The following is a 144,179-nucleotide window of genomic DNA, read 5'->3' as shown; positions in this document are numbered from 1 at the left end:
AAACAAAATCACTGTGAAGCAGCTATAACATTTTCACTTGTTATTTAAAGTTGAAACAAATCAGAAAGACACAAAAAAAAAAAAAATTTCACAATAATAGGCGACGCATAATGTTATTTATGCGTCACCATTTATCAAGAAAATTTTTGCTAAAAATTTATTTAAAAAAACAAAAAAATAAAATCATTGTGAAGCAGCTATAACAATTTCACTTTTTATTTATAGTTGAAACAAATCAAAAAAAAACACAAAAAAAAAAATTTCACAATAATAGGCGACGCATAATGGTATTTATGCGTCGCCATAAATCAATAACATATTTTCTATAAATTTATTTGAAAAAACAAAAAAACAGCACTGTGAAGCAGCTATAACATTTTCACTTGTTATTTAAAGTTGAAACAAATCAAAAAAATACCAAAAAAAAAATTTTCACAATAATAGGTGACGCATAATGGTATTTATGCGTCGCCATATATAAATAAAATATTTGCAAAAAATTTATTTGAAAAAACAAAAAAAAAATCACTGTGAAGCAGCTATAACATTTTCACTTTTTATTTAAAGTTGAAACAAATCAGAAAGACACAAAAAAAAAAATTTCACAATAATAGGCGACGCATAATGGTATTTATGCGTCGCCATATATCAATAAAATTTTTGCTAAAAATTTATTTAAAAAACAAAAAAATAAAATCACTGTGAAGCAGCTATAACATTTTCACTTTTTATTTAAAGTTGAAACAAATCAGAAAAAACACAAAAAAAAAATTTCACAATAATAGGCGACGCATAATGGTATTTATGCGTCGCCATAAATCAATAACATATTTTCTAAAAATATATTTGACAAAACAAAAAAACAGCACTGTGAAGCAGCTATAACATTTTCACTTGTTATTTAAAGTTGAAACAAATCAGAAAAATACCAAAAAAAAATTTTCACAATAATAGGCGACGCATAATGGTATTTATGCGTCGCCATATATAAATAAAATATTTGCAAAAAATTTATTTGAAAAAACAAAAAAAAAATCACTGTGAAGCAGCTATAACATTTTCACTTTTTATTTAAAGTTGAAACAAATCAGAAAGACACAAAAAAAAAAAAATTTCACAATAATAGGCGACGCATAATGGTATTTATGCGTCGCCATATATCAATAAAATTTTTGCTAAAAATTTATTTAAAAAATAAAAAAATAAAATCACTGTGAAGCAGCTATAACATTTTCACTTTTTATTTAAAGTTGAAACAAATCAGAAAAAACACAAAAAAAAAATTTCACAATAATAGGCGACGCATAATGGTATTTATGCGTCGCCATAAATCAATAACATAATTTCTAAAAATTTATTTGAAAAAACAAAAAAACAGCACTGCGAAGCAGCTATAACATTTTCACTTGTTATTTAAAGTTGAAACAAATCAGAAAAACACCAAAAAAAAATTTTTTCACAATAATAGGCGACGAATAATGGTATTTATGCGTCGCCATATATAAATAAAACATTTGCTAAAAATTTATTTGACAAAACAAAAAAAAAAATCACTGTGAATCAGCTATAACATTTTCACTTGTTATTTAAAGTTGAAACAAATCAGAAAGACACAAAAAAAAAAAACAAATTTCACAATAATAGGCGACGCATAATGTTATTTATGCGTCGCCATATATCAAGAAAATTTTTGCTAAAAATTTATTTAAAAAAACAAAAAAATAAAATCACTGTGAAGCAGCTATAACATTTTCACTTTTTATTTAAAGTTGAAACAAATCAGAAAAAACACAAAAAAAAAAAATTTCACAATAATAGGTGACGCATAATGGTATTTATGCGTCGCCATAAATCAATAAAATATTTTCTAAAAATTTATTTGAAAAAACAAAAAAAACAGCACTGTGAAGCACCTATAACATTTTCACTTGTTATTTAAAGTTGAAACAAATAAGAAAAAACACAAAAAAAAAAATTTTCACAATAATAGGCGACGCATAATGGTATTTATGCGTCGCCATATATAAATAAAATATTTGCTAAAAATTTATTTGAAAAAACAAAAAACAAATCACTGTGAAGCAGCTATAACATTTTCACTTTTTATTTAAAGTTGAAACAAATCAGAAAGACACAAAAAAAAAATTCACAATAATAGGCGACGCATAATGGTATTTATGCGTCGCCATATATCAATAAAATTTTTGCTAAAAATTTATTTAGAAAAACAAAAAAATAAAATCACTGTGAAGCAGCTATAACATTTTCACTTTTTATTTAAAGTTGAAACAAATCAGAAGGACACAAAAAAAAAAAAATTTCACAATAATAGGCGACGCATAATGTTATTTATGCGTCGCCATATATCAATAAAATTTTTGCTAAAAATTTATTTAAAAAAACAAAAAAATAAAATCACTGTGAAGCAGCTATAACATTTTCACTTTTTATTTAAAGTTGAAACAAATCAGAAAAAACACCAAAAAAAAAAATTTCACAATAATAGGCGACGCATAATGGTATTTATACGTCGCCATAAATCAATAACATATTTTCTATAAATTTATTTGAAAAAACAAAAAAACAGCACTGTGAAGCAGCTATAACATTTTCACTTGTTATTTAAAGTTGAAAGAAATCAGAAAAACACAAAAAAAAAAAAAAATTTCACCATAATAGGCGACGCATAATGGTATTTATGCGTCGCCATATATCAATAACATATTTGCTAAAAATTTATTTGAGAAAACAAAAAAAAAAATCACTGTGAAGCAGCTATAACATTTTCACTTGTTATTTAAAGTTGAAAGAAATCAACTGTTTAATACTTACTAAAAATTTCAAAAAAAATATATGATAATAGACTAATAGGCGACCCACAATTCTTCTTGTCGCCTGATATCATTAATAAATCTTTTAAAATATTTTTTTCAAAAAAAAAAAATGTCATGCTGCTTAAACATTTTCACTTGTTATTTAAAGTTGAAAGAATATCAACTGTTTAATACTTAGAAAAAACAACAAAAAATATAAATTTTTTCCCTAATGGGCGACGCATAATAGTGTATACGTCGCCTTATATCAATAAAATATTTTCCGAAATATTTAAACATTTTCACTTGTTATTAAATTTGAAAGAACATCAACTGTTACATACTTAAAAAAACGCAAAACAAAAAAAAAAAAAAAACAATGTTACACTAATAGGCGACCCATAACTGTGTTTATTCAGCGACTCTAAATATTATGCGTCGTGTGTGTTTGTTTCTCGCGACTTCTCGACGACAACTTTTTTTTTATGCATCGTCGATTGGTCGAATTTTTACTGACGTATTAACCTCAAAGTCGCGGTTTTATTTTTTTAGACGCATATTTCTCGTAGCGTCGCTAATAATGTGTCGCTAGAGCTTATTTTTCGCGTAGTGCTAATTACCCCAAAATATTTTTAAAGGTGGGTCACTCACCTGGAATACGCAATTAATCCAAGATCCTCCATGGGATCAATTCCACGACTCACCCGTGCTCCTAGAACCACAACATTACACATCTCAAATAAATTAATATTTTATTCATGTAAATAATATTCGGTACCCAGAGGGTCTAACACAAACGTTAACCAAAATTGACAAATTATATGTCTATGGAAAGCTTGTGAGATGAGGATCACATTACCGACCTCCATTGAGCTCAATTCAACCGGCGGTGGCCGAAATTTGGCCGGAAAGCTTCGGCCGAGTTTAAACTTGAGGAATCTCTCAAAGGGTGGGGAATTTGGGCAATCTAACCCCGGAAATGGACTCAAAGGGGTCGAAAATGGTGGGATAGAGGTATGGATCGAGCTGGGTTGGCCGGAAACGGCGAGAATCGCCGGAAAAACTTAACCCGCCGCCACCGACTTCACCGGCCGGATCTGGGCGCGTCCGGCGGCGTCTGGCAGGGAAACTTGGAGGTCGGGGTCGCCGGGAACTGGGCTTGACCGGTGGCCGTCCGGCCACTAAAATCTGGCCAAAATGATCGGTCAAAGAGAGAGGGGGAGAGAGTCAAAGGAGAGAGAGAGAGAGAGAGAGAGAAATCCTTGCTGGTGCTTGACGGGCTTGGGGAAGAAGGAGAAAGGAAGGAAAGGAAAAGAAAAGAAGAGAAAGGTGTTTCCCCATGTGGGGGAAAAGAAAAAAGAAAAGAAATAAAAATAAAATAAAATAAAATAAAATAATTAAATAATATTAAAAATAATATTATTATATAAAATAACAATAATAAAATAATATGGTATTAAGCATGGTTGACATGTAGCACCTCATCATGGTGACACATGGTCATATTTATTAAGTCACACGTGGCACATTGTTACACGTTTAAAAATAATATTAAAATAATACGGTATTTTAAAACTTTCCAGGTCCATAACTTTTTAATCGTACGTCCAAATTAGGCGTGCCACTAGTCTATGAACTCGTATCGACGAGTACTCCACAACCATACATGAGTCAAAGCTCAACTTTGCATGAATAAAAAGTCAACTCCGGCATCCCTTGGACAGTTTGGACCTCAACTTGATTTGCTTATATCTTTCAAACCGTAGCTCCATTTTCAACCTGCTACTAATCTACGAACTCGTGCCAACGTGTACTTCGTAATGGTACCTCAGTCAACCTAAAATTCCATCCGAGTCAAAAAGTCAACTTTTGACCCCTTGGTCAACGGTCAAGCTCGGTCAAAGTTGGAAAATTTACGTTGTACCTCGGGACGGAGTGTTACAATCTTCCCCCCTTACAAAAATTTCGTCCTCAAAATTTCTTACATCGCTGAAACGCATAAGAATATTGATTGCGGATTTGTGCCTCGAGCTTCCACGTCGCTTTCTTGACTAGATTAATTCACCACAAGACTTTTGATCTGAGAAAATAGTCTTATTGACTCATACGCATTCTTCATGACTTAAAATCTATCTTAGTCGCTCCTTACATGATAGGTTTTCGATGTTCTTTCGTAGCAGCAATACGTGAATTATGCTGCATACCTATGTCTGCTTTCCCGAAAATACTAACTTGCATGCCACAAAACCAATTCTTCCAATAACCTCGTAGAACTAAGATAACGAGAACTTAGCTCTCTCTGTCAACCAAAGCGTATGACTCTCTCCTACAAAGATAATCTCAAAAACTTAATCTCGGACTTTGAACTCAACATCTTTTCCATGCACATCGGCTTAACTCATTTGTCGATTCCTGAGCGGTCTTCAACTCTCTTAGATGACCTTCACCTTAATCATAGTCATCCGTAGGTGTTTGCATCCAATTCACATTGGTCGTCGTGTGGTGCTTCTCTTTACCTACTTCACTCCAATATAGTGGGGTTTGACACTGCCTTCCATATAGAATCTTATACGAAGACACCTCGATGCTCGCTTGGTGGCTAATATCGTAACGAATCTTATCGATGGAAATTACTCAATCCAGCTCCTTTCGACATTGCATAATGCATAGTCTCAACATAACTTTCAAGTGTGAATTCTGCACTTTGCTTATCCATTGGCCTATGGTGAAAGGTGATGCAGTCGTTAAGTCTCGCTCCAAGTGTATCTGTATACACACAACTGTATAGCTCTTCTTCCGAACCTGAGCAGCTTAACTTAGCAAGTATAATAGAGACCTCATCCACTATCACTACACTACCATCACGCCTAATGAATTTTAACTTTCCTCTTATGCAACTTTCCTCCTCATGCCCCCTAATTAAGGATATTCAAACTAGGCCACGAGAACACGATCTACAAGTCTTGGTCATAGTCAAACGCTAACCATAAAGTGCTTCTGAAGCATGCATCCTTAAATCAACAACCAAGTAGAACTTTAATCGCTATCTGGATCTTGCTTGATTCTCTAAACGCTGTCGTACCTTCTCTTTGTGAACGATAGTTTAAGCACGAAATCCATGTTTACATCTCCCCACCCGACACGGAAATGGGCAAGGATTGAAACTACCTCGAACATTTCTATTCCCCACTTTTACTTGTCGGTGACTTAAGTACCTTTATTCGAATCCTGCAACTTCCTTTATCGTGCCAAACCATAATGTCATCTAGTGAGCATTCCACACATCTTTGTACCCTTGGGGTGTATCGCATACATTGAATCACATGCTTCCTTTAGGATCTCCTTTTTGAACTCAACGATGTCCTACTCTTGGACTCTCAATTGGCGATACTCAAATCTTAAGTCGCTCTTAGAAAAACCATAACATAAAATAAATAATAAAATATATTTTTCAAATATACCACCAACATAAAATATACACAATTTATCAACCCAAATTAAATTTCCAAACTTCTTCAAAAATCAAAATATAATTTATGAAATTTACTAATTAAATCAATGAAATAATAAATAATATGAAAATTATTTTAATTAGTTTAAGATACCTTTACTTGCATAGACAATTGTTAAAATTCCACATTGGAACAATAATAAAACATGAATAAATGCATAAAATCATATATTAAAATCCATAGCATAAAATGAAATATGCACGCTCGTAGTGGAGATACGTACGATACCTTCTAACATGCTACGTGATCCATGATTCCAGCTGTCGCCGGTACTCTGCTACCAATACAAACCAGGGTGGTTACCTATATTGGCCGTCCAATCCCTTGGACTCGTAGGATGATTATGGAGCTAGCTCTACATGGACCACATTGGTTCGCCGCCTCCGTATGGTGCAGTATAATATCAAACAATATAACATACAAATACATGTACGAACATAAACAAAAAATACTTGAATAAAATACCTTTAATTTCAAATATCACTTTGAAAAGCATTTAATTTTTTAATAATCGTTCGGGAAAAATATTTTGACACCTTGAGGTTGATCGACACACATCCATACTCGACAACAAGTATCGATTATGGGTGGTGACCTTGCTAAATCGTTAATAGCCGATACACACCCTTAGGCAATCATCCTTCTTCTCCATGAATGAAACAAATGCCATTCACGATGATAAGCTTGACATAGTGAAACCTTTATTCACTAAATCTTGCAGTTAAGCCTTTAAGTCCTTTAACTTTAATGGAGTCGCGCGGTATGGCGGTACTGAAACAGAGCGATGTCCAAAGCCAAATCAATAATGATTCGATATCCTTTTTATGGTCGTAATCCAGATAACTTGCTGGAAAAATGCTTTCGAATTGCTTCCCACTATTAGCGGTTCCAACGCTCACCATCTTCTTTGGCATCAACCACCTGGGTCAAATACCTTTGACAACCATTATCCGATAGCTCATTGGAGACGAGGACAGAAATTAACCACAGCAACGGCCTCCTAACTCCTCCACAAAGCACCACTTCAGGTAAGCTGAATCACTTTAACTTTACTCCTTTATGGTAGCGGTCCATAAACATAAGAACTACTCACTCCATATCTAGCGCTTCAGATCCCAAAAAGATTCAAAGATTGGATCTGCCCCCATTACTTGACCTTCAAAAAGAAAAGGCAATCCTCGACCATCGACTAGGCCATAGGAATTCCCCGTTAGGATAGGTAATTCTAATTGACACCCTCGAAGATTAGGGTTATTCAAACTCGGGCAACGAATTTGTTTCGAGACAAAGGGAACGAACACTTTAAGACGGGTAAAATGAGAGATTAGACGCGGATGGGATGCACAACAATGCACAATCCCTTAGGAATACTAGAACCTAGAGCTCTGATACCAACTGTCAGGACCCGTCCAAAATTCCTCACCGGAAACCTAGATAAGCCCTGATCCTAGGGAAACCCTACCGGACCCTCCATTAGAAAATCCGGCAGAACCTCCCCTAAGGGTTGGACTTACCACAAATTTCCTGCACTGAAAACACACTTCTATATTCATCCCCTTATTCCTCCCACAATACTACAAATTGATTCCACAAATTTACAGCACTCCAAATGAATAACAGTAATCCAGTGTATAATTAATACATAAGTGTCCAGGACAGTATACAGAGTTTCATGAAGTGCTATTAAGTATAGAATACAACAAGGATGAAAGAAACATTACAATTGAAATAAACGAAGACAAAGGTAACTTCTCGAACTACGACAGGGATGGAGATTTGGTTCCCCCCGGAAAAACGTCTACCACCCCTTGCACCTAAGGGAACGGAATTTAAAAATATGAGATGCTAATCATCTCAGTGAGTGACCCTATCTACTGAACACTTTTAATATTAATAATATAACAAATGAAGGAAATTAATTAATACCAACAATTAAATAGATAAATAAATAATAAACAATTGAAAGTAATAATTTCTCTCAAAATCCTCACTATTCACTCCGTTGGAAATGTTTCCTTTTTAAAACATTTTCACAAAACCCGTTATTTGTATTTTCCGAAAACCAAGGGATCAATTAATTTAATAAACAATAGATAAATACCCAAAACATAAATAAAATGTAATAAAATATAATAAATAATTTTTGAACACTTTGGGGTTTGAAATTTCTTTATCCGAAAATTTATACTTGACGCACCACACCATATACCAGTGATGCCCTCCGATACCCAACGTCCCGAGCACCGACTGGCGGGGAGATTAAAGAGAGAAACTTGCATACGGCACTTCGGCGTCTCGACAGTACCGCTGCTGAAACCGTCATCCTGGCCACGGAGGGGGGCGGCTATGTACACTATATAAAACTTGCCTACCCCAGGTCCAATGGCAACTCACGGGAGACATAATAACTTGCGCGCTAACCACATATACAACCAGAACACCAATACTGTATGAGTGCGTCTAAAATAATTATTAAATTTCTTATTACTGTACCGATTTTCCAAAATCGCCGTGGGAAATATACCAATTTTCAAATTTACCATCCCACATTTTCATTTAACATTTCCGGTACGAAACCATCGATAACGATATAAAAATAATTTTTCTTGTAACACGAGGTTCCATAAATAATATTCCATGGGCATAATTATAAAATTTAAACCACCAATTAAACCATTTATGCCCAAAGATAATATTAAAATCCAAATACAATTAATTAATGAAAATATTTTGCTCATGTGTAATAAATACAATTAAATTACAATAATAAAAATCGGGGTTTCTGAATAACCCAAAATTCTGTTTAGCACCAATAAATATATACATACTTATAAAATAATATTTTTCCATAATTATAATTAAATTTCCACCACATGAGCAGAATTCCAGATATCAATTTAACATCAAATAAATATAATTAATTATCCCAAAATATTTTTAAAGGTGGGTCACTCACCTGGAACACGCAATTAATCCAAGATCCTCCATGGGATCAATTCCACGACTCACCCGTGCTCCTAGAACAACAACATTACACATCTCAAATAAATTAATATTTTATTCAGGTAAATAATATCCGGTACCCGGGGGGTCCAACACAAACGTTAACCAAAATTGACAAATTATATGTCTATGGAAAGCTTGTTATGAGGATCACATTACCGACCTCCATTGAGCTCAATTCATCCGGCGGTGGTCAGAATTTGGCCGGAAAGTTTCGGCCGAGTTTAAACTTGAGGGATCTCTCAAACGGTGGGGAATTTGGGCAATCTAACCCCGGAAATGGACTCAGAGGGGTCGAAAATGGTGGGATAGAGATATGGGTCGAGCTGGGTTGGCCGGAAACAGCGAAAATCGCCGGAAAAACTTAACCCGCCGTCGCCGACTTCACCGGCCCGATCTGGGCGCGTCCGGTGGCGTCTAGCCGAAAAACTTGGAGGTCGGGGTCGCCGGGAACTGGGCTTCACCGGTGGCCGGCGCGTGTGGCCGTCCGGTCACTGAAATCCGGCCAAAACGATCGGTTAAAGAGAGAGGGGGAGAGAGTCAAAGGAGAGAGAGAGAGAGAGAGAAATGAAAAGAAAAAGAAAAGAAAAAAGAAAAGAAATAAAAATAAAATAAAATAATTAAATAATATTAAAAATAATATTATTATATAAAATAACAATAATAAAATAATATGATATTAAGCATGGTTGACATGTGGCACCTCAGCATGGTGACACATGGTCACATTTATTAAGTCACACGTGACACATTGTTAGACGTTTAAAAATAATATTAAAATAATACGATATTTTAAAATTTTGTAGGTCCATAACTTTTTAACCATACGTTCAAATTAGGCGTGCCGCTAGTCTATGAACTCGTATCGACGAGTACTCCACAACCATGCATGAGTCAAAGCTCAACTTTGCATAAATAAAAAGTCAACTCCGGCATCCCTTGAACAGTTTGGACCTCAACTTGTTTTACTCATATCTTTCAAACCGTAGCTCCTTTTCAACGTACTACTAATCTACGAACTCATGCCAATGTGTACTTCGTAACGGTATCTCAGTCAACCTAGAATTCCATCCGAGTCAAAAAGTCAACTTTTGATCCCTTGGTCAACGGTCAACCTCGGTCAAAGTTGGAAAATTTCCGTTGTACCTCGGAATGGAGTGTTACAATATGATACAACAAAAATTTAAAACAATCATATAAAAGGTAAATAGACACCTCATTGTTGACAAAACTGTTGGAGATTAGAGTATCTTCAATGGCTCTGTACATTAATTCTGTCCATTTAAAAATCTTTTGCTATATTAGATAAATAAATAAGGTTTTAAAAAAATAATTTCCAATGATTCTATGCATTAGTTCTGTTAAACTGATGTGGCAATAAAAGAAATAAAAATTGTAAAGGACATTGTCTATTTCTGAAAATTCTGTTAGATAGGCTGAGTCAACATTTTATTTATTTTTATTGACTTTTGTTAAAAGAAAAATAACTCTTGCGTGAACTTTTGATTTTTTTAATTAGATATAATTTTAAAATAAAAAATTACACATTAGCATTCCAGAACATTTGAAACAGAATCCATTGAAGAAAATTTGTTTAAAACATTATCTATTAAATAGAGAGAATACCATATAATCATGAACACTTTTCAAAATCAATATTACATAGACTCCAATAGAAAAAAAACTATTGGAGATGCTCTTAACTTTTAGGTTTATTGTTGATTATATGGGTGGTTTCACCGTTAGGAGTTGCAAGAATATGCCAACGTTTTAGTATTCTATACATATATAAATTTTTTTTTTTTGAATTACCACTATTTAACCCACCAAGTTATCAAGTTGTCATTCCTAATTATCATTACATATACTTTTTTATTCATTAAAAAAAATTATCTTCAATCACTAGCTGTTTTTATTTATTTATTTATTTTTTATTTTTAAATTAAGTTATAATAACTTATACTTTAAAGAGGATAGGGCATATTATAACCTCAACACCTGATAGTGTAAGTATGAGAGCATCTTTAATAACAAATACTATTTTTCTATTGACATTTATAAAATTTAGTATTTACATGAGCTTTCTAATTAATAAATGTCAACGCCAATGCTAAATTTTAGCATTAGTTTTTCAATAATATATGTTAAAAAATAACAATTCCAAATTGTAAATATTATTAAATGGTAATGGATTCCATATATTTCTATTTCTATCAGTTAAAAAAATGGTTTAAAATTAAAATTCTTATTAATAAATTATGCGAATCCATAAACTGTATTATATAGAACTCACTATCAAAATTTATCGATTATAAATTTGATATCAAATTTGACACTAAAAATGATATGGGTAGAATTTACCACTTAATGTTAGAGAATATAAAAAAGGTCTTCCTATGTGGTAATTTGGCAATTCAAAGCCAAAATAACATCCTATTCTAGTTTCTCTTAAAGGTATATATATATTGGACATATATAGAACTAAACCAACTTTAGTTGATCCTGAACCACTAGTTGACCATTTCAATTTTATGTTTTCAATTTTAAAGTTGAATTCGACAACGTGTTTACACTGCCTTTTTATTTTTTAGTAAAGGCAACGGGTTTACACTTGATATGAGGGGTAAAGAAAGTCTGCAGCGTAAAATGATTATTTAGTCTACTAAGAATAACAAATGATACTGGATTTAATTTTTATAAGTGGAAAAAGATTAAAGATTACTAATATTCAAAGTTGACCTACCTAGACTTCATCATTATAAAATCAAAGACTACGGATCATCCGTTTGAGAACCAACCATTTACAATTGTAATAAGCGGCAATGGCGGCGTTCTTGGTCACCGTCGTAGCATCGGTGATCATGTTGGGCGGGATCGTTGGTGGGCAGGATATGGAAACGGGTCAGGAAGGTAAAGGGAAGATCCACATGCTCTTCTGGGCTGAATGCACAAACTACTACGACTGGCAGACAGTGGGCCTTGTCCATAGCTTCAAGAAGGTCCAACAACCCGGTTCCATTACCCGACTCCTCAGCTGCGCGGTCGAGGAGGAGTACAAAGGGATGAACTTGGCTCCCACACACCACGTACCCTCCATCAACAGCCCCACGGGGACCCACGACTGGTAATCAGGCTAGTTTTCTTTTCGATCTTAATGCAGGGTATAGTTTTTTTTATGTCTGTTTGGTTTGTCTTTGTTTTACTTTTAGGTTTTTTCTTCTTTTTTTTTTTTTTTTTTCAATTCGTACATATAGTTTAGGTCTCTAACCCTTAAGGGTTTGCTTGGTGATATGCTATGATGGTGTTACAGACCATTAATTCTCCTCTGATTTTTTATTTTTATTATTATTATTTTTTAATGAATTGTCCTCTGATTTCCTTAAATATCTTTTTCTCGAGCACTTTACTATTTTTTGTTTTTTGGGGTCAACTTTTGTTTCTTGGAACTTTTTCCCAAAATATGTGATTTATGCGTGTTTTTTTAAGAAGTTTAATTTGTTTAAAATAATTACACGCCAATGAGAGTAGACCAAAATTATATCCATAGCTTTGAGATTTGTAAAATTATCACTTAACACCATCAAATTAATAAAAGTTAGAAAAATTATTTGATTATGATTAAGTTGACTTATTAATTGAAGTCTATTTTAGTCTTATGCATCAAATTAATTATTAAATTATACTTTATTCTTTATTTTATTTGCAAAGACATATATATAAAAAACAGCAATGGTTTAAATAGGAAAGCTAATAAATGACACTTTTTAAGTCTTGGTTATTATAAAAAATAAAAAGTGACATAATAATTTAATATTTATTTTAATAACTAAGGGTAATATACATTTTCAAACCATGGTTAAGTTTAGAAGGCTTAAGAGCATCTTCAATATCAATGTAAATTGTGAAAATAAACATATTATATAACAAATATTTCTTATAAATAATGCCTTAATAACATTGTTATTCAATGAAAATGTTTAGAATGTTGTGGTGAATGTCTATTTCAGAAGTTTTATTAGTCATTTTAAATTTTCTAAAAATTAAAATTTTTCTTAATTAACTATTTTTAAAAAAATAAAATATATAGTTGATTAATAATCATAAATAATTTTTTAACACATTAATATTGAAGAATAATTTTAAAATTGATTATTTATTTATATCATCTAAATTTTAAACAATGTCAAATTTTACACCATACATAGAAAGCAATTTACTTTCATCATCAGACATAACACATAAGCCATGATTTTTCAAATTTCATATGAGATTTTAATATTTCCCCGTTAAAATAACGATATCAAGTAGAGTTCACATTTTAATCTTGTTTTGTTTCGAAGGTATCTTGCCTGGAGCTGGGCGGCTGGAATTATGCACTGGCTTAATCAAAGTAAAGATGCAACGAATGTTGATTGGGTTGTGATTGTGGAGGCAAATATGATTCTCAGAGGTCCAATTGTACCTTGGCAACTTGGTGCCCACAAAGGCAGACCTGTTGTCTCTAACAATCAGTATTACACTTCATTTTTAATTAAATTTACTCAACCAGTTGATTTACATTTTAATTAAATGATTTCGGTATTAGCATAGATCAGGTTGACCTTAATTAGTGGGTTTCTCGATCTGTGTTATAGTGGGCTTATAGTAATTCATATAGAGGATCTTCGAGTATTGGCTCCGATATGGCTTTCAAAGATAGAAGGCAAAAGGAAATTAGATGCAACGAGCATCGAAGCCAACAGTGATAATAGATACTCTCTTGGTGGATCCCAAGTAAGCATGTCAACCTTCTTTGTTTAAATATAAAATTTAAATAACATACATGTGGCTAACAAAGTATTCTGGATCCAAAATAATAAATAAATAAATTATTTAATTATTTAATATTTTTGTTATAAACTGTCTTTCATTGATTGATCAAGTGGTCCTTAAAGAATCCGAAGGGATTTTCTTAAATTTTTGATATACTTTTTTTTTTTTTAAGTCATTTCTTAAAAAGAAAGTTCTTAGGAATTTTTTATTTAACTTTTTAATATAAAAAGTTTGTTTGATTTTTCAAATTTAAAAAATTAAAATTATTTTTTATTTTAATATTATATTGATTTTATGAAATGTATGCGGGAGAAGTTTTTATGCAACTATTATAATATTTTATAAATAATTCATATAAAAAAAATGATAAATAAGTAAAGTAATAAATATTTATAAAAAAATAAAAATAAAGGTGTTGCTGGAGGGTCATTTAAAAATTTACTCTATTATTTCAAAAAGTACTCTTTATCATAAAAATTATGTTTCTTATTTTAAAAAATCCTTTGAATGCTCTTAATTTATAACTCCTCCGCGCATGTTTCAAAAAGAAGAGTCTAATTAATTATTTAATTATTGAAAACTACTCCAAATTAATGTCATCATCGTCAAACTATATGTGCTTATAATGTCTGAGAGGGTAAGATCGTGAACTTTTAATGTATTTAAATTTTCAATGAGCTGAGGTTGATGATCATCTTCTTTTTCTTTTCCATTTTACATTAAAAATCCAGGTTGAAATTCAACTCGAGATCAATGATAACTTACTAATACATCCGGGTTTGGTTCCACGAGAGGGTGTTGAGCCTCTTGTTCTTCACTATGCTCTGCCTTTTAACGTCGGAAGTTGGTCATTCAGTAAATCAAATCACTTTGAAGACGACATTGCTTATAATTGTGGGCGGCTCTTTCCTCAGCCTCCTTCTCCCGCTGAGGTATCTAAAAAAAATGTGATCATATCATAATATTTACAACACCAGATAATTATCTATATATATAAAATTATTAGATATTAAACAAACATCAAATATGCACTAAAGAACAATCTAATAACAAAATCATTGTTTCTTTATAAGAATTTTTCAGAGGATCATTCGTATATTGTGCAGGTGATGTCAATAGAAACTGAGCCAAACAAGAGGCATGCACTATTATTAAGTATAGAGTGTGTTAACATTCTGAACGAAGGCATTATACAAAAACATGAAGAAATGGAGGCATGCCCGAAACCAATTCGGTCAAAATATGCAATCAGCCGAAGAAGAATAAGTGAGCTGAGCAGTGAACCAAATTTCCAGACTGAAAAAGGTGTAGGGCGGGAGCTCCTTCTAGAAGTCAAGACTGTGATAAATCCTAAGATCCACACAATTTTTGTTGCAGATTGTAGCCCTTTCTTGGATTGGCAAACCCTAGGGCTTGCTTATAGTTTTAATCAGAGCGGTCAGCCAGGATATATCACACGAATTCTCAGTTGTACTGAAGAAGATTTAAACAGCTATATCGGCCTTGACTTGGTTTCCACTTATCCTACCAGTCGCGGAACGAGCCATTGGTAATATATATTTATATATTCTTCAATGAATTATCTCTTAGTTTATCCTTGGAAAGCATAATAACATGGACAGTAAAAATAGGATTCATATTGATTAATCTATTGAGCTTTTACATATTATTCTTATACGATTTTTTTTAATGCTAAAACTTTAATATTGGAAAGCGAATCTTTAAGGCTAAGCAATTAAATTTCTATTAGGTAGGTTCTACCTTAAATATCCACATGGGCATGTTTTTGAGAATAAGTTGGAAAATAATTTTAGGAGAGCATTTCCGTATTATATATTTATATATATTCTCATGTTTATATTCTTTATCCTTTCAATTACTTGAAAATGTGAAAAAAGATACGTTTATATATAAAATTTTATTTTTTGGATGATGGAGCTCAAGATACGTGGATATCTTTGGTGAAATAAGTATATCCTGAATTGGATATGTGTATAAATTAATTTCAATGCGTATTTAGAAAAGAATATGGGTATGTCGCTTAGGATATCCTGAGTTACATTTGCTTGGGAGAAAATTTCCCTTTATATATATATATATATATATATTTGGTTTTTAGATTTTTTTTTTTTAATAATCTTTTAAATTGATTCAAGAATTATAATATAAAAATTTATTTAGAATATATAGAAGCAATATAGGAGTAGACTTTGCCATCATAGGATTTTAATATGCTACTACTCATGTATTCCATCATTACATTTAATTTATAATTTTAAAAGAATATAAATGTTAATAAAAGAGGGTTTTTTTTTTTCTTTTAATTTTTATAGCATTAATAAAAGAGTTTATGATGCTAAATTCATTCATCAATTTCATGTGGATCTAATTCAGTTTCGTCTATATAGATAAATATATTTGAATTCGAAGTTTTTGTCCCATTTTATAATTTTTAAGTCTTTCTCAATGCTCCTCTAATTACAAATTAATATTGGTGATACAAGAAGTTCAGATAACTGCATACAATTTTTATTTTTAAAAAAATAACAGTTTTAGAAGCCATGGCAGTTAAATATGGCCTAAGACTATTAACTATATGTTTATTCTATATGCATATTTTGTCAGGCACTCATCAGCAATTAGGAAACCAGCTGCAATCTTAGATTGGCTCCAAAATGGAAATGTTGATGCAGATTTCATTGTGATTCTTGATCCGGACATGATCTTGAGGGGTCCCATTACTCCCGGAATGTTCAAAGCAGAACTTGGTCGGCCAGTTTCAACCCCCAGTCAGTATGTGTCAAAAAACCATCTTCCACTCATGATCTTTGTAGTCGTTCGATCTCTTTCTATTTTAACAGTCGCCTTATAATTTGTTTTTCTAATATCTACTTAGGTATGCTGGAAACCATAGCTCTTACATTAATGTCGATGGTGCTTGCGAAAGGATGGGGAGTGTTATTATAATCCATAAAAAGGATCTTGAGAGAATCGCTCCGGAATGGTTGCATAAAACGGAGGAGATATTAGACAATGTTCATTATAATTCACTGTCAAATCCCACCACCATAGATCAATATGATTTTGGATCCCTTATCAACTGTGGTTACTCATCGGCCGCAACAGAGGTATAAATATATATATATATATATATATTTAGATATACCGCTCAATTAATTTGTGATGCAACGTTCTATGTATTTTTGAACAAAACACTAATATTACATTTCTTAATTGATGTGTGTAAAGCTGGGACTAGAGCATGTTATAAACAATCGACTGGTAACAGATGTAGGAAAACTTCCTGAAGCTGGGGTGAGCTACAGAGCTTTATACTATGGGAGAAAATTCAGTATCGGGGATTGGAATTTTGATAAGACAGAGTGGAGGGATGCTAACTTGGTGAATGAATGCTGGGAACAGTTCCCAGAGCCCCCCAGTCGATCTGCATTAAACCAGCCGACAGAAACCAAATTTCTTCGACGGGATCAGTACAGTAGAGAAATCATGACGACACTGAACAAAGCGCTGCATCTGCATCATGTAAGGAGGAAATGCTCAACTAATTATGTCCCTGAAGTAACCATTGGGACCAATGGGACGTCAATATCTTATCTTCTGTACGCACCTATTTTGATTTTCTTTATAATTATACTGGCCATCAAGGTATTTCCTAAGCGTTCCCCTATACCTGACAAAACATTTGTTGACCTGGAGAAAGCTGATACGCCAGCCGATGCGACATACTGGCGTAAGAAGAGCCCACGAGAGACCTTACCTCTAGATTCCCCTAGAAAAGTATTGTCTCCAGAGAAGTCGCGACGTGCTAGAGTTTGAATTATTAAGGTTCTGCCGTGTTGATAGAATTCAATAATATAGACTTTACTGCTTAATAAAATGGTATATTATCGTTCATATGTCAACAGAATAAATAAACAAAATTACGCTGTTTTTTATTTTATTTTTTTAGCTGTATTTAATTGCTTATTAAAAAGGTTTGCTATTGCAACAACCATTTATTTGTTCTTATGCTACCCATTAAAATCGACCCTATTTAATTAAAAAAAAAAATGGTATTCTGCAGGAAAAAAATTATTTGAAAAAGAAAATTGTTATTATATAGATTTAAAAGGTTTGACTACTCTTAGGAGTTAGGAGCATCATCGTGCTGTTTCTTTAAATATGTTTGGCGAAAGCCCTGACTGGATATTGACGGATGATGTATCTAATCTTTGTTTTCTTCAATGAGATGTAGTTTTTTTCATAAACAATAATAATAAAAAGAACTAATAATGTTCTTCCCTTTGGGGACATCCGATACGAACTTGTACGAAAATTGATTTTTTTACTTGATCAATCTAGTCAAAAATCATTTTCAGGGTGTTAGATAATAATTAAGTGACAATTTTTCAAAATTCATGGGTTAACCGTATTTTCATTAAACCTTTGTCTTTGATTTTCATCAAACCTCAAAAAGATAATTATGTAAGGTTTCCCATGTAATAAATATATTACACATATCTTTTTGTATAGTCATGATGCACGTATCGTTAAATTATTCCGCATATACGTACTGGCATGGGGATGCTCGGATGGGACATTTAATACGAAAATAAGCATCCCACCAACCACCGTTGGTGTGACCTGAATCACTAACAAATGTCTAAATTTTATAATTATTGATTTTCTATTTATATATAAATATGTATGGATCGTATCATAAATTTTAAACATCCATAAATAGATCAGAGACCTTGTGTTTGGTTACATTTTTCAATGTCAAAGTCTTTTTTAACATATTTTTCTCCCATATTTTTAGTTGACAAGTTGCCAGTGGCATGTTAATATATGTTAGGTTTAATATTGTTTATAGGCTCAAAAAGAAACTGACGTATTCTTTAGATTTTGCAAAAGAAATTAATGCAACGATTCACCGACTCCAGTCGAAAAGTTGGACATGCGTGTTACTTGTATTATTTTATTTATTTTATTTATCTCCATTTACTTGTAGGTTTCTTAGCCAATATACACCTCGTATAGTTTGTGAAGGATGAGAGAGGACTGATAAATTACAATTTCCCGTTCTGCTCAAGTATTGCAACATATTAATTTATAAAAAAGGTATTGTAATATATTGTAAATCATGTAAATCTACATGGTTATTACAGATTACCCATTAGTATTGTATATGCAAATGAGTTTGTAACCTAAAGATAATTAATAAATTGGCTAGCAAATTTAGAGAGATGGTACTATTAAAGCTAATATCAGAGATACGATTAGGCCAGAATTTAGTTGAACCATACTTTAAAAAATTGTAAATTGAAAGCCTATTAAAAATGAAAGATGGTATTAATTTTTATCAATGGCAATAACCAATAGAAGAGTTCATTTTTTCAAATTAGATTGTTAAGATAAAAATTATAAAAAATAAATGTTATTTATCATTAATTATAAATGATCATTAGTGGTATTCATATATATCAAATAACAATTTAAATAATTACTATTAAATAATATAATTAAATATTTAATTAAAATTTGATATATAAAATGATATTCATTATCAGATCAATAATAAAATTTAATAATTATAACATAATTAAAAACCACCGATGAGTAATAATTAAGTCGACGCAAGACTTGTTAAAAATACCATTTTAGTCTCAAATTAATACCTTTAAAAATAAAAATTTACTTACTACTTTTTATGCTCTCTCTATTGTATCTCAATCTTTTTTCTCCACATTTTCTTACTTTATTTTCTCCATTCAATTTCTCACTATAAATTTTCTCTTTTCATTCTCTATTTCTTTCTTGTTTCTTTTTTTATTTTTTTTTATTTTTTTATTTTCCTTACAACTTTCTCTCTACCTTGTCTTTATGAGAGTCTCTTTATTTTTTCAAAAAAAAAAAAGAAAAAAGAAAAAACTAGTATTTAATACTTTTATGGTATATATCTGACCTTTGACTTTTAATAACATGCTGCTTGTCTCACCTGTTATTTGAATATTTACTTTTGGCACATATTCAGAAGTTATCAACCAAAAAATACAATATATATTTAGAAATTACTCACTTTGTATTTCGGTCTCCTATACAATACCTTTTTCTTTTTCTTTTTTTCTTTTTTTTGGATCAAGTGGGAAATTTATATATAACTCAATACGCAATAACTTACAAGTAAGACATATGACCAAATCCGGTCATTGTTTAATCAGAAAAACTAAACGTACGCAGACACATGACAAAACAGTTATATAAGATCTCAAAGAGGTCAAGTGGGAGCTAGCTTTTTGAATAGCAGCAGGAATGGAAACTGATTCATCACAATCCCTGGTTACCGGAAGACATAGAATCAGACCAACCGGTAAGCTTTCTGCAAGCGATCGATGAGACTAAATATATAAATATATATGCGCTAGGTAATTAAAGCTTCGTTGATTTCTCTAATTGTACCTCTTTGTTTTCAGTGCGATGGCTGATATTCCTTTGGGCAAGTAGGCTTATTATCCAAACAACACCCTATCTCATACGCTTCCATTCGGCTATTCAACATCTCATTCACCAAATATATCACCAGCTAATGATCCGCTTATCACATCACCCGCTCACATTCTCGTCTTCAACAGTAAGATCGTCGGACCAACAACATCATGTGACAGCTGATATTCATGCAACCTCCTGCAACTCTAACTGCTATCTGCCACTCTACAAAGCCGCAATCACAGGCGACTGGGATAGCGCTTCGAAATTCATGCACCGTTATCATATTAGACCCACCGTTGCGATCACACCGCATTTGGAAACAGCACTTCACGTGGCGGTGGGGAGTACAAGCAAGTCGTCACTGAAATTTGTGGAGAATATATTAGCGGCGATGGCGCCGGAGGATATTTGCACTTCGGTGAATCAAGACGGCGAGACTGCCCTCAGTGTGGCTGCGACAGTGGGTAACACTAAGGCAGCAGAGATGTTGGTGAGAAAGAATCCACGGCTTCCCAATGTTCCCAACGGCAAAAAAATTGTGCCGCTTGTTGATGCTGCACTTTATGGACAACGGGAGATGCTCATATATTTGTTGATGGTTACTGACGACAATGTCGAACCAAGTCCTTTTACTGGTGAATCTGGAGTTTTGCTCTTGACCCTTGTCATAAATTCTGGATTTTATGGTAACTGCCTAGTCGGCTTATCTATTATTACAACTTTAATATATATATATATATATATATAGTCTATAAAATTAAAATTCCACTTTTATAGTACTTTAACATGGTATAGAGAGCTGCTGATCATGGGTTCAATTCGGTCCTATCACTGCTAATTTATTTCCGCTTTGATATCTTGAGCGGCCTTTATTGTTCCATTATGGGATTTCCTACGTTAATTTATGCCATTTTGCAAAGCTAAGCATATCGCCTGGGCGTTATATAACTGGATGTGTATATTTGCAGATGTGGCTAAATATTTGGCTGACAAATACCCTGATATGGGCAAAAGAAAATATGCTGGTAAAGGAAGTGCTTTGAGTATTCTCGCCAAAAAACCTTCTGCTTTCCGAAGTGGAACTGTCACGAACTTTTGGCAAAAAGTTCTTTATGCTTGTAAGTTTTCTTTGCGCAAATATATGTTTGTTCATTTATATATTTATTTTTGGTAAATATGTGTTTAAAACTACATGGTTTGGTTAAAAAATAATAACAATGTAAAGAAGTAATTTTTTTCCAAATGGAATATAAACATAGGTCTTTTTCAAAAAATATATATATATATATAGTATTTTTTTATTTTTTATTTTCAAATAAATGGAATATATGGTACCATGGGCAGATTTAGTGTAGGGTCAGTGTTCTATCCCCAGTTACCTGTCACCTTACCTGTTCCTCTAAGAATGGTTGCCACATTATCTAAAATTACTTTGCCGTTGTTTACTCCATTAAGGTTTGTTTCGTCCGCCTCCTTGTTCATTTCTCCTTTTGCTCATACTGCCCAACCTTCAAACTGAAAGAGAGAGAGAGACAGAGAGAGAGAATCTGCTAAATGACCACTAACTTCGCTAGCTTTCAACCTCACACTTGAGCAGGTGTCAAAATTGTTTAGATTTTGAGAAAAAAAAAAATCCTCTTTTTACCTATTGTTTGGACTTTTATTTATTTATTTATTTTTTAACCCAAATACACAATACGTAGCGATAACCGATAAGATTGAAAGACTACAATTATTGGGCAATTGTAATTGGTGATTCGTGTTGTTCCCCCCCCCCCCCCCCCCCCCCCCCCCCCAAAAAAAAAGAAAAAGAAAAAAAAGCTAGTGTTCTTTAGATTTTGACTTCGTCACTGGGAACGTATGGAGTTCTGATGCATCTAGCGAACAAGTGAGCATAAAGGCTGATGGCATCGGCTTAGATCAAACACAAAAATAGGATTGTTCGCCAATTTTTCCGATTACAGTGTCAGTCAAAATCTATAAAAGAACTATAGTGTGTCTGATTTTTATTTTTCATTTTTTATTTTTTCAGCGTTTTGGTAAACGGAATAATTTAGAGGCAACATAAACTAAACTTGTTCTAAAATTTTTTTAATTAGCGTGGCAATCATAGACGAGGCCAATAGTGTCAAACATGTTTGAAAATTCTAAACGACTTCATAAATGAGTCCTTACATGGAAAGTGAAGTTTATTGTCAATTCCCGTTTTCTAGCGAAACATCACGGAAATAACACATAATTAAATGCCAAAATGTGGCTATCGACTTAATTTTATTATTCTTTTTCACGTTTAATTTCAAGCAAAAATTTTATTTTGCTATTTGTTTTCCAAAAAAGTCTTAACTCAAAACAAATATTATAGAGTATTTTATTTTAGGTTGATCTTGAAGTATTTTATTTTAGAACAATTTGCAGATATTTTGAATTGAAAAAATACTTTTATTATTGTATGCCAAATCTTTTTTTAAAATTTTTTTAAGATCCTTTAAAAAAAAACTCATTGATGTCGTATTGAAATGTTAAAGTGACAATAGCAAAACTCTTATTGATATGGTATTACTGATATGAATGTTATTTTAGCAAAGTTTTTCAACTGTCAGGTTCTAATCCATTCATTTTTAACTACTCTTATCAACTTCTCTCAATGAATTAAGGAATAACTGATCCCTTGTTTGGTGTTAAGGTATTCCGATGAAGAAGGGCAATTTGCCTCTGAGTGGAAACGGGGCGGGTGCAGCAGGAAGGTCCATAGTGACTCTACAGAAATCCGGTTCGTTCATCATTTGATTTGTTTAACTATATATTAACAACAACAAATAAGGGTGTAGCACCAATGCCTATTTAGTTTCAAAATTTTTGAACTAAATTTACTTCTATAGTATTGAATTAGTTCCGATACTCTTGTAGTTTGCAAATCATGCAACATCTGTAAAAAAATTTTACATCATAACTTTTTTAAATTATATTAGTTCAAAACCAAATTTTCATTTCATTTATATTCCTGTTCAAAAAAGTTGAATCTCCTCGTATGCAGGGCATATAAATTTTAACAATTAAAAATTCATAGTTTGAAAGTTTTGAAAAACGTTACACCACTTAAAAATTTCAAAAGGTATTGATACCATAGATGTTGAAACTACAGAAGTAGTATTGGTGCCCAAAACCCACCCTACAACAAAAATTATCTTGAATTTGAATAGTGTGCATCAAGATATAGGCGTGTGTCTAAAAACAGACCCCACCCTGGAATTATTAGCGTATCCTAATATGGAATGCTTTAATGTTTTGTTACAGGAGGAAAGATACGTACGGTTCTTAAGTGGATTGCTGAGATGCTAGGTACAGGATATCATATTAACATTCATTATTTTCAGTTTGTCATTCAATTGTTGATATGGTGTCCACTTTTTGAACTTTGGTCTCTTCAGAGACACTGTTGATGATCAAGCATACAAGGGAGAGAAAATTAAATCATCACCAGGCTTGCCAACTTGTTAAATGCTTGTGCAAGCTAATTGTAAACATTGACGACTTGGAGGCCCCTGCGGATACTTCATGGATTAAGTCAATGTTTGAAAAGCCTCTCCTATCTGCAGCAAAGTTGGGTATTTCTGAGGTTGTAGAAGAAATTATACGAGCATTTCCCTCTGCAATATGGTTTTGTGATAATCAGAGACGCAACATTTTCCACCTAGCAGTCTTGGATCGACGTGAAAATGTTTTCAATCTCTTATATCAGATGACCGACAATAAGAAGTATCTGGTACAACAATATGACAAGCACACAAATACCATCTTGCATTTGGTGGCACGTTTGGCTCCTGAAGATCGATTGAATCTTGTTTCTGGTCCAGCTTTGCAAATGCAGCGTGAAATACAGTGGTACAAGGTACGTACAAATCAGTGTCTTTGGTGGAACTCGTAGAGATCCTTTTTAATTTGGTGTCCGTGTGAGTTATTATTAGTTTATTTAATCTCTTGCAGCTTGCTTTTTTAAGTTTATAGTTGGATGAGAAGCCAATATTTTTAAAGCACAAGGTAATTATATATAACTAAAGCAAAAGATTAAAAAAAGGGGAAAAAAAATTTGAAAACCAAAAGCCTAAAACGCTAACGTTATAACCAAAACTGCACTAACTGAGTAAATTTTTGGCCTTAATTATGTTAAATGGTAATTACCATTGATACCAAAAACTTAGTAGTTTAACAAATTATACGTTTATGATTGATGAACTAGGCTTGATACATAGCAATATTGAGACGTATGTCATGCAGGTCGTGGAAAAAATTGTACCGCCTTCGTATAAAGACAGAGAAAACGAAGAAGGAAAAACTCCTCTTGCGGTATTTATAGAAGATCACGAGAAATTACTTAGAGATGGAGAATCTTGGATGAGGAACACTGCACAATCATGCACGGTGGCTGCAACATTAGTAGCCACAGTGATGTTTGCTGCAGCAATTACTGTACCGGGTGGCAACGACCAAGAGAAAGGCCTTCCAATTTTCTCCGAAAGAAAATCCTTCATAGTCTTTATTATCTCAGATGCAATCTCTATGTTTTCGTCGGTTGCTTCAGTGTTGATGTTCTTGTTCATCCTCACCTCACGTTATGCACAAAGTGATTTTCTCCTAATCTTGCCCAGGAGACTAATTATTGGTTTTGTCACTCTGTTTTTGGCCATAACTTCTATGCTCGTAGCCTTTAGCGCTACTCTATATCTTGTATTAGGCCATAGAAAAACATGGATTGTAGCCCTTGTTGCTGCTCCTACCAGTCTGGTTGTGGTGCTGTTCCTATTTTTTCAAGTGCCCCTTCTTTGGGATATGATAATATCTATGCGTTTGGGGAGTACTTTTAAAAGGCAAAGCAAAGAAATATTGTACTAGTTTTTTTTTTTTTTTTTTAAAAAGTAAAATAAAGGTCTGAGATTATCAAAGAGCCATTAATTCTTTTGATATATGGTGTTCTTATTTTCTGACTTCTTAGCATATCTATGCATTTTGAATAGACGGAAGAATTCTCATTCCTCAATCTTTACAATTTCTAGTTATGTAATTGAAGTAACAACACTCTTTAGCACATTTCTTGACATTTACGTTTATGGTCTTGTGTTTTTCTTTTTCGTTTAAGAGATTTAAGCTTACGCGAATGTTAAAATGAGTTCAAAAAAATAAATAAATCTTGAAATGATTAATCATTTTAATCGTCTTAATTATTGTAGTGGCATAAATTGCGTATTCCACTCTAAATAATTTTTTCTAATATTTGACACCCGAAATTTACTAAAATTTTGCAACGTTGGTATTCTGTCAAGATACTTTAACAGATTTAATACGTGCCCAACCCTTGACCTTTCAAGTGTGGGCATATTTTGTCTTGTACCTCTACACTAAGCTCCGCTTTATCGTCTTCTTCTCCTCCATCATTATCTTCTTTTAATGATTCTCGTTCTGAATCTGCTTCATCTTATCTTCTTCATCTTATTATGTGAGAGAGTTTGCAGTTGCCTATTATGCTTCTTGATTCAATGAACTATACAATTGCCTATTATGGTTCTTGATTCAATGAACTACTATATATAGGTTACAATCTTGTGATTGAACAATTATAAACTGGATGAAGATTTTAATGATAGAACTCACCTCATCTTAAAAAGTAATTATTTTGAACGAGAATAATAAAGCGGAGGAGAAATTCAATAAAATATACAATTCTATTTGGACAGTATACTATATATAGGTTGCAATCTTGTGATTGAACCATTATAAACTGGATGAAGATTTTAATGATAGAACTCACCTCATCTTAAAAAGTAAGTATTTTGAACGAGAATAATAAAGCGGAGGAGAAGAAGACGATGAAGCATAAGAGGCAACTGCAAACTCTCACAGCTCACTCACTCAAACTCAACAGATATTGACACAATTATTCCACTAATAAATCATTGGAATTGTCTTTTCACTTTCTCACTCTTTGGCTTACTATTACGCAAGCTAACTTACATGACTAAATGCAAACAACTGATGGATTATGATCTTTTGTCCTACTTACATGTTCGGGTTCTTGTAAAACCAATGATATAATATTACTTTATTTAAAAAAAAAAATGTGGCAATTAAAGAGAAGATATAAACTAAGCATAAAAAGTAACCATTTTTTAAATGATATAGGATTCTATCACTAGTTGGATAAAAATAGAAATCTAAACATTGAGAAACTCCAGAAACCAATAAACAATTGGCATATAAGCTATTTCTAAATTAAAGGAAATATAAGCCTCAATTTTTAGGGATGACAACGGGACGATCTCCGCTTGATTTTTTAAATACTTGTTTATGCTTACTTTTAAATTTCAACCACTCTTTTAAAATTCATTTATTCTTATGCTCATTTTAGATGTCACATCAATTAATGGCACATGATTTCTTATGGCCACTAAAACCCTTATGCAATACGCGTGACTTCTTTTACTTTTATTGTTATTTTTGTTTTTTCTTTATTTTAGCTTTTGTATATTCGTCTTAACGAAATCAACAGAGACAAGATAAGCACCCATAGCCGTTTTAACACACAAGAAAGTATCATTGGAGGAACTATAGATCAAAGTATCTCTTTTCTCTAAATCAAATATTTTTGTGGATCTCAATCCTTTGGAAACAAAGTACTATTGGACTAGAAGAAATTTTGTCCAACACTATTGGGTACAAACCTCCAACCAAAAATGCTTAATTCTCTTATGATCATTCTTGTTCAGTTTCACAATCTCTACTAAAACAAATTTCTTGACTTGCAAAGCTTTCATACAGAAATAGCACCCAATCCCACTCAGTTGTCAATTCTCAACAAGTAAATTTTTTTATGGGATGTTTAGGTAATGGTAGAATTAGTAGAAATCTAAAATTTTATAGGAAAGTAAAATTTTTTCTTCTTTGGATAGTTTTTAAAAGGAGAAATTTGTAGGTTCCAACAAAAAATAAATCTCACAATGTGGAAAAATAAAAGGAAAAGTGAATCATTACAAAAAGATTTCATTTTTAAATTCTCCGAGAAATTATATTTACATATTTTTTTAAATATAATTTTATCCTTTAATTTTAATGTATAAATTTATTTACTTATTTATAAATTTTATCTTCTTCTATAATTAATCAAACACTATAAAAAAAATTTCATAGAAACACATTCTCTGAAAATTAAATTCCAAAAAACAAATTGTCAAAAATCTGTTTCTTTCAATATTTTCTCTTTTACCAAACACCCTGTTAATGGCAATTGCCAACCCAAATATTGTACACATTATCACCAATTCTGGCAGCTCCATAGGAGGTCCATGGGGCCTTTCCAAAGCAGGAAACTTTCTTCAGGCCACAGAAAGGACGAGAATTCCAATAACATTCACAAAGCAAGAAATTCGCTGATGAAATTATATTTTGGAAATCCATGTATGAAACCCCTAGATCTATGACAATAGATAGAAGAAGGGATGTTGAACCATTTTGAACGAGCTGTAAAAATCTTGTGCAAAATTTCCAAATCCACCAGACCCAAAAGTTGATAACCACTGCTGCTGCTTTATTGGGTTTCAAACATCCCAATTGCTGATTTCGGCAACCTCTTCATGAAACCATTTTAATGGTCATGTAAAAATCATGATATGATATTTATAACAACCATTAGATTAAATTAAATTGAAAAGAACAGTTAAGATTTAAAGGTAAAACAAGCATTTAAAAAATCAAACAGAGAATTTGTCTATAAATTATAATAAATAAATAATAATAATAATATTTTTTATTATATATATATATATATATATATATAATTGGAGTGGGGCACGGCACATGGAACGGGCACTATATTCCCCCATCCCACCTTAACCCTGATCTAAGGAAAAAGAAAAAAAAAAAAAAAATTACCCACATTTTTTTGGTAAATTGCGATTCCTATTACAATTAGAAGTAGTAGGAATCCTTCGGAAACAAATTAAAAATACACATGACTTGCAAGATTTGACTCAATTAGAAGTTGATGGCTCATCTCATACAAAAAACATGGCTCATGACGTCCCACTCGAAGTGTAAAATAACATATTTGACTTGGTCAAACTCTTTCTTCTCCAATCATAAAAGCAATATAACTAGTGGCCCACCTACTAGCTCTAAGCGGTTCAAGGCAAACCGTCCATCAAGGTTTTGATGAAATCGTTCAACGAAGAATAAGAGGACCCACCATCCATCAGAGCTCTTCTACTTTTCTCGCTCATTTCCTTAACCCGTTTCCTCGTATCACTATCAACCTCCATAACTCTCTTTATACCCAACTCAATCTCTTTGGCACTCACAATTGAATGCTCGTTCCCACCATAAAAGCAACCCCTATGATCAATCTTAATCTCCACACCCAATCCCAACTCTTTCACTAACTCAAACGCATTTAACTGTTGCTCAGATTTGAGCGGCAACGTGGCAATAGGCACACCAAACCATAAACTCTTCAACGTTGAATTCCATCCACAATGTGATACAAAACCTCCCACCGCTTGATGAGAAAGAATATCTACCTGTGGGGCCCAGCCGATGATCCTCCCTATTTCTGCCGTTCGATCGAGAAACTCTTTTGGTAGGATTTCCTCTAGATCTGCATAATTGCCTGGCATTGCAAAAGCCATCTTCGATGGGGGCTTTCTCAAGGACCATACGAATCTGACCCCACTATTTTCGAGTGCAATCGCGATCTCTTTAACCTGATCCCTACTGAAGCTTCCTATGGTCCCGAAGCACAAGAACACAACAGATGAAGGAGGCTGATCATCAAGCCATTTGGTGATATCAGACCCTATGATGTTGGGATGAGCGTTCAGATTCAATATGGGTCCCACAGGATACACAGGAGGGAATTTGGCATCATCATCAGACAGAGAACGGATGGCACAAGATTCCAACTCCATGAACGTATTTACCATTATACCCTTAGATCCTCTAATCTTCCTAGCGTAACCCATCATGGTCGGTGCTAGATCTTTGTCGAGCATGACACCCGGCAAGACACGCGCGGGAACCCGGTTAAGAAAACCCGGGACAACCAGCTCAGCGGTCGGGTCATTCTTGAATTGGGTGGGGTCCACGTTTTCCTCGTCATGAAGCTGTAGGAGATGGAATAAAAGGCTAAGAAAACCTGCACCGGACGTCAAGAACACGTAGGAAGGAATCCCAAACTCATCCGCGACGTCAATCATAGTGGTGCATAGCACGTCGACGACGAATCCGGTGAGCCGAGGCGAATCATCAGAACAGGTACTTCTTCTGGAATCCATAAGTTTGGCAACAGCATTTTTGACATGGAGTTTTTGGTCCTCCAAGAATTGTCTGAGGAAGTCTGCAGCAATTGAATCTGCATATGTATTTTCTTGTGGGAGATCGATGAAGTTGATACGCTTTGAGATCGAAGAAGAAGAAGAAGAAAGGGACTGAGTGTAGGTTACGACGTCGTAAGTGGAGTGAAAAGGTAGTTTCATGACGAGCACCGTAGCGAAAAGATGTTCATGTTGGGTAAGGAGGTATTTTGCAATTCCCACGGTGGAGACAATGCAACCACTACCAGGGTAAGCTATGAAAACTAACTCGGCTTTCTTCATTTTTTTTGGCGGACTAAGTGAGGTTTTTCTGCTTAAGCTTTTTTTTTTTTTTTTGGTTGTTGTTGTGGGGAGGGGGGGGAGCTACTCGAATGGTGGTTTAAATGTATATAGCTGTGCACAACTTTTAAGGAAATCTCTAATGAAAATCAATTTTGAAAATCAAGGGTTATAATAATTTCGTAGGTCCCCTCCTTGAAGTTTTTATCACCACAAAAAGCTTCCACTTGTTTTTGGAGACATAAATTTTCTTAGATATAATAATTTCGTTCATTATTTAAATTCTCTTTAATATTGTTTTAATACTTGGTATTTCTTTGCAGACATAAGAGAATAAATTAATTATTTTTTTGTTTTAATTTTATGAATCATAAACAAAATTATTGAAAATCATTTGATATAATATATTATTTTTAATGTCATAAAGCTTTAATTTTGTAGTAAATTTTAATTTGAATATTTAATTTTTATTATTTTTATACTATAATTATAAAATAATTATTAAAAATACATATTTCGTTCACAATCTTAGTAAATTCGTACCTAGGCCACGAGGAGCTTTGCCATCTCTACTGTGGAGACAAGATGACCAATACCAGGCGAGGGGATGGAGATGAGCTCAACTTTCTTCTTCTTCTTCTTTTTTTTTTTTTTTTGGCGAAGTTTGTTGGGTTTGGATTATATATATATATATATTGGATTTTATATCATTGAATGTATATACTGTTTATATTATATATAGTAGTAGTTCAATGGTCTTTGGGACTCAAGCAACAGAAAATTAAGAATGAAAAGTTATTGACAGCACTTTCGTTGGCAACGATGTCAAAACTATTCACAACTGCTGTCATGGCTTTGCTGGCATTTCCTTTTACCTTTTTTTTTTATGAAGGAAATAAAGTAAAATAAAATTCTGTTTGATGAGAAATTTAGTAATTTCTTATAATTTTCTTTAAATTGTTAGGGATAACATCTTTTTAACTTATTATTATTTTTAAGTTTTAACCAAAATAAAAATATAATTATCTTTCTAAAAAAAAAATATATAGTTTTTTTATGACTAGTTATTCATCATTTCTTGTACAGGTAATTAAAAGCTTCTTTAGTAACATTGCCTTTTCTTATTGAAATGTTAAAAAAATAGCATAGTTATGTATTTTAAAGTTTCAATAACACATTGTATAAAATAATAATTGTATTTTTAATATTAAAGTGGCATAAAAATGCGATTGACATTTTTTGACAATGAACCCCGTTACAATAAATTTTATGAGGTCCAAATCATTAAATAATAGAATTTCTAATTTTTAATTTTTAATTATTTTAATAGTTAAAATTAATAAAAGAAATGAGATCCAGCTTAAACTTGGTAGCCTCTCCCACCCTCTTTTGTTTTGTTTTTTTTTTTTTTTTTCCTCTCCACATCCCCCCCCCCCCCCCCCCCCCCCCCCCGCGCCCGGGGGCGGCGGCCGTTTCCTTCCCAGTGTTTTCTTGCAACTTTTCTTTCCTTCCTTCAACGTTTTTTAACTTATAGCCCATGCAATGGAAAACCTAATTAATGCATGGAGAGAAATTAAAAATTGTGTATATGGAGAAGAATTGTTAGAGGAAAAAAAATGGTATATATTATGATAGTATGGAGGAAAAAATAAAATATAATAGTTATTTTGGCAGATGAAAAAAAAATGGTGGAAGATTAAAAAAAAAAATGTTGGTAGATAAAATAAATGATTCTAGATTAAATGCATGGTAGATATGGTAGATGTATAGACATGATGATAAAAAACACAAAAGGTGGTAGATGGAAAAAAGGTTGTTCATAGATAAAATAAGTGGTTGTAGATTAAAAGCAGAATCGACCTAGAATCGACCTTGAGAGCGTATAAGATGTGTGATTGTATAGAATCCAATAATTATAGGGGCACCATAGATAGATAATAGGTTATATATGTTTAAAAAGTTTTCTAGAAAAAAAATAATTTTTGTCAAAATTAATGCTTGAAAAAAAATACAAGTAAAGCACTTAATTTATGCTTGAAAATACCTTCAAAACTCCCATCCCAAAACACTTTAAAAACTTCCATCCCAGCTTATAAACTAACGTCTTTTAATAATTCCACATTAACCAAAAAAAAAAAAAAAGAATAAAAAAACAGCAAATATCTTAATTAATATCATGTGTAAATCTTGGAATACAACAAATCTTAAAGCAGAACCGATCTAAAGGCGTCTAAGATGTGAGATTGTATAGAACCCCATAATTATAGGGGCACCATAGATATATAATAGGTTATAGTAAGTTATATGCATAAATATATATATATATATATTATTTGAAAAGTAGAAAACAAATTATTTTTGTCAAAATTAATGCTTGAAAAAAATACAAGTAAAGCACTCAATTTATGCTTGATAAAACCTTCAAAACTCCCATCCCAGCAGCAGCTTCAAAACTTTCATCCCAAGTAATAAACTAACGTCTTTTAATAATTCCATATGAATAGACCATTAACCAAAAAAAAAAAAAACAAAAAAAGAAAAAAAAAGAGCAAATATCTTAAGTAACACCATGTGTAAACTATTCATAACTGATGTCCTGGCTTTGCAGGAATTTCCTTTTACTTTTTTTATGTGAACGAAATAAAATAAAATAAAATTATGTTTGATGAGAAATTTAATTTTTTTATAATTAAAAACCATGTGCATGTAAAAACATAAGAAAACCCTAAAAAAAATTAATCACATGCAATTCACGTGTTATTTTAACATTAAAAATAAATAAAAATGTATAAAAGGATTAATGGTGATACGGAAATGAAAATTTAAAGATTGATTTGTCGAAAAAATAAGTTAAGGACTAACTTATCAAAAAAGATATAATACAAGGACCTATCATGTTAATATCTCTATTAAATAATAGTTCAATATTGTTTGGGATTCAAGAAACATGACGAGAATGAAAAGTTATGATACTCAACATCATATCCGGTTAACGAAGCCTGTGACAACCAGCTCAGCAGTTGGGTCATTCTTGAACTGGGTCGGGTCCACCTTTTCCTCATCATGAAGCCTTTGGAGATGGAATAGAAGGCGAAGACAACCTGCACCGACTATAGCTTAATGTTCGTGGAAAACAATTAATTAGCTACAAACAAGAAATACTAATTTTGAATAAAAATTATGCACGTGATGATCAATGTGTGACACTAATGATTATATATTTTATTAGACAATGATATCGAGTCCTTGATCTTTTTCATATTTGGCAAAGCATTTCGTGGAAAACAATTTTGAATAGATTAATTTCATGGTTAATTTCGTCGGTCCCTTCTTTAAACGAAGGGTGAAGACAACTGGAGCAATACAACGTCCTTCGTCTTTCGTCGTGTTTCACTGTTTGTGACCGTAGCTCCAAATATCAATTTGAATAGTTGTGTGATTCGTTTATTTTATTTTATTTTATTTTTATCATTTTACTTTTGGTGGAACGTCGTCGTTTTCATTAATGGTATCATTGTCAGAAACAGTTGTTTGAAACGCATCGCTTTGATTGGGTTTAAATATATTTAGCTCATCTTCTCCAGGAATGAGCTCAGGTGTTATATGTATGGTTTTTATTGGGTTTCTTGAAGCTTCTCTCTTCGATTAATGCATTTTTAGCTCCTTTGGAGACTGAGATATTCACTTTCTGATCTTCAATAGGAGCTGATTTGTTTTCTATCTTAAACTTGCATTTTCACATGTTTTTTGTTGTTTGATTATTTAAATTTTGCCCCATACTGTTTTAATACCTATTGGTATATCTTTGAAGACATAATAAAATAAATTATTATTATTATTATTATTATTATTGTTTTTATTATTTATGAGTCAGAAATAAAATTATTGTAAATTATTTAATATAATATATATTTTTAATAAAATATATTTCATTTACATCCTGAAGATTGAAATAAAAATAAAAACATTACCACTCAAATTTTCATCAAATCACCCACAACCATGGTGGCAATTCTAAATTATTTTTATATCTTTAGTAAAATTAAGTTACCTCTAAATGTTTTATTTTTTTTTTCTCTTTTTCGGGCAAAAATGGATTTTTATTGATGATTTTGCAAAAATTAACATGAAGACTTGAAAATTATATTAATTAATATTTGTAATTGTATTTAAATAAATACATTTGTCAAATATAAATTACTTAAAAATTTTATATAATTAAAATTAACATATAGTTTTCTTTTTTAAAAAAAAAAAAGAAAAATTTTCATAACTTTAAATAAATTTAATTAAAAAATATATAAAAAAAAAACTTTAAAGTATTCAAATTAGTTATGACTAAAAGAAAAAGAAAAATAAAGTTTTAAAGATAATTTAATTTTGCTGAAGGTATAAAAGTAATTTAAATTGCCATAAGGGGATGTAAATGATTTATGTAAAACTTAAGGGATATTTTGGTGTTTATTTCAAAGTTAAGGTATAAATGGAATATTATCATTTTTAACAAAATAAAATTTATTGAGGAAAAAAAAAAAGAAACTTTTTACAGCTGTTAAGTGCATCCACAGTTATACTGTAAATTTTTAAATATTTAAATTCAAACAAATTTGAAACAACATTTTATCATATCTTTGTTTCGAGAAAAATTAAAAAAAAAAAATTGATCAAATCTTTTATTTCACCCCTTAATATTATGAAGTTTCTTTGAGAAAAAAAAATTGCACATATTAGGGCTCAGGGTAGTACTCTTTTTATGGCACAAAAAATTATAGTTACTAGCATTGATAAGATTCCGCAGTGAAGAAATTTACGTGACACAACGTATGTCACACACTCACACTTACACTACAAGTGTTAAAAACTACTATAAATATTAATTTGACCACTATTTCTTTTTGAATATGCAACTCTAGAAAATTACATGAAATATATAATATATTACTTGGAAAAAAAAAAGAAAAAAAAGAAAAAAGAAAAAAGAAAAAAGAAAAACGGTATTCATTACGTGTAAAGTTATAGTTACTGGTATAGATTCCGTACGGAGGAAATTTATGGCACACAACGTATGTACGTCACACTATTAAATGTTTAAACCTTAGAAAAGTACATAAAACATATTTATTATAAATTACTCGAGGAAGCAAAAATAAATAAATAAATAGCTTTCAAATGGAAGGCAAACTTTCTATCACTGTTTCTATGAAACTTCTCAATGAAGAATGGGAAGATCCACCATCCATAAAAGCCTGTTTACTTTTCTCACTTATTTCTTTGACTCTTTTCCTAACATCACTCCCAGCCTCCATCAACTTTCTTATCCCTGTCTCTATTTCTTGAGCAGTTACAATCACATCTTCATCATCAGCCCCAGTATAAAAACCAGTCCTATAATCCGACTTAATCTCAACGCTCAATTTCAATTCCTTCACAACCTCAAACGCATTAAATTGTTGCTCAGCGTAAAGCGGCCACGTGGCCATAGGCACACCGAACCATAGACTCTCCAACGTTGAATTCCACCCACAATGTGATATGAACCCTCCGATCGCTGGATGAGAAAGTGTATCAACTTGTGGAGCCCAGCCTATGATCTTTCCAATCCCAGCCGTTCGATCGAGAAACTCTTTGGAAACGACTCGTCTTGGATCGTCGTAATCAGTTGGTGCAGTGTAAGCCTCCTTTGGAGGAGGCTGTCGTACTGACCATAAGAATCGGACCCCACTATTTTCCAGTGCAATCGCAATCTCTTTCACTTGCTCCTCACAGAAAGCTCCCATGCTACCGAAACACAGGAACACTACCGAGAGGATGGAGGTTGATCATCGAGCTAATTTATTACATCCGAACTCTGATCCGTCTTTTCTAGATAATGAATGGATTGCATGGGATTCCAGCTCTGTAAACGTATTTACTAAAATACCCTTTGAGTCCCTTAACTTCCTAGCGTGAGCCATCATCACTGGGGCACTATCTTCCTGTAAAAACACACCGGGCAAAACACTAGCGGGTACCTGGTTTAAAAAACCCGGGATGACCAACTCGGTATTCGGGTCGTCCTTGAAATCGATGGTGTCGATGTTTTCTTTATCCTTAAGGTCTGTGATATGGAACATGAGGCGAAGAAAAGATGCACTAGATGTGAAAAACAAGTACGTAGGAATCCCGAATTCCTCGGCTAAGTCTGTCATGGTGGTGCAGAACATGTCGATGACGAAACCGGCGAGTCGGGGCGGCGAGTCAGACTCATGATCAGCACTGCTCTTGTTGTTGGAATGGATGAGTTTTGCGGCAACAGCTTCTCTGACATGGGGTTTTTGAATCTCCACGAACTGTTTCAAGAAAAGGCCAGGTTGGAATCTGCAACGGTATTATTATGGTCGTCTGGGAGGGTGACGAAGCTGATACGAGCTGAGATAGAGGAGAAGGAGGAAGAAGAAGAAAGAGAGTGGAGGTAGGTTGAGACTTTGGTATCAAAGGGTAGCTTCATGACGAGTACCGTAACGTGAAGACGATGATCTAGGTTGAGACTTTGGTATCAAAGGGTAGCTTCATGACGAGTACCGTAACGTGAAGACGATGATCTCGACTCGAGCCACGAGGAGCTTTGCCATCTCTACTGTGGAGACAAGGTGACCCATACCAGGTGCGGGGATGAAGATGAGCTCAACTTTCTTCATTTTTTTTTCCCCAAAGTTTGGTGGTTTTGGATTTTATATCTTTGAATGTATATATTGTTTATATTAATATATAGTAGTAGTTCAGTGTTCCTTGCAACTCAAGAAACAGAAAATTAAGAATGAAAAGTTATTTTGAAAGGACTATTGTTGGCAACGATATCAAAACTATCAAACTGATGTCATGGCTTTGCTGGCATTTCCTTTTACATTTTTATGTGAAGGAAATCAATTAAAATTATGTTTGATGACAAATTTAATTTTTATAATTTTTTTTTTTCAAAATTGTTAGGGATAACATTTTTTTGACTTATTATTAACTTTAAGTTTTAACCAAAATAAAAATTTTAATTATCTTTTTTTAAAAATAAATAAATATAGTTATCTTATGGCTAGTTATTCATCATGTACAAGTAATTAAAAGCATTGTATTTTCTTATTAAAATGTATATATAAAAAAAAAAGAAGCATAGTTGTGTTTTTATGTGTTCCAATAGCACATTGCATAAAATGATAATTGTATTTTTGGCATTAAAAATGTAATTGGCATTTTTTTTTATAATGGTCCAAACCATTAAATAATAAAATTTTTAATTTTTAATTTTTTTTCATAGTTAAAAATTAAAATTAAAAGAAGTGGTATCCAACCTAAACTTGGTAGCCCATCCCAAGTTTTTTTTTTTTCCCCCAATGTTTTGTTGCAAATTTTTTTTTTCCGACCTGGAATGTTTTTTAACTTAAAACCCATGCAATGGAAATCCTAATTAATACATGGAGAGAAATTAAAAATTGGGTATATGGAGAGGAATTGTTAGAGGAAAAAAAAAATGGTGTATATACCATGATAGTATGGAAAAAATAAAATATAATAGTAAATAAAATTTCGGTAGATGAAAAAAAAAACAAAAAGTTTGTAGATAAAATAAATGGTTCTAGATTAAAAGCATAGTAGATATATAGACATGGTGATATAAGAACAAAAGGTAGTAGATGAAAAAAAAAAAATGTTGACAGATAAATTAAACGGTTGTAGATTAAAAGCAGGGCCTGAGAACATCCAAGATGCATGATTATACAGAGCTTCATAATTATAAGTTATCATAATCATAGATATATAATAGGTTATATATATATATTTAAAAAGTTTTCTAGAAAAAAGTTATTTTTGTCAAAATTAATGCTTGATAAAAGTACAAATAAAGCACTTAATTTATCTTTGAAAACACCCTCAAAACTCCCATTCCAACTGCATCGTCAAAATTCCTATACCAGCCAATAAACTAACATTCCCTGATAATTCCATACGAATAAAATATTGAAAAAATAAACAATAAATATCTTAAGTGATGGACATGGATCCTGTGTCCCCATTTGGTGTCTCCTTTTCTGTCCTTTCAATTAAAACTGAACATGTGTCATCTAAAATGTAAAAGGAAATAGAAGTTTTATTGCTGTTGGTTTCTCTTCTATTATACCGTATGCCCTTTGGTTTCCTATTCTCTCTGACGTTTTACTTCATCAGTTAAATTATCTATAAACAAATTTTGTTGGTTTCAACAATTTTAAATCTGCTTACATCTTTACATGCCGATCCCATGAATGGCTCCCAACCAGTGAGCTGTCATATTTGAAAAACCACAAAAGAAATGGAAATAGAGAAATAAAGGGAAGAAAAACATCCACCATTCAGACCATTGATGCAGTAACTGAGAGGGTCATGCCACTAAATGTTCTAAAATTATATAATTGATCTAGTTTTTAACCATGGCCCATGAGTGTAAATTGTGTGATTAGAAAAAAAAATCATGGGTGTGCAATACAGAAAGAACATAATCGGTTTGCAAATATAATTAAAAAATAACTTGCAGATTCAATTGTGAGAAATCAAAAAACTAGGAGTTAGAAGTAATTTATTATGGATTGATAGAGAAATAATGCAGAGGTTGAACATAAGAGAAAATGGAGAAAACGACAATGAAGAAATACTATTCTCCAAAAAAATTTAAATGAGGTGGCAATCTCTCATTGAGGAGACAGGAAAACGGACACGGAACAGGGACAGAAGATTTGCATCCCTTAAGTAATACCATATGTAAATCTTAAAATCATCAATTTTTTTTTGTAAAATAATACTTCTTGCATTTTCAAAAGCCAAATTACTAATTAAACTCTTATGATTAATATTTAAAAAAATTATTTTTAAGATTATTTTCAAATGAAAGATCTTTTATAGGATCATTTTCCATTAATAACTCTCTAAATTTAACATCAAGATTATCACAAATTCAGGGACCATGCACAAATATTAAACGGAATGGATCTATTATCAATTAAATCATTTAAGTTTTTAATTTTATCATTTTCATTATACACTTCACCGTCAACATCAACATTTTCAGTTTTATTATTTTCGTCAAGTCCTAATTTTCTCAAAAATATTTTTGCTAGAAAAATTAAATATATATATATATATAATTTATTATATATCTATGGACATAGAACCCTTATAATTATGGGGCTTCATGGAATTGCATATTTTACATACCTTTAGAACCAATCTTGTTTACCATTAAAAATATATATATATATATATATCAATGTCAAAAATTTTAAAATGCCAATGATAAAATTAATTTGATATTGAAGATGCTCCAAGTTACGAGTAATCAATTCTGCATATATGTTCAACTCGTATAGAAAGAATAAAAAAGAAAAAAAAAATGACGTACCGACCATTGAATTCTAAGCTGTTTGTACCTTCCAGATCAGCCTAACTTTTCTTAAACAATAAATATCAAATTTGAATTTCTCCCTTAGTATAATAATTTTAAAAAATAAATAAATATTAAGTTTCTAATCGATGACACCGATAGTCATTAAGACAAGATAATTACGGGTGTCGCATTAATCATTTTGTTCTTTGAAAAACTTTTATTTGTTGAGTACTGGTGAAGGAGAAAAATTGCACTTTATTTATTTATTTTTATTTTTGGTAATAAGGAAAAAAAACCAAAAAAAAAAAAAAAGTACTTTGGTGCCACTTTGCTGATAGTTGGGATGCAGAAAGAACATCTGGGGTCAGCATGCTTAGTTGCTCCATCAAATCTATATGTTCATCTATTTTTCCTTTTAAGATCAACCTATTTAAAACTTGAGTTTTTTTTTTTAAATAAATTAAAATATGGAAAAATTTTGTTTTCTTTTTTGGTAACTGTACGAAAAAAATTTAGTTGATTTTGGTTTGTTTTATCTTCTTTCTAGCTTTTCATTATTATTTTTTTAATATGGAGAACTTGAACGATCTTTCAACTAAAGATTATCAAGTCAACGATAAAAGCTAGCCATGTTTAATCGGACAATGAGCCGAGTTAGAATCTTCATGTCTAATATAAAAAATAAAAAAAGATTATAATGGTCCCCCCTTTTTTTATTTTATTTTATTTTTTAAGTCCGATGTCTCCTTGTTTTTTCTTGTTTTATTTTTTTCTGAATATTTTTAAATATTTACTTTTTCCCCGGACCCCTGCTTAGTTGTTTAGTTAGCATGCAATATGGCTACGGAAAATAATGAAGAAAAACAAAAATCTTTATCAAAAGTGACCAAAAAGAAATAAAACCGTAGAATTCAGTTAATAACCATATTACATATTATATCTATGCGGTTGGAAGAGTATGTACAAGTTATAAGGAGGATCAAAACTTTTTTACATTACAATAAATTTCACTTTAACCCCTCTAGTTTAGATTTTTATGTATTTTTAGTTTTATTTTTATTTTGAATAATTTTATTATAGAACTCTTATATTTGAAATTTTAGTAATTTATATATTTTTTAAAATGATAATTTCAACCTTTTTCATATTCACATATGCAGACAAGTCATTTATAAATATCAACCATAATTATTTTTTAAAAAATTATGTTAAATTTTTATATTAAAAATCTTATTTGACGTTGTCTGGTTATCCTAACAGGCAAAGGACAAATAATAATCATTTTTTATTTAATTCAAATTTAGATGGGAAGGTGGTCAACAGTCAATAGAGCAAGTTGACCAAGAAAACAGATACTTTCGAGGTGCTGTGGTGGTGGTGGGGCAGGAATATTATTTCTTTCTTTTATTGTTGACTAGACACCTTCTTGGATCCCACGGGGCCTGCTCACTGCACATGGATGAGGCAGCAAGTAATTCTCTATGCATTTCTATCTTTTATTTTATAGATTATTCCTTTTTTTATTTTTTTAACAAGTAAGTTTAACGAATAAGGTCGCATTACACCCTCACTTTGGATCATTCGATGTCGAAATCGATGTGTATATATATATATATATACATATATAAATATAAAATCTTATCTCATTATTAACTTTATGAGTTCAAAACCTACAAACAACATGCCTCTTTAATGTTAAAAGCCATTTACCATAGGTGAACTCCTAATTATAATTATAAAAAATGCCTAAAGTTTTTATTTTTAAATTTTTATTTTTCAAACCAAAAATGCCTAAAGAAAACCCGTGCAACCATGGAAATATGAGTAAAATATAAAAAAAATGACAAATTTTAGCAAATAAAATATCAACAAAAATTGATCTAACAATGGCTTCAGGCCAAACCATCCATTACAACATTAATCCAATTTTGCAGGGAAGAATGGGAGGACCCACCTTCCACTAAAACTGTCCTACTTTTCCCACTCATCTCCTTTACTCTTTTCCTCACATCACAATCACCATTCATAACCTTCATTATACCAACCTTTATATCTTCAGCATTCACAAGCGGATGATAATCTTTAGCAACATAAAAACTATTCCTAGTATCAAGCTTGATTTCCACAGCAATTCCCAAATCCTTAACCAATTGAAAGGCATTCAATTGTTGCTCTGCATGGAGTGGCCAAGTAGCAACAGGCACACCGAACCAAATACTCTCCAATATAGAATTCCATCCACAATGCGATACAAACCCTCCAACCGCTTGATGAGCAAGAACATCAACCTGTGGAGCCCATCCTATGATCTTCCCAATCCCAGCCGTCCGATCAAGAAACCCTTTTGGAAGAACTTCTTCTGGATCCGCATAATCAGTTGATAAGAATACCATCTTATCCTTCGATGGTGGTCTACGCAACGACCATAAGAATCTAACCCCACTCTGTTCGAGAGCGATTGCGATCTCTTTTATTTGAGGTTCATTGAAACTTCCCATGCTTCCGAAACACAAGAACAGCACCGATGAATGTGGTTGACCCTCGAGCCACTCGATTACATCGGATTTTCGATCGCTTTCGACTCTGTTCAAGTTGAGAATCGGACCGACGGGATAGAGAGGAGGGAATTTAGATTTAGCATCCGACAGAGATTGAATTGCATGGTACTCTAACTCCATGAAAGTGTTCACGAGTATACCTTTTGTTCTATTTCGTATGTCTCTTGTGTGCATCATCATCGATGCTACACTGGTCTTGTCCAGTACCACGCCGGGAAAAACACTCGCGGGCACCGGGTTAACGAAACTCGAGATGGGTAACTCAATGTTTGGGGTTTTAGCGAACTCAGTTGTATCGACGTTTTCGTTGTCGTGAAGGGATTGAAGATGGAACATGAACCCTAAAAAACCGGCTCCGGAAGTGTAGAATACGTACGTAGGAAGCCCGAATTCATCAGCCACGTCTATCATGGGCGTGCAGAACATGTCGATGAGGAAGCCAGCGAGTCGCGGCGAGTCAGGATCGGTCTTGGAATCGATGAGTTCGGTGACGGCGTTTTTGACGTAGGGTTTCTGATCCTCCATGAATATAGTGTAGAAGGTGAGAGGGTTTGGATCTGCGTAGTGGTTTTTCCGATTGGGAGGATGATGAAGCTGATACGATCGGAAATGGAGGAGGAATCGGAGAGAGACTCGGCGTAAGCTCTTGCTTTGGAATCGAACGGAAGCTTCATGGCGATGACGGTAATGAAAAGACGGTGATGTTGAGAAATCAGGTGTTTCGCCATCTCTACGGCGGCCATAAGGTGGCCCATTCCGGGTGAAGGGATGAAAACCAATTCAGCTTTCTTCATTTTTGTTGGTAGATTGAGAGAGAGAGAGAGAGATGGGGTTTAAGCTTTTTCAGTAGGTTTAATTTTTAAGATAGTGACGAAGATGATAGTGGGAGGAGGACGAAGATGATGATGAGTTTGAGATGCTGTTTTGAACTAAGCTTTAACAGGCTTTGGGAAAGTTTTCGTAGAATACGACATGGAAATTTATGTCATTGCTTTGCTGGCACTAAACTTACTTTTTCGTACATTGTTGTTTTTAATTTGCCATTCTGAAACTAAATGATTTTTTTTTTTTTTTTTTGGGTAATATTAATTCACCATTCCAAAAACTAAATGTTTTATCATCACAAACTAAAGTAAAAATGAGGGGAAACAGACAATAGCTAGCTAAAAAAACACTAAAGCTGTTTTTGAGGGTTCGAAAAATTGAAACTGCTATTTTAAAAGTCAATCGGTCTGAAAGTAATTATAATTATTTTTTGAAATGATGTTTGTTTAGTTAATAAGTCAAGCTAATAATTGAAAAATTATTAATTAAAAAATAAAAAAATTATGATAAATATATATATATATATATATATAAAATCAATTATGTTTATAAGGATCGAGAATCCACTCAGCAGGGACCCAAATATATATATATATATATATATATACACACACACACACACATATAGACAAGGCATTGCCGAAACCGAAAGTGATGTTGGTGCAGGTTAATTAACCGTAACCGAACGTTCTCACATCGGTAGATTATACTGAAGCACAGTCACAATAATAATGTTAAAAAATGTTAGACCTCTTAGTACGACTGATAAATGCATCTCCAATGAAGTCGAAGCTAAAACTATTTTATGAGCTTTGGAAGCCAAAAAATAAATAAATAAATCTATTTTATAAGCTTAGGAGCTAGCCAAGATCGGAAAGATGGTCAGGGATTTACCACTAACCTATTTTGATGTTTTACCAATATATTATTGGACACAATTTTCTAACTACTTTTTTTTTCTCGAAATTAGTTGAGATATCCCTAGAAGAGCCAACTTTTGCGCTCATGGGCTTATAACTTTAACCCTAAATAATCAAAGAAGACAAGGGTACTGATTGGTTATCAAAGTTTCTTTTAAAGTGCATGAAAATTTAAGTATAATAACAAAATATATAAAGTTTTAGATAAATAATTAGTTGTTTTAGGTCCCCCCCACCCAAAGAAAAAAAAAAAAAAAAGCATGAGTAATGTATAATGGTTTACAACAATCCAAACTCGTATTTTTATGCAATATATTAATAGAACTCAAGCTTAAAGGCCTTCATGGCAGACTATACATCCATTACAGCTTTAATCAAATTGTTCAACGATGAATGCGAGGATCCACCATCCTTTAACGCCTTTTTGCATTTCTCACTCATCAATTTTATCTTATTCCTTGCTTCATTGTCAAGCCCCATTAACCTCTTTATACCAAGTTCTATCTGTTGGGCACTAACAATCCCATCCTCATTTTGGTCATAAAGGCTAGTATTATTCCTATAGTCCAATTTAATTTCCACAGCTAATCCCAACTCCTTTACCAATTGAAATGCATTCAATTGTTGCTCTGCTTCAACTGGCCAAGCAGCAATAGGCACTCCAAACCATATGCTCTCCAATATAGAATTCCATCCACAATGCGACACAAACCCTCCGATTGCCCCATGTGAAAGAATATCAACTTGTGGAGCCCATCCTATGATCTTCCCTATCCTAGCCGTTCGATCGAGAAACTCTTGAGAAAGTACTTGTTTTGGATCTTCATAGTCACATGGTAAGAATTCCTTGTTCTCCTTTAATGGAGGCTGGCGTAAAGACCATAAGAATCTGATCCCACAATTCTCAAGCGCGGTTGAAATCTCTTCTACCTGATTTTCGCTGAAACTTCCTGTGCTTCCAAAGCATAAGAATAATACAGATGAAGGAGGTTGTTCATCAAGCCAATTCAATATATCCGATCGTGAATATCCCGCATCGCTAAAATTGTTACTCTTCAAGCTTATGATAGGTCCAATAGGATACAATGAAGGGTAAGTTCCATCAAGTAATAAAGAATGAATGGCATGGGATTCTAACTCCATGAATGTATTTACCACAACGCCTTTTGTTTCTCTAATCTTTCTAGCATGACTCACCACTATTTCAGCACTAACCTTTTCCAAAAATATATCCGGCAAGACACTGACCGGTACCGGGTTCTCGAAGCTCGAGGAGATTAACTCGGTGGTGCTGGTGCTAAAGTCTTTCTTGTATAATACGGTGGCGTCTATGCTTAGGAGTTGGAATAGTAGACCCAGATAACCTGCACCGGATGTGAAATACACATACGAAGGCACACCCAATTCATTAGCCACGTCTATCATCGCCGTGCTGAACATGTCGACGACCAAACCGGCGAGTCGAGGCGAGTCGGAACCCGTCGCGGCCGCCTCTTTGGAATGATGAAAATGGTTGCTGAGAGCGTTTTTGACATGGGGTTTTTTATCCTCCATGAATGAAGTAATGAAGACCAGAGGATTGGCATCTATACTGGTATGTTCTTGATATGGGAGAACGATGAAGCTGATGCGTTGTGAGATTGAAGAGGAAGCTGAAAGGGAATCGATGTAGTATTCGACCTTGGAATCGAAGGGCACCTTGGTGAGCAGTATTGTGATAAAAAGTTGATGATTTCTAGTGACAAGTAGCTTTGCAAACTCTACTGTGGACACAAGGTGGCCCATCGCCGGAGTAGGGATGAAAACCAACTCAGCTTTCTTCATTTTTCTTTGGTACTTAGACGTCTGTGAGATGTTGTTTAAGCTTTTAGTTGCTTTTGTTGTGCGAATTTGCTGTACCCCACTGCTCTAATTAAGAAACCCAAAAGTAAGATGCAAAAACGCTTGGACCATCATTCCTTTTTAAATTAGGAATTTTCTGTACGATCACTCCTTTTTTCCCAAAAAAAAAAAAAAAATTTGTTTATACTTATCAGATTACAAAATAAAAAAAATAAAAACATAAAACAACATTGAATAATACGGCAAAATTATATCTTTTTGTTTCATGAGAAATGCAGGGGAAAAAAAAGTACAAATATATTAAACAAGTAACAATTAACTCTTCCAAGTAGAAAAGAAACGTTGGTGTTTCAACAACCGCATCATTTTTTTATTTTTATTTTTTTATAGAGTTCACAGAGTGCATCATGACATCAGGGCATGTTGTCTATGATATCATTGATCAGACGGTGTAAGGAAGAGTAAGAGGAACCACCATTCATCAAGGCCTTCTTGCTCATTTCACTTACCTCTTTTACCCTTTTTCTTACATCACTATCATTCTTCATCAATTTCCTCAGCCCTTCCTCAATCTCTTGTGCACTGACAGCCACCATTTCATCGTCCCAATTACTGAAATCTCTTCTATAATCCAGCTTAATCTCGACCGCTAATCCCAGCTCCTTCACCATCTCAAATGCATTCAATTGTTGCTCCGCATAAAGCGGCCACGTGGCAATAGGCACACCATACCATAGGCTCTCCATTATAGAATTCCAACCGCAATGTGATACAAATCCTCCAATGGCCGGATGAGACAGAACTGACACCTGTGGGGCCCAACCTATTACTTTTCCAACCTCAGCAGTCCGATCAAAAAACTCTTGCGGCAAAACCAGCTTAAAATCTGTGTAATCACTTGGCAGAGCAATCTTATCCTTCTGAGGCGGTTGACGTAACGACCATAGGAAACGTATTCCACTGTGCTCCAGCGCACGTGCAATCTCTTTGGCTTGACTTTCTCCAAAGTGTCCCATGCTGCCAAAGCACAAGAACACTACCGATGAAACTGGCTGATCATCAAGCCACTTGATGATATCAGAATTCTGATCAGCACAGTCCAAGTTCAACATGGGTCCCACGGGGTACACTCCTGGAGTTTTACCATCAATTAGAGAGTTCACCGCATGGGATTCCAGCTCCACGAATGAATTGACCAAAATACCCTTCGTTTCTTTGACCGACTGACAATGTTGAACATATGGGTTGCCGCCAGCTGGTCCAGAACCACACTGGGCAGGACTTTAACGGGAACCGGATTGATGAAACTCGGAATTACTAACTCAGCATCTGGACCGTTCACCAACTCAGTGGTGTCAAGCTTATTATCATCACGAAGGTGTTGGAGATTGAGCAAAAGGCCGAGAAACCCAGCATTGGAGGTGAAGAACATGTAGGTAGGGACCCCAAATTCATTGGCTACGTCTATCGTTGTGGTGCAGAACATGTCAATGACAAACCCAGCGAGCGGAGCTGGGTCGTGGGAGCCCGAGTCAGGCTGAGTGAGTTTGTGAACAGCATTTCGAACTTGGGGTTTGTGATTCTCAATGAAAGAAACAAGAAAATCCATGGGTTTGGCTTGGGTATCCATATTAGTATCTAGTTGGAGGTCAATAAATTTGATACGTTGGGACAAGGAAGATGATGAAGAAAGAGACTTGGTATGGGCTCCGATTTTTGTGTCCAATGGTAGATTCATGACCAACACTGTAATGGAAAGTCGATCATCTAGAGCGACTAGGAGCTTTGCAATCTTAACCGTTGAAGCAAGATGGCCAATCCCTGGTGAGGGAATGAAAACAAGCTGTGCTAGTTTGTTCATTTTGGGAGGAATAATGGCATATTGGCATAAGTGGCCAATGGAAGTACTCGATATCTTTATAGTGTAAAAAATTTAACGACAAACCCCCACATTATGTTGATGATGATGATGATGTCATGGCTTTGCTGGGTTTAGATATACTAAGGATAGATAAGGAAGAGAGAATAAGAGTCCCATATTTTTCTTTTAGTTTTATGTAGTGGAATTGATTACCCATTAAAGTATGTATGGACAAAGCCACAGAGCTCCGTGTGACGTGGGTCGATTTGTTTTGTATTGTTTTTCATTTTATTTGCTTTTTTTGGTGAATATTTTATTTTATCTGTTTTGAGTCCGAAGAAATTGTTCCAATCAAAAGTAGACAAAAGACACAAGTTCAACATATCCCTGCATTTGGAAGCAAAAAAAATAAATAAATAAAAATAACGTATCTTATAAGCCTCTAGTTTTTTTTTCCATTTTTGTCTGGTAATGTTATTGGAATGCAATTTTTTTTTTAATATATATATATATATATATATATATTTAAGTAGTTTTTATTACAAATCCTAGGTTGGTAAAAATAAGAAAACAACGAGAAATGAGAAATAATAAACTCGATAAGTTTAATTTTCAAATTTGAATATTAAAATGTAAGAAATAATAATAATGGTTCAATCAGGCTGGTTGGGAGTAAACTTGTAGAAAATCGAATATTTGCCAAAATAAAACTCAATTAATGCGTATAGTACAATCTGTAAGGAAGAAAATAAATCAATTTAAAATTATATTAATTATTGATCTATTTCGTTAACTACAACTTGATTCTATCGCTTCTTTCCTCCACAGAGTTAAGACCGAAGAGGTTGAGAAGGTTTTTAATTATTAATTAAATTAAATGATCAGACTCTAGATAATTCGAAATAATTATTATTAAGTGTTGATTATAAATGATTTGTGAAACTAACTTCATTTATGCACTGGTTATTTTTTTATGGTAAATTTTAATTTTTCTTTGACAATTATTGAAAGGGTGAATGAATCTGCTCACAGAGGACTGACATCATTTGTGATCAGCAAATCTCGTGAACTCTGGATCAGGCTACCAGAAAAAAGGCCAATATCAAATCCAAATTGGATTTTACAATTCTGGAAAAGTGTCTTGTTGGCAGCTATTTTTATAATGCAGTGCAAATTTTCCCGGAACCATCCTCATTTTATTTTATTTTTGAATTTATACTGCAGTGCCTGTTTCCCATCATCACATTATGAAGCAAGTTTCTCATCCAAAAATAAAATAAAATAAAATTTGAAGTACATTATCAATTTATCATTAACTACAAGTCCATCACGTCATTGATCAAACGGTGCAATGAAGAGTGTGAGGACCCACCACTGCTCAAGGCTTTTCTACTTTTCTCACTGATGATCTTTACTTTCTTCCTTATATCGCTGTCATGCTCCATCACCTTTCTTAACCCTTCTTCAATCTCTTTTGCACTCAAAACAATTTTATTATCCTCACCACTCAAATCTCTTTTATAGTCTAGCGTAATCTCCACCGCTAATCCCAACTCCTTCACCATCTCGAACGCATTCAATTGTTGCTCAGCTTGAAATGGCCACGTGGCAATTGGCACACCATACCATAGACTCTCCAGTATAGAATTCCACCCACAATGAGAAACAAACCCACCTATGGCTTTATGGGATAGGATTGTCACTTGTGGAGCCCAACCTATCACCTTCCCAATCTCAGCCGTTCGATCGAAGAACTCATCAGGCAAAACCTCTCTGAAATCTTCATATTCACTCGGGAAATTGATCTTGCCCTTTGGTGGAGGTTTACGTAGGGCCCAAATGAATCTAAACCCACTTTGCTCAATTGCTGAAGCAATCTCTCTCACTTGTCTCTCGCTAAAATATCCCATGCTTCCGAAGCACAGGAACACCACAGATGATTCGGGCTGATCATCAAGCCACTTGACGATCTCATTCTGATCATCAACCTTCAGGTTCAGAATGGGTCCCACGGGGTGCACTGTAGGAGTTTCACCATCAGAAAAAGAGTGCACCGCATGCGATTCCAGATCCACAAATGTATTCACCAAAATACCCTTGGTTTCCCTAATCCTTCGGAAAAAGTTAAATACGTAGTCAACCCGATTCTCGTCCAGAATCACATCGGGCAGGACCTTAACGGGTACCCGATTGACAAAACTCGGAACGACCAACTCAGTTTCTAAATCGTTCTTCAACTCAGCAGTGTCGACGACCTTCTCATCACGAAGCTGTTGGAAATGAAGCATGAGGCCAAGAAACCCAGCATTGGAAGTGAAGAACGCATAAGTAGGAACCCCGAATTCATTGGCTACGTCTATCATCGTCGTGCAGAACATGTCGACGACGAACCCAGCGAGTCGAGGCGAGTCGGACTGAGCGATGAGTCTATGAACAGCTTCTCGAACATGGAGTTTCTGTTTCTCAATGAAGGAAACCAAGAATAACATAGGTTTGATACCGGTGTCCATATCAACTTGAGGGAGGTTGAAGAAGCTGATACGAGGATCAATGGAGGAGGAAGCGATGAGGGAATCGATGTAAGCTCCGGCTTTAGAATCATAAGGTAGATTCATGATGAACATCGTGATGAAAAGTCCATCGTGTTGAGAAACAAGAAGCTTTGCAAACTCTACTGTGGTTGCTAGATGGCCTATACCCGGTGAGGGTACGAAAACAAGCTGAGCTTTTTTCATTTTCCTTTTTCTTTTTTTTTTTCTTTTTTTTGGGGCGGGGAGGTGTTTTGATGGAGGACTTGGGCAGAAAGAGAGAGCAAACAATGGTGAACCTTTGACAAGTTTTATGAATAAATTTACTATGATTTTTTATTTTTTTATTATTTTTATCTGTTTGATTTGTTTGGTTGGAGATTGTTCTTTAGGTTTGTGCAGGATGCATATGGATATGGTTTGCTGGGATTTTCCCATCCACATGTCCTCTGTGGAAAAGTACAAATAGAAAAAAGTAGGGAACAGTCACTTTATTAAGATGAGATGAATATTTACTTTGAAATTTAAGCACCCCAAGCAAACAGTTGATCCAATTTTTTTAACATTTTTTACTCAGGCTGAAAGAATTGATGTTGACTTCGAATGTAAGACATGCCATGAGCATGCACCACAACCTTGCATGGCGCATCTAATCTTTTTCCATTTTTATCCTGGTATTAATTGAATAAAATACATTTTTATTTTATTTTAAATAAATATATATGCCTAATAAATGCATATAAATTGTCTAAAAATGTGAATTGGTGACTAATATTGTTGAAATACATAACTCGGCATTTAATACTATTTTAAATTATTCGGTCTAATAAGTAAAAACTATGAAAAATTGTATAAAATGAGCTTTCCAATGCAAAATAATGGTAATGTAAAAGCTATATTTTAATATTAGCACTCCACTCCAATAGCAAATGCTGCAATATAACAAAGCTAAATTTTAAATTAAATTGTCTTTTTTTTCGTTATGAAACCGCTACCATAACATGAATCCATCACCAATTAAAATTTACTATAATATTATTTTACAAAATGCAGTCGACTTAGATAAAATTGCAACGACAAATTTAACACTCATTGGAAAAGCCAAAATAAGGAGTATTGCCCAAGTGCATGTCACTTTAGATGCTTTAATAACCAAACCTACATGTGCATTTAAAGCCTTTCAAAATAATTCTTAGGAATATTTGCACAATTTATCTCTAAACTACAGCACTTGCAATTTGGTCTCAAACTTTTTTTTTGTTGCACTTTCATCTTCAAACTGACTTGAAGCGTTGTTGGGACAAAGTCAAAATTCCATCTAAAATTTTGACATAATCAACAAGTATGTCTTACATGGGCTTCTTTTTAGCGCATTTGAAGTTTTTTTTATTTTTTTTTTAATTTTTAATGTCCTTTCCCCTTTCCGCTCTCACGAATTTCCTTTATTTTTTTTCATAGGATTGTTTTAGTTTTCTTCTTCTTCTTCCTTCTTTTTTTTTATTTTATTTTATTTTTTGGGTAGGGTTGTTTTATTTTTTTCATTGCCTTGAGCATGACCACTTGCCAGCCTATGAACCTCCTTCATGTATCTTTGGCTTTTATAGTTTTATGTACGATTGTTTTTAAACACATTATGATTGCTTCGGTTTTAGCTTTGTGATTATATATATATATACACAAATATACGTTTTGCATTTTAGCTTGGCATTGTATGTATGTGGTTTTGCAACGCTTTAAGCTAGCTTTCAGACATTATTGATAAATACTGTAGGAAACGGGTTTTACATTTCCTACGGTGTGACTTTAACTCGTTTGTGTTGCTTCTTGGTATCTTTTTTTTTTTTTATTCTTATCTATTTTTTTGCTCCTTGAGATTTTTGCTGATCGCGAAGAAAAAGGAAAGCATGAATGGACAAGCATATCTTCACAAACAAAGCAAATATTGTCAGACCTAAATAGCTATTCGGTCAATTTGCACTATTAGAAATTATCTATTCCTTTTTCTTTCCATTTACTCTTCTTTCCTTTTATAATATTGCTATTCAGTCAATTTGCATTATTAGAAACTATTTATTCCTTTTTCTTTCCATTTACTCCTCTTTCCTTTTATCATATTGTAACTGCTAATTGTTAACGTTAGCCTTCCAATTTATTGTATAAAAAGATGTTCTGGTGCATTGAATACACAACGATTCAGTCTTGTAATCAAAACATCTTTAGTAACATAACAACTATATATGAAAAAACCAAGGTAACGAACACAACATATCAACCATATAAAATTCCAATTGCACAAATACACATTAGTCTGACAAGTTGCAAAATTAATTGGTAAGTGGACCACATGAGAGTACTGATGCTACATCTAAGACGTCTCTTAATCGGAGTTCATTTTTATTTTTTCTTAATCCTAATGTGTATCATCCACATATAATTACGTAGTTACGTACATATACATATCTTATATTGTTACGTACATATACAACTATAATTATATAGTTACGCACATTAATCCTAATGTGCTAATGCTTTACCTAGCTAGCTCATGATAGTGTCGCTTGCAACGTTTGCAACGTTTTTTTGATTTTGAATGATTTTGAATTAATGAATTTTAATGGGCCTTTATATACATTATTTGTGGCCTTTTAACTTTCCAAACGGGGGTTTTGACTTGATGGATGAAAATACAGTAAAAAACAAGTTTTTGGAATAATAATTCCCAACGGGAGAATAAAATTGGAAAGAAGAAAAAAAAGAAAAATTAGTTTTTTTTGCACATTTTGGTTAGTGAATGTGGTAAAGATCAGCTACTCTGAAAGTTCGAGGGAAATTCAGGTGGTGTTTTGTCTGAGATTTCGACTCCGTTGTATCCTGGGAGACTGCTGTCGGAAAACACCAGCACCGGTGGGACGGGAATAGTCTTAACGATACTGTGATACCACACAGGCCTCGGACTAATATTTCAACAAGCAGATCAAATCTAGAAAAATATAGGTTCCCAATCTTTTTATTTATTTTACTTTTATTTGATCATTTTTCTGTATTTTTATTTGTATCTTCATTCCACATATATATTCATATATTATGTATATTTTTAATAACATTCTTAAGACTATCCTGTGAATATATGTTTATGTATGTGGGATTGAGTTAAAAAAAAAAAATTGCTTTCAACCCGTGGAGATTTAATGAATGGGTATGTTGTTATTTTAAGTTTTGTTTAATTAAAGGAATTTTATTTAACTGGTTTTACTTTTATATATGCCTATGATTTCATCTCTTTATTATTATTGGGTATGAAAGCAATATATTTATATATTTTATGTTTTTAATTTCTTATCTTCAAACCCGTATACAACTTCGTGAGGGGCTTCTATTTTAATTATTTATTTTGTTGTATTCTAGTCAATTTGATGCCCATGATTTTATGATATTTAGAGTTTTCAAATTTTTTGTGTATCGGTTTTGAAAAATGAAAAAAAAAAAAAATTTCTAGTGGGTTTGGAATTTTTTGGGTAATATTTAGTTATGTTTTAAATCAAAATTTTTTCCTAAAATTGAGTTACCCATGAAATTCTAAACCTTTTGGTGTTTTTCCAATAATTTTTCGATGCCGGAATAGTATAAAAAGTAAGAAAAATAGTGAATTGGGTCAAAAAAATCCGTTTACCAATGAAACGGGTTGAAACAACCCGGCTCGAGGTTGAAGATGGGTCAGAAAAAGGATTAACGGGCTTGGATAGGTTTCTGGGTCAGTGGGCCTGAATTTTAAATTTTAATGGACGTGGCCCAGTTCCAAAGCCCAGTCCATGGTTAGAACAGGCTACTGTTCAGACTAAGCCCAGTCCAGACCAAAGCCAAATGAAATTCGGCCCGACTAGATATGCCACGTGTCTTTGTAAGAAAGCTCCACGTGGCAATATGAAATGACCACACATGGCTCACCGCAAGGCCACATGTCGTACAGTAGTGAAGCCACGTGTCGACCTTTGCTAGTGCCACGTGTCAACCTGTTACAGGTGACACGTGTCACGTTCAAAGCAAGCCACATGTCGTGCTAAGAATGATCCACGTGTCGATCTATAGCAGATGACACGTAGCCGTCCGAGAGTGTGGCACGTGTCAATCTTGAGTGCGACATGTGGCGGTATCACATGGTGACACGTGGAAGTAAACAGTGACAAGTGAACAGTAATTTTATGGGTGTATATAGAAATTTTGGTGGTATATACAGAAACCCTAAAAATCACATTTTTGTGTATTTTCCTTTTGGAAATTGGTTTAAATTAGTTTGTTGAAATAGAAATAACAACTAATTGATTTCTGTTTTTGTGAAAAATACCGGATTGGCTAGTGGAGATGTGCCTGCTGCACAAGTGCTTTCACAGACTCCTATTTTTCAAGTACCCCCACCTGTAGGCCATGCAGAAAGACCTGAAAAGTTTGATGGAGCAAATTTTAAGAGGTGACAACAGAAAATGCTGTTCTACTTGACTACTCTAGGCCTTGCGAGGTTCCTAATTGAGGACGAACCACCAAGTGATGAAAAGAGTGACAAAAAAACTTTGATGGCAGTGGATGCATGGAAGAATTCCGATTATTTATGTCGAAATTATATCCTGAATGGCCTATCTGATGCCATGTACGGAGTGTATTGTGGCATGAAATCAGCAAAAGAGCCGTGGGAAACTCTGGACGGGAAATACAAGACTGAGAATACAGCGCCCAAAAGTTTGTGGTAGGCAAATTCTTGGACTATATGATGGTGGATACCAAGCCACTGATGAGTCAAATACATGAGCTGCAAGTGCTCATCCAAAAACTTCTTACTGAAGGGATGTTCATTAATGAAACCTTTCAAGTTGCTGCAATGATTAAGAAGCTGCCTCCTAGTTGGGGAGACTTCAGAAATTATCTTAAGCACAAGAGAAATGAAATGGACATGGAGGCTCTTATTGGAAAGATTCGAATAGAAGATGACAATAGGAGGTCTGATAGAAGATTCATGAAGGCTGGAATAAAGGCTAATATTATAAAGCATGGTAGTAGCTCCAAGAACAAGAAGAAACCTGGAAAGAGTTTCAAGTTAAGGCCTAAAGAAGGCATCTCCAAGAAGGCTAAGTTCCAAGGAAAATGTTTCAATTGTCACAAAATGGGTCACAGAGCGGCGGATTGTAGACTGCCGAAGAGAAAGAGGAACATAGAGACAACGATGATGGAGCACATCACAAGAGAGGTAGATGAAATTGACCTAAGCGCTGTTGTCTCTGAGGTGAACCTAGTGGGTTCTAATCCAAGAAAATGGTGGATAGGTACAGGTGCAACCTCCACGTGTGTGCAGATAGAAGCATGTTCACCTCCTTCGAACCAAAGGCAAATGAAGAAGTTGTTCATGGGAAATTCTGCATATTCAAAAATCCAAAGGGAAGGCAAGATTGTCCTGAAGATGACCTTTGGGAAGGATCTGACTTTGAATAATGTATTGTATATTCCAAATATTCATAAGAATTTGGTGTTTGGATTGTTGCTAAGCAAACATGGTTTTCGCTTAGTGTTTGAGTCAGACAAGGTTATCTTGTCCAAGTATGGGATGTTTGTGGGAAAAAGCTATGTAGTCAATGGTATGTTCAAATTAAATGTAATGATTGTAATGCCAAATAATATTAATAAAGCTAGTACTTCTTCCGTTTACTTGCTTGAGTCTTCCATTTTGTGGCATGGTATACTAGGTCATGTTAATTATAATTCTCTGCAGAGGTTAATTAACTTGAATCATATTCCCACGTTTGATATTGATACCACACATAAGTGTGAAACTTGTGTAGAGGCAAAATTAACGAGATTATCATATCAAACAATTAAAAGAAATAATGAACCTTTAGATTTAATACATAGTGGTGTATGTGATTTAAAGTTTGCACCAATTAGAGGTGATAATAAGTATTTTATCACCTTTATTGATGATAACACGAAATATTGCTATGTGTACTTGGTTAAGAGCAAGGATGAGGCTATAGAGAAATTTATTCTCTATAAAACGGAAGTTGAAAATCAACTCATCGGAAAAATTAAAGTAATCAGAAGTGATCGTGGTGGAGAGTATGTGACTCCATTTGGAGAGTATTGTACTCAACATGGCATAATACATGAAGTTACTCCACCATACTCGCCACAATCAAATGGTGTGGCTGAACAAAAAAATAGAACTTTAAAAGAAATGATAAATGCAATGTTGATAAGTTTTAGAGTACCTCAGAATTTGTGGGGGGAAGCCGTTTATCGGCAAACGACCTTTTAAATAAGGTGCCCCTAAAGGACCAAGTAAAAACACCCTATGAATTATAGAAAGGAAGACAACCTTCCTATAACTACTTACGAGTGTGGGGGTGTCTAGCTAAAGTTGTAGCACCCACTCCGAAGAGAGTAAAGATAGGTCCTAAAACAATTGATTGCATTTTCATTGGATATGCACAAAATAGTAGTGCGTATCGGTTTCTCGTGTCTAGGTCAGAAATTCCTGATATACACAAGAATACGATTATGGAATCAAGAAATGCATCATTTTTCGAACATATTTTTCCTTATAAAGTGGAAGAAGGATCGAGTTCGTTGAAACGAACTTATGATACTATCGATGAAGATAATCATGATAGTGATCAAGAACAAGAAACTGATGTTGAGACGAAGGTTGCACTTAGACGTAGTAAGAGAGTAAGAATGGAAAAATCCTATGGTTTGAATTTTCTTACGTATATGCTAGAAGGTGAACCTTAAAGCTTCCAAGAGGCTATAGATTCTCCTGAACAAAATTTATGGAAAGAAGCTGTGAAAAGTGAGATAGATTCTATTTTACAAAATCACACTTGGGAGTTAGTAGATCTTCCTCCAGGTTGTAAACCTTTATGTTACAAATGGATTTTGAAAAGGAAAATGAAAGCAGATGGAACTATAGATAAATACAAGGCAAGGCTTGTAATTAAAGGATACAAGCAATAAGAAGGTCTTGATTACTTTGACACTTATTCTCTAGTAACGAGAATAAATTCCATAAGGATGGTACTAGCGATCGCTGTACTGCGGGATCTAGAAGTACATCAAATGGATGTGAAAACAATATTTTTTAATGGAGATCTAGATGAAGAGATCTACATGGAGCAACCCGAGGGTTTTTCCGCTCCAGGACAAGAAAAGAAAGTCTGTAGATTAGTGAAGTCCTTGTATGGACTTAAACAAGCTCCAAAGCAATGGCATCAAAAATTTGATAATGCCATGTTAAGTGATGGATTTAAGATAAATGAGTGTGACAAGTATATCTATGTAAAGGATACAGAGAATGGATATGTCATTTTTTGTTTGTATGTAGATGACAATCTCATTGTAGGTAGTGACAACCATATGATCCAAACTACGAAAGCCATGTTAAATTCTAAATTTGATATGAAAGACATGGGACTTGCTGATGTAATTTAAGGATTAAAAATCACAAGGACTTCGAATAGAATCATTCTTAATCAAACGCATTATGTGGATAAAATATTGGCTAAGTTTAGCAAAGATGATACTAATATAGCCAGAACACCCATAGATGTGAGTTTACACTTATCCAAGAATAAAGGAGATAGTGTATCTCAAGTTGAGTATGCAAGGGTAATTGGAAGTCTGATGTACTTTACAAATTGTACAAGACCAGACTTAGCCTACACTATAAGTAGACTAAGTAGATACACGAGTAATCCAAATATGATCATTGAAAAGGAATCGTTAGAGTATTAAGATACTTACGATATACTCGTGAATATGGACTGCACTATACGAGATATCCGTCTGTATTAGAAGGATATAGTGATGCAAATTGGATATCAGATAGAAAGGATTTAAAATCCATTAGCGGCTACATTAACGGGTGCAGCCGTAACATTGAAATCCTTTAAACAGACAGTAATAGCTCGATCCACGATGGATCTGAGTTCATCGCATTAGATAAATATGGTGAAAAGGCTGAATGGCTACGTCAATTTTTGGAAAACATTCCAAGGTGGCCTAAACCTATGCCAGCAATAAGTATATATTGCGATAGTCAATCTGCTATTGGCAGGGCACAAAATATTATGTATAATGGAAAGTCTAGACATATTTATCGTAGACATAATTCTATTAGACAACTAATCTTAACTGAAGTTATCTAGATAGACTATGTAAAGTCAACAGATAATATTGCGGATCCACTAACCAAAGGGTTAAATAGATAATTAGTTTAAAAATCATCTAGAGGAATGGGATTAAAGCCCGTAAGTAAAATTGATACGATGGAAACCCAACCTAGTTGACTGGAGATCCTAAGATCTAGGTTCAATAGGACAACGCAATTGTAAAGACTAGTATATTTCACTGTGGGGGTTAATCCTCTGCCCATTCCTGTGATGAAACAGTGATAGAAAGAGGTTAAGTATAAAGTATGCTTTTAATGATTCTTATAAGTGTGTCTATAGTAATTTTTGCATAGTGATGCTGATTACATTGGAAAAGGAATCACCTATGTGAGAGAGAAGAGTGGTCGCTTCAAAGGAGAATTATTAAGAGTACAATTCTCTAAAAACTCTCGCAGAACCAGGCAGGTAAGGCCAAAATGAACACAACAGTAAGAACTGAAGTGTACCAGGAAGGATTTTGTGTGAGCTATGTTGTCATTTACACAAACGATGAAATGGTTCAAAAATATCGCATCTACCATTAGTCAGTAAAGAAGATATAGTCTCACAAGAGAATGTTCAAAGAGTAACATCTACCTATCCTATGCAGGTTTCAACTGCAGAGCTTTACCACCAGAGTTTTGCATAGTAGTCAAATCATTCATGTGGAGGATTGTAACGTTTGCAATGTTTTTTTGATTTTGAATGAATTTGAATTAATGGACTTTAATGGGCCTTTATGTGCATTATTTGTGGTCTTTTAACTTTCCAAATGGGGGTTTTGACTTGATGGATGAAAATACAGTAAAAAAAAAGTTTTTGGAATAATAATTCCCAATAGGAGAATAAAATTGGAAAGAAGAAAAAAGAGAAAAATTAGTTTTTTTGCACATTTTGGTTAGTGAGTGTGGTAAAGATCAGGTACTCTGAAAGTTCAAGGAAAATCCAGATGGTGTTTTGCCTGAGATTTCGAATCCGTTGTATCCTGGGAGACTGCCGTCGGAAAACACCAACACTGATGGGACGGGAATAGTCTTAAGGAAACTGTGGTACCACACAAGCCTCGGACCAATATTTCAACAAGTAAATCAAATCTAGAAAAATATAGGTTCCCAATATTTTTTATTTATTTTATTTTTATTTGATCATTTTTCTCTATTTTATTTGTATCTTCATTCCACATATATATTCATATATTATGTATATTTTTAATAACATCGCTTCTTCTATTATGGCTGAGGGCATTCCAACTCTCTCTCTCTCTCTCTTTGTAAGCCCTTGTTGGGCCTTGCCTTTTTGTGCTTATAAAGCAGTTTATTTAAATTAAAAAAAAAAGGACCACATTGTTATTGTTTGTAGCAATGGGACACGATGACAATAGGGACGACACACCAACAAAAAAAATAATAATAATAAAAATAAAAATAAATAATATCTTTTTACAAACCCCTTGCCCCACCCCAACCAATAATTTAGCAAAAACTGGAGTTTTGAGGATGAAAATTACCATATGTCATGTCGTAGGAATTTCATTAGGTTTTGTCATCTTCAAACAACTGCGATATTGTAGGGGTTATATGACTTGGGAAAATCATAAGAAAGCTTTAGTTTCTATATTGCATTGATCAATTTAGATACACCTACGATTAAAAGGTTGTTGATCGGCCTAAACAGTGAGATAAGTGTATTGTTACACAAGATATATGACAATAATGACACCAACTAATGTAAAAAACTCTCTAAAGATAATGTCAAGCTAATATATGGACCGTTGTATTAACAAAACCTCAACAATTAAATACAAGATATATTGGGTTATTCTCTATCAAGTATCATTTTGGTACCAATTTTCAAATATTTGACATTCTACTTGTAGAGCTTCCCAAACATGAATTTTCTGATTCTCAATGAAGGAAGGCAAGAACAACATGGGTTTGATTCCCGTGTCCATAATAACTTGCGGGAGGTTGACGGAGTTGATAAACGTTGTCCTCGGATGGAGGAGGAAGCGATAAGAGAATCGATGTTATAAGCTGTAGCTTTAGAATCATATGGCAGATGCATGATGTACATTGTGATATAAAATGCATTGTATACAGTTGAGTGTTAGGATAAGTGATGGTAAACCAAGTGATAGTATTTGAAATTTAACTATTCTTAAACTATATTTAGTTTGTATAAGTTCTAATCAATGAAAAGGTGTCAATTATATATATACACGAATACATCAATGAGTAATCATCACTTTGCCATATACATGTTGTTAACTGAGTACCATCTGATTGATATTTTGCATATTATTTTTCTCTTATGATATTAGAGCTTAAAGTCATATCTCTTGTTCCAACCAATTCTAAATACCGCAGCTTAGCCAAGTTTGTTACCGAGCAACAGGTTTCCTTTCAAGCTTCAAACAGATAATTACACTATATGGGTTCATAAATTTAGCCAGCTATCCTAGGTGGAAATCTTGAAGGATTTATCAATTGTGATATACAAGCACCACCGAAGGAAATTTAGAAAGTTTTGCAGATGGAAGATGCAAGTGCAGCTGTTAGACAATGGGTGCCAAATCCTGAATACTTGCTGTGAAGACGTCTAGACCAGGCTTTGTTGGGTTGGGTTTTATCTGTCATTTCACCCGAGGTACAAACAGCCTTGACCAAACCTCAAACATCTTGTCATTTATGGGTTTCTCTTGGTAAATTTTTTGGCAGTCAATTAAGAGCGAAACCGATGCAACTTAAGCACCAACTGCAATCTACAAAGAAGGAATCGATGTCCATGAATGCTTCTCCAAAATGAAAGAGATAGCTAAAAATCTTGTAATGGCAGGGAACTGAAGAAATAAAGAATATTTGATAAAGCTTGTAATTTCTGATTTGCCTTCTTCATTGAGAAAACTATGGTATTTGTACAAAAGAGAAGATCACTTCATAAGACAATTTGAGAAGTGTCTTTAAGAAATTTCTATATACAAAAGAAAGTAAAAAATAACACTTTGATAGAAAGCAAAAAATTCTAATGGGTATAAGTTGCCTTGCACAGGAAGTCCACCAGCAGATTCTTGGAGAAAGTTTCCTTTTAGATAGAAACTTCCTTAATGTATTTTGCAATATCACTTCTTCCCTTATTTGTTGATTTGAGTGTTTCCTTCCTCTCTAGAGGTAGATTTGGTATTGATGGTGTGAATGTTAGCTTATCTAGTGTAAGCTGATCCGGTGTAGGCTGCGCATAAGACAACTTTTTATCTGGTGCTGGTGTGAGCTATAGATCTGGCTTTATTTCCTTATCTGCATTCTTTTCATGCCCGCTCAAGCTTGTGAGTGCTTGTAAAGAGAGCACTCCAAGCTTGGAATGAAAAAAGCGAAACTTATCACTTGGTAGAGGCTTGGTTTGTATATCAGCAATTTGGAGAGAGGCGGGGACATATCTGGTGATTAAATGTCCATCAACAACTTTCTCACGAACAAAATGGTAGTCGATCTAGATATGCTTAGTATGACTATGAATGATGGGGTTTATTTTCATGTGTAGAGCACTGATATTATCACAAAGCAACTGTGGGGGTTTATGTAAAGGTACGCCAATGTCACGAAGAAGAAAACTAAGCCAAGTTAGTTCACCTGTAGCAGTGGCAAGGGCCCTGTATTCGTCTTTAGTGCTAGACCGAGCCATAGTGAGTTGTTTGTTGGAAGACCAGGAGATGCAATTGGCCCCAAGGAAGATGTAATAACCACTGGTACTGCGACAAGTAATGGGACATCCACCCTAATCAACATCATAGAAACCAAATAGGTTCAGAGAGCTTTGCTGAAGAAATCAAATCTCGTAGTCCATTATTCCCTTGAGATAGCGAAGTATTCTTTTAACTTCGCATAGGTGGAGCATAGTCAGATTTTGAAAATGTTGGCACACTTTGTTGACTGCTTGTGTAATATCTGGCTGTGTGAAAGTCAGATATTGCAAGCTGCCTACCTGTAACAGCCTAGATCACTTGCATGCGATATTGTCCTCTTTGGGCCTGGGGAATCCTTTTACAACCTAGCCCTCAAGGTTTTAAAAAACCTCACAAGGGAAAGGTATCCACACCCACTTATAAGGAGTGTTTCATTCCTTTTTCCAACCGATGTGGGACTTCATAATCCTCCCCCATTGGGGCCCAGCGTCTTCGTTGGTACATCGATCCAGGTACTAGCTTTGATACCAACTGTAACAGCCCTGAGCATCTGCATGCGATATTGTCCTCTTTGGACCTGGGGAATCCTTTTATAACCCAGCCGTCAAGGTTTTAAAAGGCCTCGCAAGGAAAAGGTATCCACATCCACTTATAAGGAGTGTTTCGTTTTCCTTTCCAACCGATGTGGGACTTCACAACCAAATGATGATAGTCAATAGGGTTAACAGAGATGAGGTCATCTGGCTGAGGGGTGAGTTTGGTAGCCATTGGAGTCTTGATGTGAGTTGCTTCGACCATCTAGTATATTTGGTTTGAGTGAGAAGCATGCCCTCTGAGAAGTACCATGCTTCGATGCCAAGGAAGAAATGAAGTTGGCCAAGATCTTTGATGGTAAATTCTTGACTGAGAGTTATGATGAGGTGATGAACTAGCTCAGGATTGTTACCCGTCAAAAGCAAATCATCGACATATACAAGAAGCAAAATGATAAAGTTGTTTTGATGAATCACAAATAAGGAAGGGTCTGCCTTACTACACAAGAAACCAAGAAGAATTAGAAACTGAGATAATTTGTCAAACTAGGTCCGAGGGGCCTATTTGAGTCCATACAAAGATCGCCTTAAGACAAACATGATGTGGATGAGTGTGCGAAACAAAACCTAGAGGTTGCTCCATGTAGATGGTCTCCTTGATGTGTCAATGCAAAAAGGAGTTTTTAATATCTAATTGCCTAATCTGCCAGTTACAGGTTACAGCAACAGAAATAATTAGTCTTACCGTTGTGTGTTTTATGACTGGACTATAAGTTTCTTCAAAGTCTTGTCCCTCTATTTGAGTGAAGCCTTTAGCTACCAAACGTGCCTTATGTCAGTCTATGGCTCCATATTCTTTATACTTGGTTTTGAACACCCACTTTGAACCAATGATATTGGTGTGCTGTGGTCGTCGGACAAGTGTCCATGTTTCATTTTTGTGTAAAGCATCTAGTTCTTCATGCATTACAGCAAGCTAGTGAGGAATTTTTAGAGGTGTTTTGATGGTTCGAGGTTCTGTATTTGTTAATAAAGCCATTTGAGATGCCAAAGCTGGATTGGTTTGAAGCTTGTGCCTTGTGCTCATGGGATGCGTGTTTGATGGTGACTGAATCTTTGTGGCAGGTATCTGCAGGTTAACAAATAAGTTATTTTGTAAACCTTCGGGATTATGGACAGAGAAAACATTATCTGTTCTGTTTTCTTCACTGGTGAACTGGTCTGAAATTGAAGTGCTATCTGGATTATTTTGGAGAATGTTGTCATGTTCGATAGTGGAACTGGAAATGCAAGTTCTATCTGGATTTTTTTGAGAATTATCCTCATGCCCGTCAATAGGATTGGTGTACTTACCAGGAGATTCCATGGCCTCTGTAGGTTGGGTTTTGTCATTGTTACCTGTTGATACTTGATAGAATCTACACAAACACATTTATTAGGAAATAAAGAATATTTTATTTCAGCTGCATTTGTTGTTGCAGCGTGAAAATCGTGATCCTGCAACTTATCTTCATTTTCAGGAAAATTGATTAGTTCAATTTGTTTAGGCATGTTTTTTCAAGAGAATGATAAGGTAGGTTGGTTTCATCGAAAACAACATGCCTAGAAATATAAATACGATTTGTTGTACGATGTAGACACCTAAACCCTTTATACTGGGGACTGTAACCAACAAACACACAAGGCAATGTTTTTCTTAAGAATTTATTTTTTTCCATAATCTCTTAAATATGGATAGCATCTGCAACCAAAGGTTCTTAAATATGTATAGTCAGGATATTTGTTAAAAAGACAAAAATAAGGAATTTCATGCTTCAAGGCATTAGTAGGCAATCTATTTAAAAGATATGTTGTTGTTAAGAAGGCTTCAACCCATAATTTCACTGGTGAACTTGCATGGAACATAATAGTGAGTCCTATCTCAACGATGCTCCTGTGTTTCCTTTCTGCAATACCGTTTTGTGCAGGTGTACCTGGACAAGACATTCGGTGCACAATACCACACTTATGCAGATGTTGTTGAAACATATTTGATTTGAACTCACCACCTCCATACTTTTATCTTATGATCAAGTTGGTTTTCTACCAACCTTTGATATTTGAGAAAGCATTCAAAGAAGTTAGACTTTTTCCTCAAAGGATAAAGCCATGTGTACCTGGAAAAATCATCAACAAAAATAGCATAAAATCGAATATTTTGTGAGGAAATTATTGGGGCAGGTCCCCATAAATCATAGTGAACCTTTTCCAAAGAAAACTTGGAAATTTTATTAGATAAACCAAAAGAAAGTTTGCAACCTTTTCCTAATTGGCAACTTTCACAGACCCTCGATTTATTTGTCCAACAAGAAATATTAATAATGTCTTTTGATTAAAGAATTCTTAAAAAATTTTATTTGGGTGCCCCATCCTTTGATGCCATGTCTCTGAAGAAGCCTTTATTGTGCTTAAAGCGTGATGTTCTTCACCATCAAGGGTGTAGAGCTTCCCTTTCTTATGGCCCATGGCTAGAATTTTGTTGCTCCAATCCTTTATAACAAAGCCATTAGAAGAAAACTCAAAAACACAGTTGTTATCTCTAGTCAATTGGCTAACAGATAGCAGATTTTTTCTCAATTCAAGAACTACTAAGACATGTTTAAGTTTTAAATCTCCTTTATTTGTTCTAATGGTTGTATTTCCTACATGAGTTATTGATAGACCATGTCCATTTCCAACATATATATTGTCTTTATCTGTGTAGGGAAAGGAATTATGAATCTTACCTACATCGTTGGTCATTTGTGTTGTTGCACATGAGTCTGCATAAAAATTTTCATCACTTTCTGTGATTTTGAGAGCTGCTAATGCCTCTGGAACTTCCTTTTCAATGTAAGAGTGATCAAACCTATGCTAGTAGTATAAAGCAATATGATTTGGTTTGTCACAAATTTGACAGAAAACTTTACCTTCAGTTCTTTGATTCGAGCCTTGACCATTGAACAATTGCTATTCTGGTTTCTTCTTATCTGTATTTCCAGTGAACTTTCCTGCTGGTGTAAAGCCTTTTTACCTCTTGAATTAAATCTGCCACCTTGGTTTCCACGTCCTTTTCCTTTGCCATATTGTTCAAAGTAAACTTAATGTTGATCAAGTTCTAGTTTGCTTGTCTCATTTTCAGTTTCAATCATTTGATCATGGCTTTGTAAAGCTAGAACAAACTGATTAAATGATGGATAAGGTGGTTTTGTGAGCATGGCTACCTTGAAATCTTTATAATTTAGGCCAAGTCCTCTAGCAAAGGAAAACACCTTGTCCACATCTGAAACAGGTGCATTAATAGCACTCAAATTATCAGAAACCTATTTGAACTTACGTAGGTATTCATCTGTTGAAGAGGAACCCTTTTTGATAGATGCAAGTTCGTCCTTGAGAAGATACTCTTGCTCCTTGGTTGTAGGCAGCAACTGATCTTCCACGGATTTCCAGAGAGAATAAGCATTGTCTATTCCCACATTCAAACTTAAAATATCATTGGACATAGCACTAAGTAACCAGGTTGTGAGGAGTCCATCATTATTAATCCAATTGCTGTGATTTGGATTAAATACCAGGACCTCCTTTTCATCGAGACAGAATTCATAGGGTGATTCAAGACTGGTAAGATGATGTGAGATTCCAAGACTACGGACCAATGGGAGTATTTGTGAGTGTCAGAGAAGGAAATTAGAGCTGTTTAGTTTTGCAGAAACTAAATTGGAACACTAATGGAAGGCTTAAATTGTGAGTACTGGTTCTGTAGGGGAATTTGAGGGAATTCTGTTTTGGGAGGAGGTTTCATTTTGAGCATCCATGATAGAAGAGAGTCTTGTGGAAGTCAATTTCTCTTATACCATGAAGAAATAAAGAATGTTTGATAAAACTTGTAATTTATGATCTGTCTTCTTCATTAAGAAAACTATGGTATTTGTACTAAAGAGAAGACCACTTCATAAGACAATTTGAGAAGCGTCTCTAAGAAATTTCTATATACAAAAGAAAGATAAAAAATAATTCTTTGATAAAAAGCAAAAAATCCTAATGGGTATAAGTTGCCTTGCACAGGAAGTCAACAGCAGATTCATGGAGAAAGTTTCCTTTTAGACAGAAACTTCATTAATGTATTTTGCCATATCACTTCTTCCCTTATTTGTTAATTTGAGTGTTTCCTTCCTTTCTGAAGGTAGATTTGGTATTGATGGTGTGAGTGTTAGCTTATCTAGTGTAAGCTGATCTGGTGTAGGCTGCATATAAAACATCTTTTTGTCTGTTGCTGGTGTGAGCTATAGATATGACTTTGTTTCCTTATCTGCATTCTTGTCAACCCATCTCAAATGATGATTTTATTATGCAACTTTTACAAAGTATACCGCTTGAATACGACTTCGTTGTTGCTAATATTAATTCACAGCCCTTTATATATAAAGGAAGTGTAGGCCTTGTTACTTAGCCAACAAATGCGTCTTCAACTCGCATCATCAGTGATAGTGCCATCAGCTTATGTTTCGGAAAACTCTGCTCATTCTTCAAAGAAGTCAGATTTTCAAAGAAACTACAGTTTAGGCAGAAGCTCCACACGAGGTGGAAGAGGTTAAAGACGTGGTAGACGTGGTCCTAGACAAGTTTGTCAACTTTGTGGAATATTATGTCACATGGTAGTCAAGTGCTATTGCAGGTTTGATAGAAATTATAAAGGTCCTCCCAAAAATAATGCAAATAATTTTGCTTATTATGCGTAATCAAATATAGTTTTAATTCATAAGCAAGTGGAGCTACTAATCATTTTACAGGAGATTTGGCAAATATTCACAATAATTGGTAATGGTTAAGGTCTGAAAATTTCTAACACTTGTAGTTATAAATAGGTTATCTTCAAAAATTTTAAAATTAAAATCTCCATTTCAGGTTTTTTTTTTTTTTTTTTTTTAAAAAAAAATATTTTAGATGTGAGTGTTATCATATTTTAAGATTATATAAAAATATTTTTTTCATTAAAACAATATGTTTTTACTGTATATAATTCAGCTCACCAACGATATTACAAAAACCTAAATCTTATGAATAAATGAATCATGTACTTCACAAAGTTGTCCTCGCACAGGTGGGGGAAAAAAAAATGTAGCGAATATTGTACCATACTTCCGGATATCCTACTATAATCTATAGCGATAGTAGACCCATAATTTTACCGAGAATGCAATTAATATTTTCTTAGAAATAAATCCTAGGCATGCCAACACCACAGGTCCACAAGCACAATTTATGCAAATATTTAACTTTTTTTATTCCCTTTTTTTTTCTGTGGCTGAAAGAATTCATGTTGACTTCCAGTCTGGACATGCCAAGAGTGGCACATCTAAATCTTTTTTCGATTTTTGTTCTGCTATTAATTGAATATCCGATTTTTTTTTATTTTAGATAAATATATATATCTAATAAATACATATAAATTATCTAAAAATATAAATTTGGTGATTTTAATATTATTAAAATAAAAAATACTATTTGATATTATTGATAAATAATTATAAATGAAATCTATATACTAAATAATAATTTAAATAATTATTATTAAACAATTCATTTTAAAAATTTTATAATAAAAAATAATAGAATTCAATATATCAATTAAAATTTATTGCATATGAAAAACTTATTACAGTAACGTTGAATGATGTTATATATATATATATATATACATATATATATATATATATATATATATATATGTATTTAATGAGGAGAAACTTGCATGGAAGACCATTAAAAAAAAGAAAAAGAAAAAGAAAAAAAATTAACTTGCATGGAAGACCATTAAAAAAAAGAAAAAGAAAAAGAAAAAAAATTAACATATTCATATAACAAAAATCTTAACTATTTCAAACAAACAGCCGGGCCTAGCACATCTCAGGATAAGAAATACAAGGCCAAGGAAAGATTTCAATACTGAATATACCCAATTTCCAATATGAAGAAAATAAACCTTGTAGTCATTCCCTTTGCAGGAGTCGGTCACCTTGTATCCACCATTGAATTCATAAAACGGTTACTGAGTCGTGATGATCGCTTCTCTGTAACAATCCTCGTCATCAAATCACCACTTGAACATTCTCTGGATCCAAACACTTCTCCTCCTTCACTTCCTTCTTCCCATCCCCATATTCAATTCATCAACGTTCGCAGTTTAAACCCGCCTCCAATAGAAGTTTTTCTCAAATCCCCAGAGAAATACTTCACCCTTTACATAGAGAGTTACAAGCTCAAAGTCAAGGAAATCATAGTTGACCATGTGTTGCCCAACTCGGCTCCACTTGGTGGCTTGTTCCTTGATATGTTCAGCACCTCCATGGTTGACGTAGCTCAAGAACTCGGTGTTCCTTCTTACGTGTTCTTGACCTCCGGTGCTGGGTTTCTGGGTTTCGTGCTCTACCTTCAGACACGGCACGACCGAGGAGGAGCTGAGTTCGAACTCTCGGATATCGAGTCATACATACCGAGTTATGTGAACCCGGTTCCTTCCAGGGTTTTGCCTTCCTTAGCGTTCAACAGGGAAGGTGGATACGTTTCGTTTGTGAATGTTGCTAGGAATATGAAGAAGACAAAGGGTATTATTGTCAATACGGTTTTTGAGTTGGAATCCCATGCGATCAGCTCCTTGTTAATGGACGGTGCAACTCCACCTGTTTATGCAGTCGGACCGTTGATCGACCATAAAGGAGAGAGTCATTTCCGGACTGATCAGGCCAAGCGCGATAAGATCATCAAATGGCTTGATGATCAGCCTACGAAGTCGGTAATATTCCTCTGCTTTGGCAGCTTTGGGAGCTTTGGTGTACCCCAATTGAGAGAGATTGCAATTGGGCTAGAACAAAGTGGGGCCCGCTTCCTTTGGTCAATACGGCAAGCCAAAAGCATATTTGAAATGCCAATTGAGTGTGAAAAACCAGAGGAATTTCTACCACAGGGATTTTTGGATAGGACTAAGGAGTTGGGAATGATATGTGGGTGGACTCCACAAATTGAGGTACTGGCCCACAGAGCAATCGGAGGGTTTGTATCACACTGTGGATGGAATTCAATATTGGAGAGCTTGTGGCATGGTGTACCGATTATAACATGGCCATTGTATGCGGAGCAGCAGATTAATGCATTCCAGATTGTGAAGGATTTGGGTTTGGGAGTTGAACTTAGATTGGACTACAGAAGGGACGGTGGTGATGTTGATGTTGTGATGAGAGATGAGATAGAGAAGGCAGTTAGATTTGTGATGGACGGTGATAGCGAGGTGAGGCAGAGGGTCCAGGAAGCGAGTGAAAAGTGTAGGAAGGCCGTTGTGGAAGGTGGGTCTTCATTTAGTTCCATTGGAAGCTTGATTGAGGCTATTCTAGCAAACATCTCTTGAGGAGGCTATTCGGCCTCTTTTAGATTTTATTTTTATTTTTATTTATTTTTTTCGCTCTAAAGATTTTATTTTTATTTTTCCTTTTTATGTGTATGCCAAACACATGTGTAGTTTCGTTAATTTTGACATAAATTATTAATTAAAGTATCGAATTATTACTAACTTTGATTTTCTTTTTTTTCTTTTTTTGGCTTAAAATGAAACCAAAATTTTGGTACTACATTTAGATTCGAAACATAATATGCATGAATATATAATCTTTACAATTATAAATGAACTTCGATGAAAGTATATATAAATTTTTTTTTTCGTCATTTTAAAGAGCATATTTTTTAATATAAAGAGTATTTTGATAAATTTTAAAAGATAAGAGTGAAATTTATTTTACGTAACTCAAATACTGTCACATTCTTTATTTTTCATGTTGAATAACAGTAGATCCAGCATTAACAGAATAACATATGTATGACTAATTTTTTTAAAAAAAATACTTATGTTATCCATATAAGGCAAGCCATAAAACACCCATAACATATTATTTATAACTGTTGCAATGTTCCCCTCCACTTCCCTTATAGATTCTAATAAAGGTTGGTTTGAAACCCCAATTACCAAATTAAAAAATATTGTAAACAAATATAAAAATAACAAAATAAGAAAATGGAATAAGAAAATGGACAGAACTCATTTTCATATTTAATTTTTAGTTTTTAAATTATTATATTATCATGTTCAAATACAAATAAAAATAACAAAATAAATGGAATAAGAAAATAAACAGGAATCATTTTCATATTTAATTTTTAATTTTAAAATTATTATATTATCATGTCCAAAATAATAACAGATTTGTTACTAAGAAAATAACATAAAAAATGACATGAGAATGTTTGTTCGAACAACAGTAAATCTACTATTAACAAAATGACAACTAATTTTTTTCCCCCAAAAAAAAAAAAAAAACTGCTGTTATCCACGTAAGACAAGGCATAAAACACCCCAAACATATTATATATAATTATTGCAATGTAAAGATTAAGATTGGGTAATAGGCCTAATAGTTTGAGAGTGAAAATTGTATTTAAACTTTTTCAATTTTGTTTTAATTATAAATAGATTTTATAATTTTTTAAAATTCATTATTTAAATTTTATTTGTCAACTTTTAGTAGTTAATTTTAATAATTAAAGATTATTATTGTATTATAATAATATTATTCAATTATAAAATGTTGATTTATAATCTTCTATGATCTTAAATTGTAAAAATCAACTTTAATAATAGCATAAGATTTTAAATAGTAAATGTCAATATCAATACTAACTTTTAGCATTGACTCTTTAATAGTACATACTAAAAAATGGATTGTTAAATTATAAATATTATTAAATGAAATCCACTTTTATCAATTAAAAAATATTATAATAATTCAAGTATTAAATTAAAAAGAAAATATTAAACGGTAATGAATCCTTCAAATTTTATTATAATGGGATTCACGATTAAAATTATATTCTTGCTGACAAATGGTGATGATTTTCATAAATTTTATTACAGTGAAGTCTACTATCAAAATTTAGTAATTGCATTTTTTTGCCAGATTTAATATCAAAAAATGCAATTGTCAAATTGTGCAATATGCCATTAGAGAGATAAAAGCATTCCAATGGTATTACAAATTGCCATTGCATTGTGACAATTTTGACATTAATGTAGGTTTTATCCTCTCTGTTGGCACATTGTAAAATTTACCAATTCTATTTTTTAAAATTTACCACAATAAAATCTGTGGTGGTTTTGAACTTTTAAAAGGAGCGATATTATTGCCACGAACCTAAAGTTTTCTTCCACTTGACTTAATACTAACTTTTGTAAATTTTCCAACTTGCCTTTTACAATTAGTCTGGAAGCCTTGAGCTTTGAACGAAGATCAGACTACCAGTCTCTTTTAGTCGTCTGCCCATTACTTTCTTTAGGTTATGATCGAAGAAAGGAACTAAATTTTTTGAATAAAACATAAAACTTATACATAGAAATATATATACCCACCGGAAAAACAAATTTCCTATTGATTTTTACTAGCACTTGAAGCCATTTGGGTTTAGATTCAAAGCAGCTATTCATTATCACTAACACAGACACAGTACAAATGCGAGATGCTACCATCGTATTTTTGTGACCATCTTCACTACCCTGTGGTACCTAAACGCCACCATTTTAATAAATTGAATCCATTTAGGTAGGATCTGTAAGTCTTCAATCTTCCTACGCTCATCAGAACAGAACTGAACCAAAGAAATCCATGAATGCTGTCGTTATAGTGCTAAAGGAAGAGGCTTTGATTACCAGCTTAGTTGTGATCGAACCTTACCCCAGAAATGATCAAAATCGTAGATAACCCAATTGGGATTGGAAAATTCGAAGAACTGAGTCGGTGGCCCTTAGAGAGAACCGTAAGCCTTTTTTATTCAAGGTTCTTCTGGTATATCTCTAGTGGCCACTGCGTGTGCTCAATGCTTCCAGGCTAATTGTTGAAAAGGCAAATTGGGAAGTTCACAAAAGTTGAAGTTAAATCCTGTGAGCTCATTTTAAAATTTGGTATTGATATTAATCTTTACCGTTGAAGAACTCATATCAATTCTAAATTTTAAAAATACCAATAATAAAATAATATTTGTCCTTGGAAATATTCTAAAATGATCTTATTCATGTTAAAATTTGACATTATTATAGCAAACTACAATGTTATTGGAGATGCTTATAGAATCGAGATCTTGAAAACAACATAGTCTTTTTCCTTTTTTTTTTTTTTTTTTTTTTGTTTTTTGATAGAAACATAGTCTTTTTCATATATATATATATATATATATATATATTTATGTATATTTATATGTTGTAGGTGTTGGAGGTCTTGGTTAGAGAGCTAGCAAGACTGGTGAATTAATACTGAGAAATTTATGTATGAATTCACTACGGATTTTTGATTGGAGAACTTCTTTATGTTTTTGATGAACTTACGGACATGGTGGCTGGGATTTTCCTATCCATTGGAAGCTTGATTGAGGCTATGTTGGCGAACATGTAATGAATATTTTTTTAGTTGGCCAGATTTTGTAACTGTTATCTCCGGAAAAAAAAAAAAAAAAAAAGGATTTTGTGATTGTTTTAATGTGATTTAAAAAGAAAAAATAATAATAAAAGGAGATTATTTTGCTAAATAAATTTCAGAGGGAACAACTTACTATATAGTTGTCCCAAAAAAAAAAAAGGCGAAAAAGCTTATTATATAGCTGTTATTACAAATGGCACAAATGGTACACTATTAGTGTACAAATACAATTTATATATATAATTAAGTGTACAAATACAATTATCATCATTATTAATTAAAACAAAATAAGGAAAGTAAAGAATAGTAAAAATTCTCAAATATTTCCATCTTTCATATAGTTGGAAAGCCTCACATGGGTTGCAGTGTCTTTCTTTTTCTTGAAGTGTTTTGAGGCAGCTTTGAGTACCTTGTTCCATATCTGAATATAAAATGGTATGAGTATGATATAAGGGGGATAAAACAAAAAAAAAAAGAAAATCGAAGACTTAACAAAAGCACTAAAGAATATAATTGAAAACTAATGAGATTAATACAGGAATTTTCCAGTAACAAGATGCTTCTAAAAACTAATGAACTATACAGGGTTTTTGCCTTATGGGTTTGCTTTAAAATCTCATAATTTCCACTAAAAGTTTCGACTTTATCCCTAAATTTTCAACTAAAGTTCCTTGAAATTGTGGTTCAAAGTTCCTCCTATTCCAAGAAAATTTTCTTACATCCATAGTTCTAAACCTCCCATTCCTCCCAAATTCTATTTACTTGTCTAATGTCTTTACCTAACTGAACCTAATTTCCAACCAAAGAGAGGGGGGAAAAAAAAAAAAGAAAAAGAAAAAGAAAAAGAAAAAAAGAAACAACAACAACTTCAAGAACCCGTATCAGACAGAACAGAGGGTACCTTTCTGGCGGCAGGGTTGCAAGCCCCTTTGAGTGGAGGAGTTGGAGAGAAATCAGAGCTCATCTTCATCATCATCTTCTTCTTCTTCTTGCTATTATAGTTCTTGTGCTTTTTCTTGCTCTTCCAAGCACTGAGATTGATTTTCAAAGGAGTGGTGGAGATCTTCTTCTTGACATGGGAAGTGAGTTTCTTGAGACTGCTCCGTTTACCCAATTCAAAACCCATATCATAGTTGAGCTTTTTGGGTGTGAGGAAATCCAAATCGAGGTCGAAATCCATGGGAGTGTAAGCTCGAGGAACCAAAGGTGACCATATTGAGCTCTGAGTGTAGTCGAAATCGAAAGCAGAGTTGTCTGGGAACTTGTAGAGAAGCTCCTTTGACATGAATGGCTCCAAGTACTCGACCACTTTTGTTGTGCAATTACTCATTGCGATTTAGCCTATGCTTCTTCTTCTTCTTTTTTTTCTTCTGGGTATTATTTCTTTTGAATCTTTTTCCTTCTTCTTCTGTTTGTGATCGAAAGCTTGATTTTTTTTAATTTTTTGAGAAAGTATGGGTTTTGGGGTTTTATTTAATCGGCGAAAGTGGAAGACAAAAGACGGAAAGTTACCGTTGTAAATTCATCAGTATTTTCAAATTCATGAATGTGGTATGCCGAATATGTCCACCCTTTCTCCACTGTTTTCTATCTCTTCTTCCAGTTTTACCATCGTCTTTTCCAATTACCCCAATCTGGTCCTTAAACCTAATTATTAGAAAAAAATAAAAAAAATTTCTGTTGGTGAAGAGTTTCCCTCATTTGGATGCAAATCTTTTGTTTCTCATCTTTTGCATTTTTTGTTTTTACCCTTCAGTTAAGATGAGATTGACGAAAATCTCCATCCACTTTATTCCTTTATGAAATGCAAAAGAAAAAATATAATGGGCCAATATAGAGTATCACAGAGGAATAAAAGTAAAAATTCTACCTATGGTCCACTAAAATAAGTTTATAATAGTAAAATTTAATGATAGATTCCGGGTTCAGACTCACTTCAATTAACGAATCACATTACTAATGACTCATTTGGCTTCAATTAAAAAAAAAAAATCCATAGAAGTTAATGCTAATTTGAGCTCCAAAATTTGGGTTTTTGAAGCTGAATTGGATGTGGAGGGTGAAAGAAAAAGATATTAATTATTACACCCATTTCATAAGCTTACTTAATGTGCTCAGGATTTATTATGAATATTGAAATAATCTGCAATGCCTAACAAAAATGTAATTTGAACCATGTTTAATTTATATGCAGTGTTCTTTAAATTTTTGTCCATATTTGAATACATAACCGCAAGCAACATACACAAAACAAAACAATGTTTCAAGAAAACCGTTAGCGAAAAAATAATTATAATAATAATAATAAAGTTACCGTTGGTTGGAAATTTCAAAATATGGCACTTAATTTTGGGCATGAATGGTTGGCATGTGGGCGAGGTCATTTCAAGTTTGGTACATGCCGAATTGACGCTTATACATATATTTGTACTTTTTCTTGAGAAAAACTTGTCTAATTTTCTTGAGAATCAAACATTTATGGGCCGGAGTCTGTCATGTCTTGCACAAGTGTGTAAAAGCATATTTTTAAACAGAATGGGAAAGAAATTGATCTTAGTAGCGCAGTTTTTCCAAAGTACTAATATGCATTATATTTAATTATAAAGAAGAGTCAGTAAAAGGAAGATTATTGAAAGTCATTGGAAGGAAAATTAGAGCGTTTTAATTTTTTAGCATAGCACAGGGCAAGATATAGCAGCGTGGGATTAAAAAATTGAGCATAGCCAAACACAGGAAGAAAGCACTATAATATTTGATGATGTGCAAGATCATCTTGATGGAAAAAGCAATTGTTACAACTTTCGACCTAGTGCACAAGATCAAAAAATTGTGGTTCCCACAAAGTTTACAATGGAGGTATAGTCATCAATCAGACTAAATTTCAAGCACAAAAATATTTTGATAAATATTTTGATCTTTCTCATTATTCATTAAATATTCTTCTAAATATGTTCATTATATTTAGACTACAATGGAATTCACAGATCAGATATAGGCACCCAACGGCCAACTACATCACCCAAAAGAAGTTCTGTTATTTCAGAAGGAGGTTTGTCAAACCAATAACAGGGCTCCACGCGGCCAATGCTCAAGGTTGCAATCTTGTTTGCTACTGCGTTCACGCTGTGTTTTACTTGGCGAATGTTCAAACTTCGAAACCTTCTGAAGTACTGAATACATTCTTCAAGAAGTGTCTCAGTGGATGATGACAAAGGCAAGATCTGACCTTGGAGCAATTGAAACACAATTGGATGATCTCCCTCTACTTCGAGGTAATCTACTCCTTGTGTTACAGCAATCTCAAGTCCATGGTGCAAAGCTGTCAGTTCTGCCACTGTGATGCTTTCACAGTCCTTCAAAGGTGCTGCGCAGGCTGCCCTGAATATAGCATTTTGATCACGCATCAGGCAACCAGCTCCTGCAGTGCAACCGGCAAAGTTGAGTTTCCATGAATCATTAGAGGTTGGAGTCCATGCGATATGGTGAACGAATACACCTTGATCAGTGAAAATGGAAGACCCTGGGGTGGGATTCATTTTGAGTGACGAGGCTGTTTATTTTTAGCAAACTGTAAAATAGAGATGGTCAATTTGAATAGTGAAAACATATGACTTTTATAGTCTAAGTAAGCTTAATCACCTTCATAATTTCCGTAGAATGATCCATTTGTCGAGCACAGCAGTTCATGCCTTCGGAGGCATAGATGGCAAGTGAACGTTGCCAACGGTAACATAATTGATTGTAACAGCAAGTTATAAGAATTTGTTTTCATTTTGAACAAAGTCACATTAAATTATAGTCCAATTAAGATAAATAGCATTTACAATTCCTAGTAAAATCCATTTGTCAAGCACAATAGTTTATGCCATAAGCTTATAGATGGTAAGAAGCCGTTGCCAACGCACAGAAAACTTAAAAAAAGTACAAATTTTGTAAAGTGCTAGCAGCCACAGTAGCAACTGGAAACTATATTACCTATTTAGTCCTAATGAATTAAGTTTTAAGAAAAAAATGTTCTTGGCTTAATTAGGGCTTTAAAAGTGGTTCTTTACTAAGATATATGTCCCATAGCCATAAATTAGTTCATGTTAGAGGCAATAGTTATGCATAAAGAGTTTGCGGTCTTTTTAATGAAAACTAAGAAAAAAAGAAATCAGATGCTAATAGAGAAGAAAGATGAGACATCTTCAATCATTGGACCAGTTATTAAAGAATTATTATCTTAAATCTCAAGTTTTCCATACTTTGTAAGCCTTATAATGCTACTTTACTCTTTCCGTGTACTAATAATGCTTACAACACAACCCAAAGAACATAAATTAAAAAGTAAAGAAAACAATTGATAATGAAATATAAAGTTTTAGTAGTAAACAATGTAAACAAGAAACAGAAAAAAGTAAACACTTACATAACCCAACTAAAACAAATTGAAGCAGTCAAAAACTTATGTACATAACTGTTCATATGTTAAAACCATAATTTCATACACAATCCGGTAGCAATTCATCTGCAGAAATACTGACACATATATGCCAATATATCACAAGTAAGAATCACAATTTTGTACTTAAGGATATAAGAAAATGCATTATAAACAAAGTTCCTGCCTTATGTTTCTGTTAAGCATACTTCATATTCTGGTATGAGCATGTGAGCAATGAGTTTCTTATAATCCAGATAAACTAAGCAGTTCCTACTATGAAAAAGGAAATTAAGATGTTAAAATCCTGGAAGCCAATCCTTTCAAGGGAATTAATTCATCTAATAAGCTGAACTAGTTAACAATTTCTATCTCTGTTGTGTTTTATGTTTGGCAATGGACCTTTGGCCTTGCATTTAGTAGATCTAAGTATAATAATATTGTAATTCCACTGTATCAAAAACTTTTCTCGGCAAGCTTCTGAAATTTCAATAAATAATGGATATACAAGCTGAGGGAAGAGAAAGTGAGAGGTTGAGGTGTCTCTTTGAGTAGAAATCAAGCAAAACAAAAGTGCAGAAAACAAAACATTCTCTCTTTATTTCATATTTCTCATCTTCCAAGCAAGAATATATACCATATAACATTACAAGGTGGAAAGAAAATTCATTTGTACACCTCTCTCAAAATCACACTCTCTCTTACACTTGTTATCTTTATCCCATGCATATTTCACTTACATTTTTGTAGCAATGTCTGAGTACAAAGAAATTAAAAAGAATCATCTTTTACTTATTCCATGTAGATGTATAATAGTATCTTTTGAATACCCACTCTCTTTTTCCTGTTAACTTGCTTCTGGCCTGTCTGCCTAAGCTGCGGCCCTATATCAATCTAATTCCGAAGCGTCACCATTGAAAGGAAAGCTGAAGCAGCAAACCCTTTTGCAAGCTCTACATATTTTGCGCTTAATCAGAGCAACTAGCTAGGTACTTTAATGGAGTCAAGTATAAAGCACACGAGATTGAGCATTTTAATTGCTTATATCTCCATTTCAGCTACCATCCTATTCATTCAAACTGGTAAGCAATTTGTTTTTGTTTTTTTCCTAACATTATAGTATTATTCTCAGCTAATTGGGTCATTGTCTATTTTGTTGCAGATGCAAGAAGCTACCCAATACTACCACAACCCAAAAGCACAACCAGTGAATCAGTGAAGAAGTTAAAAGCACTAAATCACCTTGGCATTGATCACAAACCGTCGGATTCCTTCAATCTTGAACCGTCTGATGTGAGCTCCCCTTTCTCTCTACCACCGTTTGATTCACTATCCCCATTATCATTACCCGGAAATGTTCCACTTCCTCCATTCTGTGTCAATCCCCCATTTACCCCACAAACACCACCCAAAACCCCACATTCAGAACCACCACCACCACCACCACCACCACCACCACCACCTTCTTCTACAAGTTCCATTGGGCCCAAATCCCCTCCGCATAGCCCACCACCAAGCACACCTGGCTATGTATCAAGCCCAGCTCCTAGCCCAACTCTGAGCCCACACCCACCAAAACCTTCACAAAGCCCACCCAAGCATGGACCCAGCCCACCAGTGGTTTACCCACCACCTTCTGGGCCATCACCACCTTCACATAAGAAACCTCAGTTTGCCATTTGGTGTGTTGCTAAGCCAACTGTACCCGACCCAATAATCCAAGAAGCCATGGACTATGCCTGCGGGTCGGGTGCGGATTGCAAATCGATTCAACCAAATGGGTCATGCTTCCAACCCGATACTTTGGTGGCCCACGCTTCATATGCTTTCAATAGCTATTGGCAGAACACCAAGGCTGGTGGAGGAACTTGTGATTTTGGAGGAACTGCCATGCTTGTCACAGTTGATCCAAGTAAGTAGATGAAAATTAATATATGATAAAGTCCAATCCTTGTCTGAAATTTAGCTTTCCAATATACATATAGCAGAGAAATGCAGTAAGATGTGCATATAAGATAACAAAATAGATTTGGTAGAGAGTTAATGTCAATATAATTCATGCAAGACAAAACACTACCTGAAAATCTGATAAATTGTTCATATATTGTTGTAGTGCTCTAATTCTATTAAGATTTGCTAACAATATTTTTAATGGCTTGATGGGTTTTTATTTTTATTTTTATTTTTTTAACTTTTGGAAGTTATCGCCTCAATATTGTGGTCTTTCTCTCGGCCACTTCATGGACGACATTTTTTATGCCCATGTGATTTCCTTTTTGGGTATAAAAGTTATTTTCATGTTACGGGGACCAATGCCCCTTTTCTAATAAAAGCATTACATATTCCAAAATAAATAAATAACAAATAAATAAATAAGTAATAAAAGTATTATATATAACCATTATACTATGTAATCGGTGTAATTTTGAATTACATGCAATATAAACCATTTTTTTTTTTTTTAAAAAAAGCAATCATATTGTTGACTGTTTGATGTGAGTGATTGTTACACCACAACACCCCCATGATTTACATGTATTATATGTAAAAAAAATTTCCCACTTCTCTTCCCATTATTTCCGGCCATTAATTAATCCCCCCTCATTGCTCCATTGTGCCAAATTATACATGATCTTTATGGATAAAGTTTATGTTTTCTCTTTGCATTGCTTTTTGTTTTTTAAAATTTGTACTGGGAAAGGGACTGAACAAATAGTTTCAGACTTTTTCTAGATTTAGATTGAGCTGTAACCCAGATGGGACGTCCTTTCCTGGAGAGATAATTCGGAAATAAACAAGTGGTATACCATACACTTGGCCCTACATTTGACATGAAAGTAGATATTCACCACTTTTTTTCTTCCCCATTCAGTTGACATTTCAAGTTTTTGGGTATTTTATTTTCAATTTTTAATTTTTATCTTCATAAATCTTCTTTGATACTGATTGAGTTTTGTCTTTGGCAATGTCTCTTACTGTAATTAATACAAGGGTGATTCTAACAATTTGTTTTTTTGGCACATATGTTCAAATTCGGCAGGTTCTGGTAAATGCCATTTCATCTACGACTGAAAGAAGCATGAGTATTAAAGACGATTATTTGCTGGGTTTTAGAGACCAATTAATAAAATAAATACCATATCCTGGATTCTCTCGAGCATGAGTTTTGCAAGCACACTAATTAAAACATTTTATTAGATGGGATTCCATATGTATAATCACGATTTTGGATATAGATATATCTATTATTTATGAACTAGATCTTCCACTTTTTGTGCTTTTCATTATCTCAGTGCCACGTGCTAGTATGGATGTACGATATTATTATTATTATTACAAATAGTTCTCAGCAGTACCAAATAAATGAAGGATATCTATAATGTTCCAAAACCACCATTTCTAAAGGTTTAATTATTAAGTATTAATAAATGATTAGTTATTAAGTGATATACTAGTAGTATACTAATTTCATAAAAAAATAAAATAAAGAAAATAGTAGTGTATTGTATTTGTACAGCGTATTTGGTATAATTAACCAACATAGTCAGGATTTTCTTCATCAGAACTAGAATGCTTTTAGCTGGCCTCGTTTTAATTAACACCTGAGATTGATTTTTTTTTTTTTTTTTTTTTGGGGGTACTCATGATTTGCAATTGTGTGATCAAATCTCCAATTACGTGCACTTCAGTGCTCAAATTTTATAATAGAAAAATAACGTGAAGAATATATTGTACAAAAAAATATGGAAGGTTCCTTAATATATAAATATTAATAAAATATAGTAAAATAGAGAAACTTTGAGTTGGCTTTTTTTTTCTTTTTTTTTTTCTCTTAATCTTTTAAGTTAAGATTTGCACTCTAAACGATTGTAAGGATTGTTAGAAGAAGTAATGGTTTAGCTATTAGGCTATTCTTATAAAAATAATTTTGACTCAAAGTTGTAAATGTTAAGCTATCTATCATCAATTTAGTTTTTAAATTTTGATAAACAATTATGTTTACCAAATAATATTAAACCTATACTATAGGATAGTACATCCTTAACAAAAAAAAATTCAGTGACAAAATTATTATTTGTTTCGAATATTTACAATGAATTTAAAATTTTTCATTTCCAATATTGAAAAGAAAAAAAATTGGGTTGATCCTAATAGTATTATATATATATATATATATATATATATATATATATATAGAGATGATCTGTAAGTCCAATAATGAACCAATCAACTTACATAACATAACAAATGGTATTAGGATTTTGGCAAGTTACATTAAAATCTTGAAAAGTTACTCGAACTGAGAAAGGTGGACACGTACCTTTTGATGACAGGCGTGATTACAGGAGGTGCATTCACACTCGGAGTGGAAATAATAGTATGAAAAATGTATTGTGGATGTTAATCTTCAGAGAATGGAAAGGACCAAGGTACAATTACAAAGATACCTTTAAACACACTAGTTGGACCCTTATTGATATTAAAACAATATTAAAGGTAGCAACTAATATAATAAGATGTTTATCAAATGATACGTGTAATATATTATTAGTTTATATTTAATTATATTTATTTTTTAAAGTATTCATTTAGCCATATTAGATGTACGGTAAAATTTCAACTAATAAAATAAAAATATTTAATATTACCACATTATTTTAGCATATATCTTGATAGATTGGTTGAAACTAGCCTTTATATTAATATTTATCATAAGTTCAACTGGCATAACACTTAATATGCATTTTCCGAACAGTTCAATTGGCAATAATGACTAGTAATAATTCTCAAATTCTGAATGTAAATCTTTAATTGCACTTTGGTACCTGTTAGATAGACTAAAATTAATATATATATATATATATATATATATATCAATTATGACCAATATGTTAATTATAACTACGAAGAATATCAACAGCCAAAACGCAGGCTTGCCGACTAATTTTAATTAGTTGGTCTATTTAATTAACGTTATGAGATCTGTAAGTCTAATATATATGTAAAGCTTTTAATTAAAAACTACAATTAAATAATTTCATTTAAATGAAAAATGTTACTTTCATTAAAGGCCAAACCGGACCTAATAACAATGTGGCTATAGACGAAATGTACTTCTTTTTTTCTAATAGTCAAACATGGACAAAACGTAATCTTGTCCTTTAGATTACAGAAATTAACAATCAATAGAAAAATTTTTAGAGTGGTGTATATAAAATTACAAGCTTGTATATTATATATATTATATATTACAATAATAATTTGAAAATCTTATTTCATATTTTTCTTCAATTTATGGAAGCCAGTCCATAGAATTTTTACGCGCTTTTTGGAAGGGAACAAAAACTGTGGGGCTATAGACCCATCTTTTGGCTTAGAGTGAACAACTTGTTGGATTTATTTCGCCAATTTGGAAGAAGAAGAAGAAGGAATGCATGAATCTTTTGTGGTACCTACCCTTCTAAACTATATAGAGCCAGAATTTACGTCTTTTCAGGCTTTGATTTGTAGCCATCGGTGTATATAAGAATTGATATTCAGTGTATTCCTTACTTCTAAGTCCTAATATATATCCATTAAAAAAAAAAAAAGTTCCATTTTATATTGGAAGATATGTTGATCTATATATTAAAAATTATACAAATTTAAATGCTTATCCTCTAAAGTTTATTTTTCCATATAATTAGGTTGTTAATATTAAAAAATTTCTTGTTAAAAAATTAATATATAAAACTAAATGAACACTCCATTATGAATCTTATTTTTATTATTCACACCATCATATTTGCCATGATAAATAAAAAGGTAATTCTAGAAGATCCATTCTAATATACATATATAAAATTTTATTCTGCTGAGCCAAGCCTATATAGGCAGCATCTCAGTATATTAAATTTTTTTATATAAATTATATGTAATTAGATATTAGTTTACCTGGTCAAACAAAAAATTGCTATATATGTATATATATATATATATAAAGTTTGAATGCGCCTACCTCTTATTTGTCTCAAAAGTATTATTTCAATAGCTAGCTTCTTGTTTGAAAACGACATTTTTCGTGATTAAAAAAGATTTTTATTTTTATTTTTTAATCACAGCAGGATTTTACTAATTTCATCAATTTTATTCTTATAGATAACAATTATTTAATTACATTAGATAAATATATATATATATATATAGATATATATGTATATATAGAAAAATATTATTTATCATTATGGTGATCGATGAAACTCATATATTGATAATTTAAATGTTTATTAATAAAATTTTTACTTTCTCAAATAAAATTTTTAAAATGAAAATTAATGCACAATTAAATATAGCCAATAAATAATAACCATATGTAATGATTTTATTGTGATTATTATTATTGATAACAAATAGTAAAACTTTTTATGTACAGGAGAGGAAAGATTCTTTTATAAATATACGTGTTAAGATTATCCTTATGATGCAAGTAGTTATATGTTTTAAGAACAATTTACAATTTTGCAGAAGATATTAAATGAGATTGAGCTTAATTTAGAAATATAGATATGCAAGAAACGGACAGATATATACCAAGTTGATGTTCCTAGCCAGAACAAAGCAAAATATATATGTATATAAAAAGTATATATGAAATATTAAAAGGGTATATTCCTATCATCAAATATAATCATACGTTTATATATATGTATCATGTTAATTAGAAAAATCCCCCAAACGTGAAATTAAAAGCTAATTAAGTTTTGTAGCCGAAGAAACTGTAGCTATGCAATTGTTCACGTAACTGAACGGAATTGAACTTCAATTGTGGTCCATGGGAAAGAAGCACAGCATTGATAATAATCGTTTTAATTTCCAAGCTATGAGAATAATAAGCACCTCGCTGTCCCCACATTTGTACTCTATCAATGGCTTCACATGCAAGTTTTTCATCATGCATGCAAATGGAGCAAAAAAAATTCTTAGAATTTAGTGAAACAAATGTGGCCGACACCAAGGATGCGGTAGAAATGGTGATGATTTGACAAGTGTTGTAGTCGATCCCTTACAGCTTACAAGATATATTAAAAAAAAAATCTGTGGGTGTTTTGTCTTCTTATAAAGTAGTTTTCTGTGCAAGAAAAAAAAAAAAAAATTCCTGGCAAAAAGATTTTCTTTGCGATCAAAAAGCATCACATGTTGGGTTTTGTTGATCAGCAATGATGAACCATTCACGGACTCAACAGCCACTAGATGTTAAAAACCCTGCTCAATTTACCAACCGCGTTTTTTGGATTACCCCCTGTCTAATTTCTTAAAAGATTTTTAAGATATAATAATCTGAAAACATATATATATATATATATATATATATATATAGTTTGCTACATACATATTTACACTTTCCATATATGTATATACACAACAATTATCTCATCAGGGATATTAGGATATAAATAATGCAAGGAAATATAACTGATTTAAACCCTTTTAATTTCTTTACCTTAATTGCAATTAAATGCATACTTTTTGAAAATTTGTTATTAGTTAATTATCAATTTGTGCTGATAATTTTAATAATTTAAAATTAGAATTATATTTTAACAGTATAATTCAATTATTTTTAATTATAAAATAATGGTTTTTAACCTTTTTTTTTTAATTTTTACTTGTTAGAATTTATTTTGATAAATAATAATGCTAAAATTATTAAAATGTTTATCATATTTATTTATCAAATGATATATAATATTTAATTAATTTATTTTCTTAATTCACTTATTAATTTAAGTATAAATATATTTTTTCCATATTTATATTAAATAAATATAGTAATTAGTAATATTTTTAATGAATATTTTAATATCTACAGGATTATTGTTCGATAAATATAAAATATTAAAAGAACGTTAATAATAATTTTTTAAAAATATAGATCATTATGACAAAATTAAAAAACGTTTAAATGCAATTTGTCCTATAGTGCAAATTATTTAAGATGAAGTACATGATCATGATTTTCAAATATGATAAGAATAGTTTAGTCATTCATTTTAGAACTTAGCTTATTTATTAATATTTAGATTGTTTTAAGAGCTAAAATCTAAATTTTATTAGTGGACTATATAAATATCCTAAATTGAGATAAAATGAATCTAACTAAACCTTTACTACATGTTTGAATCTAAATCATTTGAAAAATCAGTTTGATAGAGAAAATTCAGTTTAAACACCACGATGATGACGGTGCAAATATGATAATTTGTGTATTTGTATAAAATAATAAATAATATATAAATATACACAAGTATATCTTAAAGCGGATTTGTGGTGTCCCTCAAGTCAATGAAACATGACAAATTTCACTAAAAAAATTTTAGTACCACGACCCAACAGATTAGTCACAATAATTGATCGCTCCTTCTCTTTTCTCTCTCTCTCTCTCTCTCTCTCTCTCTCTCTCTCGTTCTCTATTTCTCTCATTCTCTTTCTCTCTATAAGTATGTATTTCCGTGTTGTAGGGTTCATTAACTAGCTAAAGTTCATTTCCTCTCCATCTCTCTTGGCGGGTGGTGGAGTAGTTTTTTCAAACAATGGCGAAATATACTCTAGCTAAGCTCTTAATCCTCCTCCTGAATTTGGGCACTTTGCTTTCTTCTTTAGCAAATTACTGTCCACCTCCAGAATATCCTCCAAAATTCCCACCAAAACACCCTCCAGTGGTAAAACCACCACACCATCCAAAACCTCCAAAACACCCTCCCCATGTTAAGCCTCCGGTGGTCAAACCACCTCACATCCCGAAACCGCCCGTCGTAAAACCGCCTTACATTCCCAAACCTCCCATTGTCCATCCACCTCACAAACCCAAACCACCCGTCGTCAAACCGCCTTATATTCCAAAACCACCCATTGTCCATCCTCCTTACATTCCTAAACCACCAGTCGTCAAACCTCCTCATATCCCAAAACCTCCCATTGTTCATCCTCCATATGTTCCAGTACCTCCCGTCGTTAAACCACCTCCTTATGTACCTAAACCACCAGTCGTCAAACCTCCTCATATCCCAAAACCTCCCATTGTTCATCCTCCATATGTTCCAGTGCCTCCCGTCGTTAAACCACCTCCTTATGTGCCTAAACCACCCGTCGTTATCCCACCGCCAAAACCACCAGTCGTTTCTCCTCCCTACGTACCTAAACCGCCCGTCGTTATCCCACCACCAAAACCACCGGTCGTTTCTCCTCCCTACGTACCTAAACCGCCCGTCGTTATCCCACCACCGAAACCACCGGTCGTTTCTCCTCCCTACGTGCCAACACCACCTGTTGTTATCCCACCACCGAAACCACCGGTCGTTTCTCCTCCTTACGTGCCAACACCACCTGTTGTTATCCCACCGCCGAAACCACCTGTTGTATCTCCTCCTTACGTGCCAACACCACCCGTCGTCAAACCTCCACCGACGCCTTATGTACCCGTACCGAGCCCGCCGGTCACTAAGCCGCCGCCGCCGCCACCGACTGGAACACCATGTCCTCCACCACCGCCGAAAGGACAAGAGACATGCCCCATTGATACACTGAAGCTGGGTGCTTGCGTCGACGTGTTGGGTGGTTTGATTCACGTCGGCATCGGCGGCAGTCCCAAAGATACTTGCTGTCCGGTATTGCAAGGATTGGTGGATTTGGATGCTGCTATTTGCCTTTGCACCACCATTAGAGCTAAGCTTCTGAACATCGAAATCATCTTGCCTATTGCTCTTAATGTCCTCGTTAATGACTGCGGCAAGCATCCTCCTGAAGGTTTCAAATGCCCCGCCAACTAAAAAAAGAAAAAGGCTTTCTGGCTAGCTTTGTTTTTTTTTTTTTTTTTTTTTTTCCCTTGTAATTTTTAGTTGCTTAATCTTCGTTCAGGATTATGTTTGTGTTTGTTTCATCAGCTGCAGAGAAATAATTAATTTGCTTGTGAAAGAAAGACAGAAAGAAAACAAAGAAAGAAAAAGTGAAGCTTACATAGAGCTTAATTTGAAGAAGAAAAAAAAACAGGGGATTTTTAATTAATGTTTTTGTTGGATGTAATACGTGATGGAAAAGTGTAGATCTTTGTGATGTTTAAATGTCTGTTTATTTTCTAATTTTAATCTGGAAACAGTGAATGCTTTTGACTGTTTTAATAATAATTTGCAGAAGAATTATTATTACTTTTATTGGTGTTTATTATTCAGTGGGGTCTCTCTCTACCTAGCTATATATAATAATCTCTCTCTCTATATGTACATGTTTTTTGAAAGAGTCACGTGAATGTTTGTCTGGCTCTTTTTAATTCTTTTTGACTTGATATGTTTTGTTGCTTCTCCCAAAGAATAAAATATCACCATCAATCCATCAGTTCCAGTAATTTCATTTATACGTACAAAAATTAAAACTTTTTAATACTGAAAATCTCTCGTTTTATTAAATAAGAGATGTTTAACTAATTAATTATGTGAAAAATGCTTAGGGTTTGGGTTTCTAAAATGAGTTAGATTGACCTAATAATATGTGTTTTACCTCCATACTTCCCAACTAAGCATCCTAATTTAAATAAATGCATGCTACCATATGGATGAGATATTAAACGTTAATATATATATATATATATATATATATATGTACATACATATATATAATCTAGTGGCAAAAACTTCTATTTTGGACAAAGTTTGGAAGTTCGAACTTCCTGCTCTAAATATATATGTATATAAAGTTGTTTAAAATAGGTAATTTATGTAAACAGTGACAAACATATAAAAGAAGTCGAGTTAATAACTAGTTGTTCTTTTGGCGATGATTTCTGGTTTTTAATTATAGATTAAACGAATTCAGAAAAAATGAATTTGTACCGGAAATAAATATAATTCGCAAACAATAAAAAAAAAAAATTAATATTGTCATTTAAAAGAATAGAAAACATTGATGCGATAATTATTGGAAATTTATCTTTTTATCCACTTGGGAGAATATGAGTCAGCCTTGTACTAAGAAAGCAACAAGAAAAGGAGGATATGAATATAATATATATATATATATATATATGTATATAATACATTCACTTTTACGGATAGGAGACAAAAAAGGGTTAGAAATCTTACTCGGAACCTATATTTTTTTAGACGGTACGAATTACCATGACATATGAAAAAAAAAAAAAAAAAAAAAAAAAAAAGCTTAAGGTTGAAAACAGATATTTTGAAATCTGTAAGAGGGCAACTCCTTGATTCAGCCAGCTTTAATTTTGTGGATTATCTGTGCCACCTGGAGCCTGAGTGATATAGTTTGCTGCACAATTGATCTCCTAATCCGTATAACAGAATTTTCATATATATATATATATATATATATATATATTTGACCCATTCCTTACCATTATAAACATTTTACACCTTAGAGGGGATGGTGACCTTGAAATTTTTTTTTTTTTGAAAAGTAAATTTTGGCGTAGAGGATTTAACATATGAGCGTTTGTATGATAACATTAGATTGTTTTCACCGGTATTTCTGAATTATTTCTTCTTATTTTTTTTAAAAAAAAGTTTAACGAATTAATTTAACTCAGTTTTTTTTTCTTTCTTTTTTCGGTTCAATTATTGTTAATTATAAATAATATTTCTTTTGATAAATTTTAATTACTAATATAATCATAATATCACCATTTAGTTTGAAAGCAAAAATATAATAATAATAATCATTTTTATAAGAAAATTTTCATTTAGACCATTCCATTTTGCCCTAATTATATTTCAATCCATGTTTTGAAAAATAAACTTTCACCTTCTGTCTATCAATGTTTAAAAAAGTTAAATATCAAAATTGTATTTTCATGATATTATTCAATTATAAAACATTAATTTTTAACCTTTAACTATTAAAATTAATTGATAAAAACTAATATATAAGCTAGTTTGGATAGGAATGGAAAACTAAATGAATTTAATATAATTTTTTAAGAATATAAATATAATTTTTTTAAAATATAATTTTGACAAGGTTAAATAATTTTATTACTTTTGTACTAGGTCGCCTAATCTTTAATTACCGAGAAAAAGTTTTAAAAAATATTGAGCCTGAACCCAACAGACATAGAAAAGAATCTGGGCTACTGCTTGAGCCCAAAGCCACTGACAATTGGGGGCCCATATTGAGGCATTTCGTTTTGACTGAGGAAAACAGCTTCAGCTATTTCTTGCGGAAGACGAAGAATACCAAGAAAAGGCGTACTAGCATTTCTTAGCATTTCTTAGCATTTAGCAATTCTTTGTGAAAGGTAGAAAGAGAGAGAAAGAGAGGGATTCGGCATTATTCATTATACAGAAATTGCAGGTCAGATTCCATTAATGCTTTCTCTTATATTCTCGCTTATATATTGTTCGATTTCACAGCTTCTGACTGTTTAAATTCAGATTCTAAGTGCGTAGTGCTAAAGAGGGTTTCCTTGGTTTGAACTCGTAAAGTTTTAATTTTGGCATTAAGATGTAATACCCATCATCCTGTAATGGCCCTTTTTCCATTGTATAAGAATAAAGTTGTTGCCTTTATTTATTTATTTATTTATTTTTGAAATTTAATTTCTTCTGAGTTTATGCCTATTTCTTGCAATCGAGGTCGTCTTAGTTCCGAATTAATATTTGTAATTTTCGAAGTTATCCAGATTTCATTTTTTTGGGGTTGGTTTAGGTTTTCTGCAAATTTGTGTTGTCCCAGAGTTAAATATTTGGACTAGTGTTGAAATTTTACGAATATAGCTCTGAGATTAGAAAAGCAAGGAAAATAAATAATGGGATGCAGATCATCGTGCATTTTTTGAAAGGGCTAAAAGGATAATAATAGGTCTGAGTGACTCTTAGCAATTGAGTTCATATGCCTTTATAAACTACTGAGGAAGTTTTAAGACATTGAATTTTTCTGTAGATTATGCTTGATATCAATTGCTCGTTTGAAACCTTTCCTAACAAAAGAAATAAATGTCTATGTTTTATGCCCCGTCATCTTTATAAGCATTCCGTGGATTAAGAAACAAAAATTAAACTATGTTGCTTTACATGTGTTTAGGAACTTCTGGATGGCATGTCTATGTTGTAGTTACTTGCCCCATCTTCTGGTTTATTTGCTGATTGAAACTTTAATCTATCTTACTGAATTATTTGCCATTCTAGAATGAGGCAGTTATGACTTGGGAATACAGCCTTTAGGATTGAACATCTACTCCAATTATAGTTTTATAAAGTATTGTTGTGTGCCTCTAAGAAAAAGGTATATCGTGTGCTTCATAGTTCCTCATTTTTAATTTAAAGACCTTGAGTTATGTTGACTCCAAAAATTCCTATTTCTTAGTCGTTAATAGTTTCATTATTTCATCCCTCTTACTAATCATTTTTCTTTTGTTCCTTCTTCAAAGTCATAATTAAAGATGTCTCGAAGATATGATAGCCGTACTACAATCTTTTCCCCTGAGGGTCGTCTGTACCAGGTTGAGTATGCAATGGAGGCCATTGGAAATGCAGGTACTGCAATCGGAATACTGTCCAAGGATGGAGTAGTCTTGGTCGGTGAAAAGAAAGTCACATCCAAACTCCTGCAAACCTCAACTTCCACTGAGAAGATGTACAAGATTGATGATCATGTTGCATGTGCTGTGGCTGGAATTATGTCTGATGCCAATATCCTGATAAATACTGCCAGGGTCCAAGCTCAGCGTTATACATATGCATACCAAGAGCCGATGCCTGTAGAGCAGCTAGTTCAATCCCTATGTGATACTAAACAAGGCTACACACAGTTTGGTGGTCTCCGGCCCTTTGGTGTTTCATTTTTGTTTGCAGGATGGGACAAAAATTTTGGTTTCCAGCTCTACACGAGTGACCCTAGTGGAAATTATGGTGGTTGGAAAGCTGCTGCAATTGGTGCAAACAATCAAGCAGCACAGTCAATGCTTAAACAAGACTACAAGGATGAGATCACAAGGGAGGAGGCAGTCCAGTTAGCACTTAAGGTTCTCAGTAAAACCATGGATAGCACTAGTCTTACTTCAGACAAACTTGAATTGGCCGAGGTCTTCCTCTCACCTTCTGGGAATGTGAAGTATCAAGTTTGCTCACCTGACTCTTTGAGCAAGTTACTGGTGAAGTTTGGTGTGACGCAACCAGCCGCAGAGACTTCTTAAATCTTTCTAGGCCTCGTTGTGATATTCGTGAGGTCGGACTCTATTACTCAAGTTATTCTCATGTGGAAATTGGGTTAAGGAACCATGTTATCATGTTAATGATACTTGATGTTTAGTCTTTCAAATGTCTTTTATCTCGTTTTTCTTGCGTTTAAATTGCTTGCTGTTTACATAAATGTACGGACATGGTTTTATATTGGCGTTTTATTCTCAAGCAGGTATTTGTGATTTAGAAGTAAATCGAAATACAAGTTTAAATGGTAGTACTCTGTTTTACTTTTATTACATTAAGTTACAAAAATAAGAAGGTTTAGGGCTTAGGGATTGTTTAGGATGAGCTCGCTTTCAGGACCTGATGTTACCATGGGCCCACGGCCAACACTTGCTAATTAGGCCATTATTTTGTCTAGTTGATTTCGGCAAAACTCAAGCTAATCTGTACCACGTTGGACCCGAAAATGGTTGGGAGATTTTTTGGACCATGATATATTATGCACATAATTCGTTACCATTTTCTAAGAGCATGAAATGCATCCATACCCTTGTAAGATCTAGGAATTGCACAATCCTTTCTTGAAGTGTTGGTTTTCTTATGACTATCAGACTGAGGAATTTGGGTTGAGAGATTACAAGGATTGAGGATCTCAGCATCAGGATAAACAATAATGCTAAATGTACCAATTTATTTACCAACTATAATATTTTTTTTAACTTACTCAAATAATGCTACATGTACCAATTTATTTACCAACTGTAATCTTTTTTTACTTACTCATATGTAGTGTTTATTAATTTTCTCAGTCCCACTGTCATGATATCTGCTGCTGGGAAGGCAATTTGACCAAATTCTGTTACATGTACCAATTTATTTACCAACTGTAATCTTTTTAAACTTACTCGTTTATTAATTTTCTCAGTCCCAGTCATGATATCTGCTGCTGGGAAAGCCATTTGACCAAACTCTGTTTGAGGGTACTTTGATCCAAACCGTTTGTTTCATTTTTATTTTTATTCGTCTGTAAGGGCGTTTGCCTAAATGCCTGATAGATATCTCCGATAAAAACCCATTGTGTGCTTCTACTATAATTGGTCGAGGAAGCTATAAACATTTAAATTAAACAATTTTTTAAACCACCATAAATACTTCCTACAGGGTTTGAAATCAATTTGTTCATAAAGTGTTGTTTGCATTTCTCTTTAAAGATGACAAATTATAGACACGATTATTCATCACACAAAACTTACTACCATGACTTGTGTCTTGCTCACCTCACATCAATAATTATGGATACATTGTTAATGCTAAAAATAAATATTACATAAAGCTACGAGAATAACAGACAAATAGAATAAGTCGCAAAATATGATTTATCTGTCCGAATTCAACCAGCAAATTTAGGAGCGAAAAACATATGATTGCCCCGACTATGGTAGATCATGAGTTGGGTCTAGACTTAGAAATTTGTCATGCTGAGTAGGCCTGGCCTTAGTGTAGACTCAACAACAGCCTCTGATGATGATATTCCACAACCAGGAAATGGGACACCGGCCTAAAGGGAATTATATGAGAAAACACAGGGATACCTATAGCATCGGTGCTCATACAGTCATACTGTGTAACAGAGAAAATGTTCCAGTCAACCAATAAAATCTAGTTCTAAGAAATGGCTGGTAATCCTTGGCACTGCGATTCCAAGCCACAGAAAGTCGCACGAAAAGCACAGAGGTCCAAGTTTGAATCCATTAACAGAGGAGCATCTGCAAGGGGCAACCAACATCTCCACAAATATGCACTTCCACCTTCCAAATACTGCATTGTCTAGATCATTTCTCAACTTGCAGTTGTGACATATTTCTGAGCTGAAATATGATCATTATAGCACCCAAGCAGCTCAATACCAGAATTTCAGCTATATGGTGATTGATTTGTTCCTGCGGATTACAAATGATTCCACCCAGGAATCATCTTTAGAAACTTCACCTTGATACTAAACACATAGCATGAGATGCACCAACAGCAACAGAGAGCACATTATGTGGTCCCAATTCATCATCCTCCATTAGAAACTTGACTTCAACAGGACATGGTTGTATCTCTGGCAGCCCAGGGACTCCTAGTTGAGAATCTTTGGCATTTCCCCACATAAACAACTTTCCTTCCTCTGTAGAAGAAACAGCTCCTTCATTTAACTTTAGATAACATAAATACCAAAGTAGGACAAAATTAAGTTTAGGTGTTTGTTGTGGAGTCAAAACTGTTACACAACCTTGACCTTGTTATAAAATATGCGACCAGAAATTTTAATATTCTAAAGAAACCACCCCCCACCACCCCCGCTTTCAAATAAAAAAGCTGAAATTATGACTTAGGTCTAAAATATTTCCGGATTATTTTGGAGCAGATCTAAGGTTGGGTCAGATTTTACAGTCCCTGACCCATACCAAACCAACTTAAAATCTATGAAGGAACATGAATACCGATTAATCTGCTACCCTTTCTCGATAAAAGATTTGAGGCAAGTACAATTGGACACTACTCAATTTGGCTAAAACTTATCCTGGTACATTAATGCGTATGTGAGGAACTGTAAATGTTACCTTCCTAGTTTTATACATGCAAAAAGGAATAGTTCGTAGTATATTATATCTGTCCTATCATCAAAAGACAATAATGTCTTGAAGATATTCCCCACACCATAAAACACTTATTTTCTCAAATGACTTAAGATGTCAAATATATCTATTTATTCAGAAGAAATATTCAGTCTAACATTCCTCCTTGACATTCAAGTGGTATCATGAGATTTCAGCACCTCTGAAATCTATGGTGCCATTTACAATTGAAATATGCAAAGCAAATACTAGAACAAAGAAAAATAAAGTCCTTCTGATACCTACATAAAATATGTTATTAGAGAGATAAAATATGTTATTAGAGAGAGAGAAACCATCTTACTTGTTACTGCTGCTGAAGATGAACCTCCACAAGCAATATAGACAATATGCTCAGCAGCTAATGCCTCAACCACTGCAGGTATTTTCTGATTTTGGATGGAAGAATGCCCCAACTGACCATGCCCACCATGACCCCATGAAAGTACCTTCCCTTCATCTAAAATTTATTATCACCAAAGCACCAAAAATAAGATACAAACATTCAAAAAACCTAACCACGAATACACACACACACATGAATGATCCTGGAATCTATTTAAACAGTTGCTTCTGAAATAAGATTTTGCTGCCACTTTACCAGTTAAAGCAAGAGAATGATATCCACCACTTGTAATCTGTATGATACGAACATCTTCAAGACCAGGAACTGATTGTGGTTTCCATCCACCAACCTTATCTCCTCTTCCAAGCTCGTAGTTAGAGTTTGCTGAGGAAATAAACCAAAAAATGATTTCAACATGTGTCTGCTTTCGTCAAAGTCTCTAAGATGGCAAAATCTATTTGACTATATATGTGAAAAAAATGGAAAAGGAAACACAAAAAACGAAACACATAATGATAAATGCACTTACCTCCCCAATTCCAAATCTGCCCATCTTCTGTTAGTGCCATTGTGAAAAATCCCCCACAAGAAACAGCAGCCACAGGAACATTTAATGCTTTCACTTTGGAGGGGACACTATTGCTGCCACCCTCATTTGGGCCCCGACCAGGACCAAGGCCCAATCTACCATCTCCTTCATCTCGACCCCAAGTATAAAGCTCCCCTATATTCAACAATAATAGCCAGACATGTCAACAAAACAAACTTAGTTTATGAAATAATTACCTAATAAACCCTCTTCAGAAACTGTTATAGATGTGTACAAAACAAAATGGAGGCAGAAAGAATATAATCTGCAGCATACTTACAATACCAGTAATAAATTCATCTCACATTCTGTTCATCAGTTTTAGTCGACTATTTACTTGCTTCATATTTCTTAGCCTCTTTTTACTTCATTTACCATCTACAATACTATGGTTTATTCTTCTTTATATTCCTTTTAGGCCATCATCTACTAATTCCTAATTCTTCCTTACATTCCTTTTGGGCCAACAACTACAAATTCTTATATTATTATGTATCTATTCGGTCATTACAAATCAGTACATTCATCTTTAGATCCTGTTTGACAAGTGAGGTTGGTTTAGTTGTAAGCCCCTTACACCCACACCTTTGAGGTCTGTTTGGTTGTCTTCCACTTCTATTTGTTCCTTTCTTCATTCAAAAAATTTAACCCTTTATCCATTTTTCAGAGACATATAATTATGAATTGTATTCTGTCTTTCCTTCTCTTTCTCCTTTTTCTACCTCTTTCTGAAATTTAATGAAACTATACCAGTGTCCTTGATTTGTTCAGATTATTTTGATGGAACAAATTCTAAAAGGTAGTTGCTCCTAGGATTCAATTTTTTAAACCAAATTCAAGATTTCTCATTCTTCTGTTCCCAATATACTTTATGCCGTGTCTCTTTTAAACAAATTGAGAAAGAAAATTTCAAAAAATTCAAGGAGATAGTAATATCAAGTATTATATCATGTTACACAATCCTATGTTCAGGAAACCAATTACCAAGAGTGTAACTCCATTAATTTAATGCAACACAGGGCATTAAAATCCATAAATTTGATAGTAGTAATAATTAGGAGAAATAAACCCTGACAACAATAAAATAATAACAAAACTCATAAGAAAGGAAGTTGTGGCAGAAAGATTTGAGAAAATTGTGACAGAAGCAAAACATAAGCTCCATAGAAGCAGCTAAATTATAAGATTTTTTGAAATGTGACAACATGGCATTGATTAAGCTACACCTCTTGCAGAATCTTTTGTCAATGGATATCAAAAAACTTAAAGAACTTCAAATTATAGGAAACAGCAATCACAGCCCTAGACACATCAATCAACTCTGAGCTGAGGTTAGCATTAGAAATGGTAAAACACAAAATCAACAAACCTGCTCCTGTAATAGCAGCAGTATGTGTCCCACTTGTTGCAATATGACATATTTTGTCATTCCATGGGCCTTCCACTAATCTAGGGAACAGTTCTCTATGATAAACAGAATGTCCGAGTGCACCAAAACCACCATAACCCCTGCAAACTTCATATTTAATAATAAAATCATGAACTAAGGAGAATCAGAAACATATTCAAGTCAAACAAGACATACTAAAATTATAGCAGCAAATAAGACAAATCAAGAGTCATGGGTGAAGAAGTCTTTGCACTTTGGCAAACATGCACGGTTATATACCAAAAACAATCTTAAAATTAAATCGTGAAGTATTAAGGACAATGGGCAAAGCTATAAAATAAATAAATATTTTTTTTTGAAACCTACATCTGTACAAAATATTAGGAAGTTTTGACATCATGACAAAGAGATTGAAGTTAGTAAGAAAAAAGGACTCAAAAAGGTAACATGGAAAAAAAGTTCTTAGGGCTAAATTCATAGAATTTCTCTGTGCAATGGTTCTTCATATTTATACCACAATGTCCAAAAATGAATTTTCCTCTAATAATCCATCAACGCCATAAAATTTTTTAAGCTCCATTTCATCTCCAACCCTTATAAATTGTCATAATATAACAAATACTCCACCGCCTTTTTAGTTCAGCTAAAAAAAGAAGGTATTTAAGATTCTAACTGAAAATATTTGATTCGTGAATTTCACATCTGCAACTGGACCTTAAGTATCCTTTGATGTTTGATTATTAAAATATGCCGAAAAGGGTATGATAACATATCAAAACAACTAGTAGTCGCAAGCTACAGCCCAATATATATATATATATATATATTTATATTATAACGTGATGAAACTGTATGTGTTAGTAGTATGTATGTGCCCGCTGAAGTTAAATTTCATATGATTCAACAGGGAAAGCTATCATATAAAGTTAGTAAAATCAATAACTAATGCGAAGTTGAGAAAACGAGATGTTCAAATAAATAAATGAAATGCAATTTTCTTACTATGTTACTGACCAAGTGAAGACCTGGCCGCCTGAAGTGAGTGCAACGGAATGCAACCCACCAAGAGCCACACGGCGGACAGAATCCAAATGGGGATTCACGGTCGGCACAAACAAAGAATTCTCATGGCCAAACCCAAGTCGACCACCATCTCCTTTGCCCCATATCCAAAACTTACCATCAACAAGCAACGACGAGTGGAATAACCCACAAGAAATTCCCGCCTCCACAACACCATCACCATGAATATTATCCACTTTCGTTCCATTGGGTACAGAAATTCGTCCGGGAGGTGGAGAAATAGCGAATGAAGAGGAAGGAACGAGGAGGTTGGCAACTGGGGTCGGGTAGAGACGGATCTCTTCGATACCACCACCGAGCTGCCCCGATGCGCCTCTGCCCCAAGAGAGCAATTGGAGCGTCGTGGTAGCTGTGGTACCGATTCCGTCGCTTTCGCCGTCGCCGGTTGTGGGCTTGTAGAGGACTGGTACTTTGCCGCCGGCGCCCGCGGCTGTGGAAAATGGAGAAGAAATTTGGTGGGTGAGAGCTGTAAAAGAGCGGTGGCGAAGACAAAAAAACAACTTCTTCATATCTCCGATTCAATCACACTCTTCCCCAAATAATCGTTTCGATAGAGGTGGATAAGAGTAGAGAATAGAGAGTGCAGAGTGAGAGAGAGGGAAAGCTATTCTTCAGTTTTAGGGGTTTTACAAACTGGGTTTAACATCGTCATCAGACTCACCCGAGCGAGAGTAAGGCTGCGTTTGGTTCCCTAAACAACGACCATAACGCGTCCAATAGACATTTTGGTCACGGGCATATAAATAAAATAAAACCCATATTGTCTGTCATTATTTATTTATTTATTTATTTATTCATTCAGGTCAAAGTTTTCTTTGCAACAATGTCTTTTCAAAAAATTCCATTCCCTCTTATATGATTTAATGAAGTGAAAGTGAGAGTGACTTAATTAATATATTATCTGTATCTATATTTTTGTGATATTTGAATAGGAAAGTAATTGAAAATGAAAAAAAAAAGTTCTTTTAAATTTATACATATTGAGAAAAATATCTGATACCAAAAATATTAATAAAGAAATAAAGTATGCAAAAAAATATTGCTATTCTTTTTAAAATAAAATTTTTATTATTGTTTGAATATAAATGGGGATTAAAGAAAAATAGGGATAAAATATCTCCATTCACATTGAACAAAGTTGACAGCTTGAAAGAGTTTTTTGTATTTTTAAATGGTTAAATACTATCAATTTAATAGTTTCTGACTTAATAATGAATATTCTTTTAAAATGTGTTATTTTCTATATTCAAGTTAGATATAATAATTTTAAAACTTATTTAACCTAGAATTCTATTTTTTTAATATATATATATATATATATATATATATATACATATTCAAGTTTATTATTGTTGTTACAAAAGTAAAATAAAACAAGCAAATGTAAATACCCAACTCATGTCTTAAGTTAAGGATTTCGTTCAAACCAACCGTCCGCAACATGTGATGTAAAAAAATTTATCATGTAACATGTTATGAGATGTTATACCAAATGAAATCCTGAATTTAACGACCTTACCTAAACCTAATCCTCTATTTATATTTGTATATTTGTTAAATACTTGGCCTATACACAGGCAAAAGTGCAACTTATACTGCATGAGCTGGCATTGTCCATCTTCTCATGGGCTACCATAATTTGGTAAATACAGACTAGTGATCCTACTCATGAAACCACTTATAAGATGTGAAATATTCATTCACTCATTCATGCATTTTGGTTGGCATTTCATCAAAACCCCCATGTCCATCAATTTCATATTAGTTTCACGTACGTCTTCTAAGTAGTAGTTGGTAACTTGGTATTTATAAAACAGGACACTTCATAACTTAAAAGAATGAATATGCAGAAAGTAAAAACAAATGGTAGAAGAGGATGAAAGAGTACTAGTGAGGGATTGTAAATGTTTATCCTGGTATATGTGAGGAATTGTAAATGTTACCTTCCTAGTTTTATACATGCAAATAGGAATTGTTCGTAGTATATTACATCTGTCCTATCATTAAAAGACAATAATGCTTTGAAGATATTCCCTACGCCATAAAACACTTATTCTCTCAAATGACTTAAGATGTCAAATATATCTATTTATTCAGAAGAAATATTCAGTCTAACATTCCTCCTTGACATTCAAGTGGTAATGAGATTTCAACACCTGTGAAGTCTCTGGTGCCATTTACAATTGAAATATGCAAAGCAAATACTAGAACAAAGAAAAATATAGTCTGTATAAAATTAATTGAAGAATGTAGATCATATCTCCTCTGCATATTTGCTAATGTTTGCCATGCAGGCTACAATATAGTCTGCAAGGTTGCTTTGGACAAAGGAATGAGTCAACATGTCCTTGTGGTCCATGGAAATGTTTTTGTAACTCTGGCTACTGCTCTTCTAGCACTCACTGTTGAAAGGTTTTCTGTTATAAACGTTTCTTTGGTTTCCCTTGTAATAAGTTTCAAAATTTGTTTCCTAAAAACTTACCTACTTTTCTCAGATTATTCTCTTCTACCGTAAATAATTTTTATGTATAGGTTTAGATGATACTTTCTATGTGCTTATCATGCTTAGGTTTAGATGATACTTTCTATGTTTGTATTTATTTGTCTCTGCATTACAAACTAATAACTTTCTAATCTCATGGTTAATTTATGATTATATTTCGATCCAATTTCTTTTATTTCTGATTTTCCATTACTTAGCATTGTTTTTACTTCTGATTTTCCGTTACTTAGCATTGTTCTTGAAAATTCTAAAATGATATAACATATATGGTATATTATAGTATTCCTATACCCAGAGAATTCTCTGACAAACATATATATATATTCCTTTGATTTACCATTGACAAATTTTATTTAAATATCACATCATAATTATTATTTAAACTTAATATTATAAACTATAGAAAAATACTTTACCAACTCTTGTCTTTATGCTTCTCCCATGTTGAATTGCATTCGATAAGTTGCTCAACTATGCATTGTCATCTCTTTTTGGCATATATTCAGTGAAAAAGAAGAAGTTATATTTTTTGGACAAAAATGGCACTTGACTATATTTATCAGGTCAAACATAACAACTATGAGCATCAAATATGGTTTCAGCACAAAGTTCAATATTATATATCTGATGGTTAAGCTTTGATTACAATAATCGAGTTTGCACCAATTCAAAGGAAAAAATATGCCTAATTATCTTTCTCGAACAGGAAAAACTACAGCTTACTAGTTCTGAGAAATGTCTTCTTCTTGGGACGGCTAGGTTTACTGCGTACAAACTGAATCGTTTTTCTATTTTACATGGTTAATGCTAGCTATTGTGAGACAAAAATGCAAGAAGTTTGGTTTTCGTTTTAATCTTCACCTTTTCTATTTCAAATCTGTGTTAGGAAGAACACTGTATTTTGCAGGATTGCAATAAAGTTCACCAACTTTGGCATCAGCAACATTGCAACAACCATCTTGATCCGTTCTATCACCTCTATCTTAGCAGTTGTATTCAGGTAATAACTCAGGCCAAACAGTTGTATTAGTTTTGTTATCTATAAATTTCCAGTATTATCTGAGTTCAATTTGTAATATGCAGCATCAGACTGCTAGTCCTTTAATCTAAGAAATTATGTATTAGAAAATGATCATGACAATAATATGTTAACAAAGGTCCATGACAAGTATATATATCTTTACATCTATATAAAGAACTTGAAACATTTATTACTGTTTTAAAGGTTTCAAGAACTTTTAGAATTTTACTTGGTTTGACTCAGGATGGAAAGATTAGACATCACAAAGCATGGTACTTAGACAAAGGTGGTAGGAACTATTGTTGCATTTACTGGTGCAACGCTCATGACCCTATTGTACAAGGGCATCACTTTAATGTGAATGCATAATCAAAATCACCATGAGACTAAGGTTTCGAAAGTGTCCTCAGACAGAGACTGGATAACAAGCTCTGTCATGCTCGTCGTTTCATACTTTCCAATGGCAGCATTCTAAATCTTACAGGTGCTTCAAATATTTTTATTTTATTCTATTTTATTTTTTTATGGTTTCCACTGCTAATAACTCTTCTGGTTGTCTTTTAAGTCCCACTATCTCTAACTCTCTCTTTTTTTTATGTTTCCTCTGAACTAAACTCTTTCACTAAGAAAATTTATCGCTGTTTTAACTGATCTAAAGCAGTATTGTGTTTATTATATATGTTTGTATTAATTTTCTCTAACAAAAAATATTTTGAAATGGCACTGAATTATTAATTCTTACCATTGATTGTCATCAAACAGAAAAAAAAATCAAACACAGAAAAATGATCATGCAAAATCATTTTTTGGTCATACAAAAGTAAATATCACAGTTTATAAATTTGTGTTTATATATATATACACTTCTTAATTTTCATTTGTAAATTATTAACTGTGACTCATGCTTGATGCAGACAAGAATAATAAAACTGTATCCAGCATCAGCAACTCTAACATCATTAACGGGCTTATCAGGAACTTTAACACTTCAACAGCAATTCTGGATCACAAAGCCTCATCCTGGAGGTTGTCATGGAACATCACACTTTTTGCTTCTGTTTATAGTGTGAGAATCTGAATATATATCTCTACTATCTATACATTGTCATGGAACATCACACTTATTGCTCCTGTTTATAATGTGAGAATCTGAATATATATCACTAATATCTATACATTTATATATGGTGCATTTGTTCCATTTTTGTAATTTTTAATTTTTTTTTTTTGGGTGTAGGGAATTATGATATTGGGTCTTACAATATATTTACAAACTTTAGCAAAACAAATGAATGGTCCAGTTTTTGTGACAGCTTTTAGACCATTATCCACAATTCTAGTAGCTGTAATAGGATTATTGATTCTAGGAGAAGCTCTACACTTGGGGAGGTAAGTATATTTATAATTTGGGTTATTGTTAGTTCAAATATATTCTTATTCTTCTACCATGCTAGAAAAAAAGTAGTTCAAATATATTCTTATTCTTCTACAATGCTAGAAAAAAAGTAGTTCAAATATATTCTTATTCTTATTTTCCTTTTCGTACATTTTCAGTATTGTGGGAGCTCTGCTGATAGTTATTGGTCTATAAGCAATACCTTGGGGAAAGGAAAGGAGAAAAAAGATATTGGTGGAGAATACAATAACTCAGCAAGGTATTGATGAGATAAAAGTGATTAACTGTAGTTTGTAACTTGCTTAATAATATATTGATTATTTAAGAATATTGATTGCTACTTCTATTTTGTGGAAAACGATTCTACTATTGTATAACCACTGCATATAAACAATATTCATGAGAAATTATACTTATCACCACTGATGATGGCCCTATGTGCTGCTAACATGACAATCTAATAAGTTACAATACTCAAGTGTACATTGTCCTAGGTAAATTTTTAGTTTTAAAAGTTCACAAAAGATTTAAATGAGATCTAATTAATTGTTGTTATGTCAGCATGGATCCCACTTTTAATCATCACCAATATTGAAAAATATTTTACTTGAATTAGTATTTCACCATTTAGTGATATTCCACTGTGTGACACAAAGATGTTAGTGGAATGGGGAACAAGAAGTGTGGTTTAGCAATATGAACATATGATTTGCCATTCCAAAATAATTGACATAAAAAGTTTTTTTTTTTTTTTTTTTTGAAAGGTATAAAAAGTTGTTTATCAGGGATTGTGATGCAACATATGTCCCAAGCGGTGATATGGTTGTAGGAGTACATTAGCTTTCTCAATTCAATAAGAAATTAATATTAATAACAGAGTTCTCTGTTGTTGTTGTTGTTTTTTTTTTTTTTTTTTTTTTGGTTATTTAATCTTTGTTTTAATACATTTTGCTTTGAAAGGGTTAAAAGCTTCTATTTAATGTGCTCCTGCATAGTTTATTTATTTATTTTTTTGAATTTGTGCTAAGTGAGAAAGATTGAGCCTAAAATATAGTTTTTTGGGGTCTCTGTCCCCTCAAAAAAAAAAAAAAAAAAATGGTATGTTGCAGATGGTTAAGCTATGTAAGCTAGTAAGCAAGGTATCTATCTTGGCTAAGAAAAGAAACACGTTTAATATATATATATATATATATATATATATATATATATATATTGTGCCAAAAAGAAAACAGAAAAAGAAAAAAGAATCTATACTAGTGTTGCTTTGAAATTTGACAAGAGGCGACAGAATAAACAGAGAGTCACTCCTCCTCTATACCTTCCTAGGAAAAAAATCAATGCCTTTCTTCCTCGCCAGTTTAACTCCATCTTATATTCTTATGGAGTTGACTATCATTATAAAAGGGGATGTCATAGGTGACATCTCTTTTCTTTCAGTCTTGTTCACTATTTTTTCATCTCTGAAATCTCTTTCTTTCAGTCTCTCCTAGTTTTCCATCGAATAATGGCCGAGGCTTTGCTTTCTGCGGTGCTGGGGCAGCTGCTTTCCATCACTACTGAGTTTACAGAACAAGAGCTGAGACAGGTGAAGAATGTTGAAAAACGTGTCTCAAATCTCAAAGAAAAGCTTAAGGACATAAAACTTGTGCTGGAGGATGCCGAAAGCAAACAACTGGATAATCCCAGTGTTAGACGTTGGTTGGGTAAGCTCAAAGATGTCTCTTATGCCATCAACGACGTTTTGGACGACTGGAGCCAAGAAATTCGCAAATCCCAAATTCCAAACCATGTTGAAGAGGAAGAAGGTGATCATCATCAAAAAGCTGATCCTGTTTCAAACAAGATGATGATGATGAAGAAGAAGGTATGTTTTCCATCACTCTCTTGTTGCTTTTGTCTCAACCAACTTAAACAAGTTTGTGTTCACCGCAAAATTGCTCACAGAAGCAAAGAGCTTAATGAAACATTAGATGAGATTGCCAAAGAGAAAGATGCTTACTCTTTGGAAAAAACAAATAATGCTTCCCCAAAAGAGAGAAGAGAGACTACCTCATTTGTTAATGTGTCTGATGTCGATGGTCGGGATGAGGATAAGGAGAAGGTAATAAATAAGTTGTTAAGCGATGAGAGCAGCGATAAAGTTCCTGTTATCATCCCTATTGTAGGGATGGGGGGACTAGGGAAAACCACTCTTGCCCAACTCGTATTCAATCATGAAAAGATCGAAGCACACTTCAATGAGAGAATTTGGGTGTGTGTTTCTGACCCTTTTGATGAGGTTAGAATTGTCAGAGCAATTCTTGAATCTCTCAAACACGGTCATCGTGATTTAGATACACTGCAAGCTTTATCAGATCGTATTCGTGAATCTATTGAGGGGAAAAAATTCCTTCTTGTCTTGGATGATGTATGGAGTGATGACCGCAAAATATGGGAAAAGTTAATACAACCGCTTAGATGTGGTGCTGTAGGAAGCAGAGTTTTGGTAACAACAAGAAAAACTGAAGTTGCTCATATGATGGGAGTAACCTCGTCCCAAATCATTTACCTGGCTCAGCTGTCTGAAGACCACTGCTGGAAAATAATTAAGCGACTTGCGTTCGAGGGAAAAAATGGTGAAGAGTTAAAACAACAATTAGAGGAAGTTGGGAAGAAAATTGCAAAAAAGTGCAAAGGCTTGCCTCTTGTAGCAAAGACCTTAGGAGGTTTGCTGTTTTCAAAGGAGACTTTGAGGGCGTGGGAGGATGTTCTATCTAGTAAACTCTGGGAATTGCAAGATGAACAAAGCAAAACTTTTGCTCCATTCTTCCTGAGTTATAATGACTTGTCCCCTCGACAAAAGCGTTGTTTCTCATATTGTTCTGTATTTCCTAAAGATTTTGAGATTGACAGAAGTAACTTGATTGAAATGTGGATGTCACAGGGCTATTTAAATGGTAGTCGTCAAGATATGGAGAAAGAAGGTGAAAAATGCTTTGAAATTCTAACCATGCGGTCTTTCTTTCAAGATTTTGACAGAGATGTTGATGGAAACATTTATTCATGCAAAATGCACGACATATTGCATGACTTTTCCCAATTTTTGACGAAAAATGAGTGCTCTGCCATGAAAGTTGATATGGAAGATATAGAGCCTCTTAACGTTGAAAAAGTACGCCACTTCACATTGCAAACACCTAAACAGGGCCGTGCCAAATTTCCTACTTCAACATTTCATCAAAATAATTTGCATACCCTGTTCCTAATTTGTTCAGATTATGGTTTAGATGATGATGATGATGATGATGTTGATGATTATGATATGCTGGTCTTTCTTCGAATATGCTGTAATCAAAAACATCTTCGAACACTATATTTGGAGAACTTCACAATTACAAAGGTTCCACGGCAACTTGGCCAGTTGATACATTTGAGATACCTCAATTTATCTGATAGCTACGGTTTGGAAGAATTGCCTGATGAAGTATGTGATTTATGCAATTTACAGACTTTAAGAATTCGAGACTGTCAGCATCTTCAAAGACTACCAAAAGGGATGGGGAAACTAGTGAATTTGAGACACCTTTACTGTTTTGGTTGTCGTAATTTGAAGGGGTTGCCAAAAGGTATAGGTAGACTAACTGAACTCCGGATACTCGACAATATGATTATACCGGAGAACAATGAAGCATATTTGAGCCTAGGAGATTTGAAAAAGTTGAATCACCTTCAATCTCATCAAACAGATTTTGGGATATATAATTGTCATAATTTGATAAGTATGGGTGAGAATAAGGAAAGAGTGCTGATGAATTGGAAATATCTTGCTGTTCTACGTCTAAGTTTTAAAAGGTGGGATAGAGAAATTTGTGAAGATGAATTTGGGATACTTGAAAGCTTACAACCACATCAAGGCTTGAAAAGGTTATCGATCTTCTTCTATAGGGGTACCAATTTATGTCCCGAATGGATGGTGTCCTTGGTTCATTTGAAGATTCTATCGTTTTATAGTTGCCCGTACGTTGAGACATTGCCTCCTTTGGGAAGCCTACCTTCACTTGAAGAGCTTTGTGTTTATGAATGCGATAAAGTGAGAAAGATAGGTGTTGAGTTTCTGGGAAATATTAAGCATAATAATAATAATAATAATAATAATGTATCATTCCCAAAACTGAAACTCCTTGACTTTTTGGGGATGGAAAACTGGGAAGAATGGGAAGGCAATATTGAAACAACAGAGCATACAGATGATGCAGCTGGTGGAGCATTTATTATGCCGCGTCTCGATTCCTTAGAAATAAACTATTGTCCCATGCTTAAATCACTACCAGAGTATCTGAAACTGATTCCATTGAAAAAGTTGTCAATCGCGGGCTTCGACATGCTACTGCAATCTCTGGCACAATCAGAAAAGGAGTGGCTCAAGATTTCTCACATCCCAAACATCGTAATTAATGGGATCTTTGCGATCAGGAGAGATGGCAAATGGAATTACGATGAATTAGCAAGATTCGGTGTTCCCAGAGCATTTGTGCACGATGGAAATGACGAAGATCCATTTTGATGGTAATTTCAGGTTGTCCTCCTTTTTTTTTTTTTTTTTTTTTTTTTTTTTTTTAAACTAATGAATTAATTTCACAGCATTTTTTTCTTTTGAGAAAAAAAAAAAAAAAAATCACGTATTTCACAATATGCTGCTGGTTTAGCTTATTATGAATCGTGGCTTGAAGTTGGTCACTGTATTGGGATACTTGAAACCTTACAACCACATTTTTTTTTCTTTTATTTGCTGTTTTGCACCTGAGAGGCCAATAGAGTGGCTCACTGTATTGCACAATATGTTTGCTGGTTTAGCTTATTATGACTCATGGCTTGAAGTTGGTCCACAGTGGCTTACTGCTGTGCTTAGGCTGATATTTGTAATTCTTCTTTATAATTTAAAGTTATGATCTTTTTCTCTTCAAAAAAAAAAAAAAAAAAATCAATGGAGAAGACAAGACGGAGGAAAAATAAAGGATTTGTTTCCACTCCCATGTAGGTGATACGTATGGTAAAAAAGGCTAAAACTTAGCATTGAAATAAAGATGCCATTTGCTTGTGAGTGTGTATTGATGAAAGACAAGTAGCGTTAGTTTTATTTCTTTCATTATCATTTTTCTTTCATTTGTCCTCTTGAATTTTCTTTTATCTCTGATATCTCTTTCTTTCTTTTCTTCTTTATTATTATTCTTATTTTTTTGGTAATAATATATCTCTATTTATCAGTCTCTCCTTATTGGAATATATTGATTTCCAAGTTTTAATCTTTTATTTATTTATTTCTTTTCAATTTCATTCCATCAAGGATATCAATAATTTTTTTAAAAAATTTTTTGTGCTTTAATTTATAAGAGAATAATATTTTTTTTTTAAAAAAATAACAGATTTAATTCTAAATAATTTTAAAAATTTAAAGAAATGAAGGGTACTATTTTGATTTATGTTATTTTTTTTGTGTTAATGGATTGTTGTATGATTGAATTGATATGTGTTTTAGCTTTTGTAATTATTGAATGTTGTATGTTAAAACTTTTACAAAAACATTGGCCTTCCAAAGTCAAAATCCTGGCTTTGCCCTTGACTACAGTGGTGCAAAGAGACCACTGTGGAAATGATATAAAAATTTAGTTCAAGAAAATTTCAAGCTCAGTAAATTTTAGTATTATTTTTTCATTGTGTATCTCTAGATGGAGTTGCGAAATTTTGACAAAACCAAATTTGACATTACAACGTTTTTTTTTTTTCAAAATCCTATAATAATAAAATATGTGGATCCCATATAATTATATATTATTTTGAATTTATGATTTTATTTTTTGATGGATAAAAAATGAACGTCATCACATTTTAATAATATTTATAATCAGATAGTATTGTTTTTTAATATTTATCTAGTTCAAAAATGCTCTTTCAGCTGAATTGAGCCACTCACAATTGGATTTTAAAAGGAGTGTTTCTAGTTGCAATACCAAAATAACTTTATAAAGTTCCATATCAATTAAATATACTAAAATACCTTTAATATTTTTTAAAACCTCAATCATTAATTTTTTTTTTTTTATCTTTTTATTTTCTAAACTTCTCCTTCCACGCCTCGTGACTGACCTCCTATGGGAGTTACAGTATACCAATGGCACTACTACCACTTGTCCTTTTTTTGGGGAAAAAATTAATACTGTATTCTTTTACTGTTGATTCATTAAATAATTTTTTTTTTTTTTTACTTCACAGATCGTCCACCACCTGAACTGAAGAGGGATAATGTTGATCATTTCAATGCGACTCAACATTATTGTTCATGGTAATTTGACATGATCTTATATATTTTGCGTCTTTTATTTTTCAAATTTCCCTGTTGATTCTGTGATATGTTCAAAGTTGACTTCCATATGTTTATTTACTTACAGAAAAGAATAATTAGCCTTTTTGTTTTTATAATTACCTTTCTTCTGGTCTTTTGCACGGAGAGGTAAGTTTTTGTAAGATATATATTTTTACATGTATGATTCAGCAATAATTTGCCTCACAACTTAACATCGTAAAGCATGTCCATCACATGACGTGAGCATCAAGCATTTTATATGTATCATAATTTGATTAATCCATTAATTTGAAACTGTAAATTCTTTTTTCTAAGTTTTGCATTTACTAGATATTTTATTGTTGTTCCTGTTGTTTGTTTTCTGGTTCTCTTTTTTGAGGCTGGTGGGTGGTTTTGTTGCTTTAATTTACTTTGTGGATGTTATGTACCTCTTGTTACTTTTCTTTTTTCTTTTTAATAAAATTGTCTTGGTTTGGGTTTGGGTGTATGAGCCATGCCAACCTGGTTGCGATGTTTCTGCTTCTTTTCCTTTCTTAATCATCTTTTCTGATTATTATTATCATTATTAAATTGTTGAAGGTTTATTAAATATTACTTTGCTACTCCGTTTGGTATTGTATGGGCTTTTGGAGTTGAGCTTCTTGCAGTTATTTGTGCCATTGAGTATGCAAAAATATTCTCGAGATTATTTATGGCTTTAAAGTAATTCCATATATTTAATTAATCTTTTTAAGGATCGCATTGTATTCATTCTATTTTGTTGACAAATTTTTAGGTATCTCATATTTATTGAGAGGGTAACAAAGTAGTTGATGCTCTTTCCAAGTTTGTTGCGTCTGCTCCATCAAATAACCGGTGGTTTCAACTTCCTAGTTTTTGTGCATCCTTTTACCGTGATAATTTATTGGGTGGTCATTCTCATAGGTTGTGACATTAGTTGGATCTGGTACTCTTTTTTCCTGTTGGGGTTTTTTCCCATTGTGGTTTTTCCCATTAGGGTTTTAACGAGGCCAGTCCAAAGGGCCAATCTTCTAGATTGATGTAATTTTTTGTTTTTTCGAATTGTTTTCATTTTCGCTTTGTAATTTGTCACCTTTTCATTTTTAATAATATAGACTTGGTTTGTGTGTTGGTGTTGGGGGGTGCCAACATGGTTGGGATGCCCCTGCATCTTCACGTTTCCTAGTTGTCTTTCTTTGTATTTGTAGATTTGACTTGATTGTAAAACCAGTGAAAATATATCTCAAAGTCCTTGAAATCTTTTCGTATTATTAATATTATTTTATTTTTATATTTTATCATTTTGGCCTTAAAATAGTAAAAGTGGTGAGATGTGCTCAATAGAGGTAACTCTGTTTCAACACTAACATCCTGCACTAAGAATAAATATATTTCTCTTTTAATTAACTAATCTAAACAGTTTTGTGTTTATCATATTTGTAGGATTTCTCTAACTAAAATATTATGAATTCAAACTGAATTAATAACAGGGGTCAAGTATCTTGGGCTATGTCTCCCTTGCTGCTAGTTTGGTTTTAACGTTTATGATTTTGGTTATTTGGTTTTCAATTTTTTCTTAAAGGTTTTACTTTAGTTGTATATAATTTGGCTTTAAATCAACTAATCAATACACAAGTTCTGGATCAAATCATTCTAGAACCTTGGTGGATATGTTGTCCATATTTGCAAAATTGCTTGTGTATATATATATATATATATACATATATAGGGAAAGCTCCCTACGCAAAGGTTTTTAACACAATTTAAACTTTTCATTAATCTAATATAATGGTATGTATTTGACTTTTTCATTAACCCTTAAATCTCTTATATACATATCAAAAAACCCTTTTTATTTATCCTATATTTAAATAATTTAATGCTATCAAATCAATATTTATCTATCCCAACTAGCTCCTAGCAATTTTTTTCTTTTTTAACCTGCAATTATATCTGATTTTCAATTTTATATGCACCTAAATTAAAAACCAACTTTAAAAGGATTACACTCTCTTTTATATAGAAAAAGGACCACAAATTTTTTTTTTTTCGATAAAACAGATAAAATGTTAAACAACAATTATAATTAAATGGTTCATATCATGCAATTTTTTTCTTTTTTTGGGAAAAAATAAATACTGCACTAAAATTTTCCTTCAATTCCTTTATCGATCTTTATTCTTATACACTTTGAAAATTGGATTCTATATTATCAAATAGAATTTTAAACTTAAGATGTAAACTCTAAGTACTGAATCTTCAAATTCAACATTTACTTTCAACATATCTATGAGATACTATTTAATAGGGCAGTTCTACCATTTATTTGCAAATATGGTAGGCCCCTCCCATTAATTGATGACAAATCGTTGGTTCATGAAGAAAATTCCATGCTGTCAATCTTCTTTATTTGACTACTAATAGTAATGTCAACCAACGTTAACACCATTAACGCTAACAAGACAATTACCAATTTGGAAAGCCAACATTACAAATCTAAATGAAGAAGGTCCACATTTGAAGATTTCTTGGGTGGACAAAATCTATTGCCATGAACAAGAACGCCAAAACAACGACACTATCCTTAAAAATCAATGTTATTCTGTCAAAGAGATATAAGCTTGAGAGAATCCACAAACCCATCTCCATTTTTTTATTTGGATTTTACAACAATAAAATATGTGAACCTCATTTAATCATATATTATTTTAAATTTATGATTTTACTTTTGGTTGATAAAAAAAAATGGACTTCATCACAATTTAATAATATTACTATAACATGGCAATATCATTTTTAAACATTTATCGAGTTTAAAAATATTCTCGTGCCAATGGCATATGGGTTTTTAAAGGTGGGCATATCTCAAACCCTGTTGTGGGTGTGAAGCATATATCAATTAAATTAATATCATTGAGCAGTGTAAATACACTGGAGAAAGAAAAATAGAAGAGAGGTGAAGTAATCCCAAAATGTACTACAGTACTTAGATGGTTATATTTTTTGCCTTTTTTTTTTAAACATTAACAACAAAATACTGAAATTAATTATTGATATCTCTCGATAAATTTCAAGTTTAAAAAAGGTTAAAAAGAAAGTATTATTTTCCAGTTCAAAATTTTGTGCAACTAACATAAAAAGGAAATTCAATTTCCAGCTTAAAGGAAGACAGTAAATGCATACAAAAACAAATATGGAAGAAGAGGGAGCAGGGGGAGTATTGAGAGGAAGAAGTAGGAGAGAAGTAGCCAGTGAAGAGTGTATACCATATTTACTCTGCATATTCTCTGCCGTTTGCTATGCGGGTTTCAACATTATCTCCAAGGTCTATCTTGACAAAGGCATGAGTGTCTACGTGCTTGTTGCCTATGGACATGCTTTTGAAACTCTTACTACTACTTTCCTTGCATTTCTTTTTGAAAGGTATTTATTTTGTCTTTAATACTTAATGTTTAAACTAATAATTCTCTTATTTTCTTGCTCTTGACAATCTTTTGAAATTTTTATTCAAGAGTTCTTAAACCTTTTCAACTTGTCTAACTTGTACAATTGATTTGGTTGCTCAACTTTCTCCAAAGATTTCTACTATATCAAATTTTTTTTTTTCTTAGCATTGTGCAATATGCTAAAATAATGTTATTATTGAGCAGAATAAATTAATATGGATTAGGAAATTAACTAATTATTAACATGATTTAAACTCAATACGTTGGTTTTAAAGAAGTTTCTCTCTTTTTCTCGTTTAAATTGTTCCATCGATTTGGTTGCCCTATTCTCTCCAAGGATTATACCATATCATTTTCTTTTTCCCCATGTAATATGTTAAAATAATATTATTATTGAGCAGAATAAATTAATTTTGATTAGAAAATTAATTAATTATGAGTAGAAAATTAATTAATTATGATCATGAATTAAACTTAATAATCGTTTTTTTTAATTTATTGAGTATATTTTCTTTACTAATTACCATATATTTAAGTTAAGTGGAATAAATTCCTACTTAATTGTACATGTTTTAATTGAGCATGGATATTAAATTCATAACATTATACACTTATAACCATAGACAGCACATATAATCTAGTCTAACCTTCAAATGTTTCCAAATTTGGAGGAATAATCAAATGAGCATACTTATCTTTAGAAACATCTTCTTCTTGGGTCTGCTAGGGTAAGCAATTTGTCTTACACTTGTAAATGATTATAGGTAGATTAGCTAATATATTGTTCAATTGTCCTATTCACCAAATATATATATATATATATATATATTTATAAATTTTGTTGAAAATTCCACTTTTTATTTCAAAGCAGTTTTACGGATGACTTTGTCTAGCATGGGGCCAGAATACACCACAGTAATTTTTGCATCTACCCTGGCCAACACACTGCCATCCATTACCTTCATCTTTACAGTCATATTCAGGTATATATATATTTTGTGTGCTTATCTTCTTCGTGTGTGTAAGGGGAGAGAGAGAGAGAGAGAGAGAGAGAGAGAGAAGTAGAACAAGTAACTAACATTAAAATAGAAAACGTTGTTTGGCTTCCTTGTCGTTTTCTTAACTCTTGCTAGCTATCACTATCTAAATTGAGAACTATTATAAAGTTGAAGCGACATACCTTTTGCTTCAATTTTTCTTTTTTTACATTTTTATTTTTAGATAAAATTAGACTATTTGATTTCAAAACTTTTGTTTGAAAAATTTTTTCGTAGTAATTTTATCGTTACGTTAGATTATTTTGAATAAAATTTAAAAGATATCAAAATTTTAAAGGTTTTGAAGAAATTGTTTGAAATTTTCTACCTCTTTCAAGTTAATTTTAATATATATATATATATATATATATAGATAAATATATTAAATTGTCATAAGTGCTGATTGATGCATAAAGGTCTCATGTTTTTTTTTTTCCTTTTTTTTTTTTTTTTGATAAAAAAGTCTTATGTTTCTTGAAAATGGGAGACCCTACGTCTAAGAGAATTGTGTTAGTCATGATATTTGACGCTTCCTAGGTGGCCACTTGGAGACAAATCCTGTACCACAGAATACAAAGATCTCTCTCTCTCTCTCTCTCTTTTTCTTTTTCTTTTTCTTTTTTCTAAATGATTTAGCCTGGCCCTCAACTACTCTAATTTAGGCATTATTTTTCCATTGTTTTTTAATTGGAAAATTATAAAAACATATTGTTATATGAATAATGCTAGAGTGATCAAATTGCACACTAAACAATGTGCATTAATGTGTCAAGAGAAGTAAATCTAATTGTAAAACGCCTCACACCCAAACTATAAGATTGTAGGATTAAGACATACCTTCTTCCTCTTTAGAATATAAATTATCATAATTCAAATAAATTTTGCATTAATAAATTTAATTTAATGGTAAAATCGTTAAAAATACGTTTTCAAGTGTTAAGATCAAACATATGTACAATCCCCCTCTTCCAATTTTAATATTTTTTTTTTCATTCATTTATTCATATTTAGATTGTCATAAATATATCACCAATAATATGTCAAATCATTTAATAAAAAAATTGGCATCTATAAATAGCACTAGTGTTGTTATAATAAATCTATATATAATAAAGCTTATATCACATCAACCTCTCCTTTATCAAATCTAATCGCTTGAAGAGTTGATTTTTAGATATATATTGGTGGCCTAATATAATTTGGAGAATCTATATATAATAAAGCTTATATCATATCAACTTCTATATATCATCAATAACATATCACATCATTTGGTAAAAGGTTTTTGATAAATAATTTGGTACCCATAAATAGCACTAGTGTTGTTATAAACCTATATATAATAAAGCTTGTTTAAATTAAGCTCTCTTTCACGAAGTTTAATCGCTTTAAGAGTTGATATTTAAATATATATATATATATATACATATTAATGGCATGATATAATTTGGAGAATCTATATATAATAAAGCTTATATTGGATCAACTTCTATTTATCATCAATACTATATCACATCATTCGGTAAAAAGTTTTTAATAAACAATTTGATACCTATATATAGCACTAGTGTTGTTATAAATGTATATATATTAAAGCTTGTTTAAATTAACATCTCCTTTACGAAGTTTAATTGCTTTAAGAGTTGATATTTAAATATATATATATATATATATATATCTATTGGAGGTCCAATATAACTTGGTGAATCTACATATTATAAAGCTTATATCAAATCAACCTCTTCTTTATGAAGCTTAATCACTTCAAGATACATACACACACCCATATATATATATATATATTAGTGGCCTAATATAATTTGATGAAATATTAAAATCTTATTTAAGTCAAATGAACCGTCTATGAATCTAGACAATTATTAAGACATTTTTAAGTTTATACCTTGAATTGACTATTCAGGAGCTAACTTTAGATAATAAAGTTAGTACCAGTAATATAATTATTAGATCATCCTGGTATAAACTTTTTTTACTTTTTAATTTATATAAGCCTAGTTGAATATATATATTTATACACATATATATATATATATATAGTTGGGCTGTATATAGACTCGAGCATCTCATGATCAACTCGAGCTCCACTCAATTTAACTCACTCAAACTCAACTAGTGAAGAAAACAAATCGAGCTTAAATAAGAAATGATGCTCATTAGCCAATTTGTAACAATAAATCAAGTTTGTGAATAGCTCGAATTTGTTATTTATATGTATCTATACAAAAATTATATTATAAATACTCATCACTTTAACTATTTATAATACATAAACAATATTTTTTATATTTTAAATTTATACTTTTTTCAAAATAAATTAATTTAATAATAAAATTAATAAAATAAATGAAATTTATAAATAACTAAAGTTAAAATTTTTACTTTAAAAAATAAATATTTAAGTTTTTAAATTTTTATGTTATAATAAGCCGAACCAAACAAAGTTTGAACTTTATGGAGCTAAGTCATGATGATATTTCAAACTTCAAGGTCTAAGTATTCATTGAATCTGACGGACATGGATGAAATTCACTCTTTATTTTATTTTATTGTTAATATCTTATGTAGTCTCAATATATTTCTGATGAATGTTTACTGGGTTTACAATTAATACAGTATAATAGGTGCTCTGTTGATAATTATTTGGGGAAAGGAGAAAGAGAAAGAGAAAGATTCAGTGGAGCATACGACTGTATCTCAGCAATTAGATACTGAAATCAAACTAGAAAAGTGAAGAAAGTACTTACATGTAGTGTAACGGGTACGCCATGTCATCCCATGCATGTCACTTCCACTTATCAATTTATCGTAGTGACAGTCGATATTGTAATAACAAATGGCTCCACCAAATGTGCAGAGCGAGAGTCACACCATGCATATATGCAGTTGTATTGCTGCCATAAAATTTCATAATCTTAGAATAAACAGAAAGAAAAAGGCAAAAGGTTTGGCAACATGAACACAGCATTGCAGGTGTAGGTGTAATGTATGAGGCTAAATATATATATATATATATATATATATATTTTGTGTGTGTGCTAGAGTAAGATATCTTTATAGATTAATTCTACTATCCAGAACAATTTTGTTCGAGATTGTTCTGGGCCAAGATGTTGTCTCCCGAAAATCCTGGACAAAAATTTCATGGATAAAAAAATTTTAGTATCTTTATAATTTAACCATCCATTTTAATGTACTTCGTACTTACTGAATATATCAAAATTGCATACTCTTCCCAAAGTCAGTCCTCCTCTAGCTTGCTGCATATTCCATGACCATAATGAAATGAGTTGGAGTTGGAAAAAGCTGCACAATTTTAAAAATAGTAAATACGAAGAAAGAGATTTGTTTTCAAGAAATTATGGAGTAAGAAAATACTACAAGATGTGTGTATGCATAAAAACAAACAATATATACATACAGTTGGAATTAAACTCCATTTATAGAAGTAGCTTTCTTTACCCGCTCACCTTCTTCCATGCCTCTGAAGTCAAACTTGCAACCCTGGGACTTACTGATGTTTGGTTGCAGAGCACTTGTGTAGCCAAGCCAACCTTCCAGCTTATTATCTATGGAAGGAAACAGTGAAATATTAAAAACTAAAACTAATCGGGCAGAGAAGGAAAATGAGTGCAAAAAGTAATTGATTATAGACCTAGGCCTTTAGAAATGTTGTATCCCAAAGATATGTAATTGCCATAGCACCAAATATGACCAAGAATAATAATAACAATCAACTGCAAATGTAGCAAATACAGTACAATCAAACTTGGTTAATCTAACTAATAAACTCTAGTTCTCAGACGGTAAGATGGGGTAGGCTACTTTCAGATGTCATAAGAGATGTACACGGTACATCATTAACAAGGCTAAGCAATAACTTGTAAAGTCACAACAAAAGAACTGTATATGCTTAGCTCGGCCTACAAAATTCTGCAACTCTGATAAAGAAATATTTATTTTATGCCCTGTTGCTCAACCGTTCCTCTTGTTCCAATTAAAACAATGCAAAGAAATTGGATTCCCACTTATGAGCATTTAAGCCATGACACTCAAATGATCAACTATGCAAACCAAATGGCGGTATTGAAGGGATATCGTACATAATAACAATCAAAAAGGCACAGAGACACCCTTTTTTTGTTCACTATAATGGAAATATACCATCGCCGTCCACAAAGTAAACAAGCAGAATAAATTGGAACTACTTTTATGGTGTTTGACAGCAAATTTCTCTAGCAAAACAAAATTAAGCAATTTAGATTAGTTCTTTTGTAACCTATAAATTCTTTGTGATAGAAATAAACAATGTGTCAAAGAAAAAGGAATCCATTTCCAAATGAAAAAAAATTGACAAATCAAAGGGAAAACATAGATTTCAACCCATGTAAAAATATAGGAAGAGTGCACAAGAAATAAATAAGATATGTAAAGCGTGATTGAAATCTAACATGTCAAAGAAGCATAGGACAAAAAAGCAAACATAAAATGAGAGTAGATGATCTCTTGGTGAAGCACATAGATCTAAAAACAGAGGACATACAAGTCAACCCAAAAAACTACAGAAGAAAGCACACAAGTCAACTCCCAATCCAGTCTCTACCAAATCACTCTTCCTCTCTCTTTTTCCTTTGTGCACTTTTACGTGTTGTCATTCATTGTCAAATGATAGAATAATCCAAACACTTTTCAACTTCTTTACTCTTGCACCACTACATTTTCAACTTTTCACCCTTCTCTTTGCTTTTAAAATTAAAAGATTCTTAAGGAAATAGAGGAAGTTTGTTCTGTACCAAACAGAGGTGAACGATACTTGTACAATAAAATTTCCTAAATCCATCTGTTAGTGTTAGCACTACATGAAAACAGAGTTGCATTTGGATTAGCATATGAAATACGAGTTTAAACTCTTCACTTTATAGAAGCATATTCATATCATATAGAACTATCTAAATATCGTTTTAAAAATCCTAGTACCATACCCATTATCAATGCATATCCCGTTGTCAAAAGAATCTCTAGCTCCGGTTATGATATAGCAAGTGTTGGCCATATGCAAGTATCAACATATTACTGGCAATCACTATGCATATATGAAGCTAAATATGTTCCTTTTTGTACAAATGTAATATCACTTTAAGTTAAGTGTCTATTTTAATGTATCTCGTACTTACAGATTATACCAACATTTGCAGATTATTGGCCATAGCACCAAATATGACCAAGAATAATAATAACAATCAACTGCAAATGTAGCAAATACAGTACAATCAAACTTGGTTAATCTAATTAATAAACTCTAGTTCTCAGACAGTAAGATAAGGTAGGCTACTTTCAGATGTCATGAGAGATGTACACGGTACAATATTAACAAGGCTAAGCAATAACTTGTAAAGTCACAACAAAAGAACCGTATATGCTGTAGCTCAGCCTACAAAATCCTCCAACTCTGAAAAAGAAATATTTATATAATGCCCTGTTGCTCAACTGTTCCTCTTGTTCCAACTAAAACAATGCAAAGAAATTGGATTCCCACTTATGAACATCTAAGCCATGACACTCAAATAATTAACTATACAAACCAAATGTAGGTAACGAAGGGATAGTGGGACATAATACCAATCAAAAGGGCACAGAGAGACCCCTTTTTTTCTTTTTTCTTTTTTTTCTCTATAATGAAAATATACCATCACCGTCCACAAAGTAAAGAAGCAGAATCAATTGGAACTACTTATATGGTGATTGACAACCACTTTATCTAGCAAAACAAAATCAAGCAATTTAGATTATTTCTTTGGTAACCTATTGTCATTCTTTTTGATAGAAAATAAAACAATGTGTGTCAGAAAAAGGAATCCATTTCCAAATGAAAAAAATTTGACAAATCAAAGGGGAAAACATAGATTTTAACCCATGTAAAATTATAGGAAGAGTGCACAAGAAATAAATAGGAGATGTAAAGCATGATTTAAATCTAACATGTCAAAGAAGCATAGGACAAAAAAGCAAACAGAAAATGAGAGTAGATGATTTCTTGGTGCAGCACATAGATCTAAAAACAGAGGACGTACAAGTCAACCCAAAAAACAACAGGAGAAAGCATACAAGTCAACCCTCAATTCAGTCTCTATCTATCACCCTCCCTCCTCTCTTTCTCCTTTGTGCACTGTTTACTTATTGTCATTCATTGTCAAATGGTGGATTAATCCAAACACTTTTCAACTTCTTTACTCTTGCACCTCTAAATCCCTTCTCTTTTCTTTTAAAAATTAAAAGATTCTTAAGTAAATTGAGGCAGTTTGTTCTGTACCAAACAGAGGTGAACAACACTTGTACAATAAAATTTCCTAAATCCATCTGTTAGCGTTAGCACTACCATGAAAACAGAGTTGCATCTAGATTAGCATATGAAATACCACTTTAAACTCTTCACCCTATAGAAGCATATTCATATCATATAGAACTATCTTATTATTGTTTTTAAAAATCCTAGTACCATACCCATCGTCAATGCATATATCTTAATCATGGTGAACCAGTTTCAGTGTCAAAAGAATCTAGCTCGTCATAATATAACCCAAGCAGCAACGATTCTAAATAGATATTTAGTAGCTATCCATTGTACCCATGGCGCTCTCTTCATTTCCACCGAATAATCCCTCTACTTCTTCTTCTTCCTCTTCTTCCCACTCTCTCTATTTCCTTCTTCTCCACTCGCAGCCCCACTCCTCTAATACTTGTAGAGCTCTTAAATTCAGAGTTTCCTCTTCTTACCAGTCGGTCCAAGTTGACACCCAGCAACACCCCCAACGAGTTAAAAAGGTAGACTTTGAAATCACTAAGAAGAAGAATAGAAAACCCACGCCAAGCTTTTTTGAGCAAATCCAGGATAAATGGGCTGCGAAACTTCGTTCTCCGAGAGAGAAATTTCCATGGCAAGAACAGTAGGAACGAGGAAGAATAGATGGTGGATTACCATTTGGATTCTAGCCATTCAGCTGGTGAACTATCAAAGAGGAGCGAAATTGGATTATGAGGAAGGGAAAAAAGGGAGTTGGAGGAGGAAAAGCAACACCGAGTTGGCAGGGTAAATGACTCCGGAGCACAAGTTGCAGAGATTGAGGAATGTTTCTTTGAGACTCCTGGAGAGAACTAAAAGTGGTTAAAGGTATTACCCAGGAATTGGTAGAAACCATTCATGAGAAGTGGAAGTTGGATGAAGTGGTGAAGTTGAAGCTCGAAGAGCCTCTTTCACTTGACATAAAAAGGACCCATGATCTTTTAGAGGTTAGTTAATTCTATTGTTTCCTTAAGTAAATTGCAGTACCATGTTCATGATTTGGAGCTTCTAAAACCATGCTTCTACATTAAGCTTAATTGACCCACACCATATGAAATATTTTGAATTTAGATATAAGTTTGCTCTCTTTTTGTATATTGATTATCCTATGTCATCTTTCAGACTAAAACTGGAGGTCTAGTTATATGGAGATCAGGCAGCTCAGTAGTTCTATACAGGGGAATGGCCTACAACCTTCCTTGTGTAAAGCACAGAGGTCTAGTTCCTTTCTGTGGCACTGTGATTCCGAGCCACAGAAAGTAGCATGAAAAGCACAGAGGTCCAAGTTTGAATCCATTAACGAAGGAGCATCTGCAAGGGGCAACAACTTCTGCACAAATATGCACTTCCACCTTCTAAATGCTGCATTGTCTAGATCATTTCTCAACTTGCAGTTGTGACATATTTCTCAGCTGAAGTATGATCATTATAGCATCAAAGGAGCTCAATACCCGAATTTCAGCTAAATTGTGATTGATTTGTTACTGCAGATTACAAATGATTCCACCCAGGGAATCATCTTCAGAAACTTCACCACGATACTAAACACATAGCATGAGATGCACCAAAAGCAACAGAGAGCACATTATGTGGTCCCAATTCATCATCCTCCATTAGAAACTTGACTTCAACAGGACGTGGTTGTACCTCCGGCAGCCTAGAGACTTCTAGTTGAGAATCTTTGGCATTTCCCCACATAAACAACTTTCCTTCATCTGTCGAAGAAACAGCACCTTCAACTAACTTTAGACAACATAAATGCCAACAAACTAGGACAAAATTAAGTTTAGGAGTTTGTTGTGAAGTCAAAACTATTACTCAACCTTGACCTTGTTATATAATATGCAACCAGAAATTTTATTATTCTAAAGAAAACCCCCAGCCGCCTCAAATAAATAAGCTGAAATTATGACTTAGGTCTAAATTCTTTCTGGATTAGTTTGGACCAGATCTAAGGTTGGATTGGATTTTACAGTCCCTGACCCATACCAAACCAACTTAAAGTCTATGAAGGAACATGAATACCGATTAATCTGCTGTCCCCTTCTAGATAAAAGATTGCGGCAAGTACAGTTGGACAAGACTCAATTTGGTTAAAACTTATCCTGATACATTAATGTATATGTTAGGAACTGTAAATGTTACCTTCCTAGTTTTATACATGCAAATAGGAATAGTTCATAGTATATTACATCTGTCCTATCATTAAAAGACAATAATGATTTGAAGATATTCCCCACACCATAAAACACGTACTTTCTCAAATGACTTAAGATGTCAAATATTTCTATTTATTCAGAAGAAATATTTCTATTCCTCCTTGACATTCAAGTGGTATCATGAGATTTCAACACCTCTGAAATCTCTGGTGCTATTTACAATTGAAATATGCAAAGCAAATACTAGAACAAAGAAAAATAAGGTCCTTTTAATACCTAGATAGAGTATGTTATTAAAGAGAGAGAAACCATCTTACTTGTTATTGCTGCTGAAGATGAACCTCCACAAGCAATATAGACAATACGATCAGCAGCTAATGCCTCAACCACTGCAGGTATTTTCTGATTTTGGATGGAAGAATACCCCAACTGACCATGCCCACCATGACCCCATGAAAGTACCTTCCCTTATCTAAAATTCATTATCACCAAAGCACCAAAAATAAGATACAAACATTCAAAAAACTAACCACGAATACACACATGAATGCTCCTGGAATCTATTTAAACAGTTGCATCTGAAATAAGATTTTGCTGCCACTGTACCAGTTAAAGCAAGAGAGTGATATCCACCGCTTGCAATCTCTATGATACGAACATCTTCAAGACCAGAAATTGGTTGTCGTTTCCATCCACCAACCTTATCTCCTCTTCCGAGCTCGTAGTTAGAGTTTGCTGAGTCGAAAAAAACCAAAAAATGATGTCAACATGTCTCTGCTTCCGTCAAAGTCTCTAAGATGGCAAAATCTATTTGACCCATACAAAGTGAAAAAAAATAGATAAAGGAAACACAAAAAACAAAACACATAAGGATAAATGCACTTACCTCCCAAATTCCAAATCTGCCCATCTTCTGTTAGTGCCATTGTGAAAAATCCCCCACAAGAAACAGCAGTCACAGGAACAGTTACTGCTTTCACTTTGGAGGGGACACTAAGCCCACCACCCTCATTTGGGCCCCGAACAGGACCAACCCAATCTACCATCTCCTTCATCTCGACCCCAAGTATAAAGCTCCTCTATATTCAACAATAATAGCCAGACATGTCAACAAAACAAACTCTATATTCAACAATAATAGCCAGATATGTCAACAAAACAAACTTAGTTTATGAAATAATTACCTAATAAATCCACTTTTCAGAAACTATTATAGATGTGTACAAAACAAAAGGAAGGAAGAAAGAATTTAATCTGCAGCATACTTACAATACCAGTAATAAATTCATCTCATATTCTGTTCATCGGTTTTAGTCCATTATTTACTTGCTCCATATTTCTTAACCTCTTTTTACTTCATTTACCATCCACAGTACTATGGTTTATTCCTCTTTATATTCCTTTTAGGCCATCATCTACTAATTCTTAATTCTTCCTTACATTCCTTTTGGGCCAACAACTACAAATTCTTATATTTTTATGTATCTATTCAGTCATTACAAATCAGTACATTCATCTTTAGATCCTGTTTGACAAGTGAGGTTGGTTTAGCGGTAAGCCCCATACGCCCACACCTTTGATGTCTATTTAGTTGTCTTCCACTTCTACTCGCTTCTTTCTTCATTCAAACAATTTAACCCTTTATCCACTTTTCAGAGATATATAATGTATGAATTGTTCGTTCGTTCTCCTCCTTTTTCTACCACTTTCTGAAATTTAATGAAACTATACCAGTGTTCTTGATTTGTTTAGATTATTTTGATATAACAAATTCTAAAAGGTAGCTGCTCCTAGGATTCAATTTTTTTAACCAAATTTATCCTCAGATTCAAACTTTCTAACCAAATTTAAGATTTCTTACTCTTATGTTCCCAATATACTTTATACCATGACTCTTTAAAACAAATTGAGAAAGAATATTTCAAAAAATTCAGGGAGATAGTAATATCAAGTAATATATCATTTTACACAATCCTATGTTCAGGAAACCAATTACCAATGGTGTAACTCCATTTATTTAATGCAACACAGGGCATTAGAAATCCATAACTTTGATAGTAGTAATAATTAGGAGAAATAAACCCAGATAACAATAAAATAATAATAAAACTATAAAAAAAAGGAAGTTGTGGCAGAAAGATTTGAGAAAATTGTGAGAGAAGCAAAACATAAGCTCCATAGAAGCAGCTAAATTATAAGATTTTTTTGAAATGTGACAGACAGTTAACATGGCATTGATTAAGCTACACCCCATGCAGAATCTTTTGTCCATGGATATCAAAAAACTTAAAGAACTTCAAATTACAGGAAACAGCAACCACAGTCCTAGACACATCAGTCAACTCTGAGCTGAGGTTAGCATTACAAATAATAAAACACAAAATCAACAAACCTGCTTCTGTAATTGCTGCAGTATGTGTCCCACTTGTTGCGATATGACATATTTTGTAATTCCATGGACCTTCCACTAATCTAGGGAACAGTTCTCTATGATAAACAGAATATCCGAGTGCACCAAAACCGCCATAACCCCTGCAAACTTCATCTTTAACAATAAAATCATGAACTGGGGAGAACCAGAAACATATTCAAGTCAAACAAGACATACTATACTTAAAATTATAGCAGCAAATAAGACAAACCTAGAGTCATGAGTGAAGAATCTTTGCACTTTGGTAAACATAGAAGGTTATATCAGTAAGAAAAACAATGTCAAAATTAAATTGTGAAGTATTCAGGACAATGGGCAAAGCTGTAAAATAGATTAAAAAAAATAAAATAAAAGAATTATGAGACCTACATCTGTACAAAAATATTAGGAAGTTTTGACATCATGACAAAGAGATTGAAGAAAGAAAAAAGGACTCAAAAAGGTAACATGGAATAAGTTCGTAGGGCTAAATTCATAGAACTTCTCTATGCAACGGTTCTTCATATTTATACCACACTGTCCAAAAATGAATTAACCTCTAATAATCCATCAATACCGCCAAAATTTTTTCAGCACCATTTCATCTCCAACCCTTATAAATTGTCATAATATAACAAATACTCCGCCTTTTTAGTTCAGCTAAAAAATAAAAAAGTATTTAATATTCTAACTGAAAATATTTGATTTGTGAATTTAACATCTGCAACTGGATCTTAAGTATCCTTTGATGCTCGATTATTAAAATATGCCGAAAAGGGTATGATAACATATCAAAACAACTAATAGTCGCAAGCTACAACATAAAATTTTATAAACAGTATATGTTGGTAATATGTATGTGCCCACTGAAGTTAAATTTCATATGATTCAACAGGGAAAGCTATCATATAAAGTTAGTAAAATCAATAACTAATGCGAAGTCGAGGAAACGAGATGTGCAAATAAATAAACGAAATACAATTTTCTTACTATGTTACTGACCAAGTGAAACCTGGCCGCCTAAAGTGAGTGCAACGGAATGCAACCCACCAAGAGCCACACGGCGGACAGAATCCAAATGGGGATTCACGGTCGGCACAAACAAAGAATTCTCATGGCCAAACCCAGGTCGACCACCATCTCCTTTGCCCCATATCCAAAACTTACCATCAACAAGCAACGACGAGTGGAATAACCCACAACAAATTCCCACCTCCACAACACCACCACCATGAATATTATCCGCTTTCGTTCCATTGGCCAGAGAAATTCGTCCGGGAGGTGGAGAAATAGCGAATGAAGAGGAGGGAATGAGGAGGTTGGCAACTGAGGTCGGGTAGAGCCGGATCTCTTCGATACCACCGCCGACCTGTCCCAATGCACCTCTGCCCCAAGAGAGCAATTGGAGAGTCGTGGTAGTGGTGGTACCGGTTCCGTCGCCGGTTTTGGGTTTGTAGAGGACTGGTACATTTCCGCTGGCGCCGGCGGCGGTGGAAAATGGAGAAGAAATTTGGAGGGTGAGAGTTGAAAAAGAGCAATGGCGAAGACAAAGAAACAACTTCATCATATTTCCGATTCAATGACACTTTTCTCCCCCAAATCATCGTTTCGATGGAGGCTGAGAGTATTGAGTGAGAGAGAGAAAACGCAATGCTTCAGCTTTGGGGGTTTTAGAAAATGGGTTTAACATTATCGTCATCATCACCAGTCCAAATGACATTTTCGTTAAGGGCCCAAAACAAAAACCCATATTATCCCTCTCTTTTTACTGTTATCATTTATTTCAGACCAAAGTTTTCTTTCCCACAATGTCTTCCAACAAAATTTTTTAGCCAAAAAAAAAAAAAGAAAAAAAGAAAAAAAGAAAAGTCTTCCCAAAAATTTCACATTCTCTCCTATATTCATCTGCATTAAGGAAAATATTATTGCATTATACGGATCCAGATTTTCAGTCCTTTATTATTGTTCACCGTTGATAGTACTTCATTTAAAAACATTAAAAAAGAATAATAATAAACTAAGTAGAGGAAAAAAAAAAAAACTTTTCTGTTTAAATAAAGATAAAGAATATAAATGAGAAAAAAAAAGAAAAAGAAATTATAGATCTCCATTCACATTAAACAAAGGTTGACAGCTTGACAGATTTTTTTTTTTTTTAAAATTAGTTAAATACTATGAATTTAACAGTTTTGGACTTAATAAAGAACATTCCTTTAAATGTGTTATATTCTATATTCAAGTCAGATATGATAATTTTAGAACATATTTAACCCAGAATTCTATTTTCTTTTTAAATATCTACGTAAATAAACAAAAGTTTATTATTTTTGTAAAAAAAGCAAAAAGAAAACAAGAAAATGCATGTATGCAGGGCCAAATGTGTGTGTATATATATATATATATATGTATGTATAAATCTGTCATACACTCGAACTCCCTCATGGCTCATATACAGGCAAAAGTGCAACTTATACCGCACAAGCTGTGATTGTCCATCCTCTGATGGGCTAGCATAATTTAGTAAATACAGATTAGTGATCCTACTCATGAAACCACTTATATTAGATGTGAGATATTCATTGACTCATTCATGCATTTTGGTTGGCACTTCATCAAAACCCGCCATCTCCATCAATGTCATTTTAGTTTCACATTTGTCTCCACAGAAGTAGTAGTTGGTATATATAAAACAGGATACTTTATAACTTAAAAAGAATGAATATGCAGAAAGCAAAAAGAGATGGACGAAGAGGATGAGAGAGTACTAGTGTGGGGAAGAAAATTGATTGAAGAATGTAGACCATATCTCCTCTGCATATATGCTAATATTTGCTATGCATGCTACAATATGGTCTGTAAGGTTGCTTTAGTCGAAGGAATGAGTCAGTAGGTCCTTGTGGTCTATGGAAATATTTTTGGAACTCTGGCTACTGCTCCTCTAGCACTCACTTTTGAAAGGTTTTCTGTTATAAACTTTTCTTTGGTTTCCCTTGCTACAATTTTCAAATTTTACTTTCTATATACTTAACTACTTTTCTCAGATTATTCTCTTCTTTTGTATGTACTTTTTATGTATAGCTTTAGGTAATACTTTCTATGTTTGTAATTAATTTTTTTCTATATTCCAAAAATAATAACTTGCTGATCTCATTGTTAATTAATGATTTGTGTTTTGATCCAAACTGTTTTACTTCTGATTTTTCATTACGTAGCATTGTTCTTGAAAATTCTAAAATGCTATAATATATATGGTATATTAGAATATTCCTACATTCAGAGAATTCTCTGACAAGCACATATATATATATATATATATATATGCCCCTTTGATTTACTAGTGACAAATTTAATTTAAATATTACATCATATTTATTAGTTAAACTTAATATTATAAACCATGAAAAAATACTTTAACACCTTTTGTCTTTGTGCTTCTCCCATGTTGGATTGCAATCAAAAAGTTGCTTAACCATGCATGGCCATCTATTTTGGCATATATTCTGTGAAAAAAAATATATATATATATATATTGGACACATATGGCACTTGGGCTATATTTATCAAGTCAAACATAAAAACCATGAGCATCAAATATTGTTCCAGCACCGAGTTCAATATTATTTGTCTGATGGTTAAGCTTTGATTACAATAATCGTGTTTGCACCAATGCAAAGGAGAAAATATGCCTAATTAAACATCCAATCTTTCTCGAACAGGAAAAAGGACAGCAAAATCAGCTTACTAGGTCTGTGAAATATCTTCTTCTTGGGGCTGACTACTTACAAATTGGATCATGTTTTTAACGCTAGCCATTGTAAGGCAAAAATGCAAGAAGTTTTGGTTTTTCCCTTTAATTTTCCCCTTTTCTGTTTCAGATCTGTGTTAGGAAGAACACTGTATTTTGCAAGGATTACAATACAGTTCACCAACTTTTGCATCAGCAACAACCAACTTGATCCCCTCTATTACCTTTATACTAGCAGTTGTATTCAGTTAATTACTCAGGCCAAACAGTTGTAGTTTTGTTACCTATTACTCAGGCCACACAGGTAACTTCCAGTATTACCTAAGTTCAATTTGTAATATGCAGCACCAGACTGCTAGTCCTTTAATCGAAGAAATTATGTATTAGATAATGATCATGACAATAATATATTAATTAAGGTCCACGGCAAGTGTATCTTTACGTTCATATAAAGAACTTGAAACATTTATTACTGTTTTTAAGGTTTCAAGAACTTTTAGAAATTTACTTGGTTTGTCTCAGGATGGAGAAATTAGACATCACAAAGCATGGTGCTCAGCCAAAGGTGATAGTAACTATCGTTGCATTTTCTGTGCTGTTGACACTAGAGAAGGACATCACTTTAATATCAATGCATAATCAAAACCATCCTGAGACTACGATTTCGAAAGTACCTCAGACAGAGACTGGATAAACAGCTCGGTCATGCTCGTAGTTTCATACTTTCCAATGGCAGCATTCTACATCTTACGGGTCCTTCAAATATTTTTATTTTATTTTATGGTTTCCACTGCTGATAACTTTTTCTTCCGATTATCTTTAAGTCCCCCTCTCTCACTCTCTCTTTTTTTATGTTTCCTCAGGACTAAAATCTTTCATTAAGAAAATATATCTCTGTTTTAAGTCATCTAAAAAAGTGTTGTGTCTATTTTATATATATATATATATATATATATGCTTGTATTAATTTTCTCTAACAAAGATATTATGAAATGGCACGGAATCATTAATTCTTACTGTTGATTGTCATCAAACAGAGAATTGGTTATGCAAAATAATTTTTTGGTCCTATAAAATTAACTATTACATTTTATAAATTTGTATATATATATAATTCTTAATTTTCATATGTAAATTATTAACTGTGACTCATACTTGTTTGATGCAGATAAGAACAATCAAACTGTATCCAGCACCAATAACCCTTACATCATTAACAGGCTTATCAGGAGCTTTACTCTCAACACTCCTAACACCAATTCTGAATCACAAAGCATCATCCTGGAGGCTGTCATGGAAAATCACACTTCTTGCTCCTGTTTATAGTGTGAAAATCTGAATATATATCGTTAATATCTATACATTTATATATGGTGCATTTGTAACATTTTTGTAACTTTGAGTTTTCTTTTACTAAAAAAAAAATTATTATTTATTTTTTTGGGTAGGGAATTATGATATCTGGCTCACAATATATGTTCAACCTTTAGCAATACAGATGAAAGGTCCAGTTTTTGTGACAGCTTTTAGACCATTATCCACAATTCTAGTAGCTGTAATGGGATTATTCATTCTAGGAGAAGCTCTACATTTGGGGAGGTAAATATATTTATAATTGTTAGGAAAAAAGTTATACTTATAATTACCATGCTAGAAACGTGTGGTTCAAATATATATTTTTTCTTATGTTTTCCTTTTTGAACATTTTCAGTATTGTGGGAGCTTTGTTGTGATCCTTTGATCACCAAAAAACACACAATACTAATATAGAAAAATAAACAGAGACAAAAGCACAAAAATTGAGAAGAAAAAGATGTATTATAACTATGAAATTTATATACAAAAAAAAAAAAAAAAAAAAAAAACCTTCTCTTAAGCTCTCTCGTGGAGTCTCAAAACCTATATTATCTATACTGTGTGTTATGTTATATAAGACTGAAATTGAGCATCTATTTATATGCTCTCTAGGGTTGAAAAAACTCTAATGGACCGGGCTTTAGGAGAAAAGGGCTGAACCCCCACAATTCTCCCCCTCCAGCCGCATTTCAAAAACTTGATGGTCACCCACCATCTAAACTAACTATGTTTCTACACACTCCAACTTCTCTGGTGTGACAACCTTTGTAAACATATTTGTTGGATTCTCCTTTTTGTGAATCTTCACCAATCTAAACAATTTATGTTTAGTCACATCGCTTATCTAATGATAATGGATATCAATATGCTTTGTCCGAGAATGATACATTGAGTTCTTGCTCAAATCCATAGCACTCTGGCTGTCACAATGTATCTTATAGTCATTTTTCTTAATGCCCAGTTCATGGAGTAAACGCTTTAACCACGTCATCTCCTTATCCGCTTCCATTGTAGCAATGTACTCCACTTCTGTCATGGATAAAGCTACACACTTTTACAATCTTGATTGCCATGACATAGCTCCTCCAGCAAAAGTGTAAATACAACATAAAGTAGATTTCCTACTATCAAGATCTCCGGCCATATCTACATCTATATAGCCATGTAGAACTAGATCACCTCCCCTGTAACATAAGTATACTTTTGATATACCCTTAAGATACCTGAGAATCCACTTGACTAATTTCCAGTGTTCCTTTCTAGGATTTGAAAGAAATTTGCTCACGATACCAACTGCATGAGTAATGTCAAGTCTAGTATACACCATTGCATACATTAGACTTCCCATTGCTGAAGAATAAGGCTCTGAAGCCATCTTTTCTATCTATACTTTGGATAAGGGACATGATCTCTTGCTCAACTTAAAATGGTTTGCTAATGGAATGCTGATTGGTTTGGCCTTCTCCATGCCAAATCTCTTTATCACTTGTTCGACATACTTCTCTTGAAATAGCCATAACTTGTGGTTCTTCCTATATATCTCGAGTTATTTGTATTCCTAAAATATGTTGAGTTGGTCCCAAGTCCTTCATATCAAATGACTTGGAAATTTCCTTCTTCAGTTGACTAATTTTCATTGCATCTTGTCCAACGATCAACATGTCGTCGACATACAGCAAAAGCGCAATGAATTTTCCATTTGAAAATCTCTAAATATAAATACACTAGTCTGCGTCTATCTTTTGTATCCTTGACTCACCATAAAAGAGTCAAACTTCTTGTACCACTGCCTAGGTGCTTGCTTGAGATCATATAAACTCTTCTTTAGCTTGTAAACAAAGTTCTCTTTTCTTGAAACCTCAAACCTTCTAGCTGCTCCATGTAAATTTTTTCATGTAGATCACCATGAAGAAATGTAGTTTTTACATCCATCTGTTTAAGCTCTAGGTCTAAATAGTCTACTAAACCAAGAATAACTCGTATCGAAGTCATCTTCACCACTGGTGAGAAAATCTCATCAAAGTCAATTCCTTTCCTCTGAAGGAAACCTTTGACGACCAATTGAGCTTTATGTTTTACCACCCGTCCGTTGCCATCTTTTTTTAGCTTAAATACCCATTTGTTCTTTAGAGCTTTCTTTCCTTTTGGAGGCTCAACCAACTCATAAGTGTGGTTCTTCTGCAAAGACTCCATCTCATCTTGCATTGCATGCAGCCATTTTTCTTTATCTTGATGAGAATTAGCTTCCTGGAAATTCTTTGACTCCCCTTGTTCAATGAGAAGAATATATTGAGATTCTGGATATCCCTTTGATGGAACATAGCCTCGTTCAAATCTTCAGAGAGGTGTACCATAATTTTACTATTGTGATGGTCCTGTAGCTTCTAGTGTTTGAGCATCTCCCTACTCAATATCTTTTTCTCTCTCCTGTTCTGCTTTCGGTAATTCTCTGGGCACTTCGTCGTCATCAGTGGCGGATTGTGCTAGTGCTAGATTAGGAACAAAATCATGGGCACTGGTACTAGAAAACTTCATTGGATTCTCAAAATCTTCTATAGTCTGATTTTCTTGGAATACTACATCCCTACTTTTGATAACCTTCTTTGCCTTTGCATTCAATAATTATATCTGAATTCTTCATCTCCATATCCAATAAAGATGCATGGAGTAGTCCTTGCGTCAAGCTTCTGTCTAAGTTTCTTGGATACATGTGCAAAAGCTAAACATCCAAATACTCTTAAATGAGAGTATGAGGGATTTTGACCATACCATACTTTCTCCGGAAGCAGGTGGCATGAACAACTTTTTCCCAAAATGACTTTGTCAGCTTAGCCATATTGATCATACTTCTGACATTCTCCATAATCGTCCAATTCATTATCTCGGCTACACCATTATGTTGTGGGGTGTGAGGGACCATTTTCTCATGTTGAATGCCCTATCTTCTACAGTAGGCATCAAACTCTCAGGAAGTATACTCACCTCCATTGTCTGAGAAAAGATGCTTCAGTTTATTTCCTGTCTCATGCTCTACCATGCCATGGAACTCTTTGAAGTGATCTAAAACTTGATATTTTGTCTTCAGGAAATAAATCCACACCTTCCAAGAAACATCATCTATAAAAGTCAGGAAATATCTGTTGGCACCTAGAGATTCCTCTTCCAAAAGACCACAAACGTCAGAGTGCACCAAACTAAGCAACTCTGATCTTCTCGTTGAAGAGGACATAAATAAGACTCTGTGTTGCTTACCATACAAATAATGATTACAAAGATCTAGCACAGCATCCTTGAAAATAGCGATAAGCTTCATTTTTGTTAAGGTAAACAATCTTTTCTCACTCATGTGACCGAGTCTTTGGTACCACAGATTTTGAGATACCTCTCCTTTTATAATGTTGAGGCTATCTGCACAAATTGTAAAGTGTTCCACAAGTATGTTCTCGAGTGACAACTATAGCATCTTTTGTCATTTTCCATGTGCCGTTGTAAAAGTGGTTACCGAAGCCTTCTTTGTTAAAGGCTATTCCTGAAAGCAGATTGAGCCAAAGGTCTAGAACATGTCGGACATTCTTCAAAGTAATTATATATCCAATGTTAGTCTTTATCTGAACATCTCCAGTTCCAACAATCTTAGCAAAACTGTTATTTTTCCATCTTCACTGTGTCAAAATCTTTTGTTTTATATGTCTTGAAAAACTCTATATGCGGAGTAACGTGGGAGGATGCTGCAGTATCAACTATCCACTCAACTTTTGGGCTTGAAGTGTAAAGGCTGATTCTTCATATGTGGAACAATATGCCACTTCTCCTCTGACAGTACTAAAGTTTCACCATCCTTCTTCGACTGATTACTGTTCTACCCCTGCTCTCGCAACATCTTCCTGTAGTACTTCTTTAAGTGTCCTTCTTGGCTACAATAATGACACTTATATGTTGGCCTCCTTGCATCTGTGGATCTACATTTGCTCTGACTCCTACCTCTCCCCCTGTCATGAATACCTTCTTGTTGTCTCCCTCATTTCTCTGTGATAAAGGCATGTGTTTGATCATTGCCAATGTTCTTTCTCTTGGTCTCCTCATTAAATAAGGCATCCATTACCATAGCCATGGTAAGTTTGCCATTCAGGTCCAAATGGGTAAGAGAGAAGACTAGTGTCTCCCAACTGTTTGGAAGAGAGCTAAAAAGTAAAAGTGCTTGTTCCTTATCCCCTAGTTGTAACTCCACCGCCGACAGTTGGTTTACCAAGTTCTGAAACATAATGGTGTGCTTGGCTATAGAAGTATAAGGCTTTATTTTGAGCAGTCTTGGCTTGGTACATATCTTCCAACTTCTTCCAGAGGGTGTATGCATCTGTCTCTTGAGCAACATGATGGAAGACACTGTGGTTAATCCATTATCAGATTTGGCTGATTGTTTTCCTGTTCATCTTCTTCCATTCTGCTTCTTTGGTGGGATCGGGATTCCTTCTTTCGGCATCCAAAGGGTTAAACAAGTCCTTGCAATTTACAACATCTTTCGCCCAAGGTCTTCAAAGTGCATAGTTGGTGGCAGTAAGCTTGAGCATAGCTCCTGAATATGACTCGTCCATTGACATCCTATCCTGTAAAAATTGGAGATGAATTTGGAAAAATAGAGCCCACCAATGTGTCCAAAACGGTAAAAAATGTTAGGTTTGACTCTTCTCGGGTCAAAATCTGAATTTTTAAAATTTGAGATCAAAGTCCAATTCTTAAAAGTTCTAGGTCAAATTGCAAATATCAAAACTTTTGAAAACCTGCAAATACAAAAAATATAAGAGTATTTTTGCAATTTTAGAAAAATTTGGGACCGGTGCTAATGTGTCTGATGATGTGGCAGACCGGATGACGTGAAGCCACGTGGCACGAGCTGGGGGATGATGTGGCAGAACACGTGTCACGGCTCGATTCGGTACTTAAACAGGGCTCGGCTTGTGACTCGGATTGAGGCTCGGCTCGGCTTATGGTGCATGGGTGGCGCATGGAGCGTGGGATGGACGTGAAACCTGCAAAAAAAGACTTTGATCAACAAGTGAAAATCTACAGAAAGGTTTGACCAGTTGGGCTCGTTTTCTTCGTCGCGGCGAGATCTATCTCCTAGAATGCTCAAATACTTTGTTTAAGCTTTTGGACGGCGAGCCCTATATTTGAACCTAGCTCTGAAACCACTTGTTGTGATTCTTTGATCACGAAAAAATATACAAAACTAATATAGAAAAATAAAGAGAGACAAAAGCATGAAAATTGAGAAGAAAAAAATGTATTATAACTATGGAATTTATACACAAAAAAAAACTTCTCTCAAGCTCTCTTTTGGAGTCTCAAAACCCGTATTGTATATATTGTGTGTTATGTGATACAAAATTGAAATTGAACATCTATTTATAATGCTCTCTAGAGTTGAAAAAACCCTAATGGGTCGGGCTTTAATAGAAAAGGGCTGGACCCCCGCAAGATCTGTTGATAGTCATTGGTCTATATGCAATACATTGGGGAAAGCAAAAGGGGAGAGAGTGATACGTTCCTTTTTGACAAGAAGAGATAAAAAAAGAAGAGAAAGAGATAAAGTGATAGAGACAGAGTTGGGTTAGGAGCTAAACTTCTTTCATTCAAATCTTCAATTTACAACTAACAAACTTTTAAATGCCACAACTACATAAATAAATAACTACCACCATATGATACCAATCATGGACACTAACTGTTGCAAACTAATAATAAAATAAAAACATATTTTTCTATACACAAATAATAATAATAATAATATAAATATAGGTCCATATCATTCTTCCCATTTCGGAACATCCTTATCCTCAAGGATGGAATCAGGTAATATCATTGGAGAAGAGCAACTTGATCTCTCAGGTAGCATCATCCTCTGGGCTCCAATTGAGGCTTTGAAGGCTGATAGCGACATATCATTGCGCATTGCTTCAACATTGACCAAACTTAGAACAAATCCAAGAAAAATATGAGCACTAATGGCCTACCCCTGGACATAGAATTTTTCCTTCAATACTTTTGGAATTGTTCCTTTCTCATTCAAATTTATATAAAAATCTTGAGTTTGCTTGAAGATGCTCCCATGTTTTCGGCAAGCCTTGCCAACTTTAGGAGTATAGTCAACCAAAAGCAACTCCTTAACACCACCATTGATGGTAGATTTAGGATCTATGTTGAGTATCAAAGCGATGTCTTTATTGTCCTTTAATATGCCCTCCATTAAAGTTTTTATGTGTGGTTGTGGTTGATGGACATACAGTGTTTGCAACTCTGCTAGTATTATCTGAAGTGTCATATTGATATGCTGGAAGTTGGTCTCATGCTTGGCTAGAATGACTTAAACTTCTCTATGAAATTCAACTTCTATTTTTCCATGGGTAATCATGGTTCACTAGCTCTGATACCAAATAATACGTTTCTTTTTGACAAGAAGAGATAGAAAGAGAAGAGAAAGAGATAAAGTGATAGAGACAATATTGGGTTTGGAGTTAAACTTCTTTCATTTATATCTTCAATTTACAACTGACAGATTTTTACATACCACAACTGCACAAATAAATAACCACCACCACATGATGCCAATCATGGACACTAGTTGATCTATAATAATATTACAAACCAATAATTAAATAAAAACATATTTTTCTATACACAAAAAATAACAATAATCATATAAATATAGGTCCATATTAGAGAGACGATATTGGTGAAGGAGAATAAAGGAACTCAGCAAGGTGTTGATGAGATCAGAGTGATTAAGTAACTGAAGTTTGTAACTAGCTTAATAATGTATTAATTACTCAATAGTATTTATTACTACTATATTGTGGGGGAAACAATTCTAATATTGTAAACCTCTGCATATAAACAGTATTCATAAGAAATTATATTTATCATAGTGATGACGGCCCTACCTGCTGCTAACTTGACAATTTAATAACTTATAATATTCAAGTGTAAATTTTCCTAGGTAGATTTACAGTTTTAAAAGTTGAAAAAAGATTTAAATAAGTTAAATATAATTATTATCATATCAATATGGATCCATCACCAATAATGAAAAATAACTTTAGTAGTATTCCACTGGTGACACATAGATGGATGGAAGTAGAATGGTTAACAAAATGTGTTGCTTAGCAATATAAAGATAAGATTTGCCATTCCAAAATAATTGGTACAATTTTATTTTATTTTATTTTATATTATTTTTTTGTGTGAAAGGTCTAAAAAGTTGTTTATCAGGGATTGTGATGCAAGGTATGACCCAAGAGATGATATGATTGTTGAAGTACATTAGCGTTCTTAGTTCAATAAGAGATTGTGAGGACCATAAAAAATAAATATATAATTATTTTGTATTAAATAGCATGGCTAAAAGAAGTGGTTGGTTATTAGATTTTGAAAATATGTTGGCTAATTAATGAGTTGAAGAAATGCTTGGCTAATGACTTTAAAATTTGCATGGCTCATGGATATCTCGGCTTATGCCTTGGCTAATGGCTTTAGGAGTGCTTGGCTGATGTCTTGGCTAATGGGTGATGGTGGAACCATGATGATAAGTAACTTTTTTAGTAGCCAAGCCTTTTCTCACCGTTCTAGTAGCCAAGCTATTTTTCGGTTGTCCATTGACTAATCTAATTTTTAGTTGCCAACTAACTAAACATTTAGTTGTTAGTCGATACCCTTGCTAAAAGATATGGTTGAACCCAGCTAGGATTGAAGAGACTAACAAAGTAAGTAGCTAAGGAGATAGAAGTTGAGCAGAATGAAAATTTCTAATATAACTAATAATAGAGTTCTATTTGGACTAAAATTTTTACATGCATGGGCATCTAATGCTATCAATACAAGCCTCATCGGTCACAGAAACACGTATCTAAACTTTCAACAAACAACTTTTTCTCATAGAATTTTCTTAGGTTTTTTTTCCTATACAATTTCATTGTCCTTCATTCTTAGTTTTTCTTTCTTATTTCTTTAATCTTAAATTTAGGGCATGTTTGGTCAATTGGTTTTAGAACAATTTTATGTTCTATAAAATAGAAAATTGTATCCAAAACAAAAATAAACTCGTTTGGTCATCAATTTCAAAAGCAATTTTAGAAAACAAATTAAAAAAAATTTAGAAAACATTAAAATGATATTTTATGTTTTATGTTTTTCAGTTTTAAAAAATGTTTTGAAATCCATTGGACAAACATCCATTGTTTTCATGAAACAAATAAAACAATTTTTTTATTTTTTATTTTTAAAATAATATTTTGAAAATTGAAAATAGAAAACATGATCAAATAGATCCTTAATTTTATTTTATTTTTATTGTTTTCTTAGTTTTTTTTTTATTGTTTCCTCAATTATTGAAGTTTTTTAATTTATTTTTAATTTAGGCAGTAAGAAGCCCTGTATAGGATTGTTACTGCTTTCTATTCCTAAATACGGTCATTTGATTCAAATCAAATTATTTGTACATACTTATTTTTGTTTTTACTAATTTCTTTTTTTCCCCTCAAATTTGGAGTGGCATGCATGCAAACAAAAATGTATAAGTTATTTTAACCATATGGAGATTAATACTAAAAACAGAGTTCTCTCTACCTATTTATCCTTTTTTGCTTAAATAGTCTTTTATTCAAATATATTTTCCTCCATAATTGAAAGGGTTGAAAACTTTTGTTTAATGTGCTTCTGCATTGTTTTTTACTAGTTTTTTTTTTTTTTTGGAATTTATTTTGAGACTAATATATATATATTGTCTCTGTCCCCTAAAATTTACTAAAAATTTAAAAAAAAAAACAAATTATATGTTACAGTGATGGTTAAACTATGTTAACTAGCGACAGGGGTGGATCCAGGAATTTCATTTAAGGGGGCCATAGTATAACAATATATTTATGTAAAAATAAAAATTATAATCAAATAAAATACTTATAGCTAAAAAAGTGCATAATATAGTACACAACTTTTTTTTCTTTCACTAACGCGAAAGAAAAGCTACAAAAACATAAAAAAGAAGAAAAGATCATATATATATATATATATATATATATATATATGTAGTTAGTCTTAGATTAGGACAACCTAATTTTTTAAAAATCAGGTCTTAAATCATTATTTTTAATTCTACCACCTGGTGGAAAAAGTGTTAAAATACAAGTGTAAAAAATCAAAGGTTAATATTTAAAACCTGATTTTAAAAAATTAGTGATCTTTAACTTTCCTCTATATATATATATGTATGTGTATTTAGGCATGGATCTTCTCTTAATCAAAGCTTTACCAAAGCTTTTAAGGATTTAAAGACAAGTGGCAATTCATTCAAAGGTTAAGATTCTCTCTCTCTCTCTCTCTCTCTCTCTCTCTCTCTCTCTCTCTCTCTCTCTCTCTCTCTCTCTCTCTCTCTCTCTCTCTTTAATTTCAAAAACTTCCAAATATAGTTAGTTTTTAATAAACATTTATTAAATACATAAGTATATAATGGTCAACTATCTATTAATGACAAAAAAAAGAAAAAAAAAAAGGAAAAGAAAAAGAAAACTACGGATTAATAATAAAGTAAGATAAAGTTGGTTAAAGAAAAAGAAAAAGAAAACTAAAACTATGGAATAATAATAAAGTGAGATAAAGTTGGTTCTAAAGAGGAATTGAAATTATTTCGATTGAGGTTATGGTTATAATGAAGCTTTAGCTCTCCATTTTATCAGTTTTAGATAAGCTTAATGAGTGGGTTATTCAAGCCGGTTATGTAACAAGGTATTGCTTTGGTTTTGCATAACAAAATTGAGCCCCAAAAAAAAAAAAAAAAAAAAACTTAATTTTCATTCATATGTTATGTGTGTATATATTGCATATAAAAGAAGTGTGAATACACAAAGGTTGTCGTTCAATCTAACTCATAAAACCAAAGAGCTTCATATGTAAGAAACAGTGGGTGTAAATGCAATGTCATGACGGTTTGGCCCAATGCATGTTTGCAATTTGCTGGTTCCGTATTGCTTGCTTTGTGTTGAAGTAGTCCCATAGGAGCTTGACACATGTAACTTGTTCCATTGGTTGGGAGAGTGGCCAAAATCTGAGCATGCCACTTCATCAGCTTGTCCAAGTAGGACAATTTGCTTACGCTCCTTAAGCACCTCACTAATCTGAGACCTAAACTTGCTTATATGTCTAATTACATGTTATTTGATGTTCTTGAATGCCTACTTAAAAGCCTTAAATACAACATGAACAAAAGACCTAAAACAATCTAGAATGAAGCATACATCTTGGCCAAATTAAGCTTGTCTTAGGTTTGAACAAAATGTGGCCAACATTGCCACATATTCTAACAAATAAAAAGTGCTTTAAAATCTATATACATAAGAATTTGAGAAGAAATATTTTCTTAAACTCTCGTTTTGAGTATAAGTAGAAGTATAAGTGAAAATTGGATTCAAAAACCTCAAAAAATATATTCGAACTGAATGAAAAAATTTCTATAATCTGTCTAAGTAATAAAAAAAATTTTAAAATATATTTTTTTTTTCAAAAAGAACAAAAATGTAAAAATTTATCGAATTACTAAAATAATGTTTCCAACATAAATTAAAAATAATGACATATAACTAATGTTATTGGTTTTTTTTTTATACTTAAACTAAATTTGTATAATCTTTTTTTAAAAAATTGTATAACTTCTATTTCAAAGTACACCATGTTAAAGTTCACTTTTATTATCAAAGATTTTTTGATAAGTATAAAATTTTAAGCTTTCAATTTTTTTTTATTTTTTAAAAATTTTTATTGGATAATTATATTCATGAATATTATTATTATATTTTTTGAAAGGAGATTCATGATTATTTTTATTTTTATCCATAAATCTGTAAAAAAAAAAAAGTAAAGGAAAAAAATTTGCATTAAAGATTAAATATGTGCCTTTATTATAAAATATCCTCATTTAGAAGTTTTAAAAAGTAAAATGAACGAGAAGTAATCTTGACCATATAATAAATTAATGACCACATATCATTATATCTATAAAAGTTAAAGTGAAACTTAGATTATGGAAGAATTCATATCCATATCCATATTTTGTTCCATATCCATATTTTGTTCACAGTTGACCTCTACGACTTTTAAGTTTATAAAAATCATCTATTATTACATCCACACTAATTGTGTCAACAATTTCTTTCTCAATGTATGCAGCCAAAGAATCCGCCAGAAACTCATCTTCCATCTTACTTCGACACCTTGTCTTAAAATATTCATTTTAGGAAAAAAAAAAAATTGTTTTGTAGCTGCAATTGAAATAGGAAGAGTTAGTATATGACGAATTAATCCATCAATCAAATAGCAAATTTTTTATTTGTCTATCTCTATTAAACCATGGCATAGCTCAGATAATAAAGAAAGATCTTGTGACTTTGGATAATGGGGTACATTGAGTTCAAATTGTTGTAATTGAAATCTCAAAAAAAATCTGTTCTTGCTCAATAAAATCTTAGGGATAAATTTTTTTTACGAGCATACAAATTGCTTCAATTTTCGAATTGCTTAAATTTATCTTAAGGATCCAAGCAAGAGCTAAGAATTAAAAGCTCCATTGTACGCTTACCAACTATTTAGCTCAAACAATTAAGAATCGACTGCAGTAACAAGAACATCTACTCTATAATAATGCTTAACTCTAACTTGATCCTTTTGATGACAAAATAAAACTCGGCCTACTTTGTTATTAGAATTCATATATGGAATCTCAATGTCATACTTCTCACAAAATAATTTTAGCTTTTTAATCAAAATACTCCATTCATCTTCTCTTAACTTCTGAAAAATTGATAAGCATGGGTGAGAATATGGAAAGGGTCCTGATGAATTGAAAATAACATCTTGGTCTACATCTAATTTTTATAAGAGTGACACAGAAATTTGTGAAGATGAATTTGGGATACTTGAAATCTTACAACCACATACAAGCTTGAAAAATTTATATATTAGATCATATAGGGGTACAAATTTATGTCCCCAATGGATGGTGTCCTTAGATAATTTGAGGAGTCTATTCTATTCACAGTGCACGCATGTTGAGACATTGCCTTCCTTGGGAAGCCTACCTTCACTTGGACAGCTTATGGTTTTTAAGCTGGACAACCTAAGAAAGATAGGTGTTGAGTTTCTGGGAAATATTAAGCATAATAATAATAATGTATCATTCCCAAAACTGAAACTCCTTTACTTTTATTACTTGAAGAATTGGGAAGAATGGGAAGGCAATATTGAAATAGCAGAGCACACAGATGATGTAACTAGTGGAAGCAATTATTATGTCGTGTTTCGATTCCTTGGAAATAAGGGATTGTGGCATTCTTAAATCACTACCAGCGTATCTGAAACTGACTCCATTGAAAAAGTTGTTAATCAGCGTCTTCGAAATGCTACAGCAATCTCTGGCACAATCAGAAAAGGAGTGGCTCAAGATTTCTCACATCCCAAACATCCAAATTGGTCTGTTCGAAGTGAGGAGAGATGGCAAATGGGATTATGATGAATTAGCAGGACTTGGTGTTTCCAAAGCATTTGTGCATAATGGAAATAAAGAAGATCCGTCTTGATGGTAATTTCAGTTCGTTCTTCTTCTTCTTCTTCTTCTTCTTTTCTTTTTTCTTTTTTTTTTCTAACTAATGAATTAATTTCACAGCATTTTTTTTCTTTTAACAACAAAAAAAATTCACTTATTTTGCTTGGTTTATTTTTTAAAAATTTGATAACAATATATGTTCATTAGTTTGAAAAAGAGATTAGGAATTTTTTTAGACAATGTTAATTTCTTACATCATGCATTCTTTCCTTGTTAATACTGTGATATATCATGTCCAAAACTTATATATGTGTTTACCTCGACTTCCACTCTTGTATTTATTTAGTTTTATGAATTAACTTGACGCACAAATTGCTCAATTAACATATATATATATATATATAGATGAAAAATCCTTAAATGCTAATTTTTTTTTTATCTGTAAGTAGCTACAATCCATGTGTGATAAGGTATATCATTTCATCCTAAACCTGTTGATTATGCAATTCTCATAATGATGGTTTTGATTTCTTCTGTTATTAAAATGATAATTACCATTACTATTTACTACTTCTACATCTATCATTACTTGCACAATAAAATAGGTAGCCTTTTTCTTTTTCATAATCACCTTTCTTCTGGTCTTTTGCATAGTTTGATCTCCTAGGATGCACAGTTTGCGGTTCCATTTTAAAAAAAGAAAAAAAGAAAAAAAAAGAAAGAAAAAAGGGTAAGTTTTGCTTCGTGTTTGCTTTCCTTCCATAGTTGTTACTCATTATATTATATATTTAGTTCATATTTTCTTTTTTACTGTTTATGTTTTTTTATTCTGTTTTATAAGATATAAAGATGATAATCTTTGCGCAATAATGGAAATGAAGATGATAATTTTGATCATTTCAACATGACTTAAGAGTACTGTTCATGGTAATTTGACATAATCTTATATATTTTGCATCTTTTATTCTTCAAAAAAGTATTTTTGAGATTAGTTATGGCTTGAAAGTAATTCCACACTGGATGTGTCTTGAAGATTGAAAGCTTGTTGGTCACATTGTATTAATTATATTTTGTTGATAAATTTTCAGGTGTCTCATATTTATCGAAAGGCTAACAAACTCTCATCACGTTTGTTGTGTATGCTTCATCAAATAACTGGTGGTTTCAGCTTCGTAGTTTCTGTGCTTCCTGTCATCATGATAATTTATTAGGGATCATTCAATATAGTTGGAATTCGCTGTATCTTATCATTTCCTAGTTGTTTTGGGTTTTTTTTTTTTGGTGCATTTGTAGGTTTAACTTAATGGTAAAACCATTGAAAATACAGTTTAAAACCTTTTTATTATTATTATTATTATTATGACCTTAAATAGTAAAAGGGATGTAATGTGCTCAATGAAGGAGGTAACTCTTTCTCAATACTAAAATCATGTATGAAGAACACTAAAATCTCTATTTTGATTAATTAATCTAAAAGTTGTGTTAATTATATTTGTTTGTATTTCTCTAACTAAAATATTATGAATTGAAACTGAATTAATAATATTAAGGGTCAAATATCATTCTCTTGGGCTGTGTCTTCTCTGCTGCTCGTTTGGTTATTGGTTTTCAATTATGCTTTAGAGGTTTTACTTTAGTTGTGTATAATTTTTAGCTTATGTTTTAAATGATAGTTAGCTTACCTAGGTACAGGCTTAAAGAAACAAACTACAAAATTAATAAAAGTTAAAAAAAAAAATACCAAACTGGAAACTATTTCAAAATGTTAATTAAATTGGACTATTTTGATAAACGTTGTTTTTTTGTGGCTCAATAGTGATGATTATCATAGTAGTAATTTATTATTTATGTATACTTATCTCTATACAAGGAAAAATTCAGTGGTTTTCTTCTTTGTATGAGGGTGTTATACAAACGTTATATTTCCCCTAATGTTGATTGTAAAAGATTTGGCTTTGGGGATAAATATGTCCTTCATGCTCTTTGGTGGTCTTCTCCTTCAAAAAAAGGTTTGGGAGCTCCTTAGCAATTCGTAGGAGCTCCTTAGCAA

At 33.0% G+C, this 144,179-nt stretch overlaps 15 protein-coding genes and 4 pseudogenes across 26 annotated transcripts; 9 read left to right on the top strand and 10 right to left on the bottom strand.

Annotated features, from left to right (window-relative positions):
• The first annotated feature begins 12,150 nt into the window (after positions 1-12,150).
• LOC125422065 (peptidyl serine alpha-galactosyltransferase) lies at positions 12,151-17,977 on the top strand. Its single transcript, XM_048472519.2, has 8 exons — positions 12,151-12,452; positions 13,669-13,839; positions 13,963-14,101; positions 14,872-15,072; positions 15,247-15,689; positions 16,766-16,933; positions 17,037-17,268; positions 17,390-17,977. The coding sequence occupies exons 1-8, from the start codon at positions 12,151-12,153 to the stop codon at positions 17,975-17,977; spliced, it is 2,244 nt and encodes a 747-aa protein (XP_048328476.2).
• Positions 17,978-20,452: 2,475 nt separating this feature from the next.
• LOC107416690 (uncharacterized) lies at positions 20,453-25,519 on the top strand. The gene is made up of 7 exons (XM_060816727.1): positions 20,453-20,510; positions 20,614-21,315; positions 21,598-21,747; positions 23,313-23,399; positions 23,924-23,968; positions 24,058-24,518; positions 24,905-25,519. The coding sequence occupies exons 1-7, from the start codon at positions 20,453-20,455 to the stop codon at positions 25,517-25,519; spliced, it is 2,118 nt and encodes a 705-aa protein (XP_060672710.1).
• A 2,883-nt stretch (positions 25,520-28,402) lies between these two features.
• LOC107416702 (anthocyanidin 3-O-glucosyltransferase 2-like) lies at positions 28,403-30,785 on the bottom strand. The gene has a single exon (XM_060816253.1). It carries the CDS (start codon positions 30,265-30,267, stop codon positions 28,801-28,803), a length of 1,467 nt encoding a protein of 488 aa, XP_060672236.1. The 5' UTR covers positions 30,268-30,785; the 3' UTR covers positions 28,403-28,800.
• Positions 30,786-35,313: 4,528 nt separating this feature from the next.
• LOC132803524 (anthocyanidin 3-O-glucosyltransferase 2-like) lies at positions 35,314-36,793 on the bottom strand (annotated as a pseudogene).
• Positions 36,794-41,487: 4,694 nt separating this feature from the next.
• LOC107416696 (anthocyanidin 3-O-glucosyltransferase 2-like) lies at positions 41,488-43,213 on the bottom strand (annotated as a pseudogene).
• A 1,020-nt stretch (positions 43,214-44,233) lies between these two features.
• Positions 44,234-45,913, bottom strand: LOC107416697 (UDP-glycosyltransferase 71A16-like). Its single transcript, XM_016025222.4, has one exon. It carries the CDS (start codon positions 45,777-45,779, stop codon positions 44,307-44,309), a length of 1,473 nt encoding a protein of 490 aa, XP_015880708.3. The 5' UTR covers positions 45,780-45,913; the 3' UTR covers positions 44,234-44,306.
• A 119-nt stretch (positions 45,914-46,032) lies between these two features.
• On the bottom strand, positions 46,033-47,895 carry LOC107416698 (UDP-glycosyltransferase 71A16-like). The gene is given in 2 exon segments (XM_016025223.4): positions 46,033-47,016; positions 47,019-47,895. Coding segments are annotated over 2 exon segments (1,446 nt in total). The 5' UTR covers positions 47,659-47,895; the 3' UTR covers positions 46,033-46,210.
• Positions 47,896-48,935: 1,040 nt separating this feature from the next.
• LOC107416695 (putative UDP-glucose flavonoid 3-O-glucosyltransferase 3) lies at positions 48,936-50,557 on the bottom strand. The gene has a single exon (XM_016025219.4). The coding sequence runs from the start codon at positions 50,391-50,393 to the stop codon at positions 48,975-48,977; it is 1,419 nt and encodes a 472-aa protein (XP_015880705.3). The 5' UTR covers positions 50,394-50,557; the 3' UTR covers positions 48,936-48,974.
• Positions 50,558-54,664: 4,107 nt separating this feature from the next.
• LOC132803523 (uncharacterized) lies at positions 54,665-60,407 on the top strand. The gene is made up of 3 exons (XM_060816726.1): positions 54,665-54,917; positions 55,022-55,665; positions 60,252-60,407. Exons 1-3 carry the CDS (start codon positions 54,665-54,667, stop codon positions 60,405-60,407), a joined length of 1,053 nt encoding a protein of 350 aa, XP_060672709.1.
• An 8,005-nt stretch (positions 60,408-68,412) lies between these two features.
• Positions 68,413-70,169, top strand: LOC107416700 (UDP-glycosyltransferase 71K2). Its single transcript, XM_016025226.4, has one exon. The coding sequence runs from the start codon at positions 68,574-68,576 to the stop codon at positions 70,005-70,007; it is 1,434 nt and encodes a 477-aa protein (XP_015880712.3). The 5' UTR covers positions 68,413-68,573; the 3' UTR covers positions 70,008-70,169.
• A 3,106-nt stretch (positions 70,170-73,275) lies between these two features.
• LOC107416687 (uncharacterized) lies at positions 73,276-74,616 on the bottom strand. 2 transcript variants are annotated; one of them, XR_009638701.1, is made up of 3 exons: positions 74,018-74,616; positions 73,380-73,537; positions 73,276-73,348 (listed from the first exon to the last, which is right to left on the bottom strand). XR_009638701.1 is itself a non-coding variant. In XM_048472042.2 (2 exons), exons 1-2 carry the CDS (start codon positions 74,444-74,446, stop codon positions 73,433-73,435), a joined length of 534 nt encoding a protein of 177 aa, XP_048327999.2. In that variant the 5' UTR covers positions 74,447-74,615; the 3' UTR covers positions 73,276-73,432. The 2 variants fall into 2 exon arrangements, 1 of the variants encoding a protein (XP_048327999.2); XM_048472042.2 differs by having other exon boundaries at positions 73,276-73,537; positions 74,018-74,615.
• Positions 74,617-75,854: 1,238 nt separating this feature from the next.
• On the bottom strand, positions 75,855-78,916 carry LOC107416686 (uncharacterized). 5 transcript variants are annotated; one of them, XM_025072650.3, is made up of 4 exons: positions 78,779-78,906; positions 76,756-77,634; positions 76,613-76,684; positions 75,856-76,534 (listed from the first exon to the last, which is right to left on the bottom strand). In XM_025072650.3, the coding sequence occupies exons 3-4, from the start codon at positions 76,650-76,652 to the stop codon at positions 76,095-76,097; spliced, it is 480 nt and encodes a 159-aa protein (XP_024928418.1). In that variant the 5' UTR covers positions 76,653-76,684; positions 76,756-77,634; positions 78,779-78,906; the 3' UTR covers positions 75,856-76,094. The 5 variants fall into 5 exon arrangements, with proteins under 5 accessions (XP_048327063.1, XP_024928418.1, XP_048327064.1 ...); XM_048471106.2 differs by lacking the exon at positions 76,756-77,634 and having other exon boundaries at positions 75,855-76,534; positions 78,779-78,916; XM_025072649.3 differs by having other exon boundaries at positions 75,860-76,684.
• On the top strand, positions 77,641-80,905 carry LOC107416701 (pollen-specific leucine-rich repeat extensin-like protein 1). Its single transcript, XM_016025227.4, has 3 exons — positions 77,641-78,618; positions 78,699-79,448; positions 80,577-80,905. Exons 1-3 carry the CDS (start codon positions 78,534-78,536, stop codon positions 80,606-80,608), a joined length of 867 nt encoding a protein of 288 aa, XP_015880713.2. The 5' UTR covers positions 77,641-78,533; the 3' UTR covers positions 80,609-80,905.
• Positions 80,906-85,988: 5,083 nt separating this feature from the next.
• On the top strand, positions 85,989-87,723 carry LOC107416706 (36.4 kDa proline-rich protein). The gene has a single exon (XM_060816564.1). The coding sequence runs from the start codon at positions 86,107-86,109 to the stop codon at positions 87,340-87,342; it is 1,236 nt and encodes a 411-aa protein (XP_060672547.1). The 5' UTR covers positions 85,989-86,106; the 3' UTR covers positions 87,343-87,723.
• A 1,996-nt stretch (positions 87,724-89,719) lies between these two features.
• On the top strand, positions 89,720-91,955 carry LOC107416726 (proteasome subunit alpha type-4). 5 transcript variants are annotated; one of them, XM_016025253.4, is made up of 3 exons: positions 89,730-89,875; positions 90,709-90,805; positions 90,963-91,955. In XM_016025253.4, the coding sequence occupies exon 3, from the start codon at positions 90,963-90,965 to the stop codon at positions 91,713-91,715; it is 753 nt and encodes a 250-aa protein (XP_015880739.3). In that variant the 5' UTR covers positions 89,730-89,875; positions 90,709-90,805; the 3' UTR covers positions 91,716-91,955. The 5 variants fall into 5 exon arrangements, with proteins under 5 accessions (XP_015880738.3, XP_015880741.3, XP_015880739.3 ...); XM_016025251.4 differs by having other exon boundaries at positions 90,951-91,955; XM_016025252.4 differs by lacking the exon at positions 90,709-90,805 and having other exon boundaries at positions 89,720-89,875; positions 90,951-91,955.
• Positions 91,956-93,049: 1,094 nt separating this feature from the next.
• LOC107416724 (RCC1 domain-containing protein RUG3, mitochondrial) lies at positions 93,050-98,491 on the bottom strand. The gene is made up of 6 exons (XM_016025248.4): positions 97,707-98,491; positions 96,672-96,811; positions 95,243-95,437; positions 94,969-95,097; positions 94,672-94,827; positions 93,050-93,877 (listed from the first exon to the last, which is right to left on the bottom strand). Exons 1-6 carry the CDS (start codon positions 98,282-98,284, stop codon positions 93,693-93,695), a joined length of 1,383 nt encoding a protein of 460 aa, XP_015880734.3. The 5' UTR covers positions 98,285-98,491; the 3' UTR covers positions 93,050-93,692.
• A 1,147-nt stretch (positions 98,492-99,638) lies between these two features.
• LOC112491380 (WAT1-related protein At5g07050-like) lies at positions 99,639-102,992 on the top strand (annotated as a pseudogene).
• A 979-nt stretch (positions 102,993-103,971) lies between these two features.
• LOC107416728 (disease resistance protein RGA2) lies at positions 103,972-110,315 on the top strand. Of its 3 annotated transcripts, XM_060816361.1 has the most exons (4): positions 103,973-104,559; positions 105,619-107,250; positions 108,945-109,014; positions 109,811-110,315. In XM_060816361.1, exons 1-2 carry the CDS (start codon positions 104,200-104,202, stop codon positions 107,236-107,238), a joined length of 1,980 nt encoding a protein of 659 aa, XP_060672344.1. In that variant the 5' UTR covers positions 103,973-104,199; the 3' UTR covers positions 107,239-107,250; positions 108,945-109,014; positions 109,811-110,315. The 3 variants fall into 3 exon arrangements, with proteins under 3 accessions (XP_048327902.2, XP_060672344.1, XP_048327901.2); XM_048471945.2 differs by having other exon boundaries at positions 103,972-107,240; XM_048471944.2 differs by having other exon boundaries at positions 103,973-107,250.
• Positions 110,316-112,166: 1,851 nt separating this feature from the next.
• On the bottom strand, positions 112,167-126,159 carry LOC132803409 (RCC1 domain-containing protein RUG3, mitochondrial-like; annotated as a pseudogene).
• Positions 126,160-144,179: the final 18,020 nt, after the last annotated feature.

The sequence above is a fragment of the Ziziphus jujuba genome, chromosome 4 (genome assembly GCF_031755915.1).
Source record: "Ziziphus jujuba cultivar Dongzao chromosome 4, ASM3175591v1".
Lineage (NCBI taxonomy): Eukaryota > Viridiplantae > Streptophyta > Magnoliopsida > Rosales > Rhamnaceae > Ziziphus > Ziziphus jujuba.
Note: the sequence above shows the minus strand (reverse complement) of the source record. Positions and strands in the feature narration are given on the sequence as shown.

Bases quoted from the DNA above. Each gene is read 5' to 3' on its own strand.
- LOC107416728 (XM_048471945.2), top strand. From the start codon at position 104,200: ATGGCCGAGGCTTTGCTTTCTGCGGTGCTGGGGCAGCTGCTTTCCATC.
- LOC107416701 (XM_016025227.4), top strand. From the start codon at position 78,534: ATGGAGTCAAGTATAAAGCACACGAGATTGAGCATTTTAATTGCTTAT. The intron at 78,619-78,698 runs GTAAGCAATTTG...ATTTTGTTGCAG, and splicing joins CATCCTATTCATTCAAACTG to ATGCAAGAAGCTACCCAATA. The intron at 79,449-80,576 runs GTAAGTAGATGA...CAAATTCGGCAG, and splicing joins GCTTGTCACAGTTGATCCAA to GTTCTGGTAAATGCCATTTC.
- LOC107416702 (XM_060816253.1), bottom strand. From the start codon at position 30,267: ATGAAGAAAGCCGAGTTAGTTTTCATAGCTTACCCTGGTAGTGGTTGC.
- LOC125422065 (XM_048472519.2), top strand. From the start codon at position 12,151: ATGGCGGCGTTCTTGGTCACCGTCGTAGCATCGGTGATCATGTTGGGC. The intron at 13,840-13,962 runs GTATTACACTTC...TCTGTGTTATAG, and splicing joins CCTGTTGTCTCTAACAATCA to TGGGCTTATAGTAATTCATA. The intron at 15,073-15,246 runs GTATCTAAAAAA...TATATTGTGCAG, and splicing joins AGCCTCCTTCTCCCGCTGAG to GTGATGTCAATAGAAACTGA.
- LOC107416690 (XM_060816727.1), top strand. From the start codon at position 20,453: ATGGAAACTGATTCATCACAATCCCTGGTTACCGGAAGACATAGAATC. The intron at 20,511-20,613 runs GTAAGCTTTCTG...CTTTGTTTTCAG, and splicing joins ACATAGAATCAGACCAACCG to TGCGATGGCTGATATTCCTT. The intron at 24,519-24,904 runs GTACGTACAAAT...TATGTCATGCAG, and splicing joins GTGAAATACAGTGGTACAAG to GTCGTGGAAAAAATTGTACC.
- LOC107416700 (XM_016025226.4), top strand. From the start codon at position 68,574: ATGAAGAAAATAAACCTTGTAGTCATTCCCTTTGCAGGAGTCGGTCAC.
- LOC107416686 (XM_048471105.2), bottom strand. From the start codon at position 76,652: ATGAATCCCACCCCAGGGTCTTCCATTTTCACTGATCAAGGTGTATTC.
- LOC107416697 (XM_016025222.4), bottom strand. From the start codon at position 45,779: ATGAAGAAAGCTGAGTTGGTTTTCATCCCTACTCCGGCGATGGGCCAC.
- LOC107416724 (XM_016025248.4), bottom strand. From the start codon at position 98,284: ATGAAGAAGTTGTTTTTTTGTCTTCGCCACCGCTCTTTTACAGCTCTC. The intron at 95,438-96,671 runs GTTTGTTGATTT...TGTTGAATATAG, and splicing joins TGCTGCTATTACAGGAGCAG to GGGAGCTTTATACTTGGGGT. The intron at 93,878-94,671 runs GTAAGATGGTTT...TTTCTTCTACAG, and splicing joins ATCTTCAGCAGCAGTAACAA to AGGAAGGAAAGTTGTTTATG.
- LOC107416706 (XM_060816564.1), top strand. From the start codon at position 86,107: ATGGCGAAATATACTCTAGCTAAGCTCTTAATCCTCCTCCTGAATTTG.
- LOC132803523 (XM_060816726.1), top strand. From the start codon at position 54,665: ATGCTGTTCTACTTGACTACTCTAGGCCTTGCGAGGTTCCTAATTGAG. The intron at 54,918-55,021 runs GTTTGTGGTAGG...TTCTTACTGAAG, and splicing joins TGAGAATACAGCGCCCAAAA to GGATGTTCATTAATGAAACC. The intron at 55,666-60,251 runs GTATTGTATATT...TTCTACTTGTAG, and splicing joins AGGATCTGACTTTGAATAAT to AGCTTCCCAAACATGAATTT.
- LOC107416726 (XM_016025252.4), top strand. From the start codon at position 90,963: ATGTCTCGAAGATATGATAGCCGTACTACAATCTTTTCCCCTGAGGGT.
- LOC107416695 (XM_016025219.4), bottom strand. From the start codon at position 50,393: ATGAAAAAAGCTCAGCTTGTTTTCGTACCCTCACCGGGTATAGGCCAT.
- LOC107416687 (XM_048472042.2), bottom strand. From the start codon at position 74,446: ATGAGTAATTGCACAACAAAAGTGGTCGAGTACTTGGAGCCATTCATG. The intron at 73,538-74,017 runs GTACCCTCTGTT...TTTTATATTCAG, and splicing joins GCAACCCTGCCGCCAGAAAG to ATATGGAACAAGGTACTCAA.